Below are 144,179 nucleotides of genomic sequence, written 5' to 3' on the forward strand. Positions count from 1 at the left end.
GCGGGAGCGCTCGCGCCCCACGGTCGGAGCGGTGGCGGCCGCAGGGACCGAGCGCACGGCCGGGACGGCCAGCGCACCCTGCCCGCGGCCGGCGGAGCGCGGCCGGCTCGGCGGCACCGACAACTTCTGCAAGTTGCCGCTGTCAAAGACCGGCGCGGGGAGCGCCAGCACAACCCTCGGGCACGGTAACGAGCCGGTCGGTGGGCAGCGATCCGGGTTCCTCAAATCTGATGGTTCAAAGTGGGAAGAACCCCAAGCATGGCCAGGAGGAAGATTGGCAGTTTATAGGGTCAACCGGCTGCGGGCGGCTCTGATGGATGGGCGGCGCACCCACTCGACTAGCCCAGTGCCAGAGCCCGCCCTCTGGGAAAGCCAATGCCGGGGCAGGGAGGCGGATCTCCCCGAGCTCCCTTGGCCCGGTTCCTCCTCCCCTTCGCCAGCAGCTGCGCTTCGCCCGGGACTGGACCGAGTTAGAGTTGAGGCGCCGGAGGAGTAGCGCAGAGTGCGTGCGTCCCTGGCGGGGGGGTCCGTGCCCGCAGACGGTGGGGAGCCGGGTAAGGCGGGGGTGCGGGGCGCTGCGCCTCACCGGGGCGGGCTGGCGGGAGGCTGGCGGCGCTCAGCTGCCCCCAGGGCGGGGATGGGAGAGTACCGCCGTGCCTTCCAGCTACCCGGCCGAAGTACCCCGCGGTGCCGCTGCCGCGCCGCCACCTCTGGCGGCGGAGGTGCGGGCGGCACCGGGGGCAGTCCCGCGCACAGCCATCACGCCACGGAGGGGGGGCGGTGAGGGTAGATGGGGGGCGCCCGGGGCAGCCCCGAAGGGGGGGGCAGGGGCATTTGGGGGAAGGGCCGGGTCTGCTCTAGCGCCTCCTATTTTAACTCTCTCCCTTCCTTCCCCGCCGGGCCTTCGGCTGTTGTTCTGCCCCGGTGCCTCCCCCACCCGCCGCCCTCGCCGCCCCCCCCGAGGGTGCCTCCCTCTCGTCCTCTCCCCTCCCCTGCCCGGCGCTCCGCGGCTTCTGCCGCCGCCGCTGCTCCCCTCCCGTATTGTTCGGCTGGGTCCCTCTAATGGCGGCCAGGAGGCGGTAGTGCTGCTGGCCGACTGCAGGGGGGCAAACCCGAGACCAGGGGCAACTGCCGCGCGAGCTGGCGGGAGGCGCGGGCGCTCGCCCGCTGCCGGGGCGCTGCCGCTGCGGGCCCCGCGGCCCCCCCGGCGCTGGTTCAGGGCTGATAGGGCAAGTTCGCAGGTAACATTTGCTGCTCCCCGCCGTGGGTGCCACCGCTGCCTCTGTCCCCCACACTCGCGGTAGAAGCCCCCGGTGCGGCGGCGCCCGGGGAGGGCTCCTTGTCTGTCCGTCCTTCCTTCCCTCAGCGGGGACAAGCGGCGTGGGTGTGCCGTGAGGAGTACCCCACCACCCCTGGGGGGCGGGGGGGAAAATGAATTTATTTGTTTGTTTGTTTGTTTATTTATTTATTTGAAAGATTGGGATTAAAGGGAAGTGATGAGTGATGCAGGCAGTACATGCCCTGGCCAGGCCATGGAAACGCTCCTTGGGGGCGCTGCCTGATCCTCGGTGCCCCGTGTTAACCCCGTGTCTTTCCCTTAGGCTCCAGCCCAGTTTGGCGCAGCCTTGGCAGCGACCAACAAGGAGAGGGAGCTCCATTGTGAGTGTTATTTGTGTATCTCTTTCTAGCCTTTGCTAGACCTGCTTACGGTGGGCTTGAACCATTCCCCTCGCCCCGTATTCTCCGGGGCCAGGGGTGGAATGAGGTCCCTGCCGGGCTGGGTGAGGAAATTCCGGGATCCGGCAGCTGCTGCCCTGGGGCGAAACCCCAGTAATGGCTGTGAGGCGGCTCCTCCTCGGGGTGGGCGCTGCTGCTGCAGACATCGCTCCTGCAATACCAACTCCGGCAGGCAGACGACGGGCTGCTGCCGCTGCTCACGTTACTCGGCTCAGGAGGGAGGAGGAGGTGGAGGGCATATTTCGGGTGCCCTCTAGAGTTCTGGAGCGTGTATGAAAATCCGTGACAAGACACCTTCAGCCATCTTGAATTCCCCCCCCGCCATTGCTCGAATCACGTGCCCCGCGTATCATCTCGAAGCTGAGAAGAGGAATGGGAGGTTTAAAATCACCCAGCAGTTTGCGCTGGAGAAGCGCGCTCCATCGTCTCTTTGTGCATTCAGACTGGTTCTCTATGCCCGCACATTTGTTTGGCTGGTTTTGTTGGGTTCCTTGGCTGGGGTTCTGAGCCAACCGCTTTGCCCCTTCCTCAAAAAGCTAGAGGACACTGGGGAAACCCACAGGTTCTCAATAGCCACCATTTTTGGTGTTTTGTCTGCGTGGGATTTTGAGAGCAGATTTTGGTCTTTGTTGGGTGCTAGATTGGCTGAGGAGAGGCTAATTGCCAATCCCTGTGGGTAGGGCTGGGATCTAACTTGACTCTAGTTTCTGCCCTTGTTAGTACTGGGGCTGTTTTTTGGCTGCGCGGGGGGTTCGGAAGTGGCCGGGCAGTGCGTGGAGGAGCGCGGGAGGCTGCGGGCGCCCGGGGCCCGGCTCGGGAGCTGCGGCGGCGGCCCGGGCGCGGTGCTGGGGCTGTGCCGCCAGAGGCGCCGGCGGGCAGCGCGGCGGCTCCGCTGCGAGCAGCAGCCCGAGAACAAAACAAAAAGCGCTGTCTTGCCATTGGGTCCCTCGCTTGGGTACAGCACGGATTCGGGTCTTGCAGTCTTCCCCACCACTCGTATCTTGAGGGTATTTCCCCCCTTTATTTCTGTCCCTTGTTGTTTTACGTGGTAGATTTTCCAGATTCGCAAGGCTTGCAACTTTCTTTGTCACTTTTTGTTGGCTTACATGTACAAAGAATGAGTGGTTCGCTGCAAAACCTCGCTGCTTAGGGTGAGAACATCAGATCTGGATTTATTCTGAGCACCTAAAATTCTGAACCATATCAAAGACTTGCAAGGGTTTGCATGACATGTTATAATTTTGTGTTCCAACCCTTTTAAACCCCAATTTTAAAAATTTCAATAGTAATTTTTTAACTCTTACCATATCTTGGATGTAAGGCTACAATCTAATTTTACTTCTGATTCATTATGCATTCCAGTCTAACAGCTGTTCTGTTTTTTTCTGATGATCCTTCATGTAGAAAAAAAGTTACTTCTAGGAGAAATCAAGGCAAATAATGCTTTGGAAGGAGGGGGACTGTTGTGTACTGGTGCTGGTTTAACAAAAATTATTGCAGCTTTGTGTGGCTACTTATGAAAATATGAGAATGCTGCCAAGAACAGCCATAGAGGTAAGATTCAGTAAACCTTACTAAGACTCAGTAAGCATCTTGCACAAAAGCATCCTGGTAGGTGGCACATTGTCCTCCTGCAGCTGTGATGATGGTGCTACAGCCTTCTTATGGCATGTGATAGGACCATGCTGTTCTGGCAGGGAATGTATTTGGTGCTTAGTGTGCTGCAAGGTCATCTCTAGGAACCAAACTCATCGACCACATTATTATGTGGTTAGACTAAGTAACTTGTTTTAGTAGAAGACTGTCTTAATTATAGCAATAAATTCACTTTATTATCTACTGAATTTGCTTTATATTGTTGTTATTAATCCTCTTTGACCTCAAATATATATGATTGCAGTCTACTTGCATTCTGCCGTTGCTTACTCTGTAATAACATGCTAAGAGGGATTTGCATCAGCAAAAATGTCAGAGTGGAAGTGAAAAAGTAAAAGCAAGTTTCTTTCTCTTTTGTAGAACTCATTCAGGTATACAGAGGGATGTGGTACAAAGCTGGTGCAATGTCTTTCAGATTTTTGATGAGATTTTTTGGTTTAGATTTTGGTTTTTTTGGTCCTGCAGCATCACAAATCATCTTGTATTGTTTGAGAAGTTTTCATTTTGAATTTGAGGACTAAGTTCAGAATCAGAATTACTGAAGTCCTGTCAGTTGTTTGAGTTTAAATTCAATTGATACACTCACCAACAAAAGGGGAGTTCTGTTAAGAACTTGGATCAATAATTGTTACTAATGGAAAATTCACTGTTCATGGAGAACTATGTGTTTTATACATCACAAGTAGCAATGAACTCAACTGATTTGTGGAAAGGGATTGAAATTTGATGTTCCCAAGAGTTCAAAAGACTACTAGACTACTCATGTCCTATCTGAGAAGTTTGAAGTTATATTTGCCTCATGAGGGCCTTAAAAGACCCTTATGTTGCAGTAGAGTTGTGTGTCCACTGAAATTGTGTTTAATTCCACAGCTGAAAGTGTTTTCTTCTCAAGTTTTTCATTTTGTTTCAGTGATTTAATCTTAGCTGTTGAAAGTTATGTGTAGGTAAATAGGTTGCTTATACCAGTTCAGACGAAACTTTATATCTTGCCCAATGGGCTGCTGGCAGGTATGGCTGGCAGTAGATGTCAAATTGATGGATGAATTATTTAATCAATTTAGATGCTACTACTTAGATTTATCATTTTGGACCAGGATTTGCAAGTTTGTTGGATAGCATTTTGTACTTATAAGAGAAATTTTTGGTAGAAGGAAGAAGTGTGAGACTTCTGGAATGCAGTTGCATGTTATCGCCTCTTCATTTGGGACTTCAGTGATACAGATTTTTATATAATAGTTTCCTATCTGCTCAGTGGATTCCAGCTCCTCCTGCTGTCTGTGCTGTGTGCATTGGTGTAAATGCACTTCATTGGGACTATTAATCCTATTTTGGGACAGAAGTGCTGATTCATGTGTGACTGACTGTTCTCAGGTGTTTCTGTGGTTTCTAATGCACGAACAAGCTTTGTGTCTGCTGTTGTGTGAATCTCCATCCCTTACCCCCTGCTCGGGTGGTTAAGCAGCATTCTTTGCTGCTGTGGTTGGCTTGCTTGAATACAATTCCTTGTGTGTCCAAGAAGGCCAGTGGCATCCTGGCCTGGGTCAGCAGTGGTGTGGCAGCAGGAGCAGGGCAGTGACCGTCCCCCTGCCCTGGGCACTGCTGAGGCCACAGCTCCAATGCTGTGCTCAGCTCTGGGCCCCTCACTGCCAGAAAGACACTGAGGGGCTGGAGCGTGTCCAGAGAAGGGACACGGAGCTGGGGAAGGGTCTGGAGCACAAGTGCTGTGAGGAGCAGCTGAGGGAGCTGGGGGTGTTCAGCCTGGAGAAAAGGAGGCTCAGGGGGGACCCCACCACTCTGCAGCTGCCTGGAAGGAGGGGGAGTCAGCCTCTTCTGTCAGGTGATAAGTGATAGGACAAGATGGCCTAAATTTGCACCAGGAGAAGTTTAGATTGGATATTTGGGAAATTTTTTTTTCACTGTAAGGGCTGTCAGGCATAAAAACATGCTGCCCAGGAAAGTGGTGGTGTTGCCATCCCTGGAAGTAATTGAAAGGTGTTTGTGTATGAACCTTAGGGACATCAATTAGTGGTGAGCATGGTGATGCCAGTTTAATGGTTGGACTTGATATTTAGTGTGTTTTCCAACCTAAATGAGTCTATGATTTCAATGCCACTAATTTCTTTTTCCATGAACTTCCGGCAGTTACCAGTTTTCTGTGTATTCTGTAAAACTCAATGCCACTAGAGTTCAATAGGACACACACACACACACAGAGTTTCATTATATGCGTATGTATGTATATATTAGAACATCACCAGTTGCAATAGATGAGATCAGTGTCTGTCCTTTATGGACAGGGTCCATTGAGGGTTTCTCTTTGCCTTCACCTGAAGTATCTCATGGACTGGACATGTCAAGTGTGAAAGTTGTTTTCTTGCTCCAGTTTGCTATCAGAACAAAATTATTTCAGTCAATGGTTATAATCCAGATTTTATTAGTTCAACATAAGTAAAATCTAAAAAATTTGTTAATATTAGTGTTCGAGTAACAGTTTTCAGTGACAAGATTGCCACCAATATACTTTTCAAATTGCCCTTGATTCAGAGGGCATTTGTACTTCATGGCTTTGTCCTCATGCTTAAATGCTTAGTTTTTGCCCACGATTCCTAAAATTTTGGGATTAGCTTTACCATGACTTCTTTCTCTGCCCCTTTCTCACCATTAGCTATTGGAGAATAATCTCCTAGGGGTAGCAGGGTCTCATCACAGGAGTAGGGTGCAGAAGCAAGTGTTCAATGATCCAGAGTAGCTGGTTTGAAACACTAAGGCACTGTCAGTGCTGCAGCCAACCTTACTGAGTGTCATTAACACAGGAGGATTTTTGATGGATTGGTTTGGTTTTTTTTAAAGTTTGTCTGAGATGAGACTACTTAATGATGTTTGCTGTCGTGCAAAACTATGTGTTTGGGTCTCTAAAAAATATAACATGTAATATGTCACTTCTTTATTTAAAAAGTTTATGAACTTCATTGTAGGGCTTCTTTAACCCTTATAAGAATCAGACTCCTTAAGTTAGCATCACTTAGTAGCTTCCAAAGGCTGTAATACTGACATTTGTGTACCTAGTACTGTGTAGAAGTCTGCTCAGGCATGGTCCCTGCTCATCAGTTTTTACCCCAAACACATGCTAAGCAGGATTTCATGTCAGTTCCACCTTTCCCCCATGGAATAGTTTATACAAAGTAGTGTGTATTCTTGGGTGTATGTTGCCACTTGGGCACTGATGGGGACAACAGCTGCTTAGATATTTGAACCAGAGCTACTAATGTAATTTTTGCTGGACCAGATCTTCAGGAGGGATCAGTGGGCATTATGGAAGAGTCTGTTTTGCTTATGTTGGCCTTTACATTTAGTTTTCTCTAATCTTTTGCTGTGAAAGATGGCATTGAAGGAGATAGAAAGTCATACACATAGAATTGTATGGGTTATGCAGAATTTTACTAATTGAGGGCTGCTTACAGTTCAGTCAATCCAAGAAACATTGATATCTTTGTTTGCCTCCTGCAGGCTTTTGTTGGAAGTGTCTTGGCATGTAAGATCTTTAGGCTCTTCTATGTAGTACAACCATACTGAACATTAAAAAATGTTAATTCATTCAAGTTAACTCATAATACAACTGTGCTTTGTTTTCCCCTCTCCTTGAAGGTAGTAACCTTGTGAAAACCTTACTTCTTTATGGAGTTCCTTTTCCTTAGATCTGTGTAAGATCTTTCCAGCTTCATATTTACTCCTAGTAGTACATTAAATTTCTCTAGAAGTAATTTTGTTCATCTGATTCATAAACTTAGCTGCCATGCCTGTATGGATGACCTTCAGGTCTCTCTCTCTTCCAGACTTACTGCCCTCTAAACTGGCTAAATATCTGTGTGCTTTTGACTTCTCCTTGTGGATGTCTGACCTTTAACTGAGGCTGCTGTTGCAAAGGAAAACTCTCTGTGCTGTTGCTTGTAGACAGCAGTGTCATGAGATCTTTGGTTCAAGCCCATAATATAGTCCTGGTTTTAGACATAGCACACACTCTTCTAACAAAGCCTGTAGATTTTTCCCATGTAGTAAGTGGTGTCCTAACTGTTAATCAGCAATTAGGTGTTTGTTATTTATGTTATGTGTGTTAATAAATCACATGAGTACAAGATCTGTGCCTTTGAGCTCTGTGTTGTGTGATAACAGTTTTTCTTAACAGATGTGGTAAGAATGTTCCTGCTCTATTATGGATTCAGAATCCTATGCCAGAGTGCCTTCCTGGACTTCTCTTTTGACAGTCTGGTCTTTTTCCATTTTGTGGTGGTTACAATCAATGGGCTTTACTTAACTTTAATCTGATGTTGGAATTTTACTGTGAAGGGTGCTGTCTGTTCTTTGTTGTTAATGAGATTTTAAGTCCTGTTTAGGAGTGACATCATGGGCAGTTAAGCAATTTTGTTAATTTTCCTGTGGTGCTCCTCATGCTTGGGGAAGTTCTGAGTGTGCGCCATTACAAGTGAGCCTCTTGCAACCTGTTAATGTAGAATAAGCTGGATTTAGGAAATAAAGCCTACTGAAAACAAACCCAAACCACCACCTTTCCTGTCACCCTGGGACTCAAACATACCATCCTTAGAACAAGAACTACTTGAAGCCATTGTTTATGGTGGTGCTGTTTCCTTGTATTCTCATTTTTGTCTCTCTCCATCTGTTGCCCGTTCTGTTTAGATTGTGTGTGCTTTGAACAGTTGTACTCTGTGTTTGCACAGTGGCTAGCATGATGTGACCACAGCTTTGGCTCCTGGGAGTCTGTGATAACGGTTGTCATCTATGGGTGTGGTATTAATGTCTTTTTTTTTTGGGTGGGGGGGGGTGTGGAAAGGGGGAGGAAGACCTAGCGTTCTGTTATAGCTGAAATAATGTCATCGTTTTGGATGAGAAACAGTTGAGTGTTACTATACCAATATATAAATGATTAATAATTCTTATTAAGCTGGCAGAATTTACCAAGCATCTTTTGAATTTATAACTTGTGTTTGCGTATATGCATGTTTGGGATTTTGTTTATTATGATAATTATTAGTACTAGTTTCGCTTATAGGGGTGGTTTTGTTTTTTGAAAAAAATGTTCATTCAGGAAATCATGTTTTGTTCTGGTTGGTGATGCCTCATTAAGGAAGTCAAGTAGTATCTAGAGAGAGAAAGTAAGAAGTCTTCTGTAATTCATGTAATTAAAAAAAAAAAAAATCACAATTTAGAAATGAAGGAAAATGGAGAGCACAACAAAGGTGATTTGTTTTTTACCAGAAGCAAAAGTTGAATATTTGCCATCATTACTGTATTTGACCATTGTTTTGTATGCTTTTATCCAAAGAATTAACAAATAGAAATTCTGAGATTGTCTATTGTGCATAGTGCAGTAATGATCTGAACTAAGTTTAGCTTTTTTTAGTAATTTAAAAGAACCGGAAAGTTGGGAGAAGATAAAAAAGAATTACTTAAAGAAGAGTGGAAAACATGCTTTTTATTAACAGGCTTCAGAAATTCAGCCTAGTCCTCAATTAAAAGAGAATAGATTAGGGTGTGCCTTAATCCTGATCTAGGAGAGACTGTGCACCCAGTAACATGTTAGATAATAGGGTATGCTTCATCCATCTCCTGTTCTATGCCCAGTGTTAAAGGCTGAATTTCTGAGTGTCAGTTATGGCCTGAGCAGCACAAAATCAAACAGGGAACAAACAGTGTGTAGCCTTTCAGCAGGTATGATAACTAGGTGTTGCAATAACTTATTGAGGCATCACTTTCTTCTTTTTGGGCAAAGATTTATAGAGAATTTCAAAAAGCCCCTGCTAGGAAAGTTAATTTTTTTTTTTTTTTTTTTAAGGCTCAGAATATACTTCCAGTTGCATATGTGGATTCAAAAGACAAAATATTAGCTTAAAACAAATGCTACCTGGTGAATTTTTAATGGGTTTAAATTTAATGTATGTATCCTTGGTTCTATGACCATTTAAACCAGACTATCTCAGGTTTGTAATTGTCCTTTCCTGTTTGAACCAACATCAGCCTTTTCTGGCTTTTTGATTGTTTTATGTTTTTAATTTTGGGAATCAATTGAGGTCCATATATCATCACAATGAAATTTGGGGGTGAGAAACCATGTAGGTGTAGAGTCATTGCTCTTGTTTTTTTGTGTTTCAGCTTTCTACCATCTTGGTTCCCATGATTGTCTGGCTAGAATCTTTAAACAGCTAGGGAGAAAGGAGTAGGAATTCAAAACCACAGTAGTCCTGTCCAGGACTGGATGTGGTTTGTAGTGTGGAACTGTGGCCTTAACGAATACAGAATGCATATTATTTTTAAGTAAGACTACCTTTTACATTTTAAAAACAGTTGGATAATTGAATAACCTGGAGTCTTGATTGCATAATGTAACTTGCAGCCAGCCAGCCAGTGCAGCAGCTGTGAAAACTTATCATACTTGCCTTGCTGACCAGATCTATTCTTGCCTTGGATCCCGTTTCCTGTCAACCTTACCTCATGTAGAACGTGAACTATTTTGTGGCTGTTTTTTTCCTTTTTATTTTCTCCCACTTCCTTTTTTTATCTCATTTAGTTTATGGTGAGAAGTTTTTCTTATACTGTAGCTTCATTGTCTGTTTACATGGTCACAGTCTGCATGGATTTCCTCCTACATATAGCATAACATTAACTTACTTTTTAAAATTCAGTTTTCTTTATTCTGAATTAGTTGATGCATTGAATACTAATCACTGCAGGTAAATTGTGCTTTCACAGAAGTTTGTTCTTACCAGGCTGAAAATTCTAGGTTGTTAACCAATACTTGATAGTTTCTCAGGGATTAAGTCTCGTTGAGATTATTAGCTGATGTTAGTTATGAGGTTATTAGCTGATGATAGTTAGTTTGCTAAAGGCAAAGCAAATGGTTTTTCTGCAAACTCGTTCATTTGTGGATTTTGGCATGCCAGTTTTTCCTCTAAGTATGTGCAAAAATATTTTAGAAGCATCAGTCAAAAATCAGTGCAATCAGGTACTGGTGTGCTATTAAGCATGGTGGATACCAGTTGCCCATACAGAGTTACTTGTTCATAGGCTGTACATATGAATATGGATTGAATGCTACTTTAAAATTTAAATTTAAAAATCCCCAGCCAATTAAGAAGAAGCACTAATGAAGAATAATGTTAAAAGTCCATATTGATAGTTAAAAAGTGTCTTCATTTCCAGAATGTTTGGGAATAGTAGTTTGGTGAACAGCAAGTTAAACATGAATAGTGCACCCTAGCAGGATGAATGTAAACAGCATACTAGACTGAAATAAACAAGGTGGTAGCCAGCTGTTTAAGGTAGGTGATTGTTCCAAACTGTCTGGTACTGGGAGAAGACATCTACAGTGTTCAGTCTGCTTTTGGTTGGACTCTGTCCTGTTGAAGGTACTGGAGTAAACCCCATGTAAACCCCTCTGTCCTAATGAAGGTACCCAGTAAACCCAGTGTAAGGCCATCAGCTTAGAGGGTTAGAACACATAACAAAGAAGGAAAGGATGAGAAAAAGAGGTATGCTCAGTCTAAAGAGAAGGCTGAAGGGACAGGTTACTGCTATCTTCAACTAATTAGTGAGAAAATACAGAGAAGACAAAGCCAAGAGGACAAAAGCATGCCTGTTGATACAGAATGGCCGGTAATGGGAGTAAGTATCAACAGGGGAGAAATTGTGAATAGCTAAGATAATCAAACACTGAAAAATTCTTGCTCTTGAGATTTCTCTTCTTTCCTGTCTCTCGTTGTTTACATTTGCTTGGTTTGTATATGATTGGCTGTACACTCAATTTCTTGTAACTTGACAAAATGTCGAAGATTTTGTGCTATTTGTGTATACGGGGTGCTCTTGAAATGCCAACAAAAGCTAGGGACTTCATGGATTTGAATTCTCAATTACTCTTCATTGCTCCCTGTGGAGCAAGAGTAAGGCATGTTTTTGAAATGTGTGCTGTGACCCACTGACACTAGTGGCCTATGTTCTATTGCCTATGCTTGACATCTAAATAAATTTACTGTTCCCAGGCTTGTTTCTGATCTAGCCATTCAGTATTTGCTTTTCCTATTAAGTGTTGCATTTTTTTTTAAAGTTAAGATTTATCAAATGACAACTCGACCTCTTTTCATGCTGTATTAATGCCACTTTCTATTTATTTTTCAGGATTTTACATGTCCTTTCCATATCTTTAGCATGGTGTTTCTCTACTGTTTCTGTACTCCCTTTCCACTTAACTATCTTTGAATTCTATTGCTGCAGTCTAGTGTTGCCTATTTTCTGGCAATAGATACACGTTTGGATATAAGTAATAGATAAGCATTTATTGTGAGTCCTTTGTTTCTCTGTCTTGTTTCACCTTTCTATTCCATTTATAATAAAGGATATCCTTAAGCAGTATCTTGCTGCTTGAGTAGTAGATAAAATGTACTGCCTACTGCATTACACATAATAGCTTTTAAGGCTAGAAGGGGTGTTGTGTTCTTGCTGATCAGTGTCTTCCCAAGATTAAGCAGTCATGAAGTACATAGAAAGTGTGGGGGTAAGGAGGAGAGGCATGTCAGTATGGGTGCCATAAAACAGTGTTGGTCAACATTGTGAATCTTCACAGAATTTAGTTTGTGGTTGACTCTGTATTTTGACTCTGTTTGTGTATGCAAGGAAGCATTTCTTAGCATTCATTGAGTAGGAAGACTCAAGGAAGAGGCTGTGTTAAGTAAAATTATTCAAATATTCCTGGAAGCATCAGTTGGAAAACAGATGTCAGTGTTCACATGTGTTTCACTGGTTTGAAAGCAAAGCCAGTGAGAGACTCAAGTAAAAAATATAATTTAATAGGGGGAAAAAATAAAATACATGCAATAGTACCAAAGAAAACCATTGTCAGAGTCAGAATACAGCCTGACACCCTACTAGTTAGGGTGGTGGTAGCAGTCCAGATGAAGTGGTATTGTTGAAGTAGTGATCCTGTAGTAAGGTCTAGTAGCTCTTGTCGTCTGGAAACCAGTGGTTAAGGAGTGCTTGTTCTGTCCCAAACCCCAGATTAGATCCGGGTGGGGATGCTTGGCACATCCCTCCCAGACAGAGCATCTCAAAATGGGCTGATGTCATTCTGTGAGTCATGTGGTGGGTCCTTGACTGCCCATTAAACAGAAATGGTTCCCGGAGGGTGTTACCCATGAGACGTGTGGCAAGGCATTGATGGGCCCCATTAACAGGACATAGTCTCCATAGTCTCCGGAAGGAGGCAAGGAAAGCACTGCCCCTCCTGGATTCAACAGTTGGTGAAGATGGTGATAGATACTTTTGGGCACATCTTTACACTGTAGCCTAGGACGACATGTAATAGTGGTGGCTGCAGTTCAGTTGATATGCTCAGAAGATGTCAAACTTTGCGTGTTTTTTGTAAGCTTTAACTGTGTGTAAATAGTTACTCTTGTGAATGAAACCAAAATTTGCTGACTTGCTTCAAAACATTTCACTAAGTAGATCTTGCCCTATTGCTGTTCTTAGTTGCTCTCTCTGATGGATTGCAGGTCTTTTCGTGTTTTTTTTTTTTTAATTCTCTAAAATTTGCATGACAAAGACATTTTGCATCTTATGTAATGACTTTTAGTAAACTAATTTTTTCAATCCATAGAACTTCTTTTAAAATCACAGGAAAGAATTACATTTGAAGCAGCTCCAAACTTACTGGAAAATAAATTCTGAAGTAGTATGTCAAAAATTGAAGTAATAAGATATACCAGACTTTTGTAATGATAGTACTCAAATTAACAGATAAATTAGATTTGTGAACCCAAACTTTCTTGTTCTGAAAATTTTACCCATGTGAAGAAACACCAGCAATATAAAGACATTGTATGGTTTGTGTTAAATATTATTCGCACTCTTTAATTAGCTCGTGCAGTAATTTAAGACCCTTGTTTTACTTTGCTGTTGTGAATACTTGCACTTGAGGTTAGCCCAAAATATGCAAGTATTCCTGTTGAACTCATTAGCATGGTTTGTGTGTGAAACTGGCAGATGAAGTAGTCGAGTCATTATGGCATTAATGTAATATCTGTGGCTTTCTTAAAGCCTTGTTTGCTGGAATGTACTACTCAGTGCAGCTGGTACATATACGTGTTGTAAAATTCAGTCTGGCCTTTTTTAATATTCGGCATGTCACTGCTTGCTGTGTTGTCAATGGGCACATGCATGTTGGAATGTTTTATGTGGTAGTTGCTGTCCGGGTAGAGCATTTCCATCTGTGGCCATCAGCTTGTCATGACTATCCTGTCTGCTGAAATAATCTCTGTGCTGAAGTTCAGAGCTGTGGCAGCAACTTTGATATGTTCAGGCACAGATGTAGTGTTCTTGCACAGAAACTTTTCATTTGGAGAACTGATCTGGATGGAAAGGGAAAGTCTCTTTTGTCTGGTTATGTGTGTGGTTGTAGAAACAGCTGTGCCACAAGGTAGCACAACAACGAGGCTGTGGACCTGGTAACTAGGCAGACTTTCAGAAGTGTAAAACTTTTGTTAGAGATGTAAAAGTTAACAATAAATCAGAGCCACCACATATCCAAGGCATATCTGAACATACAAAACTAAGGCTGGTGACTGAATACCCCTGAGGAAGGATATAAGGAGGAAAAAAGCCACAAACCAAAACTGTTTATGTGGCTGCCTGTGGTAAGAGTTTTATGTTTGGTGACTCAGAAGGGCACTGCAACTGCTTTGTTTCTAACTTGGAGTTCCATTCACGTAGGTAGTAGTCTCTCCATACACAGTGTATATCACTCACTATGCTCAAATTGAGACTGCAGTAGTAGAATGGAGATTTAGCTTAAAGCTGCCTTAAATTACAACCCTTCAAAGATGCTGGGCTACTTGTGTTTTTTGTAGCACTTCTCACTTCTTTCATAGCTGGGTTACTAGTTTGCTTCAATTGCAGTGAAAAAGTGCTACTCTTAGGTGATTTTAACTGGAGTGGTTTACTTTGTTTTTAGGGTAAGCTGTGGCATCCACTCAGCCAGCGACTGGGTTGATGGTTCATACCCCAAGAAAGGTGTGGTATGTGGGTTGCATCTGGTTGTGTAGGGAATGAGTGTTCTGTGCTGTAGCAAGACATTAAGCTAGAGAGGTTTTTGGTAGCTGCTTTGCAGATAGTGCTTGTGGTCATCAGACATAAGGAAAGTGATAACGGGTGATTTTTCTGTAACAGGGTTAGGAACTTTAGAAAGTAGCTGAATTAATTAATGTTATTGTAAAATGAATGTCAGGGTCAGAAAGTGATCATTAGAACTGGATGGCCTCGCAGAACATCTGAACATGTTCAGGTATTCTCTAACCTTTTACCAAAATGTTGGCACCTATCCCTCAGCTAAAGTCAACTTGAGAGCATAGGCTGAAATTTAGATTTTTTTTTTTTTTTAGGTAGATGGACAGAGCCTCCATGAGGCTAGTGATAATTTATTTTGTATGTAAGAAGATTATTATTACTCTTCTAAGTTAAGGTAATTGCTGTACTAGACAAATGGATAATTAGGTAACTTGTCTGCAACAGGGATGTCTGGGAATATAAGCTTTTCAGTTATAGTCTGATTTTTCTGCAGGTGTATTCTGGTTTTCAGCTGGCTGGCTAAGAATTTTGTGGAGTTTCCTATGAACTGCTGTGTTTAAGTCATCAATGCATTTATTTCATGTTTGCCCAATCTCTATTTAAACTGGTTGAATTTCTAGCCTTCTACCAGAGTGACTCTCCCAGTTAAGAAGAAAATGTTTTCATGCACAATAGATTATTAAAGCTTCCTAATTATTTAATTTGGCACCTTTTCTTTTTTTTTTTTTTTTTCTTGTAAGACACTGCTCAACTCTTAAAATCTTTGTATTTTTTTTATTCTTTCAGTTTTAGGATCTTCCTTCAGTTGTTCTCCTTTCAATGAGAAGTGTTTTCCATGAGTATATATAAATTGTTCATGTAACTCATCTGTTTTCCCCTTTCTCTGAAAAGTGAGTGATCTGAACATCTCATGATAACCAAGATGCTGGTGGAATATGATTTTTTTTGTAGTAACAAATGTTCTCTGTATTATTTGATTCTTATATTTTTTTCCCCTCTTTGTTTATTAATGGTTGAGTAGCTTTGATTTGAAAAGAGTAAGAGAGTTGCAACTTGGGTATTAAATTATGTGTATTCTTTCCTCCCCTCTTTGTCACTATGCTTTTATCACTAGTGATTTTGCTTACCACACTGCTTTACAATCAGTTTGTGTTTTCACTGCTGTGAGTAAGTTTGTATGATGAGGAAGGACTCTGAGTTATATATGTTGATTTGTGTCATTTTATTTTGGAACTCCTGTGGTAACTTGTCATTGTGATAACAACAAGCAACACATGATAGTTTTCTCTTTAAATAATTACAAATCCTCCAGAGAAGCTCTTCTCAAAATATTTATTATAGATAATTTCCACAGCAGTCTTCACTGAGTACAGTGTTAGAATGCCTTTTGGAAGACTTCAGTGGGATTTACCAGTTTAATCAGGGCTGGTCAAAAACTATCTGAACCTTTCAAAAGATTTTGGCAGTATTCCTGTGAGCCCTTACATTTTCATTGCAAAATTTGTGTTACTCCCCTCCCGCACATTTTTTGGATATATTTACTCAGCTGTAGTTTCTATCCATTTATTTAGTGATAGAGATAGGACTGTAGCTTGAGTAATTGTTCTTGCCTTCTGCTTAAGTAATTGGTTGCAGATACTGAAATAAAAATTGCTGACTGCCTTTAGAAATCTTCAGTGACTGCCACATGGCTCTAGTGATTTGTTCTAAAATCCTCTCTTGTTAGCACTTTGATGCAACATTTTTCTTCTGACCTGACCTATAGAAAGAGAGCTTAGATGTGATCTTCCCTGATCTTTTCTTTACTGAACATCAGTGCAAAGAATTTATTGTGTTTTCTGTTTCAGGCTTCTTGGATACTCTTTTTATTTCAGGAAAATTTTACTGGTTGTAAAATTGACAAGAATTGGGATTTTAGACAAACTGTTGCTCTGACATAGGTCAGTAGCCTATCTAACCAAAAGGTGTATGAAGAACATCCCCCCAGTACAATCCCAGCAGCTTTGTAGTTCAGACTTCTTGATAGTAGTCTTTAGGGGTTTTTGGAGTGTTTTTGGGCTGGTTGTATGCATAATACAGTGAGGTTTTTTAATGGTCTTCATGCTTCAGTTCTAGCTGCACTATTTCTTTTCCTCCCATCTAGGTTGTTCTTTCTGAAGCCAGATGTTGAAGTAAGGAGGATTCTTGAATTTGTATTTTATTATTCCCCATGGAATTCAAATATGCTTTTCTGGAGTGGTGTCTGGATGATGACATCTTGAACTATGTTGTGTGCCTCAGAGTTAGATGATTTTCTTCAGAGTTTTCTAGGTGGTTGAATTTGGCTTTCTTGTAAAAATTTTTCTCATCATTCAGTGGTGGGCTGATTTAGCTTTTTCCCTCCCTTAGTATGCACAACAGTAGTTGAAATCTTTAGTTATTACTTTGCAGTCTCATTCCCATTATCTCACCTGTGGTGTCACTGCTGAGTGGAAGTGATTGATTGATAATGAATAGTCTGTTTCTTATACTTGTTAAAGGCATTTAAATTCCGGTTTCTGCTTTGGTTAAAGCAGAGTTGATTTTCTGGGCTTTTTTTTTTCTTTTTTTTTTTTTTTTTTTTGGCGGCAGTCATACACATCACCTGGATTTCTGTAATTCATGATGAATTTAACTCTTATCATTCATCAGTTGGGTTGACCCTACAGGTATTAGCTGTCTTAAGAGCTGTAGTACTTATCATCTTTCTAAAGAAGTGCTTGTATTTTGTCTCTTATTTCTTCCAGCAATTAAGCCTTGAACAAAGAAATGGGATCGTAATTTATTTCAGCGCGAAGACTTTTAATAGGTGAGTGATGTAGCTTAAAATTAAGAGGGGCACACAAGGCCTGGTTCAGGAAGGGCTGTTGATTGTTGGCAGTTCTTCTGTTTCCATCCAGCTCTGACATTGCTGTCTCTGTAGCACCACCAAGCCTTGAGCTTGTTCTTCAGCAGTATTAAACATGCTTTTTCTGCAAACTAGGTCTCAGTTGTGTTTTTTTGTTGTTGTTGTTGTTAGTTGATTTTTTGTTTGAGATGTTTGTTTGTGGGGTTTTGTCTTATTATTTGGTTTTGTTGCTGCTGAGTTGGGAGTTTGTTTTGTTGGTTGGGGATTTTTCTGTCTCAAATTAGTTTTTCCCCCAGATCTCAGCAATTCATCCATTGATCAGTCTAATGAATCATGAATTTCTAACAATTGTATTTCTATTGTAAAGCATTTTTTGCAGTTGCCAGATTTCAGGTGGGAGGTTTATTCCTAGTTTTCCATTCTAAACTTATTTGCTAAGTCATGTTTTTGGGTAGTTTTTCATTTAGAAATACTGACTGTGACATTGCCTGCATGGTTTTTATGTTTCTCCTTGCTGTCCCTACTTTTAGAAACTGAACTACCTCATTTTGTACATTTTATGGGTAATTTTGTTGTCAAGAGGTAAGAGCTATTTGCAGGGAAATACATGCAGATGCAGATTTTGCTTAATGACTTTCCACTAACAGTAAAACACAAATTTTTCTTATTTTTTAAATACTTAATGGTACAGCTCATTAAAGCCTAAGAGCTTTGTGAAAAAAGTAGATAGATTTAGGCTAAAAAATGCGTGTTTTGAGTCTTAACCTTGCTATATGTTATGTGCATGTACTGTAACACAGCCTAAGTCTATCTTTCTACTAAGGATTTGTGAAAATAGGAATCATAAAGGTTTTGAGTCAGGCCTGGGGTATAGTCTTGGCATAGTCTCATTTTTTTCTCTGCTCACATCTGTTCAAGTATATGTAAAATTTTATCAAAAGCTTTATGTTCTTGTGATGCTTTTTTCCTTGTAGAGAAAGAAACTTTAAAAATTGAGTTAGGTAATTTCAGCAAAATCTGAGATGGAGAAAAATCTCATCTTGAACTTGTTCAGCCCTAGAGGAGAAAGTAAAAGTGAAAGAGAATATTGGATTAAAATACTCTTCAGTGTAACTGGCTGATTGCCAGGGAGGTACAAGCCAACTGTATTGATTATACAATTGTTTTTTTTTTTTTTTGTGAGAAATCTTCCTTCATTCCAATTCATTGTTACCTTTATTGTGGTTCAAATGCTATTACATAATGGCATTTGGCTGTAAGGCTAACATAGGAAGGAATTAAAAGGTGGTCCCCTCTCTTCTAGGATTAATCTGGTTCACAGCTTTACTTTTTGGTCCTTGTCCCCCATTCCTGCTCAGTTAATGGACAGCAGGGCTTGAATAGTGTAAATGTGTAGAAGAATATTTGAGCTTTATTCCTCTGGGCATCTTTACTGTCTGGGGATTTTAAGGTCTGTCCTCAAACAGTAGATTACTACACAAGTTGATGCTCTCTCTTTTAAAAGTGCTGCCAAATTCTGGAAAACCTAGAGACTGTTATAAAACCTGAAGAATAAATAGACGGTTGAACTTCAAACATTTTCAGTCTCTTGTGAGTGATCACATGTGTTAATGCAGGCTATTGATGCATGAATCTATGCTAAGTATCACTGCAGTGCATATATACAAGTTGAAAAATATTAGCAGTGTAAGGTTTATGTTTCATTGTAGGCCTGATTGTATGTCCTGTAGTTTTCCTTTTATATTTTAATTTTCCATAGTATGTTCTGCAGTAGGCAGCAAGGAGGTTGACCCAATAAAAAAAGAAAGAAATGCAGCTGCTAGGATTTTTTTTCTCAATTGCTCAGTTTACTCAAATAATTTATTTTCCTAATATTCCCTTACAGATATGCTTCTGAATTCTAATGTTTGATTACTCAATTGCAGTTATATATGTCTGTCTCTTACTAAAAATGCCATATTTTTCCCCTCTATAAAGCCTTCTGGGTATGTGATGTGACAGAGTAGATCTCCATCAGTACTGTTGCTGCTTTCTTCAGAGCAGGGATTGAATAGACTCACATTGTCCCTTACTGTAGGATCATAGTGCTGAAACTCAGGTTTGAACATAAACTGTGAATTTAGAAGAAAGTTGGTTTAAGGAACATGGCTGGCAGAGGATGCTTGATGAGGAAATAATTTTGGGTAGCTAATGTTTGTTTTAACTCTTGTTTCAGACCACAGTACTATTGTAGAGGGCAGCAAGTTGGTACAAGAGCAATTTCCTCACAGGAAAGAAAATAAAAGTGCTTGGAGCAACTTATTAAGGTAAACAGATTGCAGTGGATATCTGGATGGGTAAGTATAAATAAGCAGGTTATTTCTACTTCTTGTATTTACCTTCCTGTATAAAGATTTTATAAAAGAGCACAGAGAGGTAGTTCTAACCTTCCACACAAACTCGGTGATGTCACACAGCAGTATATACTCCAAGACATATCCAAATTATGATTATGTCTATATTTTTCTTGTAGTGTTATATCAAGATCAATTTAACTTACTGATGTTTAGTAAGGCTGTTTTTTAGAGCCATCTTAGGTCTCTTAGCTTTGATTATATCCAGGTTGACATTTACAATTTTTAATGCATGGTTGAATTGACAGTTATGAAGAACAGATTCCCCAAACTGAACAATTACTAAAAGCAAACTGATGTCCCCAGGCAAAGTAGCTGTTGGGAAGTAGCCTGAATAAACACTGCTTGCTCTTAAAAGAAAGAAGACAAAGTCACTGAAAGTTGCAGGAGCATGAGCTAATAGGTCAGGACTTCAAATGAGCTGCCAGTCTATAGTGGCTACAAATGAGAGGTTTTGTCCACTTTCTGCTGCTTAGAAATATGTACATTCCTGTCACGTGTAAGGGTTTCCTATATATCTGTTCCTTACTTCTTTGTTCCAGTCATCTTGTGGCTATTGAAAGAGCTTTGGCCGTGTGGGGCTGGGGGAAAATCCATTGAATTTCAAGGTCATTAATGTTCCTAATAGGGCCAAAATTTAATAGGAATTCAGTTTTTCTTTCTGTGTGCCTAACTCTTAATCTTACTTTGTAGTCTAGCAAAAGCAGTGTTAGAAGATCATTGCTTGCATATGTGGGGTGGAAAAGGGACTGAGATCATTATCATGTAATAAATAGCACTGAAAATTGTTTTCTCTCTGTGTATGTATTGATAAAACATTGTGATGTGTAGGTGATTCTATATTTTTTGCTAGTATAGGATTAGAAAGTAAATGGATGTTAAGGCATTCAAAGAAGAACATAGAAAAACTAAATTTTCCTTCAAATTATCTCAGAAAGAAAATAAAGTGAAATCTGGAACTATTAATTCTGTAGTTATTTTTAAGAGCTGTTACTGAAAAATTGTGTCTAACTCTAAAATTGAATGTGTTGTTTTTCTTGCTTTGTTTTTCTTCAAACAGCAGATCTGGAATGGACAGGAGTCCTCTGGGAGGATTAGACTTGTCTGAACATATTCCTGGTCTACTAGGGAATACCACCATGGCAACAGGTCTTGCAAATGTAGGAAATACATTTGGAGGGCCACCAAGTTCTTTAGTTTCTAGACCTAATAAATTCCAAAACTCGCCTATAGAAGATGATGATGATGTAGTTTTTATCGAACCTATACAACCTCCCCAAAATTCTACGTCGCTGGTAGCAGACCAAAGGAACACTGCATTTACATCGTCTAAAAATGAAGAACTTAAGGGAAATGATTGCAAAATGCTTCCTTCCCCCAAAGACTTAAATTCTCGAAAGGGGAGTATAAGTGAAACTATTATTATTGATGATGAAGAAGATATTGAAACAAATCAAGGACAAGAGAAGAATGCTTCCAGTTTTAATGAACGAAGACTACCAGAGTGTAAAAATAGAACCAACGATATGGAATTCTCACCTTCCAGTTTTTCAAGAAGTAAGGTAAATTCAGGAATAGGTAATAGTGGTATAACCACAGAACCAGACTCTGAAATTCAGATTGCTAATGTTACTACATTAGAAATAGGTGCTATAAGCTCTGTCAGTGGCAGTCATTTAGAAAATTGTGCTGACGGCCGTGACATGAACCTAATGATTACACATGTAACATCACTGCAGAATGCCAGCTTGGGAGATGTATCTAACGGACTGCAGTCAAATAATTTTGATGTTAATTTGCAAACATACACCCCATCTTTGACTTCACAGACCAAGACTGGTGTAGGACCTTTCAATCCTGGTAGAATGAATGTGGCTGGAGATGTATTTCAAAATGGAGAATCTGTGACTCATCATAATCCTGGTAGGTTGCAATTTTGAATGTTTCCTTAAAGGTTGAAAATAAATAGTAAAATAAATTGTATATATAATTTTTGATTGAAGTATTTTTGGCAGTGGCACTGATTAGTCTTTTAGCTTAATATGTATGAATGATCTTAATTCCCTTCATGCCCATCACTACTTCATCTGTGACTAGAATAAAGTATGCTCAGTGGCATAATACATTAGGAAACATACATTCACGATAGGATTATTAAGTATTGGAACAGGCTGCCCAAGAAAGTGGTGTCCAAAGCTGGAGATATTTAAAAGAAGTGTAAATGTGACACTCAGACATGGATTAGTGGAAGTGCTGTGTTAATGGTTGGATATGATGATCTCAGGCATCTTTTCCAACCTAAATGATTTTGTGATAATATAGTGGTTTGGAAGATTTCTTCTGGATCTCCCTGGGTAGGTACCTCTTCCCTGCCTGAAGCAGTAGGTGCATAACAGTGGAACTTCAGTCCAACACATTAATTTAGAGTCTGATGTCCCCAGTAAGCATTGGAGTGCCTATAATAGAGGATTGGAAAGGACATTTAAAGATCACCTCATCCATCCACCCTGTTGTGGCACAGACATCTCTCACTGGATGAGGTTTCTCAAAGCCTCATCCAACCTGACCTGGAACAGTCATGGATGGGGCATCCATAGCTTTTTTGGGTAACCTGTTCTTGTATCTTGCTAACTTCATTGTAAAATGCCTCATGTCCAATGTAAGATCACCCTCTTTCAGTTTAAAGCTACTGCCTCTTGACCTGTTGCTACAATCTTGTTAACAAAACTCACTGCATCTTTTTCTGTAACCCTTCTTTATATGTTTAAAGAATGCAATATGGTCTCCCCAGCCTTCTCCAGACTGAACAACTCTCAACTCTTTGCTTTTTTTCAAAGGAGAGGTGTTCAAACCTTCTGTCTCTTTGTGACCCTCTTGTGTGTGCTTTAACAGGCCCATTTCTGTCTTGTACAGTGGACCTCAGAGCTAGATGCTGTATTCTAGGTGGGGTCCCAGCAGAGCAGAGAAGAGGGACAGAATCACCACAGACTGAGTGACTTCTTGGTCTATAAGCACAGGTTTCTGGCTTATGTCTGATTTTCCATCTAACCAGTCCTCCACAGGGCTGCCCTCAACCCATTCAACCCTCAGTTTGCATTGATATTGAGGATTGCCCTGAGTGACCTTTCACTTGGCCTTGTTGGGCTCTTGAGTTTTCCATGGCCTCATTCATGCAGGCTGTCAAGGTCTCTCTGGATGACATACTATTCCCTCTAGCTTGTAATATTGCACCACTCAGCTTGGTGTTACCACTAAACTTGCTGAGAGTCTGCTTAATCTCACTGTGTTGTTGAAAAAAATACTAAAAAATATCAGTCCCATTACAGACCCTTGAGGGACGCAGCTTGTTTTTTGGTTTCCAGTTGGACATTGGGCCATGATTTGTAATTCTTGGGAGGCAGTAATCCAGCCAGTTCCTTATCCATCAAATATATATGTCTCCAGCAGCAAGAACATTGTGAGGGACCATATTAAAGGCCTTGGGAGAGGTCCAGGTAGATGAAGTCCATGTAAATACGATTTGGAGTGGAACTTAGGTTTTGTTTTTCTCAATGGAATCTAGTTTTTGTGCTTTAAAATTCTTCAGAGAAAGAGCCAACACCTGGTAAATTGAGGATGTAGTTGACAATTGCCCTGATCTGAACCAGGTTATTAATGCATCTGTATGTAGCTCAGCATGTTTCAAGGACTGCATACCTCTGTTAAACTTCTGTACTTTCTTCTTCCCCACCTCTGCCTCAAGTTATACTGACACATTTTTTTCATTTTTTTAAAAAAGATTTAATTTTTGCAAGATGGCTCTGCGAATAAATGGTATAAATGACAGGAAAGTATAATTTTATAGCACTTTAGAGCAGGAATGAGTAAGAAACAAGTGGAGCAACCTGAAAAGCCGTAACAGTAAGGAGTAGTTGAACATCAAACTGCATAGTCTCACAAACTTGGCCATTACAGAATTGCAGGTAGGAACCTAAAGGATGAAGATATAAGGAAGTGAGGTACAAAAACTCACCAGGAATGAACTAAGGAAATGTGATACTCCTTAGTTCAAGGACATGAAAACTGGATTTTACAGATCCTTTTGTAGAGAGCTTAAAGCAAAGGAGGTAACATGGTTGAGAAGTGAGATGTGAAGAAAAGACGTAATATAAAAATGGGTATCTATGAAGCAGGGATATGGAAAAAGTAAAAGAAAAAAAAAAAGGTAAAGATTTATAGATATTCTTCTGGTATGGTTGCAAAAGGAGAAATGCAACAAAGTATTGAGAGAGGCTATCTGAGGCCTTAAGAAAATAAGGAATAATTGAACTAACCTCAATGAGATATCATTACCGGTGTTAGTGGTGCTGAAAGTTTCAAACCCAAATGAGTAGCAAGCCCAAGTTTTCATGAATGGCAGTTGAGTGCTACTGAAATTACAGGCAGATGTAGCTCTATTGCACATGCTGTGTTCTTGATGAGGGAGGCAATGGGCTTTCATTTGAAATCTAAGAGAAAAGAGGAGAATCTTGAAATGTTTTGAGGTGTTAACGTGCTACCAGGATATTAGTGTGTTTAAACAAGTAGGAGTGTAGAAAAGTTTGAAGAGGGCACTTAAGTTGAAATTTAATTCTAAGTGCTCTGGTAGCTTGTCTTAGTTTGTCAGTAAAGATTTTCATGCCTTCAGAGGTAAATGTCTTTAATGCTTTAAAGAAAAATGTCTTGTTTTGTGTCCTTTTTCCTTTACCTCTTCATTCCAGCTCTTCTGTTTACTCTCAAGCACTACAACAGGTAAATTTCTAGCTTGTCTTAAATGCCTGAGTAGTAGGACATCCTTAATGGCTAATATGTCACACCAGAAAATTACCTTTTTTTCTGCTATGTTTTCTCTTGCACTAACATGTGTTCTTGGAACCTTATCCCTAAAAGGATTTTGAAATTGTGCATCAGAATGTGGTTAATAAAATCCTTTGGGGAAATAAAGGAATGCAGAAAATAGGAGGAAAGGGTTCCTTCTATTTAATAACAATTATGACCAAAATAATATCCCTTAAGAATAAAGTATGGGCAGATAAAGTAGGTAGATGTTTTTGATATCTGAAGTCATAGAATTTAAAATTATCTTTCTTATATTTGGGGATTAGTTGTGTATTAGTTCTAATAACACTGCAGAAATACTCTGAATCGCTGCAGATAGACATTCAAGACTAGGTAAGTTGTGAGTGCTGTCACAGTATTTGGCATAAGTGGCACACTATTGAAAATTTGTACAAATGTTTAATGCAAAATTGACTGTTCAGTTTTAATTTATGCTTGAGTAATGTATTACTAGTGATTGCCTTCAGATGGCAAACATTTCTAAATTCTGATGATAATCATTTTAAATGAAAGCTTAAATTCAGAAAAAAGCCTTGAAATGACCATTTGTTGGGGGAATTCTTCCCTTCCCCAGAACTATATCTTCTGTCCAGACCAAGATATGGAACATGTAGTTTAACATGTGATCTTTATAGGTGTATTTCTTTCAGAAAAAATGTTTTGCTTACATTCTTGTATGTGACTTATCCATATAGCAGGTTATGTTATAAAAGATTGGAAAAAGATAACTTTGTTACATGGTAGTTTATTTTCAAAAATGAGAATACAAAAATAGTGGAGCCTGAAACATGGGGACATGGATCTGTGTACTGCCAGAACTTAATAAAATATTATTTTCTAGATCCATTGATTTGTGCTGAGGAAGGTGTATCTCTCATGACTTTGCAAGTTTGCTGCTACACAGCATAGTTCTCTGGCTGCCAGCTGGACTAGGAGCCAGTTCCAGGGTTTTTCACTGTGGCTGGAAACATTATGCTTGTTAAGGCTTTAAAACAAAATAACTAATGGAAGTTTCAAATCTAAATTTGCAGAGATTGTCTCAAACATTGGTTTAGAAATTCTGTGTTGTCTGTTGGTATCTTTTTTTTAAGTTGCAGTTTTGTTTGTCTGAAGATAAGATTGCCAGATTCCAAACTCAGAGCAAGTGCTGCAAAACCTGTCACTAGATGTGGGATGGAACCATCCTGAAATTTGTTCATGATCTGAAGCTTTATAGCAATCAAGAGTGATACCATTAAACAGGATTTTTTGTATTAAATTTGAATTTAAAATTTAATTCTTCTGTGGTCATTCCTACAGAATAATGATTTTATGATCAGACATCTGTGAATACTATTCTCTACATACATATGTGTCTCTTGATTTACTTTTATGTTTGGGTTTTTTGTCTTCAAGATTCTTGGATATCCCAGTCAGCTTCCTTTCCTAGGAATCAGAAGCAACCAGGTGTGGATTCCTTGTCACCTGTAGCATCACTTCCTAAGCAAATTTTTCAGCCTTCTGCCCAGCAACAGCCTTCTAAGCAAGTTAAAGTCACATGTGCAAATTGCAAAAAGCCTTTGCAAAAGGGACAGACTGCATATCAGCGGAAAGGATCAGCTCACCTTTTCTGTTCCACTACCTGCCTCTCATCATTTTCACACAAACCTGCTCCAAAGAAACTTTGTGTCATGTGCAGAAAGTGAGTTTTTAATTTTGTGTTTCTCTAGCACCTAAATATGGTACTACTTAAGATTCCTATGCATGCATGAGAGTTGCTCGGTTAATGATATAAAATCTTTCTATGCTTTATGTAGTGTAGCTTTAGTCTTTGGAAATGTTGAATTCACTATGTCTACCCAAATAATAACAGCTTTTGAATTCTGTATGGGATATTGTTTTACTGAAAGCCAGGACACTAAAAATAATTTTCTTTTTTTTTTTTTTCTTTTAAAGTCGAGGTGTCCAAGGTGCTATATACCTTGAGATGTGATATACTTAATAGATGAAGTGCTTTATGAAAGAGTGGACCTTGTATTGTAGAAAACACTCATTTTGATAGATGAAGACATAAAATCAAGAGGCTTTAAAAGGATGAGAAAGGCATCCCTGCAAGAAGCTGGAAGAAACTTTGGAGTTCTTCCACTCTTGGTCATGGGGAATAGGAGAAGCCTTAGATTTGCCCCATAGTGGGGCAACTGGAAATTTTGTAGCTTAAGTGGGCAGTACTGAGAGAGTAACAAGAATAACTAGAAGTGACGTGTTTTAAATTACTGCTTAGGTTTGACTTACAGTTTTTCATGATTTGCCGTACTTGAAATAACCGAAGATAAGTCTTCTGTAATTGTGTTTTTGTAGTGTTAAGTGTACAGACTGTGGCTGTACTATCTTTTCTTTCAGTGTACTGTTTATTGAGCTTTTTGCACTTTTTCATATTCTCAGTCTGGGATGTGCTGCAGTGACACTGGTTAAAGGATGAATTTTTGCTGAACTAAAGAATGTTTGCAGTAAAGACTGCCTTTGTTAGTGTGTACTCCAGAGAGCATGGTCTTTGCTCAATCACAGATTTAAACTAGTGAAAACTTTTTTGCATGATTGTCCAATGTGCTGGATTAATGGCAAGTATTCAGACCCAAGCTATTGGTCTTTTTTTCCTTGACACTCAATAAAAATACTCTATGGAAAATATTGATATCCTGCATATTCATACCGAGGTACCCTGAAAAAACGCAAAATGTAAGATATTCTAGCTTTTAAAAAATAGATATAAATGCTCATATTCTCTGAACACTTCTGTCTACTGGGCTAGTTAAAAGTTAAATCATTACTCTTTTTATTGGCTTGTTATGTGTTTATTCACTATTATTTTTTATACACAATCTGGTAACTACCATGTTCAGCATGATCTGTAAAGATGAGATGAATCTTTTCTGACTGAAATCATGGCTGAATCCACACTCCCTCCACTCCCTTTCCACTTTGGAGATACTTAAGCTGTATATTGCAAGAGACTATGTACAAAACTGCCCTAAATGAAAAGTCTTTATTTTTGAATGATGAGGAAAACACCTTATTTCTAGTTTTTGAGGTTAAAGAGAATCTTTGTGAAGTCACCTTTAGTGACTTCACAGTTTTTGAGGTTATGTTAGTCTTTGCTTTTTAACCACTATGAAGTTTTTACTCAATCACAGTTAAATAGAAGATAATGTATGCATTAAATTATTCCTCTATATACCCCGCAGGAAAAGTAAAAATTCTTAGACATTTTGTTATAAATTCCTTTTCTTGATTTCTGTTTTCTGTCTAGGGATACAGATGTGTCCAATCAAATTTTTTATATATTCTACCCAACAGTATTTCCTATATGTCAGTAATAGGTTTTAGATTTTTGTGGGTTTTTTTGCTTAGAAGGCAAAAGGGGAGATTTATTTCCTCTCCTTACTTCTTCTAATATATGGTGTGTATTAGTTTGGGACAGTGTTTGGTGTGTTTGGTTAGAGCAAGGTTTGTTTGATTTCAAATTACTTTTATTGATCGTTGGTTTTCTGGTTTAAAGTGTTAAATTGGCACAATTCCATGAGCAACTGCATGTAGTGCTCAGATGCTTTGAAACTCTTTAAAGGAATGATGGAATTAACTTTCATAAATGTAGAATGATAAAACTTCTAGCAACATTTGTGGTAGAGTTCTAAGCTTTTTGGTTTGAGAAATACAAGAAAACAGCTTTGTTTCTTCTTGTCAACCTGTCCTGAGATTAATAGTGGAAATGGGGAAGGTACCTACAAATAAAGACCATTTCTTGCTTTTTATTATAAACCTGAATTTTTCGTATGAAACTTACATATAGCTTTTGTGTAAGAGGAAAAGCCATTGTAAAATGACCAGTTCAGATTTTCTGTGTTAGTTTTTTTTAATAAAATTGAGTTTGCCATAACTATATCAAATGGTGCATTAATACTGCTTAGTTGTACAATAATTTAATGGGAAAAAAGAACTGAAAGTTAAAGAAAAATGTAGAGGTTTACATAGTAAGGACTCACAGTAGTTATAAAAGTATTATCAAACTTAGTATTAATCCTGTGACTAACAACTGTACACTAAAACTGTTTTGAAATATCAACCTTGAAAGGAAGAATGAATCTTGCAACATATGTTCTTGTTTATATACGTATTTATACATAAGCACAACATTTTAAATTTTTTTTTTTTGTATTTCAGAGATATAACAACAATGAAAGGTACCATTGTTGCTCAAGTAGATTCAAGTGAGTCTTTCCAGGAGTTTTGCAGTACATCATGTTTATCCTTCTATGAAGATAAACAGAATCCCTCAAAAGGAGCCTTGAATAAATCAAGATGCACGATCTGTGGTAAACTAACTGAGGTCTGGTCGACTGCTTTTTGTTTTTCTCAATAATGACATATTAATAGCTTATATACTGAAATAAGAGAAAAGAAATGAAGAAAATGTAATATCTTCAGTATTTTGAGGGATTAAAATATGCAAGTTTAATAGTTCACAAAGAGCAGGTGAAGGAAGAAAATATTCCAAGAGGTTGATACTTGTTTAAGAATTTGAAGAACTTTGCTGATACTGTGTTCTGTTAGGCATAGAATCTTGTAATTATAATCCAGATTTCACACATAAAAGAATTGCTGATAAAAATATCAAGATCTACTGTATTACCTATTTTTCTTACTGTGTATTTTGAAAGGTAATGCAAATGGTTTTAGAGATCTGTAGAATATGTATAATTTTAAATTCTCATGAATGTATGTATTTTTTCTTGATCCCTTCTTGATTACTGAGCCCAGCATAGTTCAGGCTACTGCTTCACACAGCATATTCTGTGGGCAATTTTCATATGCCAGATTCTTCACCTGTAAATTGACCATCTCATGAAATTGCATAAATTGGCATTCTGCTCTTATATGCAATTACCACATCCTTCCCTCTGGTCTTTCCTTCTAGGCTGAAGGGTAGATGAGTCTAAGAGTGTTTTCCTAGAACTTTGGGGATTGCAGAAACATCCCTTTCTGTTTGTATATTTTGTGGTCATTTCAGGTTTTTAAATATTGATACAGTTATTTGAATGTAAGGCTTTTGACTGGTCTGCTAGTTTGAGGCAACTTTGTGCTTGTCTAGTGATATAATACTTTCTCATTTTTATTTTTTAGATTCGTCATGAAGTTAGCTTTAAAAATATGACTCATAAGCTGTGCAGTGACCATTGCTTCAATAGATACAGGATGGCAAATGGTTTAATAATGAATTGCTGTGAGCATTGTGGGGAGTATTTGCCCAGTAAAGGAGCTGGAAACAATGTCCTTACTATTGATGGTCAGCAGAAAAGATTCTGCTGTCAGAACTGCGTTGGTGAATACAAGCAGGTAATGACTTCTTTACCTATAAATTAAAATTAAATAAACATTAATAGTTCCTTAGCTTATACCATTACTAATAGCAGGGGTTTATTTCTAAGAAGACATGAGTAACAAAGACTTCTAAAAATGATAATAATTCCTGTGAGAAAAAACTATCTGCAGTGGACCTTTTACTACTATCTCTCTTTGATGTTGCTGTAATACCTATTTGTTAGTAAAGCAAGTGTAACGGGAATTAAATTTTGTTGATATTTTTTATTTTTTCTCTTGGTTGTTGCTGAAGTATATTAATAGCAAGCACATTATACAGGCTTTACTGCTCCTTTAAGTTATGGAGTTTTATGTATAAGCTCATTTGTATGCAGTTGAAACATTAAAAAAAAAACATGTATAACATAGAGATTTGACATTGCTGTGAGAAGGCTCTAACTGGTTACAGTTTGGCTGGATACTTTTACTATGTCTCATCTCTATTGTACAGCACAGGATTCAAAAAATCATTACTTTCATCCTTCCATGTGTTAAATTTTATCCTTTCATTTTATTTACTTGATTTGTTCTTCATTTATTGTTAAGACTGTTAAGATAAGTAGTAATTGTGTTTTAAAATAATTCCCAATAGTGATACTGATGTCTTTTACATTTTGCAGAGCCAGCTTAGCTCTGAACTGTTGCTAATGCTGGCTGGAAGGTTTTAATGTTAAGCACAGTATTCATAGTATAATAGGATAGCTCTGAAATACTAAATATTTCAGGGGAGGATATAGAATTATGGGGATTTTGGGGTTTTGTTATTTGGATTCTTTTGCTTGGTATGTTGTACCCTGAGTTTATAGGGGTAATGTTCTGACAGTGCTGTTTTATGTTATTATGCAAATTTATGTTTCTGGTTTTGAAATACACACTTGAATATGTGAGTGGCCCCTGCTACACATTGCTTGGGGCTCATTCTTCATCTCTTCCCATTTTTAAGAAACAGTGGTCCAAGAGAAGAGGCACTGCAATGCTGTGTTGTAAAGTTTTGTAATGTTGCATCATGTGTGCTTGTATTTTGTCTCTGGACACTGAGCTCTGATGCTCTTGGGGATGGCTGTTCCTATTTGTGTGCTGAGTATGAAGAGCCAAGCTGGAAACTTGCGTGTGTGAACAGCCTAACTGGATACGTAACATAAACGTTATTTTTTTGCCACAGCTGTACCAAAAGGGACAGGATAGGTTTTCAAGCTGCTAAAAACGTAGGCATGCCCAGAAGCCATGGAAAGACTTGAAGACACATTGAATGCATTGAAGAAACAAAAGTACAAGAAATTAACCTTGAACATGAGACATTCCCACAAAACCCGTATAACTTACACTGCACATGGAATTATGAAACGAGCATGTAATTTTGAGGTTGAATGACAACTTTGTACTTTAATGACAGAATATACTGTATTTGTTCACGTATTGATGTATTTTGTGTTTAGGTATGTATTTGAGGATGAGAAGAATATGGGTAGCAAGTTGTATGTTCTGGTTTAACTTAGGGAAGAGGAGCAGTTTGCAGTACCAGGAATCTTAATAAGTAGTTTCAAGTTGGTGCATTATTGTGAGAACCTTTAAAATCGGGGCACATTGTTTTGGTTCATTCACTTCTGACAGCAGATTTTATGCAAGCAAGTTCTTAATTCTTTTATCAAAATATATGGTACTATGCAACTATAATAGGCTGTGAGAAACTTGAGTGCCTGTGGGCATCTGTTTTGGAATGATAATTAGGTGTAGTTCTTAACTGGTAGGTTTCAAATATTCACAGTGTGAGGAGTTTGGGGTGTTAGTAAGGGAAGCTCTTAAGGGAAAATCCTGGGTGACCAACCAAGTAGCTTTCACAGTTAGAGAGTAACTAGACCAGTGGATAAGGGAAGAAATGTAGATGTTTATCTGAACTTTTGTTAAGCCTTTGACATGGTCCCCCACAATGTTTTTCTCTCCAAATTGGTAAGTGATGGATTCAACAGGTGGACTGTTAGGTGGATCAGGAATTGGTTGGATGGTTCCATCCAGATGGTAGTGGATCAGAGTCCTGATAAACCAGAGTATCATGTTCAGAATCCTGATAAACAGTGGTGACAAGTGGTGTCCCTCAGGGGTCCATGTTTGGACAGGTGTTCTTTCATGTCTTCATTAAGGAACAGACAAAGGCACCAAGTGCATCCACGGTGTGTTTGCCTATGACACCAAGCTGAGGGTGCAGTAACACACCTTATGATGGGATGCCATGCAGAGGGACTGGCCAAGCTTGAAGTGAGTGCATGGGGATCTCAGCCATGTCAAAGGCTTCACAGAAGTCCAGATGAAGGGCAAAGACCAAGTTCAGGGTGCTGCACCTGGGCTGGGGTATCCCCCAGTATGGCTGGGGGATACAGGCTGGGGGATGAACAGATGGAGAGCAGCCCTGCTATAAAGGCTTGGTGATGCTGGTGGGTGAGAGGCTGGACAGGAGCTGCCAGTGTGCACTCCCAGCCCAGAAAGCCAAACGTGTCCTGGGCTGTATCCAGTGGTGGCAGCAGGGCCAGGGAGGGGATTCTGCCCCTCTGCTCTGTGAGACCCCACCTGCAGGGCTGCATCAGCTCTGGGGCCAGCACAGGGAGCACAGGGACCTGCTGGAGAGAGCCCAGAGGAGAGACACCAGGGTGATCAGAGGGAGGGAGAACCTCTCCTGTGAGGAAGAACTGAGATAGCTGGAGTTGTTCATTCTGAAAAGTGAAGGCTTTGGGGTGATATAATTGTGAGCTTCCAGTAATTGAAGGGAACTTACAGGAATGATGGGACAAGACTATTTACAAGAGCACATAGTGGTGGGACAGGGGGAAATGGGTTTAGATTTAGAGAGTAGGTTTAGATTAGATATTAGGAAAAAACAATCTTCATTGTAAAGGGTAGTGAGCCATTGCACCAGGTTGCCCAGGAAAGTTGTGGATATCTTGGAAGTGTTCTAGGCCAGGTTGAATGGGGCCCTGAGCAGCTTGGTCTAGTGGAAGGTGTTCCTGACTGTGGCAGAAGGGATTGGAACTAGGTGATCATCCAACCCAGACCATTCTGGGATCCTAGGAATACATGAAAGTCAAACTAAGAAAGTGGAAGTTCTTCTAGTGTATGCTATAGGTGCTAAAATGGCTCAGGACACAAATACTTGAGAATATTTAGTTGATTAATATTTAGGTTTGAAGTTTCTTTAGATTTTTTTGAGGTGACTATGCTCAAGGAGTTCTGGTTTTTTAGAAAAGAAGACTGGAAAATGTCACTGACAACCCACTGGGCTGCAATTGATTAATTATGGGTTGTTTTGTTCAGTTGTTACAGTGTTTCCTTGGAAATTACTAGATCTTGCTTTAAAGGAGTGCTGCTGAAGGAGAGATTTTGGGAGAGCCATTATTGCATTCTGAAATAAACTTAATGAAAGAAGTAATGCAGAAAAAAATTAATGTAATTTGATTCCAGCATTGTGTTTTACAACTAATTATTGTGTGTCACATAAGAATTTTAGCAAATGCTTTCTTACAAACAGTTGTAAAATAAATAGGTCTTATTGGTATGAGCTTTGTATTAAGCAGTTTATATTGTAAATGTCATACACCTATCAATATTGCTATACATTTCCAGTTGTAATAAATGAGATCTCCTTATTACTTGTACCTATCTATATACTAAATCATAATTTCAAAAAATAAATATTACACTGATTTGAACACATAATTTTTCAATAACTCATCATGGATTTTTTCTTCTTTTCTTGGAACCAAAAACATTAAACTTGTGGGTAATGAAAATTACAGTGGCTCTCAGAATGACAAGTAATTGGATTACTGCAAGTAATCCATCTGCTGCAAAGTGCCTTTCCTCTGCTTTAGACTGTTCCAGGGAGTAAGAAACAATGCTATTCCTGGGATGGAGAGTAGCTTTTTTCTCAAATGTCCTGAGTCACCTTTCAAGGTGATGGATGCACTTAGCTTCCTACGTACCAGTTTCAGAACCTGCTTTTAAAATTAGACATGCATAATCTTTGATATTGCATTATGAGTCTTAATGTTCTCAGAGGTCATTCTCGTTCTTTCTTTCATAATGCTTTAGGTGATTGCAGAGTTTAGGTGTCTTTTTAGTATTAAAAAGTTATTAAATGGAATTAATAATTTCTTAAATAATTAAAAAGTAATAACTAGGCAAAACATAACTAATGCTCACTGAGTAAGTTAATTTCTCTGAGATAACAGCCATTGTGAATACAGCTAAGTGCAAGTCAAGCTTTTTTAAAAAAAAACACAACAATGATCAAAGCACTTCTCAAAAAATAAAATAAATTTAGATAAAAAGTGAAAACAAAACTCAATGGAAGTGTTTAATTTTTTTAAAACCTGAAGATGATGATTGCTACTTGATTATACACTCTGTTGCGCTGAGGTTCAAACTCTTCACATGTAGAGAGTCAAGAGGAACTTAAAGAATAACCCTAAAAATGGAAAAAAAACCCATAAACCAAATAAAACCATAGTAGAAGAGAATGAAATTACATTTGAATGGGAGCTGATTAAAATTGTCTGTTATTATACAAATACTGAAATACCTTAATGTCTTCAGGAGATATTTTGTATAATTAAAATGAAAATGTAGGCATTGAAAAATTAACTTTAGTAATTCATTAAAAATCATCTGTGCAGTAAATTGGGAATGACCTCAAATATGCCTGCATAAAGATGATAACCATATGCAGAACATACCTAGGTTGTTTCAGTATTTTTGTTTCTGCTACTATTGCATGTTTTCTGTGTCCAAAATTAGTTAACTTCCTTTTCACAGTAGTTCCCATGTTTGTGTCCTGGTTTGCTGGTTTTTCGTGCAGGCTTGACAGCCTCATTTTAAGAAACAGGTTGAAATATCCTGTGATTTTGTGACTTAGCTTGTGCAACCACCCATACCTTTTAATTTTGAGCTTTTCCAACTAAAGTAGTATGTGTGTGTCTGCTTTTAAAAATATTTTGCTTCCTTGCCAATCAGTCCATGGTGCTCTTGATTCTACCAAGAAAGCCTGTCATGCCTTGCTAGTTAAAAATGTTCCTTTAATTTTTTTACTCTGTTTCTGTAACTAAAATTCTTCTTAGAACATGACCTGGGATTTGCTTGTTTTGGAGGCTTTTTAAAGCGATGGTCTTCATCTACTGCCAGAAAGGAGTGAGGGGGAGAAGGAGTGGGAAGGGAACTCTAGCTATTTAATACTTCATAGGCTTTTTGATAGCTCTGGACTGAAGTGATGCTGAATGAATGAAAGGCAAGCAAGAGTTTTGAAACACTAATCTTAGAAAATCAAGGTTTTAATTACCTTGCTGAAAACAATTAAAACTCAGGAGGGAGTAGTTATCTGAAACTTAAATAATTGATTGTCTGTCATTTCATGTTTGCTTAGCTGCTTTTACAATGGGAAAGGATGAAACTAGTGAGCAGATACAAAGGAACTGCTAAGATCAGTATTTCAGTTTTTCTAGTTGGAGAGGATGCTTGCAGTGTCTTTTTATCTACTGAACAAATTTTCAATACTGAATAAAAGTGCATTTGGTTACTTCTTGATTAGATGAAGATTTACTACTGACCATGCTTCAAAATTAACAAGGCTGTGCCATGCCCCTAAGCTATTCACTTACAAGCAGTAGGAAAAAAACCCACCTTAGGCAGTTGTGCTGCCTTGTTCAGTTTCTGCTCCTTGCCAAAGAACTGCATTTATGAAACTCTTATTTGTCTGTTTTATCTCCATGCAGGGGTTTAAGAGCCTTCACTGTGTACAATAATTGCATTTCAGTTCTGCAGCTGACGATTATTTGCTTACATAGAGTTGGTACTTCTCCTCATAAAGTGTATTGTTATCTACTGTTTTAAATGTCACCAAAAGCTGTGATGGAATGTTCTGTCACTTAGCACTTTGGTAGAAGCATCCAGCATTTTTGACTGTTTTTTTTCTTGCCACATGCAGTATCTGAGGTTTTTTCCATGCTTCTTTGCTAATAAAGACAGTGTCTTTCCTGTCTTCCTTTTTATGTTAATAGTACAATGAACTGCAAAATCTGCCACTTCCTTCTGTTGTTATTGTTTTATAAACTCTCATTTCCAAGTGTCTGTTTCAAGAGTAAGTACTCTTGACAAAGTCAGTAATTGTTAGAATTGAACAGCCCACTTAAATTAAAGTGTTAGAAATACTGACCTTTTTTGTTTTAAAATTCTGGTCACTTTTAAAGAGTTGTTCTTTGGCTTCAGCCAGATCAGACTGGTTTCATAGGGGAGTTTCCTCCTCATATAATAAACCACTTTTTTTTTTAAGTCAAGTAAAACTCTGTTTGGTTTTAAGTAATCTCTGATAATACTGTTTTCTCATCTTATGCACACTTCTACAAATTGAGATAGCTAGAAGCTTTTTAACCATCTAACATGGTTAAAATCTTTATAAATCAAGGAATAATGATTTCCTCTTTTTTCTTGCTAAGTGATATGGGGAGGTTTTTTGAGACCTGTTGGTGTTTATGACCCCATGTTTCTTGGAAACAGAATCTGTTCTACCTTTTCTTTTACTGTTTATTTGCTCCTTCTTTATGGAACAATTTCTTTTGCCATTTCTTCTTTAAATGTATGTCGTAGGATTCGCTGCTATTCAATAAAAACTATGTTACCAGATTCCTTGGACATCTGTATATATCATAACTATTCAGAATACTATTCTGTAGATATTTTAGTTGATAAAGTTAGATGAGTTCATCAGAATTGTTAAAATGGCTTTGTCGTTCTGAAGAAGATTACACAGGGCAGTCAAATGTGTGAGATGTGATTTGTGTGACAGCACAGGAGTTTCTTGGAAAGAGGAAGCAAGGAGGTGACATGAGTAGGTATCATAGTTATGATGGAAATAACCACATCCATACACTGGTGTACCTGGAATAATTACGTGGGTGGGATTGGGGGGGAAGAAAAGGCAGAACAGAAACAGCTGGAACATTCAGTTAATGTAGAACTAACTTGCGTTTTGAGGCAGATGTTTGCAGCTCTGCTTTTCTCAGAGACAGGAAGACAAGTGTCTTGAGCGTGGGAACAAAATCAGCAAAAAGACAGAGCACTGGCAGTTGGAGATGCCAGGGAAAAGTACTGGACAAATTATTGATCTACTGTTTGCAGAGTTCAGCTGACGGAAGGTAAATGTAAAAATCACTTGGCATTCAAGGCCCACAAAAGCAATTGCTTCATCTTTTGCTATTAGGATGTGGGCAAATACTTTTGAGGAAGAGCATAGTTGCTTTTAGTGGCAAGAGAAAAATTTCCTCAAAAACCCTCTTAAGTGAATTTCATTTCCAGGAATTAGTATTTTTGTTGAAACAATTCCTTCAGTTCTGGAATATGTCACATTAATGTGCTTTTCTTGCATTTTGATAGCTGCTTTTGTAGTTTCCTGTTTGAGTTGAGCACTGTCCTAGTGAATGGATGGAATATTTGAAAAATATCTAGAACTAGTGACTTGCTAGAGTTATATCACATTGTTCAATGTGTGTTATTTTGTAAGTCTAACTTAATGACTTCCTCCACTGACAACATCAACAGAGAGCCTCACTAGACCTCTAATGTTTTTGAATACCCATAATGCAAAGAATGCAAGATTTTTTTTCTGTTTATAAGTGTGAAATTTCCAGATGAGACTATCAAGTTTCTCAGATAACTTGTATTTCTACTTGGGACAGATAGATAATACTGATTGAATACTTTCAGGTGTGCACTAATCTTTTGTTAATAATAATGTGATACTCATTGAGTTTTTTGGAATGGTTTTAATATTTGAACTTGGAAGTTTAGGGAGTCCTGGAAAGAATAATAAAAAGCAATAAAAAGGTTTAGCTTGAGGGATATGATTACAACATTTTAGGAGCAATACATTTAAAGAAGTTTTGGGCCTTCTGATTTTCATTTTGTCCACCTTGCCCTGTCTTCTTCACTTGTGTAACAATATGTGTTGGTTTCTCTTGTGGATATGGAACTTGTGAAAGTTTCATTTGCCTGTGTGTTGTTTTCTGGTTGTATTGCTGAATGCTCTTAGTTAAGTTTTTTGCCAGCATATTTGCATCAGTGCTTCTAGATTTATGGTTTGGTTCATTCTGGAGCTACCAAGGCTATTTGTACAAGCAGGTTTTTTTTAATGGTGCCTGTCCATTAAGCATATTCCAAGAAATTAAGTCCTTTGTAAATTGTAGGCTCCTGGGTTATTAATAATATAACTCAAGAGTTTTCTGGATGCCCTGCTTTTTTTTCTGAACCTGCCAGAGGAAACAAATGTATAGCAGCAGAATAGCTCCAACTCGCAGAACAATGTACCTGCTACATTTTGGTCTTGGTACTAAGTGTGAATTTTGTCAATATTTTGGCTGATTAGGAAGAAAAAATGATGTCCTGAGTAACATGTTTAAAGGCAAATGGAAAAAATTAAAATAGAAGGAAATAAGTATCCTAGAGTTGCATTTTACACCCTCTTCCAGGTGGTAGTTGGTGTCTTGACAGGTACTCCTTTTGAAGGGAATCCTCAGCAAAGGTTTAATCAAAACAGCATTTGAAAATTGTGAAGTTTTGTGGAAAGTTTTACTGGCTTCTGCAAGGTACTACATCTGATTTGTGTCACAGGCATTTGGATTTGTATATTTTTATGTGGATGCTCTTAGTATGGGAAAGATGACATTATAAACCCATAAATTCCATCTCTAGCTGTCTGTAAGACTGGATTTTACTAGTTTTCAAATTTGGGTACTGAGAAATAGGAAGAGCAAAGGTATCCTCTGAAGCTTCAGTCATTCAGAGCAAAGTGAAGTGTGTATGAAACATGCTTTTCTTTTCCCTTTCTTTCCATCTTGAGAATAGAGAAAGAGGGAGAGAGAGTGCCAAAATAATTTCTTTAGAAGGGAAGATATCTTGGGTGCCTAAGTGATGTTTTTGCAATACTAAGTAAGGTGAGAGGCTGTTTTGTAAGAGGCCCATCATTTTTGGTGAGGATTTTTCTCACCCACTGTCAAAACCATGATACTGTTTCTATGGGCAGAAGTGTCCAGAAGTTTTTTTTTTTTTTCAGAAACTTGCTTTATTGTACTTGAGATATTTTCCTAACACTGTCATACGTAATGCATGTAGCACATCAGAATTACTGATTTTGTATGTTGACTATGTCATTGGTATTTCTGCTCTGTGCAGCTTTTTCTGGGCTTTCAATAGAACACTTGTTCCATTCTGTGGAAGACTGTTGATGGACTGACTGCTGTGTTGAGAGGTGCCAAAATTAAGTTTGTTACCAGGTTCATGGAGTCACAGTTCAGTGTAGAACTGCAGTGTGTTCTTCCTGCCTGGAGGATTGAAGATAATTTTTTTTTTCTGACCAAAGTTTATTTGTTCTTCATATTCATAACTTTTTTTTCAGTGACTGCACAATGAAACAGATTGCCCAGGGAAATTAGGGAGTCCCTTTCACTAGAGATATTAGTGAACCATCTGGGATGCAATTCTGTGCAATGTGCTCTAGGAAGACCCTGCTTGAACAGGGAGGTTGGACCAAAGGTCTTTTCTAAGCTTACCCATTCTGTGAATCACATTAACCGTGCCAGATTCCTGTTCCTTTCCTTAAAACCATTGTCCCATCAAGAAGGAGAAAAGAATAGAGTTCTTTCAAACTCTTAACTCAGCACAACTTGTTGCATACTCTTACCACAGTTCAATTTGCAGACAGTGGGGTTTGAGATGGAATTGGGATGTTTTGGCTGGTTTGAAGTTTTTTGAGGGTGTGTGTGTGTGTGTCTTTACACAGAAGGTTAGTTTTAGCTGGCTTTTTCCCAGGAGTAAAAGACCCAACCATAGTGCTGAATGCTCTTCAGGGGATGATCAGAAGAGTTAGTATAGGAATGATCTGATGAGGGAGCAGATGACAGAAAAAAACTTCTCCTTTGTTTTTTTTTTTTTTTTTAAAGACCATAATTTAAGTCAAAACCCAAGCATAGTTTTAACTAATGTGTTGTTTTGCTTTGTTTTATGTTTTAGAAATGTGGCCAATTAACATCTTGTACTGGCTGCAGAGCTCAGTGCAGGTTTTTTGACATGACTCAGTGCATAGGACCTAATGGATATATGGAGCCATACTGCTCAACTGTATGCATGAACACACACAAATCAAAATATGCAAAATCACAAAGTAAGTGAAAAGGATGATGGGTTTTCATCACTGCTAAGAGTAGACTTTTTTCCTAAAGTTTGAACACTGGGGGTGGCTATGTGTGTTTTACACTTAGTCTGGGGCAATGTGACTTCGGAGTTTTTAACTTCATTTAAAAAAACAAAAGATCTTCTGTTGAACACCAGTAAATGGATCAATGAGGATTAATTTTCCTCACTGGTCTTTTTTGTGATGTTGGAAAGAATTTTCACCGGTCTTGAGGCTTCCTGTGAAAAAGATTATGAAGCATAATGTGCTCTGATGTGTCACAGGATGATAGTGCAGTTTTTTTGCATATGAATTCATGTTCTCCAAATTCTCATACGAATCCAACCCTGGTTTGGTTTTTTGGTTTTTTTTTCAGTCAATCAGTAGATGGATAAGAAGGGAAGTATTTATAATGCATATATATTCTCTAGATGAAGTTTTTGATCCTGTAAATAACTCAAAACGTGTCTTCTTCAGTATGCAAAGCAGATCTCAATTTGAAGTTGAAAATGCTCCAGTGAATTTTATGGGAGAAGGTGTTTTCATATTTAGTATTGATCTTTCACGGAAGCATTTATCCAAACTTCTGTAATTTCTTTTGTTTTGTGTGAGTTGTAGAAGCTGACTGGAAAACAGACTAATCTTAGTTTTCTACACTAAAAAGCTAAAACGGGCTAATCTGTAATGCTTTTTTTTCCCCTATTATTTTCTGTTTATTTTGTTTGTAAACTACGTTTTTCTTTTAGGTGTGGAAATTATTTGCCACTTTTGTAAACGAAACTCTTTACCTCAATATCAAGCCACAATGCCTGATGGAAAACTGTACAACTTTTGCAGTTCCAGTTGTGTAGCTAAATTTCAGGTTAGCTGTTGTGTTAAATCTTTTCCTCCCTAAATTTTTTATTTGTGCCTGTATTTGTGTTAAGTATTTGAATATTTAACTTGCTTGTATATACATGCTTGAGAGTTACAATTAACATAGCAGGTGCTTCTGGCTCATAACAATTTATTTGATCGAAGTTCTGTTTCATAATTATAACACTGGCTGCAGTCTTAAACTTATAGAACTAGATTATAGCAACTAATTTCTGCTTCATATTGTTAGAAAACACAAAGCTGTATCACTGCTCATCTTATTTTACCTCCTAAGCCTCTTCTTTGTGAGCTTTGCTGTTTTACATTGAAGATCAACAAATTTAGCCTCATTTGTACTAAACACAATAACAAAATTCTCAGGTTGAATGTAGAACTAACTAAGGTTTGCCATGGGGAAAAGTGATTCCTTCCTAAATGAAAGGTTGGAGCCTCAGCCATTTCATTTATGGACAAAACTAGCTGTTTAAATTGTGGCCAAAAAATGGGGGGTTGCAAGGCTAATGACATGCACTCTGGATGAGGCTGCTCTGCTTGCTGAGAGTGTCATATTTGCAGTGTGAAATAAGGTTAAAGTATAAGTGGAATGTGTTGTAGCCATTAATCTCTTGGTGATCCAAGGATATATTTAAATAATATGTTTTAATTTTTTTATGTAAAAACATTTTTCCTCAGATTTATGCTAGTAATTGATAATTGCCTGCTCATGGAAGGATGTCATACACCCACACAAGGTTTTCCCATTTGTCATTGAACTTTGCTCTTTCTTGTCAACTGGATAGCAAACTGGGCTTTCAATTGCTTCTTTAGTACACCCTGGGATGGACCTCTATCATGTAGCCATGTTCTGCGTTTCCTTCATAACCAGGTTGGCAGGTGTCTGTCAGTGGAACTGATTAACAGAATACCTGTGTATTGTGAGTATGTAATGACAGACCTGTTGTGCTTCTTGCAAACCCATTTAACATCTATTTTACAGTATGTGATTTTACAATTAATTGCATCCCCAAGAGCTCTTGGAACAAATACAACCAGGGAATGATGAATTCAAACTGGACCTTCTTGGATTTGCACATAAGTCAACATTATTGAATAGAACTGTCAGATCATTTAATGCTGTTGTGGGTTTGTGATCTTACTGAGTCCTTGTGCTCATGCTTCCATTGCAGTCTCAGTGCTGCACGTAGATCACTTGTCAGTGTTGCAGTGGAGTTTTAATTGAAGCAGCCTTGCAGTCTGTGAGTTCTCAGTAAAAACCAAGAATGGGTAAGTTGTCACTTGCTTACAGTTAGGTTGCTTCAGCAGCACTGTGGGATTTTAACTTTGATAGGTTTTGAATAATCACTGTGTAGAAGAATAACATGTATTCCCCATAAGGCTAGAGTTGAATGTATGAGAATAGCTTCTTTGTTCTGTTCATTAGTATTTAGGTGGAAAGGATGGTATTGCCACCATGTGAGCACTGGACTGTAAATGCTTTCTTCAGGCTTCTCTTGTACCCAAGTGACACCTAAGGTATTAAACCTCAATTGAAAAAATGGTCGATTTACTATGGTGCTCCATATTTTTCAGTGTTTACTAATGGAGATAACTCTTGCTTTAATTTTCTGGCTTCATAGTCATCCCTTTTTCCTGCTGTGCCTGTCCTTCCTAGACTTTTTTCTTTAAAGGTTATTCTTCTCAGAACAGAATAATTGCTGTTACACCTTTGTTTCCTCACTTCTGCAAGTATTTTAGTCCTTTTGGTTTACAAATGGGTAAGTTTGTTTTACAGAACTTCAGGATTAATTATAATTGTGTCTTAGAAATAACCTTTTATTATAGCTAGTTGTTCTTTTAATGTAGTGAAATATTGCGAAGTTTCAGCTGAGCTGCATGTTGTACAGTTTATGTCTGTATCTACATTCTCCTTTGAGCAGCCAGCTTGTAAGAGCATTTGATCTTATAAGAAATAGAGTAAAGGTGAGAGAATAGCCTACTTTATGTGGTTTTCTGTTTGGTAATTGGTGGTAGAACAGTGGGACTGAATCTTGTCTTCCATACTCTGTCTTGGAGGATGTTATTGCAGAGTTAAAGGCAAAACTGTTCCCGAGGCATGTTGTTTTAAATCAGTATTGATTCTGGTACTTCTGCTGGGTCAGTTGAAGATCTCGCTGGTGAGGGAAAAATAAACTACTGATTATTATATTGTGAACATGGAGGGTGTAACATAACTGTGTTCCCAAAGTTAGCAGCTTGTGTAAGTGTCTGACAGTACAAGCTACCTGGCAAAACACAAGTCTGTACAAAATTTCTGCTAAAGCTTTAATTAGTTTGGGTTTTGCTTCTGATTTATGGATGTATCTGCAGAATTGTAGGACCAGTATGGGTAAGAATTACAAGTAAAATGGCTTTTAGCAGGAAACTGTCTCTGGTTATTCAGTAATGTTCTCTTTCACCATTGTGGTGGTGCTTGGAAGTGTTCTTGGCTATATGCATTGCATCTCTCTTTCTTGTACACACGTGAGTGCACACAGACAAATACTCTTCTAAAATTGATAATCATAAAAATATTTGAGGCTTCCATGCCCAGGCTAGAATGTCTGTGTGTGTATGAGTGTGAGGGAATTGGTTGTTTCCTTCCCTATGTAATTTAGTGCTCTTGATTTTGCTTGTGGAACTGTCCTAGTGAATGACAGCATATAGAAGATTCCTCATAAGTCCTTCTCTCATGCACTTTAGGAACAACTTTTTTCCTCAGCTGGAAAAATATACCTAATCTCAGTCTGGTTGTCTACTAGCTCTTCCACGCCTACACTTAGGTACAGAAATGTTTCCACAATTTGATTTCATGTAGCTTTGAGCAAGGATAACTCTGTCTCATATGCTGCCATGGCAGGGGCAGGCCAGAAGCTGTGCTGCTGTGATGTCCTCTCAGAAGATCCTGGGCTGTGCCTACTAAGTCTTCATTATGAAACAAGGAATTTAGAGCAGTTTGAGCTGTTTGTATTGGAGACTTAAAAGGGCCTGACAATGTTTTTTTTGCTTTGCTTGCACTTCCATGCTCTTGTTAGTCAGGGCAGGCTCTCAAAAGAGCAAAGATAAGTATATGTTTCCCATGTACCAAAGACATTTAAAGATGTCTTTGATACAACATAGCATAGATAAAACTTTGTATTTAGGGTGACTGGTGAAAAGATTTTAATGAATTTATGATCTGTTTTCTTTTACTATTCTTCATGTGTAATTATACTTTCAAATAATTCCTAAAGGTACTTTAAGTACCTTGCAAGTTCCAAGCAAAGCAATATGGTGAAAATACTACATGAATGTCATTTTGACTGAAAATATTATGTAAAAGCAATCCTTAATTGTCAGGAGGATAATTGAAACTTTAAAGAGGCATACAAAATAAGGTTGTGATTAACTTGATCTTCTGCTCGGTTTAGAACTTTCAGTGATAGGAATTTAGTTCTTTACTGATTTTCCTGGAAAAATACTTTATTATCCAGAGGAGCTCATGATAAAAAACACAGCTTTTGTGTTTGTTTTAGAAGCAATAATACTTAATAGCTTAGATTTGTTAAATCTATAGTTATGCGTAAATGTCCTTTAAAAACATTCTAATTTTAAATGGTTTCAAACTTTTTTGTTCTTACTTCTCTTGCTTTTTGTTATTTTTCAATTACCAGCCCCTAGACTTTGTGAATCTGGATTTTCTACCCCAGTAAATAGTGATGGAAAGAAATAAAAGAAGGCAACTGTAGCATACCTCAGAAAACAACGAAGAGCTATGTTTTACTTTTAACTTACTTACTTAACACCTCACAATAGAGTGTTTGGATCCCATGTTAAAAGATAACTACAGACATGAAAGATGAAGGTTGCTTTTCATTTGATAACCACTTAACTATATTTCACCTTCATGCCTCCCTCTTTCTGCAGTGTTTCTTTACAAGTTGCTACATCTGCGAGTGCTTTACATCACCTTCCTTCCTGAACTGGAGGTGCTGGGTATTCTTGGTTTCTTTCCATTTTCAATTAATTTCTAGGGCTTCCATAAGCCACACAGCAGCATGTGTCAAGCATGGTGTTTGCCCTGTGAAGACACCTGCAAATGCAGAAGTGTGCAGGTTGGACCTTGCAGCTAAAAATGCCTCTGTCCCTCTCATGTTTGTGCAAGTCTTCAGCTATTTAGAGCAACCAAATGAAGCAAACCTTGCTCAGACACAGGGAGATTTGCTGGATATAATGGGGAGAAATATGACAGTATTTTGTGTAGGCATCAGAAAAAAAGTTCTGTTAGAAATTATATATGTAAATTTGTTATAGGCTAATGGGCCATTGAGGTAAAGCTATCATCTTTATGCTGCCTGTGATTGGGAAATATGCATGATTACTTAATGTCTGCAGATTCTTGATACAGAATTAATGCATCTGCATAAGATGATACTGTCTGCACTGCCAGCTAGCACTCAGCAGTACCAGATCAGGGTTTATATCAGCAATAAATCTAAACATAGTTTTTTATTTATTTTTTTAGTGTAGGTGAGCCCTTACTAACATGAGAGTCTGAAGAAAAGTATTCTGTAACAGAAATGTTTTGAATTTTCACTGTTATACAGTTAAGAGTGAAGGGGTAGTAACAAACCTGTCTGAACAGAATTTGTCTTTAAATACATTTGTTTGGTTGCAAATAGTATGGGAAAGTTTGTTGAGAAGACAGATGTAAGAAGTTTGTCCTAGATTCAAGTGTCTGTGGTAGCTACTGATTCAGATTTTTGTCTTGAGCATAACATCTATAATGCACCAATAATTCATGCTTAATCAGGGAATATGCAAAAACACATCCAAGACATACTGAAAGATAGAGGTACTGTGCAATTGAGTTCTCTTATCTACTGATTGTCTCAGCAATGTATTAAAGAAGTTACTCAGTTACAGAATTAAATTGTCATACTTACACATGTAATCTATAGTATCTTTCTCAATTTAAACCCCTGGGTTGTGTAGGGGCTGGCTGTGTGAATAATTGCATTTTTGTGCTATGGGATTGAGGCAATTTAGGATTGTTATCTAGTTTTTTCTTAATCTGAGTGGATGTAAGGTTTCTCATTGAAAGCCTTTTACTTTAGTAGCCTTGTATTTTCAAGTGGTTTGTTTGCTTAAGATACTGATAATCTGCCTTGGTGAGGTTTGGCTTTGAAAATATTTGTTTGTTGTTCTTTATCTGTCTGTCACCAAAACAATACAAGATGTCAAATGTATTTATTTGAATATATGTGTTTTGTGATTAAAAGAAGCATCAGTTTGTGATTAAAAGAAGCATCGGTTTGGGCATAGTTTTTGTTGATTTTTACAAAAAGTGTGTTTACTCTTAAAAGGAATAAGAAGGGTAAGGTTAAAAAAAACAATGGCTTAAAGTAATTATTATGAAAGTAAGGGTAAAGATTCAAAATTGGAAAACCTGGGATGACAAGGGAAAAGGAGTTAAGCTAAAGAACCAACCTGCTGTGATTTTGTCCAAAATGCTCTTGAGTTTATAAATAAACTCCTAAATTCTTAAACACTGTAAACTTAATTGAAAAAAAAACCCCACCCCACATTTTAAAAGCAACTTTGTTTTATAGTGATGTATTTATTTCTGTATTTATGTTTTTCAGACTCTCAGTGTTCAGTCTTCAACAAATGGTCAGTTTGTCTCTCCCAGTGATATTCAGTTGAAATGTAATTACTGCAAAAGTTCTTTCTGTTCAAAACCAGAAGTACTGGAATGGGAGGTAAGGGGGGATGTGTTGGTGTTATTCTTAGAATGATGATGTGTTGAAAAGTTTAAATTTAGAACTTTAATATGTTTTTTCTAGCTATTTTATAAGGTATTGAAGTTTCTTTTAAAAGAAAGTTCAGTTAAAATCTACCCGTTCTTTAGAATATAGTTTAATTTCAATGGATAAAAGCAGAAGTCTTTGTACATAAAAAGTACCTGTGGAATTTAAAAAAAAAGTATTTTCTCAGATCAGCTGTGTGTCTGAAATCTGATTTCATCTTCAGTTATTGTAGATATGATAGACCATTATTACACTTCTTTATGAACTGAGAGGAGTATCAAAAGAAGATATTCTGAGATTGAGAAGTATATTTTGTGTTCAGCGCTTTCATGTGAAACTATGAGGCTTTGTAGCAATACCAGTTTAATTAGGATTTGTAATTTTTTAAGCAGTAGAAGTCATAGTCTAATTATGTGTTCAAATTTCAGTTTACCCTCTGAGTTGTTTTAATGGTGACTATTATTTCAAGTTGCACTAGTTAGACCTTAACATTTTTTCCATTAACCTTATTCATGATGCTTTGCAACTTTGCATTTAGAACAAAGTGTATCAGTTCTGCAGCAGAGCATGTTCTGATGATTATAAGAAGCTGCACTGCATAGTTACATACTGTGAATACTGTCAGGAAGAGAAAACGCTCCATGAAACAGTGAATTTCTCTGGTATCAAAAGACCCTTTTGCAGTGAAGGTATGTATGGTTTTGGCTTTTTTCCTGAGGTACTGGTGATTGTTTTACTGTGGTTGACTTTCTTTGTTTATATGTAATGTTAAAATTTAAGATAACAACTCATTCTGTTGTACTTGAGACTAAACCAGAAGTCTCTTCATTACTATTATTGAAGTGATTGTACCTGTTGTTACTAGTGCAGGTACCTTTTCTCTTAGCTGCCTCTAGAGCTTTTCACCACTTAGTCCAGGTTAAGGGTAACACTCTTCACTGTGTGTATGTGTAAATACATACACATATATATGCACATTGCATATATATCTCTGCACAAAAAATTATACATTCTTTTTTTAAAATGTATGCAGTAGTGCATATACAGCATTAACTGCACTGATAAACACCAAGCTTTCCCTTTGATTAGGAAAATAAATACAACAGGAGAAGTTTTATTTTGCCTTAGAATGGTTACTCAAGCAATAACTTGAGCACTGCCTGTTGCTGTGTGTTGATTACTGTCACTATAATTTGCTTGACTAATTACTTGAATATCCAAAAAGAGAACAAGCAAAAAGGGAATTCCACGGGCCTAGGATTTTTTAAGTTGCATTAAAATATGGTTTTGATAGAAATAGAAAAAATAGATTTTTAACAAGGACCTATCCTTGCCATTTCTGGTTAACTCTCCTTTGATACTGGTATTTAATCATGATCTTAGAAGTTTAGGTACAAGTTTGGATGACCCATCATTCATAAATACAGTGAATATTTTTTTCTTTAGTTGTAACAGCAACACTTCCAATGTCATTTGGTAGGACCTTTGAAAAATCTCTGCTTTCAGGCAGATTAAGTACTAGATATGGGAGTTTACTTGTAGGGGGATTGTGTTAAGCTGGAGGAGGTTGGCATGCAGGGCTGAAGGGAATCTTCTCTCCATGCCATTCCCTCACACCTTAGGAGTCCTTTGTTTCTGAAGAATGGAGTATGGTGTTTTGGACTGCAAAGTGATAGCTGGAGAGTAAAAAAACAGACAGATTAAGGCCCAGCCTTACAGTGTATCACTGCACTCATTGCTCAGCAAACTCTAGCTAGAATTATTTTTTTTGTGAATGAAATTAATTTCACAGAATACATTCAAACAAGAGCAAGATACTTTTCTGGAGATTAAAGTACATGCTTATTTTACTGTGAATATTTATGATTCCCTCATTTTAAAGCTGGGTGGCTGTCACTATGAAACTGTGAGTAGAAAGGATGAGTAGGATTCATAATGCCAGCTATGTCATTATTACTTCTGTATGAGGAGGCTTGAAGTAAGTGAGGGACTTGTGTTTTCTATTGGAAAATGTGAGGAAGAAAAGGAATAAAAATAGGCTCTCGTGTGTAAGTATAAGTACTAAGTGGGGGAAATTTGTTGCCAGATGTCTTAGTGTGGGTCTTGAGTTTACAGGTGCTGGACTGCCAACTCAAGAGTAAATAGTATATTTATGAGGGTGAATGTGCAAAATGTTACCATAAAGACAAAGATTATCAGCTTACTGTGATGATCTGAACCACTGAGTAATAGAGAGAGGATAGTCAAAAGCACCATCAAGTAGATTATAACTCAGGTAAATACAGTGCATACCTGCCAGTTGTAGCTGAGGTCTACTTTGTGATGCACAGGACAAAGAGCTGAATGTGTTCTCATCAAAAATAAACCAATGACCTGGACAGAATTTTGAAGGACCCATAGACCATTTATTTTGAAGGCAAACTTACAGTTGACATCAATAGCTGCAGAAATAGTGCAATCCAAGAATTAATAGTGCTTAGATATGATGTGGGAAGGGCAGGACCGGGACTTTTGGTGGACAACAAATCATCATCAGACATGATAGATTTTTCTTCCCCCTTTTCTAGGCACCTAGACATCACTGTTTTGTCCCTAATTTCAAAGCCTTTTCCCAGATATATGTCGAACTGTTTGTGAAATGACAAAACCAGTACAAGTATCACATATTTTTTTGGATATGGAGGCCATCCTGGTTTTGATATTGCAGATTGTTCAAGGAACCTCACCGACACAGATTATTTTTTGAGCATGCAGTTATTCTCCATCAGAAGACAGTGTATCACAGTTTGAGAAGGAATAGCCAGAGGTACTCAGTCACAAAAACTGCTGGCATTTTTGGAAGAAATTGAACTCTTGAGAGAAAATGTGAAGAATATTCAGGGGAGTGTTTATAAAAGCTGCTAGATAAAATCAGAAGTTAAAAACATGTTTAAATTTTTGCAAATGTATTTGTTCTTCTTTGTTCGAATTGATGGGAAAGCATATATAAGATAAACTACATATATCTCTTGATTGCTTATAGCTGCCCTGCTGCAGTACTGAAGATGTTGCCATTGCTCCCCTTCTTCAAACCTGAGGGTTTTTTTCACACATGCATATACATATATATATTTACACACAAACCCTGTCTAAAGGGTTAAAGTCTTTTGGATCAATATTTCTGTGCAATTTTATTCCAGCTCTCTTTCTTTATATGTTTCTATAGAGACACTTAAAAACATAAGCAGGAAGTAGCTGAAACCTCCATTACAATAAGGTGTGATTAGAACTGACCTGGATTTTGTGCTAAAGTTGGTTATTAATTCTTTCATGGAGTACTGGATGTTTTTTCTGTTTTTGTCCAAAAATCACATGCTATGGGGAGAATTATCAACCTGAACAGAGTAGATGAAAAAGTTTAATCTGTTCCACTGGTGCTGAGGCTGTCCTGGTGTTTTGCCACTGGAATGCAGCATTCCAAAATATCTGTATCTAAATTTAGATATAATGTTTAGATCAACAAGGTATATATATAAGAAGTAGCTTCTGCATTTCTATGTATGTGTAGTTGCATGAGTGAAAATTGAGGATAGGCTGTACAAATTTTTAATCCTGAGGAAATCTTCAAGTTGCTGGGTTTGGGGTATTTTGGGAGGGGATTTTTTTGGTTTTTGTTAATATATATTCCTTCTGAGAGTCTGGGAGAACAAATCAGTCTTTGACAGTCCAGCAATGAAACAATTACATGATGATTATCACCATAATTTTATTTTATTTGTATACTTATTTAATTAATTTTTCCAGTAGAACTAAGTGCTATGACTTGAACAACACAGGCTTAATAATTTTATAATGCAAATTTTAATACTGTTTTAAAATGGATAATATAGATAAAAGGCAGCTGTCAAAGTAGGAACTCTACTATCACCCTGATATCCTGCTAATAAATTTCTGGGAATTATGGTTTCTGCAAATGAAAGTTAATGCAGACATAGAGTTTTCTCTGAAATAGTCTATGATGTTTCATCTAACTAGAGATAGCATCTTAAAATACTGTAGAGTCAACAAGTGGAAAAATAAATTTAGGAAAGAAATTAAGTAATTCTACATTCCTTCAGGAAAGGTCTATATTCAGTTAAAGCATTGTAGATTTTAAAGAGGGATTTTCCCAACCAGTACTGCACAGTGAATTGTTTGGTAAAGTATACTATTAAATGATTAGTTGATTACTTTTTAGATTTATATGGAAATATTACAGATACTGAGATAACCTTAACACAGGTGTGTTAAGTTTTATACAGGTGCTTACATACCAGTGTTTCACAATCAATTAGGAAACTACCTGATATTTATAGCAATTTCTATTGTTATTAGAAACAATAAAAAAATTATGTAAGAAGTGATGTGTGATAGCAAGTGTTGCCAAGGCTTAGTTATGATTGCTGGGCTTCTGTGGTGGGTGGGCCATGGAAGAGTTGGTGCAGTGGCCCTGCCATGCTGAGCTGCTGTGTCCCCCTAGACAAAAGGAACACACAGCTGTGCTTAAATATCTTTATTCCTGATAGTTGGTCTCATTATTTTTAGAGTGAGAGCTACAGAAGCTGTTCAGACACAACTTTTTTTAATAGTTGGCATTAGCAAACATCTTCTTTAGAGACACTGTTACTGCTTTTAAGAATGAAATGTACAGAATTTGGGCTAGCATATGGAAATTTTTGAAGACAGTACAAAACCACCCTTTTACACACTCCTGGATTTGTGCTTCTGAGAGCTGTTAGGTCCCTTTCTACAGCTCTTGATTGAGGCCTGCCATGTTGAAATAATTTGATCTTGCTATGCTGCCCAGTTTGGTTTTGCTCATGACCACTTCCTCTGGCAGTGTCCCTCTTGAGATAAGTTCTAACCTGAAACATCAGTGTCCTTGCACCTTTCATGTGAAGCTTTATTTGGTGCCCTGTTGGGATATCCTGGTAAAAGGGCACAAATAAAAAGCAGAACATGTCTTAAATACTGCCAAATGCATGATCTGTAAAAATGCTTGTTCTCAATTGTAAGAGTCATGTTCTTATTGCAGGAAGATATTCCTTTCCTACAGACTGGGTTTGTAAAAAGTAGAAGTGAATGTTGGAGGTATTTGGAGGTGCCTGGGCTATTCTGAGTCACTGTGACCTCCTTTGGCTGCTCTGGACAGAAGTTAGAATGGGACATTCCTGGCATCTCTTTGAACCTTGGCAGGTTTCTTTAGGGAACTCTGATGGCACAGAGGCTGTGGTTGTGGCCATGGCTTTTCAGGCCATGTCATCTGATTAAATAGTCTGGTTTTAAATCTTTGAGCCGCAGATAACTATTCCAAACAAATTTTGGTACTGTAAAAGTTAAAATAATCTTTTTTTGCTTATAAAAATGAGTTAAGGTAAAAGGGACAGCATATTCAATTCTGACAAGTCACTTAGGAGGTATTTAACAGGCTCCCTTGCTTCAGAAACACCAAGTGAAGCTTCTTGGCTATGCTGAAGGAAAGCAGAGTTCTGCACCTCCTAGACAAATGCACATGGAAGAGCTGGACAGTTGGTTCTTGTGGTATTCCACTTGTGGAAGAGTCTCATTGCAGATGTAGTTTCCAGTTTGTGCTTCTTGGGTGCATCTTTTCTGAAATTGAATAAGAGGTTTAACTTGTTAACCTGGATTTGATATTTCTACAGTGTTGTTGTAGTTAAGAAGTAGAAAGATAGAACTATGTTGTGGAAGAGATTGTTTATCTTTCTTTCTTTTTGTAGAGGGAGAACATTGATAGTGCTCAAGTAATATAATTTAAATTTTCTGTACACGTACTGAGTCTTGAAATTTTTGTTTTTCTTTGTGTAGAGATAATTTATAACATGGTAAAAAATACCAAGTGAAAATCCTGTGCATTGTTTGACACCAGTGGTCCTTGTTAGGTTTTCATTCTTTAGTGTTAATTCCACAGTTGTGTTTCTTAAAGAGGTTTGTGATAGTTCTTTGAGCAAAGACAGTATTCACTGTTGCAGATAAGGGGTGATGTAGTTTAATGTGCTGAGATTATGAGCACAAGAATAAGAAAGCTTATAATGATGCTTCTTACTAATGTGAAGGAATTATCAACCTGAAAAGATTTAAGAAGAAGCAAAACATTAGTAGCTGAATTGGAGTAGGAGAGAGGAGAATGGAAGCAGATAGTACTTAATATCAGGAAATAGTAGGATAAACTGAGGTTGTATGAAAGATGGAATGAATAATAATGAAAGGTTCTTAAAGTGAAGACAAGGAAGGAGTATACACAACTTCTTCTCTTTACACTGAAGAGGGTAGGGTCTATTTCAACAGTAATACAAGAATTCAGAATTTGGATATGTTGCAGCTGTTTTCCTAAAAATATTATTGTTTATTATGAATGCAGAGATGGCAGGTGATAGTGTGGATATGGAAGAGGTTTTGCATGTGAATCAATACAGAGGGAGATAGAGGGGATGGAACACAGCTCCAGACAGCTTCCAAGATGTAGCTTGTGAGGCTGCAGGCCTGTTGTTGTTCTTCCTAGAACAGGTAACAGTTCAAGTTATTAAAAGATGAGAGAACAGAAAATCATGCATGTTACTTGAAAGACAAAGGTAGTCTAGTAAAGACCACTATTTAGAGGTAAAAAACCAATTATTCTAGGATGGAACAATTACTTTCTATAAAAGATGTTAGTCACTTTGGTAAAAAGGGACTGGTGTTGAGGACTCAGGATTATTTTTTGTTCAGCATTCCTTTTTACTGAGCTACTTGATGTAGAAATCTGCTCAACCTCCTGTAATTCAGGTAGGTGCTGCTGGTAGAATAATGTGAGGTTAAGAGTGAGGTACCAGACACGGGGCACCAAATGTGAGGTTAAGAACTCCAGTGTTCTAGGCACCAACTCTGTTGGGTTATCTTAAATAAGCAAAGCAGCTAAGAGTTGCTAAAAGGTTATTTATTGCAGAAGCACACCAAAAGGCACAGTTAGAGACATCAAAGTCCATGCTAAATTTTGTTATAAAGTCCCAAACAGAAGTAGAAGCTGCTCTTGTCAAAGGTCCTGGGAAGCTGATGCTGCTGTAGCAGCTCCTATATTCTTGGGTGTTGACTGATGATGGCGAGCAAAAGCAAAAAGAAAAGCAATGGCAGGAAAAGCAGAAAGGGCAATGGCAAAAAGCACCAGCTCTCCTTATCCATACTCTTATATAGAATCTTACCAACAAGCTAAGACACAAACTTGGACCACACTCCTTAACCTCTTAGAATTCTAGTTTCTTAACACGGCGGTTACGTATAGAGTTACGCATATGACCTGTCTTATTCTATCTGAAAAATGTAAGCAATATACTTACTATAGCTCTATTATGTCTAAGCACTGTCTGCAACTACAGTCCTGGAGCCTCTACTGAAAACATTAGCATGTTTTTCAACCTTCACTAGAACTCACACTTCTACTTTGGTATCTAAAACTACCTAAATGCCTTAAAGCTCATACTAAAACTAACTTACTGATTCACTTACTTATCCTAAAACTTAAACTTACACCTCTACTTTGTGTGTGAGTGGCTTAATATGCTTCAATCCACCCAAAGGCTTTAATTCAATCCCTGCACTATGATCTCTCTCTGAAGAATTCAGAGACCCTCGACTCACTGACTCCAGCAGAATAAGATCATGTTCTTAGTAGCTTACCTGCACCAAGTCTGCAGTCAGTCAAGTGAAGCAGGTTTTCTGCCATGGGCAGCTCTGCCAGGCTGAACCTGGCAGCTCTTTGATCTGCTAAGAGAAAGGAAGCTCTCTTAAACCTGAATCTTCCCTGAGGTAAAGATTTTGAGGAACTGACTGAGTGTTGTCTTGTCAGCAATCCTCTCTTGTATGTGTTCAGATTGTCTTCTCTCTACTATTTATGTGGGGAGCCATAATTCAGGGCTGTTAATAGTTAGGATTTGGTTTTGGTTTTGCATGGAAGCCAGAATTGTAATAGTGTAATTGTTACATACAAGGATATGTTACATTAAGTTAGCAGATGCTCAGATACTTGGCTGTTGTTTGCTTTAGATTTTGAGTTGGAGATAGTTCTGAAAATGGTCCTTAGTGGTCTTTCTGAGACAGCCAGCTTGTGGAATGGTGTTAGAACTTTACTAAAGACCATAATTAAGGACTGGTGTAGCTTGAGCCAAATAACCTGTGTTTATAATTCCTTTCAAAGTAAGAGCTGTTTTCTTTCAGAGGCACTTTAAAGCAGTAGAGGTTTCCATCTGACCACACAGACTTGTGGGTCCAGTGTTGTAGCAGAAATCTTGAGGAACTTAAAATTTTACTCAGATTTTTCTGTTCAAAATGTTGGAACTGTCAGCTGTCTGTTTTAGGCAGTGCTTATACTCATGAACCCCAAGTCCCCAGGGGAGTTAGGCTGAACAACCCCTCAGAATTTTAGTGTTTATGTTTAGTTAGAAAGATCAGACATTCAGTGCTTTTTGTATTACTCATCCACTATATGCTGTGAATCAAAGCCCACTTCATGGTCACTTCTACATAGACAGCATTATGCTGATTGAGGATTTTTCTTGTGCGAGAGAAGACCAAGTTGTTTGAGCTTAGAATTCTGTTTTGCCAAAGGTAAATAACTTTTTCCATACAAAGAGTCTTAACTCTTTTAGTCGAAGCCATAGCATTGCAATAAAAAACCTGGACTGCAGGCTACCAAGGGCCCAAGAAAGGCATTTTGATTTCTCTTTGTTTGAAGTAAGATCTTGAAGCTAAACCAAATTTTCCTTGGCCCCATAGATTGTTACCTATTACAAACATATAAAAGAGATTCTGATAAATCTGTAGAATTTTGCTGGTGATGTTGCAAAAGAAAGACTGTAGAGATTCTACTTCAGCCATCTTCAGGGTTATAACAATCTACTGTCAACATTCAAAGTTTTATAAAAATGGGATTTTTATCTTCAGTAGAGGCCTCCTTCAGCAAGAAGCCCTGGACTCAGTGATCTATAAAAAAACCAATGTTTTCCAGGCATTCAGGTCTTAAGCACTAGAATTTTTGACTTTTTGTTTCCCCTTAATATTCATGAGTCACAGAGATGTGGGAGATGTCTGACTGTAGCATAGAAAATTTTTTACCTGGTAACTTTTTTTAATAAAACAGCAACATTGTCTTCAACTTTACTTCCTATAGTTCAGCAGCCAAGAAAAATGCCAATTTTTTCCATTCCTGTTTGTAAACTGTTTAGCCAGGTGGACACAGGTTGCCTGGCTGGTAGTAGAAAAGTCCTACTGGTCTATAGTTTTGAAAGGGTGATGCAGCATTGGGTGGCTTTTCTAAGGGACAGTTGAAGAGGAGGATACATTGTGGTAAGATATCTCTGAAATTTTAAAGAAGTGGAAAGAATAAGATGCTCCATGCAATAGTGAGAGCCAGCAGGAAAAAATACTGGCAAGAAATTTTGGTTTTAATTGGGTCTTTTAACTAATAGCTTGCACATACTGTTATCTTTAGGATTGTTGTTTTCTTCAAAGCAATGTATTTAAAGTCCAAATCACTTGCACTGTAAGGATGGTTGCTAGATATGGCACTTTCCATCTGTGCTGGTAATTTTCTTTATTCTGTTGTTAAAGAATGTAAAAGAAAAAATGCAAAGAAGAAACAAGAAAAAACCCCAACAAATGCACTTTAAACCAAATTACCTATAGTTTCTTATTTGTACAATATTCTATAAATGTGTTGTTTTGACATTACTAGCAAATTCAATTCATTAGCAAAGCTTGTTGCATTCCAAGTCCAAGTTCCTTAATAATGTTTTGGTTTTGGAAGATTCAGTCTGATGCATCTTCCATTTGCATTCTTGTGCTTTTAGTGATTTAAAAATAGTATTTTCAGTTTCACACATGTGAATTCTACCCTAATAGACAACAGCAGAAGTCACATAATTGAAATTACTGAATACATTATAATATTTTTATATTCTGTATGGTAGAGGGAGTGCAGCATGTATGTTAAATAGTGAGTTTCATAACTTATCAGAAGTACAGAAGTCTGTATCTGTTAGGTTATATATATGCCCTAGCAGAGTGGCCACTTGGAAGAATTGAGTTCTGGTCCTTGGTGGTACTGTGGTATTTGGTAGATCATAAAAACAGGTGCAGTACCTTTGGTTAAATGTCTGTGTAAATGTTATCTTGTTCCTCCAGTGTTCTATATAGAGAGTTACTTGCTCTTCTCATTCTGTTCTCTCCTGTAAAATTAGGACAATTACAGATGTATACAATATATGATTTAGGCATCAGCTCAATAGGCACTGGATTTGAGGTCCTTTAAATTCATTAATTTCTTAAAATAGCCTATATAGTAGCTACATATCATCTTTTTGCTACAATTCATCTTTTAATGCTTTTAATATTTTAGAATGTCTTTTTTGTTTTGCTTGAGGGAGGATCAGATTATGGAATAATACAGCTGTCATTAATGCAATCTTGTAATTATGACTACATAGTAAATGAAAAAAACAGAAAACTCCCACCCCAAAACAAACAAAACCCCCACCAAAAACCAAACCAACACAAAACAACAACCAACCAAAACCAAAATAACCAACACCTCTACCCCATTCCAGTGTGGGAAAAAACAGTTAATTGCATACAAATTCTTCAGAAATTTCATGTGTAATTTCCTGTCATTGCATAATTCTCACTAGTGACCATTGCATGCTTTATAGTTACATTTTTTTTAAGAAATCTCTTAGTTCTTAGGTCATCTTGTATGCATTAGTGTTCTTAAATATTAATGAGTCATCTTAAGCAGTTTGTTGTATTAATGTAAGTAAAGGTAGTAATAAAATTAAGTTCATCCATGAAGATAGGTATTTCCATAGTAGAAAGTGTTGGTTGGTTGTCCAGCATTTTGAGAATATGTAACTGGGCAATGTAACTCCAAGTCAATGCTTTTGCATGGGTCTGTATTCAAAGAAAATTATGGATTTTGTTCCTGACTGTTTATTCAGGGATTTTAAACAAAGATTCAGCATAGGGTTTTGAAAAAGATGCAGGCATCACAGGAAACCATACAGTTGTGTAGGGAGGGTATTTGGGTAAAAATGTCATGAAATATAATCTTACTGTGCAATCTGAATTTGTCTGAAGCCCCAGTTGTTGGCTGGTTTTGTATTAATTTAATTTTCAATATTTAACTCTTAACTGTGATATTATTCTGTAAAAATTACTTTGTTCCTAATGTTTAAAATCTGTTTCCAGGCTGCAAGCTGCTATATAAACAAGACTTTGCAAGACGGTTAGGACTGAGATGTGTTACTTGTAATTACTGCTCACAGCTGTGCAAAAAGGGAGCAACTAAGGAACTTGATGGTGTAGTGAGAGATTTCTGCAGTGAAGAGTGCTGTAAAAAATTTCAGGACTGGTACTACAAGGCAAGTAACTCAGAATTTTTGACGAGAGCTCCACAGTTAAAAAAACCAAAAATGCACATGTGAGGATATCTCAAGGACTGTGCAGCAAATATGGCTTACTTCAGCAAAGCATTTGCTATAGAATAAGCAAATGTATTAATTTCATAATTTGAGTTTTTATAGATCTTAGAGCAGCATTTCTATCATCTGATTTTATTAATTCATTTGGCAAGGAAGTCTTGAGTTGCAGAAAACCAAAAAACTACTATGTATATTTGTTACTTTACAGTTCCAATTTTTTCTCAGTTAATACCACATTTTTCTTGTCAAAACTTCTTAAATGTGTGTTCACAATGTTGGAAACACTGTTAGTAGCAGCTGGATACCTTAGTTCACTGACATTAGCAGAGTTTTGCTTGTTCCTGTTTTTGCCTCCTTTTTTGCCTTTTCCCTTCTCCCACAGTTTGAACTGCAGAGGCTTTGATTGTTCAGTATTTCCCAGTGGAAAGGATGCCAAAGGAAAAAGCAAGACCAAATGGATTTCTAATAAAAGTTTAAATCAAACAGATGGCATCTATTTCTAGTCTCTGGAAGCTTAACTGCCTTGTGAAGCACCTGCAAAGACTTCACAATAAAAGGGTTTTTCCCTTACATTTTTTGAAAGGAAAAGATGAAATTGGACTGGGTTTAACCTGCGATTAGTTCCATGGATAAAATATTTGATCTCTGGTGTGAACATCCTGGAAAGCTACACTGATAATTTCAAAACAAGAACTACACTGTGGATGCAATTGCAAAAAAGACAGTACAAAATTCATCACCGTACCAAAACTCTGCACACAGCCTGGAAGGCAGTAAAAACTTGAAATGTTAGAGGGCTAGATACAAGTCCTGTAATTCAAGACCATCTACCTACCATAAAAGAACTGAATATGAAGATATATCTGATATTTTGGAATGTCTGGTCCTAGAAATGTTACAGCCAAACATTGTAAATTCTTTATTTTGAGTAATGTATGTAGGGTCTTGTTAGACATTCCTAGAAAAAAATTTCTGAAGACCACAACGTGTTTCTTTTGTCTCACATGAAAATAATGTGACAAATCTTGGCTGCAAAGTTCTTAACTGAAATAGTAACTTCATACAATAATATTTAATCTATCTATATGCCTTAAAACTTGGGGTGTGAGAGAAGATTTATCCCTGTGAAAAAAGTGCCTTCTGGTAAAGACCTTAAATCTTTGGTGTGCTTTAGCAATATTTTGGTGATTCAGCAAAGGATATAGTCTGGAGGTGTCCATACCAAACTACTTTCATGTACCTAAGCTTCTGTGGAAGCTTGTACTGTGATTCAGCTTTGAGAAACACTTGAAAACTCAGGATTCAGATTATCCTGATTCATGGGATAAGGTAATAACTGGCCCATTAATTCTGATTAAATGCTGTTGGTACTGTGGTACAGGAAAGTTAGACCTGATGTCATAAAAAGGCAATTTAACAGATTTGTTGGTAACTTTTGATACTTTGATGAGGTTGAAGTGTTAGATATTTCTACTTTTTGAATCTTACACTTGATAGTGGAACTAGTGTTCCATTATGAAGAATTGTTAAATGCAATTTTTTTCAAGTGCTTCTTAAAGCCTTAAAGCTGTTGAGTTTTGGTTAAAGGACCTTTAGATTTATTACATGGGAAAGACATATAATAGGTTTTGGTAAATTGTATCTTTTGCTAAAATTCTCTTTTTTATTTCTTTACACCCTTGCTCTAGTAACTTCTCCCACTTTATTGAACTTCACTCCAGGTAGCTTAGGTTTGGTAGTGCATTGTTAGCTCATATCCTTACCTAGCCAAAATAGACAATGATAAAACATAGGAAGACAGAATAGATAAGGACCATTCTCTGAATTTGTACTTCAATAGCTGTTTTGTCTGTTGGCTTCTTAAAAGAATAGTTACATATGTATGAGCTTTGTCTCATTTGTGCAATGTTCAGTGTTATTTTGGAGTTTCAATGAATGTATATCTGAAGAGTAGTAATAACTTAGTAATGTTTTAACACCATCATTGTGTTCATTAAACAAGTGTTTGTCTCCATCTTCTTTGTCTACTTTTTTTTATAGATACATCTTTCTCATGTAGTATTATCTGGAAAACATTGTAACCTTTTAAAATAATGAAGTATTGTGGGAGCACTTCCCCGAGTGCCAAAATTCTCTTCTCAGAAAGCCAGAAGAAATGAGCAATAGTAGAAGCACAACAACTTACCTAGAAGTATTAAAAATTCATTAGACTTAACTAGATAAGAGTCCTTAAACCTAAGATGAAGTAGTGAAATGTAAAAGAATGGTTTTAGTCCTGATCATCTGTTGGGGAACAGCTGCGAGTTACCAGTTGATGCCAAGTTCTGAGGAAATTTCTGCACTGTGGGTTCCATGCACCTCTGAGACAAGAGGCAAAATTCTGGGTGTCTTGAGGTTAGCTCCCTAAGTTTTTAGAGCTCCTCCTGTAAACTTGCATGCAGTGGTTTGGATGTTGCTCCAGAAAATGCCTGGGAAATGTCAATATAAATCTTCAAGTAGCCTGATATTTGATGACAGTTTCAATCATTTGATGGTTTATTAGGGCATTGATATTACCTTGAAAAAGAGTTTACAGTTCTGAGAACAGCACAGGAATCTGTTTCTTTTAATATACACTGAGAGACATTGATGACAGTTCTACAGCTGAAGTTCACACAGGTCATGCAAGGCTGCAGTGGAGAATTGATTAGACTCAGCATGTGCAGTGATGACTCTTTTCAGTGGGGGTCAAGTGTCTTCAGCAAAGAGTAAGTAGGAGGTGGGGAACTACAGTCTGAGGCAAAGAAAAGTTATTGTGGCTGGTGAGCTTGGCAGTGATTGTCAGCAGTGGTAACATTTGAAAGTGGAGCCAGCATTAATCAAAATGGTAAAGACAGCAAGACAGCCTCGTGGAGTTTCTCTTGTCAGAGTTGAGCCATTCTCTAGTTAGACATCTCAACCTTCACTAAGTACTCTTTCAGAACAGCTGATCTCTCTTTCATAGTCACTCACTCTCTGGGAACAGCTTTTGCTTCCTATTTACTGTAGTTGAAGCTGGAACAGACAGTGAAGATTAGGTCAAGGTAGTAGCAGTCCAAAACATTGGGAGAGCATTAGGAACAGGTCATGGAAGGATTTAAAATGTAAATAAAAGTTCCACATACAAAAATTTTATTCTTTAATCCAAATTTGGGGTGGACATTAGTGATTTATACTAATCACCATGCCCATTTGAACTTGTTCAAGTAATGGGAAAAGAAATGCAGCAAAAAGCAGTCCTGAGTGGCAAAAGACATGTGCAGTACAAGCATGGCAAGCAGAGATGGGCCTTTTGGAACACAGATAAGCACACTTGAAGCAGGTATTTTGGAGATTCAGTTAAATTTATAAATTTAGTGTCAGTATCCCAGGTGAAAACAAATGAAAAGGGGAAGGAAGTAAGAAAAAATCATAAAACCATAAAATGTCATGAAAATCATTAATTAATTTTCACTTTCAATTTAATGGTCAGGGAAGTGGGCAGGCAAGCAGCATGAAAATTCAGTGCATGGAATGGTGTATAACATTGACTATGAGCAGCATTATGGAAATAGTAGAATTTAAGTGTAGTAAATATAGAGATGAGAAGTGAAGCATCACCATAAAAGTCTCAGGTCTCCTGAGGAATAGTAATTTCCATGTGAAAGCAAGCCAGCTTTTTTTTTTTTTGAACCTAAATAATTTAGTAGAAGCCCAGGAGAGACAATGGTACACTTATTCAAAAGACTAAATGAAAAAGGAAACCAGGAGAAGGGAGAGAACAGTTACAGGAATGAGAGAATCACAGAATAGTTGGGTTGGAAGGGATCTTTAAAAGGCTGCCTCGTCCCAACACCTCTGCAATAAGCAGGGACTTTTTCAATGAGATGAGGTTGCTTGGAGTCCCATCCAACCTGACCTTAAAAGTTTCCCTATCTATAACCTCTCTGGGCAACATGTTCCAGTGTTTCACCCTCATTCTAAAAAACTTCTTTCTTCTATCTAATCTAAGTTGACCTTTCTTATATCTAAGCTAAGTTGACCTTCCAATTTAAAACCATTTCTCCTTGTCACAACAGACCCTGCTGTAGGAAGACTGTAGCTGCTGGATTTGACAAGATTTGACCCCTTTTTCTTTCTTTGAAGTAGAGAAAAGTGAGCAGAAAGTGGTGCTTTGATAGTCAAGCAGCGTGCAGCAGGTCAGAATAGATGGGCTTTTCTGTACGTGAGTCAGCTGTCATTCTTAATCAGTGTTAGGTGGGTTTGAGATTTAAATTTAGAGTGAATTATACTATCCTGGTTTTTCCTACTGGTATTTCAGTCTTTTGGTGGCTTTGGAAGTTGCATTTGCCTTAAAGGTGTGAATTCACAGCTTTCCTGAACTGATTAAATCTACACTATTTTGGCAGTGCTCTACATTTTATCTTCTTTCCCACTCCCTTCTAAGAATACAACTTACTTTTGTCCTACTGAGGTGATCTACAAAAGGAACTGTGGATCAGCATCAGTGACAAGTACAACAAAAATTGAGGGAAGATGGGGATAATGCACTGCTGTGAGGTCTCTGACCTTGTGTGCCCTACAGGTGCATAAGCACTGCTGCTGCTACATGCACAGAGGAGAGGGAAGAGAAATCCCTGCTCTTCCAGGGCCATCTGGTGCTCAGTGTGAGGTGATCTTGAAGCTGCATATTTAATTGCTCCCAATTTAAAGCTATTTATACTGTTAGAAACAAGTCTATGTATCATCTTTAAATACTTGAAAATTACAACTGAGAGCCTAATTTCTTACACTGGCAAAGAATGGTGCCACACTGTTCAAATACAGAGAAGAAACTAAACATTAATTTTTAAATATATTTGAACTATTTGGCCTGTTCATGCTTTTTTGGAATCACAAAAACTACAGTTGGACTTTGTTTTGTTTTGTTTTGTTTTTTTTAAGCCATCAGAGCCTTGTGCCTAACTGCAGTGTTGTGTATGGTTTTATGTATTAATGTTTTATGTTGCATATATTATAACTTCCCTCTTCCTCTCCTGGCTATATTATTAGGTTGACTTACTTTGGATGCCTGAGCATTTTAAAGTTTTTAATTTTTTAAGGTCTGCTTTAGGATGGAGTTTGCAAACAATACTCAGGCCAGCTGTAGCGCAAACAATTTTTTGCTTACTTGAAGATGTGAAATTGAGGCTAATAATTATATAATAATAATAATAATAATGTAATAACAATAATAATTATCTGTTCAGATAATAATTTATAGCATGGCAGATAAAATGCTGTAGAATCTATTTTGGAGAAAAACATTGTTTGTCTTAGTGATGCCTCATGGAAATAACATGCAAGTTCACGGAAGATACATTACTTAAATGTTTGAGTTTCCAAGTTACATACTAACTAAATTTTGGGGAGCTCTCTTTTCTTGAGAGAAGTTGTGGTTTATAAATCATAGGGAAACTTGGATGAACTAAAGAATTGGAATATAAAATTGTTGCTAAATAACTATAATAATGGAAATATAAAAAATATTTATGCTGATTTAATACCTAGAGAAGTGATTATTTTGGTGACTTCTTAAAACTTTTAATTCTTTTATAAAACAAAAAAAAAAAGCCTGCCAGATCTTGGAATTAGAAAAATGCTTTGTATTTGTCCTTAGTTCAACAGAGTCATTAAGGAGCCTAATGCTCTCTGCTCTTGTTTTGCAGAATGCTTCAATGAAATTAATTAAAATTGATGCACAAAATTATGTTTTTGATGACTGTTTAGAAGTGACTTTTTTTTTTTTTTTTTTTTTTTTTTACATAGTGTCAGATTAATAAAAGAAAGCAGATTTATTCTGGGTGCTAACCCCCAGCCAACAATTGGAAAAGAAGGTAGCTTAACTACTGTACATGAACGAGACTTAATTGTATAGTGGTACTGAATCCTCAGTACTCTTAAAAATGTAGAAATAACTTTTTCCCAAGGCCTGTTTAAAAATGTGAAAATCTTCCTTTGCCTTAAGGCTGTACGGTGTGACTGTTGTAAGTCTCAAGGAGTCCTCAAAGAGAAGGTGCAGTGGCGCGGCGAGATGAAGCATTTCTGCGATCAGCACTGCCTGCTCCGCTTCTACTGCCAACAGAACGAGCCCAACCTGGCCACCCAGAAAGGACCTGAGAACCTGCACTATGGTATGTGCTGCTTCAGGCCTGGCAAGTGCCAAGCCACATGCTTCCTTTCAATGTAAAATTGAAAGCTGCATGAATTATTTATTTGTCGTGATAAACTGCCATAGAGATTATCCTGGTCTGTGTTACCATCACGGGCAGCATTGAGCTGTTCTGGGTTAAGTGTAATTTTAGTGCTGTATCATCATGGGAACAGAAGATGTTTTCCTCTTTCGTTGTGCTCCAGTTTGTCATTACTTGTTCTGTGGAAAATCTTCTCAAAATGCCTTTTGGTCAGAGAGAACTGATGCGCTAGGAACAAAAAAAAAAAGGAAAAACATTAAATGGAATTAAAGAAAATAACTGAAATGGAAATGAGTATACAATGAAAGTATCTAAATAACAGGAATACATTGGTTGTTTTTTTTTTTTTCCTTTTCTGTTGGCAGTAGGTGTAAATTTGCTAATGGGCACTGAATTGATTTGTGGTTTAAATGGCAAGTCAGGCAAAGTTCAAATAAACCAGCTTTTAAGTTAACGCAATTATGGCAACTCATCTTTTTTATATAGCCATTTGCTTACCTGAACATTTTGGTCTTTACTTTTCTGAAAGAGGCTATATTCACAACTGGCTAGAGCATTGATTTGACATTTGCTTTTGTTTAAGGCTTAATACTAGAGTATGGAAGGAGATCAGTAGGGAGATGTCCATGAAGGAAAAGCCTTGTGTGCAGTTCTCACTGCACTGTGGTACTAATGAGTTCTCTTGATTTAATGTTATATTGATGACAAGTGTTTTCTTGAGTGGCTTACTGAAATTTGCTTTGATTTTGAAAAAAGGGAAAAAAAAAATTCTAAAAATGTTTCCTTGTACTTTTAGATCAGGGCTGTCAAACCCCCCGGACAAAAATAACAGTAAGTACATATATTTAACACACTCTGTGTCTCTAACTCCATCTCTCTCTCTCTCTCTTTAGATATATATATGTATATATACACATATACAAAACATAATTAGATGTACTTAAACTGCAAGTTCCTTGTAAATTAGAGGGATGCTGTTAAAAACCAAAAATTAGTTTCTTTGAATGACCCTATGCTAAATTTATGAAGCTTTTTAGTCTCTCTCTTTCACATCTCTAGGTGAAATAAAATTTTCAGATAGTCATACTTTCTTTTCAGTGTCTTCTGGGAAACTAAATTATCAATCGTGTTTTACATCTATAGTGCATATAAATGTTGCTTGAAAGTTAACAAACTGTGTGTCTTATTCACATGTTTAGACTGAATAGGTGTATTTATTGAGTTTAGAAAAGGGAAGAGAATTTCACTGTTGGAATATTAAGGTGGTAGCTCAGCTTTAAAAAGCTGAAAATAAATCTTCAGTTCTTAAATTTTGTCCTTCCCAAGAGTAGAATTCTCTAGTGCTCAAGGTCTGATTGACTTTGCTGCAGAGTAGGCAAGCATAGCCCTTTGCAGGATTTCTGTCTGGAAGGCTGGGGATCATCAGTGGAGCAGCAGCCTTCATTCTGACTTTCACTTTTTCTCAGCTTGTCAAAAATACTACTGTTGGTATTGTTTTCAGTTAGCTTAGTGTATTTTGTTTGAAACTTAGTTTTGTTTTGGTCTGTTTGTCACATGGAAGGTCTGAGAGACTTGCCTTTTAAATGCAAATAGGCATTAAAGATGACTTAGATTTAGGTGGAAGTTTTTGATGACAATATAAATATATTTATGGAAAATACAGAAAATTGTTTAGGTAACTAGAGACATCAGACAAGATAAGCTGTCATGTTCAAAAGTTTAATATTTTATGTTTCATTATGTTAATTCAGTCCATAAATTTTTAAAGGTTGTGTGAAAACTATGTGTGATACAGTATTTTTTAATATATATTAGGGAGTGTACACCTAATACAGCTGTTCTTGGGACTGGGCTTTCCTTCCATGTCTAAAAGGACATATGAGGCTAGTCTTCTACATATGACAAAATAGAACTGAGAGTTTGTTTTTCAAATCAGATTCTAAAAGAGGTTCTTGGGTACAAAAACGTAGTCTGGAGCAAGAAGGTTTTTTACCTCTTGACTGTAAGGATGAGTTTGAACATTGTGGGATGTTCCCAGGTATTTGTTGTCACTGTTGTAGAGCCAGAAGGGGGAGCTCGAAGTTCATACTTTAGAGTAATAAAAAAGTTTAGAGCATTTTTATTCAGCAGTACCTTTTTTTAAAAAAAAAGTATAAAGTGATCTTTGAAGTATGGCATAATTCAAGAAGGTTAGGTCTTGAGCCTAAAATTTGTTAATGCTGCTCATAATATATCTTTTTACAGCTAAAATTATTATTTTATGTTACAAAATTGCTTAAGTGGTGCTTTCACTTAAATGAGTGCATAAAGAAATCTGTAGAGTGCCTTCAATTAAAAATAAATAAATGAAAAAAAGGAAAATGAGCCAGAAGTGTTCTCTCTCCTGTTACGATCCTGACAGTGGCAGCTCAATACTAGGAATGTAGAATAGCTTACAATTATAGAATAGTAGTTGGTGCTGTTGTGTTGTGCTTCTATGAGCTTCCTCTTCAGTATCTCTTTTATGAAAAGTATCACCTGATACATTAAGTCAAGGACTTTGTGTTGGAATCAGTGTGGTGCTGCAGCACCTTTTCTTATTTGCTTGTCTGCAGGGTTCAGCTCCACCACCTTCTCCAACACCTAACAGAGAAATGAAGAATAAGGCAGTTCTTTGCAAGCCTTTGACAATGACGAAAGCCACGTACTGTAAACCTCATATGCTGACAAAATCTTGTCAGACAGGTAACTCCTGAACTCTGCTAGAACTCATTTCCTCATTGCTGCTTTTTCTTAAATATTACTGTACTTTAACATACTGCAAATATTCTGATTTATTTTTTTTTTCACTAAATGCCAGGTGTGAAATATATTTAAATACCTGGCAGTATTTGCTTTTTCCTTTTTCTTTTAATAGAAGATGAGTGGAAAAAAGAGTATGTCCCAGTGCCTATTCCTGTACCAGTCTACGTTCCGGTGCCTATGAACATGTATAGTCAAAATGTTCCTGTTCCTACCATGATTCCTGTTCCTGTAAGTGAGACTTTAGCTTCATTTTAACGTTGGCATCCATTCACATGCATGTGTGGGACCACCTTGTGTTGCTAGTTGTCCTCCTTGTGGTCCATCTAAAGGATTGCAGCACTATTTATTGAAAAAGCATTAAAATCTGACAGTGGCACTTGATTCCCTGATTATTCTTTAGGACCTGTCTGCCTTCTTCCAGTGTGAAAATCTTGTGCCACTGAGCTTTTTAGGAACAGTTATGAGTGATACTTCTGCTTTTGCTGAGTATGCTGAATATGCTTTAACAGCAAGATTTGTATTTGTAATAAGGATGCTGAAAAGGTTGTGTTGTGAAAGGATGTCAGTGGGAAAAGTAGCAGGAAAAAGCAAGCCACTAAAACAAGATGCTAATTTGTCCAAGCTGTTAGTCTGAGGTTATAATCAGACAGGTTTGAAGTTCCAAAGACCCTTCTGTTCTTTCTTTGACAAGAACAATTTTGTCTTTTTTTCCCCTCTATATCCTTTCCAGCTTTCCCTTCTGTCCATAGCTTCTTCATATTGGGTTTCTAACCTGTCAGCATTTTCTGTAAGGTCACACTAGAGTGATTTATTTCTAATCTGTATCAACTCTGTCTTTCAGAAGAGGATAGAATTTTTTTTGTTGTTGGTTGCTTCACTATTGCATTTTTTCTTATTTCTGCCTCCCTGTCTTCACAGGTGCCAGTTCCAGTTTTTTTACCCACTGCTCTGGATAGCACTGAGAAAATCCTTGCAGCAATAGAAGAGCTGAGGGGAAAAGTACCCTCAGATCCTTTGGAAGCTGAGCTGCTGAACTTGTCAGGGGTGGTACCTGAACATGTTGGAAAAGCTGAAGCTTCTGATGTGGCCAGTGAGTTTCCTGATGAGTTTTTGACTGTTTGGAGTGCTGGGGGATGTGTATGACAAGAAGGATTTGATTTGGTTTTTTATTTATTTTTATTTTAGGGAAAGTTTTAGCACAACAGTACTGTCATTGAGATCTTCTATTACTGAGGTCTTATATTAAGTTGTATTGTACTTTAAGGTCAGATGGCAACTAAGTACCACTGGCCACTTGCTCACTCCCCTCACGCCTGGTGGGGAAGAGACTTGGAAAATAAGTAAACCATGTGAGTCAAGAACAGTTTAATAATTACTGTATTCCAATCTATTGCCATTCTTCTACTAAAACTGCACATTTCTGGTAGCTCTGCAAGGTTGTCATTGCTCCCTTTTGTGAAGTACAGCTAGCTAAATGAGCACACATATGGGATCAGAGCTTGCTCGCTTGCAGAGGACTGAATTTGGAGTAATCATTGTTTGCCAGAAGCTGGAGAGAGTTCAAGCTTTGTTTCTCCCTGCCTGAATGCCTTATTTGAGAAAGAGATCCTCAAAAAGCAGACTTGAAAGCCTGTCTGCTGCAACAGGATCAGATAGGAAAATAGATAGGTTTGTCAAGATTGTTTGAGTTCTGGGATTGGTTTAAATGATCCAGGTTCACTGGTATTTGATTTTCTATACGTGTCCTTTGCTGACTCACCTTCATGGAGAAGAGCAATGGACTAGTAAGTATCTGCTACATTTGAAGGGTTGGAGAAGTAAATGAGATCTCAAAAACAAGAAAATGTAGGATGGTAATGAGCAGGACAGTCGATTTTAGAACAACTCAGCTTCTAAAACTGTGGATCTGCACCGTTTGGCTAATCCATGTGTTGCTTAAAATAATGAGATTTTTTTCCTTTTGTTTTAAACAGGTGTAATAGTTGACTCAAATCTAAACTCAGAGTCACGGACAAGCTTGCCTGATATTCCATATGAGCCAGATCTTGATATTGAAATAGACTTTCCAAGAGGTAATTCTTCTGTGATTTTAATAAATATTGTGACACTGTGGGCAGCCATTGTACCTTGTTTAATCATCCTTTCAGAGGAGCTTTATTTGATTGCAGGATCTGTTGACTGACTGTTATGTAAATGCTTTGCCATGCCTTTGTATGATGGGGGACTTCTGAATTAGTTCTTCCATCTTTCTAAATACAGTATTTGAAACAATTCAAAGAAAAGGGAAAGTTAACAAAGAACTTGGCTGCATCATGGTTTTGAACATGGATATAGGAAAGTTATTTTGAAGGCTCAAGGACTCAGATGGCATGTGTCTTGGAAAACATAATGAATGCATTCTTCAATAGCAGGTATTTTCATGGTTTAGAGAAGAAATTCCTAAAGAGTCAACTTCCCACTCAAGTTTGTTAGAAAATTGGAAGTTGGCATGCTGCACACCACTTGTATTATCTTTTAATATCTTGGTAATGTCTGTATCTGCATTTGAAATGGTAGTGTTACTTGAATTAGCAGGAAAAAAATCACTACTTTGACTCCTTGGAAGAAGTTCTTGATGCTATGTAGTACAATTTCTATCACTCTACAGAATGCAGGGAACAGTGTCTGTTTCCTTACACCATACCCCAGCCAACCCAAGATCCAAGGAGCTTCTGGTGGTACTGTCCCTCTTCCATAGCTCCTCTTGGACACATGACTCTCATACCTCACCTGTAGGAACTGACAGGCTCCCATTGTGCTGTGTTGTAGATATCTGCAGTAGGTGCCCAGTTTGCTCTAGTTTGAAGAGAAAGCCTGGGGGTTAGTCTGATCTTAGTCTTGGGAAATTTACTAGTCAGATGCATACTTGGTTTTTAACCCTTTTTTTAAGTGAGGCCAAGTACATGAGAAAGAAAAACCATAGAAGAAAAGAAATAAGTAAGTTAGAATAGTAAGTAGCAGCAGTCTGTAAGAAGCATTCATTACACTGAAGTGCTTCTGAGATAAGATTCTTTGTGGTATCAGGACTGCTTTTGAGTCTGGGGCAGAATTCTGAAATATGTGCATGTAAGTGCTATTTCATCTGCACCAACTGGAAAGCTGCTGTGAGAAATAAGGTGGTGAAATCAGATTATCAGAAGAGTATTCAGTTTTGACTGAAAACATTCTTTGATGGCTAAATGAGGGACGAATGTTCTTCAGTAAAGTAAATAAAGGTGGGGCCTGCAACATTCAATCCATTCATATGTTGTGTCATTCCTCAATGTCACCTGAAATAGAGTCCTCAATTGTACCTCTGAAATGTTATATAAACAATATTTTGATGTAGTGCTATACATCTGTTTACCAAACTTAACTGTAATACTCATCATGAGCGAGCCCTCCACCACTTGTATAAATATAGACTAAACTCAGTTTCTCTGAAGGAGTTTGCTTTCTGATTCTTAATGTTTTTAACCAAGTATAGTGTGCTACAAGATATAACAAAACATGAATATAAATAATCTAAATACATGAACAAAACTGCATGTACTAAGTTATTTTGTATTTTTTCCAGTCATAGCTGCTCATTCTCACCATACCTAAAAATTTTTGATAGCAAAGACATCCTGGGCAGAAAACATTGTGTTAGCATCTATAGTAAGAAATTCTGCTGTAGCAACTTAAGATAATACTTGAAATGTTGAGCATTGTGTCCTCTGAAACTTACTTAGAAATAAACTAATTGACAGCTTTGTCTTACAATTTGACAGCTTTGTCTTAGCTTGAATATAAAAATAGGTTTGTTCCCTCTTAGCAAAATCCAGTGTTGGATTGTGCTTATTTGTGTGCCTTTGTGGACACCTTATGTTAAGGCACACCAATATAGTTTGTTTTTTTTTTTTTTTCAAGGCAATGTCATTTAAAAAACATTTAGAAATAAGTTTCTGGTAATGTATTTTCAGCAACTGAGGAGCTTGATACAGAAAATGAATTTTTATTACCTCCTGTTTTTGGCGAAGAATATGAGGAACAGCCAAGGCCTCGGTCCAAAAAGAAGGTAATTTTTTCATGCTATTAAAAATACCAAGAAAAGCACAAAAATTTTGTAGGAAGAAATACCTGAGTTTTGTTTTTAGTTTTCATACTGATTTACAGCATGTTACTGTCTACTCATATCTAATATCCAATCTTTATGATATAAATTGATACACTCCAAGTAATAAACTTATTTTAGTTACAGATAACTGTTGGATTTGATAATGGATGTGTGATTTGTAAATTCTGTTTTTGCTTCACAGTGGCAGAACTGTTCATGTAATGTGCCACTGTGTGTATAACTACTGTATTCTTAGCAATGCTATTTTACCTTCTACTTTGAACAAAGGTGTCTTGTCTAAACTTGACAAGAAGATGGAAAAACTTTGGCATTACCATGGTTTATAATGGGAGCCATAACATTTCCTTCATAGGGAGTTTAAAAAATATATATTTGTTTGTAATTTTCTCAGATTTTATTTTTAGTCAATTTTAGTTTAGACATTGGATACAAATTACCCAAGTCTTTTATTTCAAAGGACACTACCAAAAAATACTTTCCTATGCCTAGCAGAAAGCTGAAATGGTTTTGTTCTGGTAACTGCAGTAGATATTGCAGCTTTTAAAAATCCAGCCAAATTCTACTAAAGTTTTCTAATGATAAATTAGTCTTTCCAGTATCAAATCTGGAGTCTAAACTTTCACTATTATGCACATACCCATGCTGGGCGTGCTTTAATCTGGAAAGATTTAAGTGCTGGTTTTTCCATTGGTGGAAATGTTCCCTGTGCATTGACCGGATGAAATTCTGGGAGCGCACTGAGGTTCAGCCTGCATTTTGGCCCGCAGCTGGCTGTGCCACATGCTGTGTCCCACCAGCAGGGTGAACCTCTGTTAACCTCTGTGTTGCCATGCCCTGGCAGGGTGTGAAGAGGAAAGCAGTGTCCGAGTACCAGTCGCACGATGACAGCTCTGAGAACTCCGAGTGCAGCTTTCCGTTCAAGTACGCCTACGGGGTGAATGCCTGGAAGCACTGGGTAAAGTCGCGCTGTTTAGACCAACAGCTGCCAGAGTTAGAGGAGCTCAAATCAAGTAAGTAGCTCCAAAAATCTGCCATCCAAATTCTGACCTGGTAGGGAAAATTGCTGTACTTGGGTGATTCTCAGATGGAATTTTTGATAGAATTTTTCTCATGTTCTTAATGTTCCCAGCATGACTGAGATTATTTTACCAAAGAATTGCCAAACTCTTTTTTTCTAGTTTTTCCTATTTGGTTCAAAATGCTGGGTCTCACATTTCTCAATAAACCTAGGACAGTACTTTCTTGGCTATTCTGATTTCTGTGGCCATTTTGATTTTTTGTTTGCATCCTATTTTTCCTCATATGCTAACTCACTTTAGAGTTCACACCATTTCTGGGCTTCTAAATGGCAAGGGAGAGAGGCATCCTCCTACTCTTTGTCCTGTAAGGAGATCTTCCTTTGAGGCTGGCATGACCTGACTGTGGAGCTCTGGTGCAAGGTGGCCTTTGATCCCCTGGAGTTGTGCTGCTGTCCCTGCAGCTCTCCTCTCTCTACACATTTGTATTGTGAGGGGAATTGCTGCTACTCCTGCTGTTCTTCAGCACCCTTGTGTAGTGCTCTTGGATCTTTGGACACTGCTGTTTCCCCTGGAGGTGCCCCTCTACACTACTGGCTTCATTTCAGCTTCTTGGGCTGCCTGTGTGTCATCCTGAGCTGTGCATGTCAGTACCTTTGTTAGCAGGTGTTACTGAATTTGGTTAACTAGACTTTACTGTGGGAGCCTTGATTGTTTTAATACAGACCTAGCATTTTAACTGCTTAGTACATTTTAGTCTCATTCATTGGTTAATGGAGAGGTCATCAAGCAAGTTTCTCAGTTTCCAGTCCAAAAATACCCCATCCCACCCTCACTGTGTGACAATTCTGTTGTATAATGTAGCATTTCTTCTCTATTTTACAGTAAAGTCTGTGAAATTAAAGGAAGATCTATTATCACATACTTCAGCTGAGTTAAACTATGGGTTGACACATTTTGTCAATGAAATTCGAAGGCCTAATGGAGAGAACTATGCACCTGACAGCATCTATTATCTGTGTCTTGGAATTCAGGAGGTTAGTAGAGGCTATAGAGATGGGCAATGGAGCTGATTTGACTGTAACCCATTTCAGTAGAAGAGTGGAGATAACATGGATTTACTGGCTAGGAGCTACCCTTAAAACATGGTTGTGATCAGGCTGCTGGGTAATCACATTGTAGAAAGCTGTCTGTGTAGGAAATGAGTTTGCAGACCTATCCTGAAAACTCAAACACAAATTTGTATAATGTAATAATTTTAAGCTTCTTGCTGTATTGAAGCAAGTAATTAACCCAGTCAAAAACTACTTTTCAAATGCTATGCTTCATTTTGTTTGCTAAAGATGTCCAATGTAAAAACAGAATGAAACAAGGCATGGTCTCTAAGAGTTTTACTAATTCAGTTCTTTAGCATATTGAGGAAACAACCTAAATCAAATGTCTTTTTTGGAAGGTCTAATTGAGTATTGCAACTGTGGGTAGGCAGGATAGAATGCAGGAAACTGCTATATTGACAATAAGATAGGAAAGAGTCAGATTAGATGTAATGTATGTGAAGGCAGTATCTATCTCTAGATACTTAGAGAAGCTGTTCCACAGCTTATCTTTTAAGCAGGGAGAGTTGTATTAATTTTTGCTACATAAGGCAAAACATAGGTAAAATAAGCAGTGTTCAGAGCTGAGAGCATAGAAAATTTTATTCAAGTTAAAAGGCAATAAAATATATGTATGATGTGGAAAGCAAGCTGCTCACAGGGTTTTCAGTTCCACTTAAACTGTTCCATACTTGAGGCAGATGACTAATTTTTAAACTGAAATATTTTAAAAATAAATAGTAAAATATTAATTTTCCTGTATTGCAAGTATGCTCATTGTTGAAACTTGAGAGAAGCAAACACTGATTTTAGTCACTAGTTTTTTAGTCAATATTGCTACAAGGCGTGTTTCAAATTCAGGTAGCTTTCTGCTTCTGCACTTGCATGATACACTGTCTCTCTGTACCTTTCTGTTGAATTAAAAATACTCATGTTAAGCAAATAAACAGTACACAGAGGGAAATATGTGTTTATAAAATGGAACTCCATTTTTTTTAAGCTTTCTCTTTATACCTTTGGCAATTGTCTATTTTATCAGTTGTGAAAGCTAGTTATGTATAAAACATCTTTTTTTCAGCTCTTCAGAACCACAGTTTGTGTGGCAACCACAATTATCATGAGGCCTAATACACATACACAATGAAGGAAGATTAATGGAGCAACATGTGGTCATTTTACTGCAATTTTACTGCTTATACTTGGTGTCCAGTATTTAATTCTTGCAATGTGAGCAGCCCTGATTTGTTGGCCAGACTGGTAGGAAGATGAGCTGTGTTCTGATGAGTTTGCATTTCACAAAGGCAGATAACAAGTGAGGGACAGAAACATGAACTGTGTAGGGCTGCAGCCATCATCTGTGTGCTAATGGCAAATACTTGGGGGTGTACCACCCTTCTGAAGAAACATGTTTAAGCAGGCTAGTGGTACACTAAATGCAGTGTTCAAAATGTACAATAGAACTCCATTCCCTTCTAGAATTTGCTTAGTCCTTTCCATCTGACAACCCCAACTCTGAAACAGAATAAATTGTCTGCTGCTGCATTAAATGTATTGGCTTTGAACTTGTAAGGGCATTAGAGGAGATTAAAAGGTGCCATTTGAGGATACAGTTGGGGCAAAGATCATTAATATTTTGCTATCTTAGAGTAAGTTTCTCTTCAAAGGAAGAAAATGTGGGAGGCTAGTAAAAAAGTACATTCCCCTTCCACGAGCATTTCTGCACTCATTGTGGCTAAATACACACTCATGGATAGAATGTGGTTTGAGCCCAGGATTCTTCAAGTCCTAAGTTGGTTTTCTGGTTTGTTTTGTTTTGTTTAGTTTTAATTTTGTAAAATAACTTTTTTCCAAAAGAAAGCACTGTAAAATCTGTTGCAGGAAGCCTGTCCCTTACTCAGATGGTGCAGTTTCTCGGTTCAGGTTCATTTGCAGCTGAAATTGTTCTCCTTTCAGACAGAAATGGTTCAATAATGGTTTTGATAACTCTGAAGTAGTGATCCTGAAGAATATCAGTCTTAGAAATAAAAACTGCTGCATGGTTAGGCAGACATCTAGTGGAGAGGATTCACCTAGAGGAAGGTGTTAACCTGCCGTGCTCCTTTGTTGTAACATGGCCTTCATTCTTTGTCCCTAATTGGGATTATTGGGATTTGGTTTTTTTCTTGTTTGTTGTATGTCTGGTAATGGGGTTGTTAGAGCAGGCTAGTAGAGTTAGGCAGACGTTTGTCTGAAGGTCAGACCAACAAAATCACTTTGGGCAGCAATTCAGGCTGTTCTCCTCTGCTGTGGGTTCCAGGGGCACATCCAGTTCCTTCCCATGTGCTGCTGTTACAGTAGAGCTCACCTCAGGTGGGAATGGCTTGTGCTCATCCTGCCCCTGGAGGGTTTGTAGAGCAGCAGATCATGGTATTGTGGTTTGGGAATGGAGATTTGCAGGTTTGGGTGGTAGGTTGGAGTCTGCCCTGCCACACAATGTCATCCTTCTATATAGGCTCTGCAGTGCTGGTGATCCAGGGAGCTTCAGACTTCTACTGGGAATGCCAGAGTTTAGTCAACACTTACTCTGAAACAGGAGAAAAGAGTATTTTTAGTTGAGTTCTCACAGCCTTGTGTGCAGATTGGTTTTGAATCAGTTTTCAGTCTTAATTTCCACTGCCAGCATTCAGTGTGAGCATTTAATGAGAACCAGAGAAAAACACATGGTGGAAAAATGTGCCAGGGAATGGAGAAGCAAACACCATGAAGCTTATAGTGAGCTATATTATCTGCCTTAAAATTGCTTTATAAAATCAAAACTGGTGTATGTAGGAACAAGCACATGTGGGGGGATATTGTGCTTTGAGGAATTAGGTAAACTTATAATTTGTAATTATCTAAATGAAAATGTTGAAAACCTGTACGAAGTGTATTCATTCATTTTCCCTCATTATAAAATTAAGTGCAAAGATAAAGAAGCCAGCATGTACTGAACTGTGATCACCTATTATAAATAAGTGTTGTGTTTAATGTGAATTCAAGCATGCATAGAGAAATAGGTGCCATTTCCAGAAGCAAATGTGGTTTTTGTCTGTCAGTTTTATTGTATTCACTAACAGGCATATTCTTGCAAAGATAACCCCAAAGTAAAAAATTTAAGAAGCCAGTCCTCCGTTTCTTAGAAATGTCTCCAGAGAGGATGATGTCAAATAGTAATCCTCAGCCATTAATTTTTGGTAAAGGTTCAGAAGAATTTCTGTCTGTAAGGTCAAGTGGAATAAGATAATTAGATTACAGAATAGGCCAGCACCTTGCACCATCCTATCATCCTTCTTGCACTGGTGTATGTTATTATCACAAATATATGGGTGGGGTTTTTTTTCCCCACTTTTGTATTGAAGATGGTTTTTTCTCTGTCTGGAGTTCACATTTAAAAGGGCAGACTCTTACTAAGTATTGGTTGGTTTTGGGGTTTTTTTTTTGAAGGCCTGGGTGGAAGAAAAAGATAAATTAGTTGTTTGTGGTTTGGCTTTTTTTAATGACTCCCCATTCACTAACACAATGTTGCACACAGGAAATGTTAGAGAAGAATGTTAGTTGTAATTAAACTGATTCATATCCAGTTAGAAATTTTCAACATAAAATTATATTGAAAGTAATTGTTACCTGTTAGATATTGGAAAAGTGGCATAGCTTTATTTTTAGATCCTGTTTTTCAGTACAATGCTTGCACAGGAGTTGTTCTAATCTGGAGTTGTAAATACTGTCTCTCTCTCTTTTCTGTAGTATTTATATAGAAGTAATCGAAAAGACAACATATTTATTGATCCAATCTACCAGACATTTGAACAGGAATTAAATAAAATCCTTCGAAGTTGGCAGCCAAGCATACTTCCAGATGGTAATTTTCTTTTTGGTCATGTATGTCTTTCATCTCTTAATAGCTATGTATTCTTAAGCATGCATATATATGTATGCATATGTGTGTGTATATATATGTGTGTATATATATATATATGTATATATGTTGTACATTGTAATAGTAGTTGATGAAGAATTACAGAGATGTCTTCTAAGATTTAATTTCAGACTGAACTTATTTTGATTTGTCTTGTTTCTGGGTAATTCATGTTACAAGAGTTGTTTTGCCACTGACTGTTAAAATTAACTATCCATCTTTAGGAGAGAAAGTTAAAAAAAGCTCTTTGACCTGTAGTTTTTGTCTGAGCCAAACTTTTTTTTTTGCCCCTTTTTTTCCCAGATGGAAGCAGGTAGGCAGGCATTGCACTATATGTAGGTAGGGCTAACAGGTGATGTATTTTAGAATTTCTCACCTGGATTAGGAGGACTCTTTGCTGGGAGTCTTCTGCTCAGAACAATCATCAGTACATGGAAAAATCAAATATTTCCCAGCAGACCAGTGCTGGTCCTGAACATTTCCAATTGAGATATACATTAGCAATAAGAAAGAAGGTGGTACAATGTTTGGAGGCCTTAATCTGAGCAGAATAAAATGAACTCAAAAATACGCCTTTTATGACAGAATTAAGGTGACTCCATTGAACATTAATTTCTCTGAAATAACATGAGAGAGCTGCATGTCAGCAGTGCTGTTGTAACTAAACAGAAATGTGTTCTGTCTAAAATTGCCTGTGTGATATTTGCCATTGACTTATCTCAGTGAGTGTCTCTAATGGGTGGGTTTGGGGAGTGTGGACATATAACTAAATTTATCACCTGCTTGTGTCATGATCATTTTGTTACATTTCACAAAAAACTTGATTTTTTTTTTCCACCTTGACCGTTCATAGGCTAATCCACTGTATTTTCTTTACTATTCTTTTTTACCAAGGATCAATATTCTCTCGAGTTGAAGAAGATTACCTTTGGAGGATTAAACAGCTAGGATCGCATTCACCTGTTGCTCTTTTGAATACTCTGTTCTACTTTAACACTAAATATTTTGGCCTGAAAACAGTGGAGCAGCACTTAAGACTTTCTTTTGGCACTGTTTTTAGACAGTGGAAGAAAAATCCTCTAACAATGGAAAGCAAAGCTTGTCTTCGATATCAAGTGTCTTCCCTCTGCAGAGCTGATAATGAAGGTACTGTGGCAGTTCAAAATTATTATTGCAGCAGCATCCACATGGCACTGATGAGGGACATCTGGGCACTTGGCCAGGAGACAGAGCTCTCTCTGCCTTTCCCTACAAAGCCTAGCAGCTCTCAGCTCCTACAGCTTTAATTAGAGTGGGTGGTCCATGGGGGACTGCAGGGTCTCTGAGTTAATTTGATCCCACTCGTCTCTGTGTGAAGCACTGTGACTTTGCTGTGCCTGTGGGTGGCATTTCCAGTTTGCAGATTTGCATGGTTGTGGTGTCTGCCTTGTGGTACTTGGTGGGATGCTTATGGGAAATTTTACTGAAAAACGTAAAATAACTTCAAGTTCTAGCTTAGATGTGGTTGATTTTCTTCTTAAAGATAAAATCACTACTGGAAAAAGGAAACACGAAGATGATGTGCCAGTATTTGAACAAATTGAAAACACATCTGATCCAGCTAGATGCCCTGTGAAAATGTTTGAGTGCTATCTGTCTAAAAGGTAAGTGTGATACAGGGTATTACAAACAGGGTCTGGAGTAAGCCAGGTCCAAATGGGAGCTGTTTTGGTGCAACATGAAATGTGCTCAAGCAAAGGAAATGGATTGAAATCTTCTGCAAAATACCTAAATGAAAGTGGATGAAGACAGCAGAGTTGCTTCATTAGAAGTTATCAGGCATCTGAAGTGCAGATCCTTTTGAGGTACCCAGCATTGAAGCATGTTTAAAATATTTTGTTGTAGGAAAACTACTACTGGCAGTAACCCAGGATTTAGCAATCACTTGTTTCCTTCCAATCTCCACAATTAATTGTGCAGGAAGGAAAGAAGCAGAAATTATTACATTAAAAATAAAAGCCTAGGCAACTCTTAAAAAATTAATTTGCGAGCTTAGTGTTTTGGAAGCTTGAAAACAAGATTTCTTGGAAAGTACTTCTCCTTAATTGTAACAGCCATTCAAGGGACTGATTTTAATGTAGATTTTGTGTAACTCCAAGGGAAATGTGGGCAAGTGATACCAAAGAAGTAAAATCACCTTGTATATACAACCCAATAAATTAAATATGAGACTCAACGTGTGCTGAGAAATGGCATGGAAGAGCTCAGACAGAACTTCAGCAGAAGTATGAGCATGTGATTTTACAGAAAGAAACAAGTAAAGAGTAGCTTGTTGTCTGTTAATGCAATCACCTGTTTTTCATAAACTCAGTTGATCCTGGTTGTTGCAGGGGGATTTTGCCTTCACTTTCTCTACTTTGGTGATTTGGAGAGGATTTGTAATTAAGAAGTCAAAGTTGGATTTTCGGACTGAGTTTTACAGTCACTGGGGGAGAGACCACAACATAGTTTTTTATTCTTTAGGAAGAACATCTCAATTTTGGGGAAAAGAATGCTCTTAAACCCATTTGGAACATCAGTGATGATGTGGTTTCAAGCCATGTTCTCTTGCAGATGTTGGTCACCATTGTTAACTGAAGCAGCAGACTGTTTTTCCTGGTTCTGCTTCTAATTTTGTTGAAATAATTTTAATGGCATACTTAATACTGTAAGAACTACTGCAAAATTTTAGGCAATGCCAGCAGTTTGAAATACATGTGGCAAGCAGTGGACAGCTGTAGCTGAAATTTCAGGATGCTTTCATTCAGAGCTATGAAACACTGTATTATTGTTTCTTTATAGTATCAAACTGCACATGGGGAGGTTAGGTTGGACATTAGGGAGGGTGATTAGACCTCCTGGAATGGACTGCCCACTGAGATGGTGGAGTCACCATCCCTGGAGGTGTTTAAGGAAAGACTGGATGTGGCACTCAGTGCCATGGTCTGGTTGACATGGGGGTGTTGGGTCAGAGGTTGTACTTGATCCCAGAAATCTTTTCCAGCCTGATAGATTTCGTGATTCTGTCGTTGCTTGTTCCTATAAAAATATTGTTGTTTCAAGAAAGTAGGGAGGATGATAAAATATTTAAATTATTGGACTATTTTAAACAACCATATTTTACTTCTTATCTGACTCTTAATCTGATTTACATGAGAGCAAAACAATCCAACAATCACCCCAAGCAGGTGAGCAACACCTGAAATCTTATCAACCTATCTGGGAAGGTGAACTGGTAAAAATCCTTATTTTTACTGAAGAAACATGAAATAGAGTTGGCTCCTGATGTCTGCAGTATTTGTGAAGGAGGGAGTTTGAATGATAACTTGTTCATCCAGAACTGAAAATTCTCTTCTGAGACTTGCCTAAATGGATGAACTGTTAAAATTTGAAAGGAGTATATTAGAGGATGTTTCTGAGCTGCATCTAATTCCATAATATAACAGGGAAGGAATTAAGGGATTAACATTTATAACAAGCAACCTTTAAAATAAAATAGGAGGAGGAGGGATTTTAGCTGCTTACATTTCTGTGCATCTCAGAGCTACTACCATCCTTGACTTTTCAAGGGCTCTACATTCAGAGGCAGCCACATCAGCCAATGATTTGTGTGAGCAATTATTGATGTAATCAATATTTTGTATTGATGTAATTACCCACTAATATGATCAGTATTGGGCCTCTTTGGAAATCATGGAAAGTACTTTCCTGGATGTGCAGGTTTTTGGAGAGTCTGTGGTCTCTTGCATGCTTGCTGAGTCCCAGGCATCTGGGACTCTGAGGACGTGGGACTGGCTGGGTTTGGGCCAGACCTGGCATGGCTCCTTCTATCAACAAAACCACATTTCTCCACATTATTTTGGGTTTGGTTGGTTTGGGGTTTTTTTTGGTGACTTGCCTAGGAACAGTTAGAGTTTTGTTGGTGCAAGATTTTGCAACTGCTAATACACTGTCTTGTCCAGTGAGGCTGTTTTCTCAGGCTGTGTTTTGCTCCTTGTAGCCCACAGAATCTGAACCAGAGGACTGACATGTTCTACCTGCAGCCCGAGTGCTCCGTGTCGGCCGAGAGCCCCATCTGGTACACTGCCACTTCCCTGGACCGCAGCACTTTGGAAAACATGCTCGTACGGGTTCTTCTAGTCAAAGATATTTATGATAAAGACAATTACGAACTGGACGAAGACATAGATTAAAGCAAACTTCCAAAAACTGTCAAGACAACAAACAGCATTAGATATAGTCATGCTGCTAGACCTTTACTATGGAAAACATTTCAAGTTTACCCTTTGTTTTATGAGTTTTGTAGCAGTGTGTACCCTCACTGGGTATTACCATGTAAATAGTTTGTGAGTGAAAGTCTCCATTATTCTGCATAGTGGTTTTAGGATGCATAACAAACACATTTCAGATTCTTTTTTATTATTTATTTGATTAGGTATGTTTGTAACTTTTTACATTGCAAAATATGAATGAGAATGTGCCATGTGTAATTTTTTTCCCCCTTGTAGTAAGATACATCCATGTTGCACAACTCTGCTGTTGGAAGCTCCCTTGGAGGAAGCTCTTTTAATGGCTTCTTAAACCAGATGGTTGTGTTTGGGTAGCACTACTAAAATTTAGAACTTGCTGTGTCTTTCAGAATTTTTAAATGAATTGTAAACTAATAGGTTTTTTTACTTTTTAGTTACTGAAGCCTTATAAGGTTATGTAGAGAGATTCCATCTTATGTACCAAAAATAGACAAAAGAGAATGCTGTCAATATTGGTGTACTGTAATGTGAATCTATTCTGGTGAAAACACTTTTTTGTTGCCCTTATTAAAACCTTAGTGTCCTTTCATTATTTGTGACTCTCTCTCAATTGCCCCTACAAATAAAATATGTATGTAAAAATAAATGAATATAAGCTTAGAGCATGTGGTCATCAAGACATGTATTTTGTAAAAAAGAAAACTAGAACCAAAAGCTCCTCAAAAAAAGGGGCAAAAAGAAAAAGGAAAGAAAAAGGAAAGAAAAAAGATGTCTGATGACAATGCAATGTAATCCTTTTTTTGTCTTTACTTTTCCAATCATACATGCCAGTACCTCATATTAATGTAAATTTGTCCTTTGTAGCCTTATAGAAAGGGGTTCTATGCCATATTACATGAAGTAATATGGTATGCTAAATTTTTAACTTCTGTTTGTCTTTGCATTGCTGTATTTAAATACAGTTAATACTTGACTATGGGTGGGTAGATTCTTTTAACTAATGCCTCCATTCAAAAGCCATATGAGATCTGAAGTTGCAACAAGTCGAAAGGTAATTTTTCTTGAAGAAAAATCCTTTCATTTGCTCTTTATCCTTTCCTTGTGCTTACTTTACTTAAGTAGTCTGATTCCCAGCTACACGTTTAACTGCTCAAGTTTTGTTACTTGCTCTTGTTTAACTGTTGCAAACAATGTGGTGGTTCAAGCAATGGTTTTGCTGTTATACTGAAAAAATGTAGTAGAATATTCTACTATAAAGTATTCATAAGCTTATGTCTCTCCTAAATGGCATTAATTATCTGTTGAGAGGAATCATCAACTAAAGGAGAAACTTTCTGTGTATATATATTACCACCTGAGGATTTATTTCTTGTGAGGGCTGCATGGCTTCTTCATTTTCCTTAGCTTAAAAGAATGCACATAAGGATGCATCTTTCTATATAGATAAATAAAGCTTCAGTTGCTTTTTGTTACACAAGTTTATTTAAATTTCTGCTATTCCGGTGTGTCTGTGAGTATGTATTAACTTTAGATATACCACTATTTCAAATGGAGATGGAAATGTACATGTTTAATTTTTCATTAATTTCTGGTGGCATTACCCTTCCTGTGAAACCAAGAAATACAACACAGCACCAGTGAGTAGATCACCAAGAGCTCCAATACACTTTTCCCTTTGTGAGTGAGTACTTAAGAACTTAGTTCATAAACACTTGCTTTTTTCTAACAGCAGCCATAGAATATGCCCATGATATATCAAAGAGATGAAATCAGGAATTGTAGTCATTGTTTTGTTCTGGTCTCTCCAACTTTTTTAAGACCTGCTTTGACCATAAGTTAAATTTACATATGGGGATAATTACTAATTAATTACCTGTTAAAATGAAATTTGAAATATTTCATTTAAACATAACTTGAAGTGTTTTGATAAATAGCAGTAAGGATCACTTGCAGCCCCTTCTCTATAGTTCAAACTTTGGGGACTTCAGCAGAGGCTTCAATTGCTCCCTGATTATAACAGTGTTGAATCACAAACACACTTTTGTAAAACTTCAAACCTTTAATGTGAACCTGAAAGTTAAGTATATGTGTTGAGTGTTTTGTCTTAAGCAAGAGTATTAAATTTATGTTTTCAAAATCAGATTACAGCTATTTCTTAAATAGTAAGGTCTGTCTTTAGTATGGCATGTTGAAAAATATGTAGGCATTTTCAGTACCAAGAGGAAATAATTAATGCTTCTTAAATTTTATCAGAAACCACATTATTGTTATAAATTCCTTCCATTTTCTACCCAAGATTCTTCTGCAATCAGTAAAAATGTCCAGGTTGGGTTTTGAAATAGACATTTTTACATATAGATCCATGTTGGAAATATAAAGGAGGTTGTCAGGAAAATAACTTTTATTCCAGGAGGTGGAGCTATTCCATCATCAGCAATAATGTTTTTGGAGTGGTTAGTGTGTTCAGATTGAACGTTGTGAACTGCAGAGATACTGCAGTCAATCTGCATCATGGTTCCATGTATGCATTCTATTCCTAAATCTGAATGGTGATGCAAAATGCAATAAAATACCTTAGTTCTGAAAAAATAAAGATATGCAATTTTATAATAATTAGAAGTTCAGGGCAAATTCTTTTTTTTTTTCCTTTTTTTCCTTTTTTTTTTTTTTTTCCTTTGGCAGAACTGTCAGCAGCTGGAGTAGAATAAGGTTGATGTCAAGGAATGATGTGCTGTGCAGGACAAAATATGATGCTCTATTCTACACAGGCACACAGCTTTCAGGTAGAGATGTGTCTCAGAAACCTGCCCTCACTTTCCTCCTTAAGAGGGTGTGGAAGTGGCACCCCTGGCTGTTGAGGGCATCCCTGTGAGCCCTGACCTGAGAAGTGCTGTGTGGAGACTACACCACTACTCACACACAGCCCTGCACTCCAGTCCTGGCAGGGTTTTCTTAACTTCTCCGATTGTGCCAACATGTGTTCTGCATCTCCCTGCTTTCAGATCAAGTTTTGAACAATTCCCAGGTGAAGTAGTGGCCTTAAGACACTAAGAAAGTTAGACAGCAGCAGTAAGAAAATTACATAGAAAATATAATTCAGTGTGAGAAACAGTGAAAAATTCATGCAATCTTCAGAAAATAAATTTATTTTGTGAGTCATCTTTTTTATCAGTGGCTGTGTTCAGTCAATGAGAATAATGCAGCTTTTTGTAATTAGGGAACTAAGCATTTATTACAGTGGTTGGTTTATATTGAACAAAAGGTTGTGGTTGTGAAATAATTTCACTGTGTACAATATTAATTACCTTTAAATTACTCACAGTGGGACTCTACAGTGCAGAATTGTTTTTTTCTCAGTGTCTGGAATTCTCTGCCATGAGAGACTATATAAATAGGTGGGGAAAACAGGAGAGGTGGTCTATAAACCTTGTAGTCCCACAAGGAGGTGGTATGTGAGGTGGAAGAGAAAAAGGCATGAGTAGTGATAGGAACTCATCCCATACCCATTTTTGCTGATCATTTTTATTATATAGGAGGATTTTATCTGTTTCACTTTCCCATTTTGTCTGTTACTGTTAGGAACGGCAGTTAATTATTTTAATTTCCATTTTTTGAAACATCCACTCTTAGTTCATTGCACTCATGTTGTGTATTATATAATACACAGTATGTGCAAGACTGAGTGTGTTGCAGAGTAAGGGGAGTGGGAATTAAAGTTACTGAGATGTAAGAGGATGTTTGGCCATCATAGGTGAAATGAGTCTCTGGATTATAATGCCAGAGGCTAATGATGTTTTGGAAGCATTGGCATTTCAGCTACCCTTTGTTTAGGGTTAGAACTAAACCATGGGTTTGTGAATGTGGCCTTCTGTCCCCAGAGGCTCACTTATGTGTGGCAATTTCTCAAGGGAGAAATAAAACTTTTCTCTGGCAGCTTTTAAATTTGAAACCCAAGAGCCTCAGTGCACAAGCCACAGCAATTGGGACCAGCATGTGATGGGGCACATGCTTTGAAACTCAGGCTGTGACACAGGGAAACAGGGCAGAAAAGGGTGACTGTGTCCACTTTGAACAACTACCAGAGTTTAAATGTTGTAGATTTAATATGTCCTTTCTGATGAGGCCTTCTGGGCTTTTAACACCTGTTACAACTTCCAGCATAGCCAGGCTCAAAGCTTTTCAGCCAGCAATTGCTGTACGTGTGGTGGATGCAGAAAAGAGGTATGTACTTAAAAGGCTTTAGTCTGGTGAGCTTTATTTTCAGGAAATTGGTGTGTTGGTGTTTTCAAATACATATATATCTGGAAAATTATTTCCTCACCCAAGAACTGGAATAAAGCTGCTGATTGCTGATAGCAGCAGTCATGCATGACATATTTGCAAGTGCGTAATTGGAGTAGGGAATGATGCAGATGTATTTTGTCCCAGATACTGGTGAGGTATTGCAGCACTTCTCCTGATTTACTGATTGTTTGATGACTTCTTTTTCTATCTCCAGTGTGCTTCCCACCACCACCCGCCCCCTTTATTTGTGGTTGATTTTGTTTTGTGTTCCTTGGTGTATGAAATGAAAGAAGAAAATCTCTGAAGATAACAGAATTCTTAGAAATATCCTTCAAGTATACCATCAGCCATTTCCTGTGTTGCTGGCAGGAGGATGTGAGAGGTGGCTACTGCTAAGGAGCCATAGAGTAGCCCTCTTGTTTGTCATAGTTGTGACATGAATGCCCAGACTCTGCTGCTCCTCTCATGAAGCATGGTTTTACCCAGGCAAACCAGTGGCAGTGCCAGTCCTGGAAACACTTCTGAGCAGAGCAATTTCTGCAGATGTTCACAAAAAGCAAATAGAGAAAGAAAATTAGAAGATCAAGCTTGACTTTGATTTCTTACTCAACTACTTTTTCAAATTCTAGCAATGTGAGTATGAATGAGCCATGAACATGGTTTGAGTTTTGCTCTCTCTGAAATATAGATTTCCTGGAGAGGTGGCATGTGGCACTTGGTGACAGCCATTTCTGACTGCCACCCTGCCTTGGAGCAGGGGACAATGTCAAGGCAGCAACAAAGCTGCTGTTTTCCTTCCTGATGTGACAGCTGAAAGCTTCCTAGAATTGTTCCCCACATTTAAATCTTTGTTGCCTTGGCCTTGAGAGTTTGACAGAAGTGCAGATACTGAAAACGTGTGTCACTGTCACTGGGTGCCCACAGCTGTGCAGGAGGTGAAAGCTTTGGAAGGAAAAGCCCATGGATGCCAAGCAAGTGAGGCACTAGTTTGGACTTGAGAGGTCTGCAAAGAACAAAACCTAACATTAAACCATCTCCCCCTTTGAGTTATGCCTGTTCCTGGGTTTCAGTTTGTATATTAAAAAAAAAACAACAAAGGTTTTGATGGCTAGGTCTTCCCACAGGCAGGAGCAGGCTGCTTTGGTTTCTCTCAGAAGAACTACTCAAGGATTTGTCTTCTGCACAGTACAAGGAGCATCTTCTAGCATCTTTATTTATGTGTTTGTTGATTTATTTATTGAAATAATTGTTCTTGGTTCACAGTTACAGAAGAGGGAAGTGTCCAAAGCATTAGTGGATGGTGTGATGTACGATGTGCTTGGGTACTTGTAAGTACCTGCTCTATTTTGGTTTTATACAAAATGAAAGCTCTCTGTCCTTTTAGGCAAAGGGACATCCTTGTCATCTGTGTAATTTGAACTGCTGACATTTCATTTGTGCCAAAACACTGGAAGTGTTCTACTAGTTTAAAATACAAAGAATTATTTCTTAGTATGTTAGCTGAGTAAGTCATGAAGATTACTTCCAGTCAGGAAGGTTATTTCTGCTTTCAGCATGCATTATACAAGGCAATACGTGTAGTATTTGCATTTCTAGTCCTTAATTAACTTTTTTTAAAATACCCTACTTGGAAGTGAAGAGAAAGCTTTTCAGCTCAGGATAAAGCTGTGTCACTAAGACAAAGGAAGAGGCTCACCACCATTGCAAAATCATCAGCTTCCCTCATTATATCTAAAAATATTTTCTGTTTTTCTTTTTTCCAGCCCCATATGAGACATCCACATTAGTATGTAACAACTCAATTGTGATAATAGAATAAATACAGGAAGATTTATAATCTAATTTTTGTAACTTAAGAAGTGAAGCTTTTTTGTTCCTTTTTTTGCTCTCTGATGAATACTGCCTATATCAGTGACCAACAGGGATTAAAGGTGAAAGCTGTAAAACATACTAAATAAGAAAAGACAAGTTTGGAAGCAAACAGGAAGAAGAGCAGTCTTTGGCCCTAATGTCAGCTGATCGTACTGAAAAGGCCTTTGAATTCTCTACCAATGTGTCCATTCAGTTCAGGCTGATTGGGGGATAGGAGCCCAGGCACCTTTAGCAATAGGCAGGCTAGTTCATGTACATGTTCCTGTATCTTGGACAGCTCCTGCTGAAGCAGTCATCTCTGAGGACCTTCAGGCAGAAAGTATTTCTTGTAATAAAATTGCACCTCATCCCCAGAGGTGGTGTCCAATGTGTATTTTGGGGTATTCTTAAGAAGTGTCCTCACCCTCAAGGGAGAACATTCTCATCTATATCACTGGTATCTCATCAAGATAAAATGTGATTCCTACTCCTGCTTCAACTGGAGAGTCCCACAAAGTAAGAGTGAGGAGGTTCAAGGTAACTGCTCACATCAACTAGATCTCTAGAACCACAGACCAGTGGTGAGTTAAGTCTCAGTATGTCACCCGAACAAGAGAGAATCCTGTGAAATACCAGGGATCAGCTCAGTTGGTTAGAGAATGTGCTAATAATGCCAAGGTCATGTGTTGGATCCCTGTATGGGCCATTCACTTCAGACTCAATGATCCTTGTCCCTTCCAACTCAGAATATTCTGTGATTCTGAAATTCCTTGGTGGCTCTGCAGTCAGTTTAACAAGGGCCCAGATTTAGTGCTGCAGTTATTGAACTTACTAAGGACCTGAGCAAGCAAATGGAGTGAAAAGGATTTTCTGGGAGCAAGGCTGAACAATTTGAACTGCTTGAGCTCAGTAGGGAAAAGTGAATAGCAAGAGATGTTAAAGAAAACTGTTGAGCAAAAGAAATAAAAATCAAACAAGAAAAACAATGCCTCCTTCACCCTATTTTGTTACTGTGCAGAAATCCATTGGGATGGGATCTCAGAGAGGAACAACACTGCTAAGTCTTCTGTGCAAGCCTGAATGTATTTTTGCATGAGAATTTGTACCATCACAGAAATACTGTAGAGACTTTTTTAAAAAATGTGAGTAACATTTGTACGTTTGTTTGTTTGTTTGTTTGTGGCAAATTCTACCTCCTTCTAGTCCTTCAGCAGCATCCTGGTACAGATTTCTGCAGGGCAGGGAGAAGCAGGTGAACAAAAAGAGCCTTGGGAAACAAGACCATCTATGAATTTTGTGCTCTTCCTTCCCAAAGGCACAATTGTTATCAGCATAGGGAAGGAGTTAAGGGGGTAGTTGTGTCTTGCTGCTGTCATCTCCTGAGATGAAAATTACCAGGAAGAATAAGATTTCTCAGTGCTCTTGTCATCCTCACTGCCCCCACATACTAGAGAAGTACTAATGGAGGCTGCATTTGGGCTGAGGTGCTGCTGCTGCCAGATGTGCCTGTCCTGGGAAACACCAGCTCAGTTTAGTGTTTGCTCTGGTGTTTGGCTGCTCCTGTTCCTTCTCACTAATAGAATAATTCCCATGTCCTGCTGGAAATGTCCCAGTCACAAGGAGTGAAGCAGTGGCAGCTGCACCAGTCATGCCTGAGAACTCCTGATCTTCGTGCCTCTGGCAGAACCCTGCCAGCTCCCCTGGCTCTGGTGTTCCTGGGAGTGCATGCGAGGGACTGGGAATTTGGCATGAGCTGGCTCATTTGAATGCAGCACTGGAAGCTCTGCTGCAATCTGGTTATGTGTGATTCTCAAATTCCCAGGGGAAATTAGCATTCAGTTTCCAAATTGTGTGTTTTGGAAAACACAGGTTTTTTTCCGAAACCATGGAGAGTTCTAGGAAACCTTTAAGGATTGGGGTAGTTTTTTTCTTTTAAAAGGTTTTGAAGTTGAGTATTTATAGCCCATAATTTGTAGTTCATGCCAGTCACTGCTGAACTGTTGCTAGAGGAGTCAAGAGATCCAAACTTCCTGTTTCAGGAAGGTAACCAACACAGGAGTGATGGCCTTTGGAACAGCTTTGCTAGCTCTGGAAACTGAGACCATGACTATGTGAAACGTCCTGTCCATTGAAACTATGACTCTATAAAAGGTCCTGTCCTTCCTCTGTCTGTGGTAAAGAAAGGTGAAGAATTGCCAAGGTCAAAGGGAGCACTTAACCCAGGATGCCCAGAAAGGTTCCTGGGTCCAATTCAAGAAAACTCAGTTTTCATCAGGACAATCAACTTCTGAGAAAAACCTTATTTAGGTACAGCAGGGAGATCAGGCACAGAAAACTGATCTTTTCATGCATCATTTTCAGCCCAAGGGTTTGCATCCATCTCTGGGGTCCTCGGGATAGGAAAGACATGGACCTGTTAAAGCAAGTCCAGAGGAGAACTACAAAAATGCTCAGGGCTGGACCACTTCTCCTTTGAGGAAATGCTGAGAGAGCTGAGGATGTTCAGCCTGGAGAAGAGAAGGTTCTTACAGAGAGAGTAAGGGGGCTTATTAGAAAGATGGGAACAATTTTTTTAGCAGGGCCTGTAGTGATTTGACAAGGGTAATGTTTTTAATTTAAGAGAGGGTAGATTCAGACTAGATAGATACAAGGAAGACATTTTTTTACAGTGGGGGGTGATGAAACACTGGAACAGATTGCTCAGAGAAGTGGTGGATAGTTCATTGCTGAAAAGTTTCACAGGTTAGGTGGGGCTCTGAGCAACAAAACTATTCCATGATTCTAAGATTCTAAGTAGTTTCTCCCACTGGGATCACAATTATTAGTGAATTCTGAGCACATATAACATACCTGAGACAAATCACCCTTTTTCTTTTTAACAAAAAATAGAATTTTCCAACTAACCATTTTGCATAATAATTACATTTTTCCCCAATGCCAAGCAGTATTTCTTAAATACAAAAATGCTACATGTCTTTTAGCCTTTTTATGCTGTATCACCTGCTGCAGTGGTGGCTGCAGGAAAGGAGAGCAGTGACAATGGCTTCCATGAGCTTTGTACATAGATCTGCAGGTATATTATGGTGATTCTGTTTCTCAGTTACAGTAAGAATTAAATCAGGGTTTTTTTCTGTGTAAAAGGGAAGATTAACACTGTTTGCTGTATACTGCTGTAGTCCCTGCCAGGTTTGACTTCCATATGTCTTGAATTAGAAGTTTGTCTGTCATCTTCACAGAAGAAACAACATGTCAGCAGGCAGGTAGCTTATATAATGCTACTCCATAATTTGTAGTAATTTTCATCATAGTTTTTAGCTGCTCAGTGTTCTGAGTGCTGTAAAAGAACCCAGCTGGCAGTGCCAGCCAAATTAGCTGGTGATGCATGAGGGAAGGCAGACCACAGTGCAGCCATTGCATGTTTCTCACTGAGGCAAAAAAGCATTAAAAGACAAATGATATATCAGAGCTTTTAGTAAAATATATGCTCTTCCAACAGAAGACAATTGTTTGAAGTCTTTTCCTTTCTTTTTTTTGACAGATTTGGTGTTGCTGACAAGACCAGAGCCTTTTTATGCCATTGTGTGAGGTGTCTGAGACGGTCACGTGGGCGCGTGCGCAGCCAGCGCCCAACAAAGCCCCCAGAGCATCACTGACACCACACACAATGAAAACCTGGTGTAACCACATTTTTGTCAACTCTGTGAAAGCTCAGGAACATGGACAATGCAGGTCCCACAGAGTTTCATGTTAAAGTGAAATGAGATACAATAATTGCATGGTGCTGTTAACAAGCAAAAGATTTCAAGAAAAAAACATCAATTTTATATAAGAATGATGGGGACAATAATTATCCAATTTCAACTCTGTAACTTTCCTGAACTTTATTTTCTGTGCTGCTGGATTCCAGGCACATCAATGTGCTAAAATAAAGCAGGGCAGGACAGCAAGTGTTAACCAGATAAATTCAAACAAAAATATATGATTAAATAGCAGTCAGAGAGTGGTGGGAATTTAACACTTCATGTTTTTCTTTCTAATTTGACAAACAAGAGAGAAATGAAGTGAGGCAGCAGAGCACTGCAGGAGGCCTGCAGCCACCCCCAGCCACAGAGTGTGTGGGTACCTGGTGTGGAGAGGGACTGAAACAAGCAGCAATGATTTCATCACTGAATCCCTCTGCATGGAACAAGAGGTTTTGGGAGACCAAGTCCACTTGGAGACCACTGGGTGCATGGGGATCCACTTAACGTGCACACCCAGCAGCCTAACAGAGCAGGTTATAGTCATAAAGCCAGTACATATTCTCTACATTTCTGTTACATATTCATTACATTTCCTGAATACATCCATATATGCTAATTATATCTGTGGACTTATTTGGATACGAGTAAGGCTCTCTTGAGGGTCTTTGGTTGTTGTTTGGGAACATCCCATTTCCTAAATTTCCTTTTCATGGTTCCAGATCTTCTAATGACTCTTTTCTCCTTAAGAGTATCTCAAATATGTGGTCAGGTCATGATGCACTTTTCTTATCATTTTTTGCTTTGCCACACTATCTTTGTTTTCAAAACTGAGTCATTTCCCAGTACATATTAATCACTGATATAGGTAAATAAGGAAGCTCTAACTGGCACAGGACTTATTAGTCACAGATGTAGGGAGTTAATATAAAGCCACATTAATCTCTGGCATTTGTACTAAGCACTATATGGTACAAAAATAAGCATTAACCACAGATATAGGGATCAAACACTATTGTGCTAAAGTAAAAAGAGTTTTCCAACATCTTCCCCCAGTGCTTCACAGACTCCTTTTTAAAGAAATATAACTTGTTCATTTCCACTGTCTTGGAGGACTGTTAGAGGATCATTTCTGTGTTGATAGCCATATCTCACCTGGTTCTTATCATAGCCCATATGAGCTTGTGTTTCCTGAGTTGGCCACACTGTGGATTTTCTGTATGGCTGTAAGCAAACAAAATCAAAACCAGAAAACAAAAGTAACAAAATTCCCCTTAGTCACCTGGCTGCTACAGAGCATGAGGAGTTTGGATAGTACAGTAAGTATCTCTCTGCAAGTGCTGGAAATGATCATTTAGCTATTTAACTATTACTTTTGCTGAATAAATGCTGATTCAGTGATAAAATCCCCCAGTGGTGGATGGATTCTGGAAGAAACAGCAGATCTCTGTGGTAGCCAGCAAAAGGATCTGGGTTTGGTGGGCAGGTTCCTTTCCCTGGGACAGGAACCTGTGATAGCTGCAGGAATGGTCACACTGATTCCCACACTGTTCCCTATTCATGTTACCCTGTGCATGCTCCATGGCCCAGGTGGGAGCAAAATGGGACAGCAGTTGACTGGCCAAAGGGACTGGATCCAAGTAGGAGCAGAGCTGAGATGGAAGAGGACAGTGAAATCTATGCAAAGGCAGCATGTCATCATCAGCAGCAGCCATGCTGGAAGATTTAAAGAGACCCACTATAAGGCAGTCCTGAAAAATGAACTTTAGAAGATATAATGAAAAATATGTGAAACAATGTGGGGGGAAAAATGCCCCTGGCATGATAACCAGTGTCTGCAAAATGAGCAGAGAAGATTTTGTTTAAATTAGAGAACCTGGGCAATGTCCCCCATGGGAGATGTAAAATACTTTGGATTGTGGAATGTCTCATGTGGTTTTTCTGGGCAAGGGAATTTGTACACAACATTTTTTGAAGGCTATGAGAGATTTGGGGAAAGCCCAAGCCTACCTTGCTTTTGCCAAGTGAAAAAGAGGCCACTAGGACAGACTGTTTCTTCATCACAGATGAAAACATGAGCAGTTGAAGGAGGAGCAATAGGCCATGAAATAGGGTGAAAATGAAGGAACTGAGGTGCTGTGATTCAGACTGGTTGGGATTTTTTCCCATCAGGAAGAGAAATTGCCATTGGGTAGACACTGGCCATCACTGAGCACCTGGATTTCAGCAAAGCTGGAGAAGATTTGGTTCAGAAGATGAGTTAAACTGGCTGAGCCAGAGGTGTAGCCCAGACAGGTGCAGATGGACACCCAGAAGAGGTACGAGGGCAGGGGGATGTTTGCTGCCTTGGCACTGTGCCACACCGTGTGCTCAGCCTACAGCTTGCACTCAGACCTGCTGCTGTAAGGCTGTTCTAAGCATGCTAAATTTAAAAAAATCAGGACAAAATCCCCTGCCCTGAGGCACCAGGAAAACAGTGCCCAGAGTGCCCCAAGCCAGCCCCACCTCAAGCAGGTTTTCCATGGAGAGGTGAGTGGCAAAGCCCATAGCAAAGCAGTGTGCACATGGCAAATAATGATAACCAAGTGAAAGTAGCAGAGAAGCAGAAATGTCCAAGCTAAACCTCAGGCTGGGTTCTCCTTTGAGGGCTTCCTCACCATATTTCCATTTGTAAGCTCTTGGTGCAACACATGGCAAGCAGGCTGTGGCACCAGTCCTGTGGGCTGGAGGTGGAATCCTCCTTCCCTGTCCCACAGCAGGGAGAGCTGCCTGCCCTCCAGTGCCAGCAGCAGCCTCCCTGCCCTCACCCTGGGCACAAACCTGCCCATGGTTCAGCTCTGGCTGAACTGTTTCCTCAGCTTCAGACAGCACCTTGCTACCTTTTATTTTCACATTGGTTTCATCTGTAGATCTCTTGAAAGATAGATAAAAGAAAGAGCTAAACCAAGAAAGATCTGGTTTCGTTGTTCATATCACTCAGTAAAGACTTGGAAACCATTTTCATTTTGTTATCAGCATACCATTGTGACAAAATTGACGCACAAAGGTGATTTTTCCTTTATTATATCTTGCTGTGTTTTGCAAGCAATACATCAATGCTGCATTACCTGTTACAGAGAGATCTACTCAGTAATCAACCTTTTCATATTTATCCTCATCGTAATTTACTGGTGTGCCATGAAAAAAATATACAGTACTAAACAGTGATAGTGCATAAAGCATGAAGCTGATACTGTATTAAATCAGGCTGTCTTCAGTGGTGTCCTGTAGTTCTGTGAAAGAAAGTTCTTGCTCACTGGTTTAGCTGGTCACTTTATTTTAAACACATCAGGACATTTTTTTTGGAAGATGGAGATTTCTATCAAGCGGCATTGGCCAGACTCCAGATTTCTTCTATTCATTGAGAGCTATAACAGTACTGAACACATAGCTGTGAGTGTGAAAGCAATGTTCACCCCTGCATTTTTGTTTCTGTTCAGTCCTCTTGTCCTTTTAGACAGCATAATAGAAGTGCTGCAGTAAGCAGGGTCAAGTAGGATATGCCAGTGAGAAATGTTAAAATGAGACTATAGGCTGCGATTATGGGCTCTAATGTGTGATGAATCCTTTTTAATCACATGATATGAACTAATGTCACCATTTATTATAAAACAACAAAGTGTTCAGCTACAGGAGGAATAGAATGGATGACAACTGCATTTTTCAATGTTTTGTTCAAGCAAGTACAGTGTGATCTCTTTAGATAACTAGGAAAAACTGAAGTTAAAATAAGTGCAAGTATTTCTAGATGGTTTTGGTTAGAACAAGTGTCTTTTCAGGACACAAAGATTTATCCCCTGAAAAGGGGATATGCAGTCAGTATCCACCTGCATCTCTGAGCTCAAGGGAAAACTAAACTTGGATATTAGGCTAAAAATATTTTTAAAAGTTAATTCAAGATGTGTTTTTAAAAACATGAGTACAAAAGTCAACTGCAGTTCTGTTCTATAGTGATTTCTAATGGCGATTTAAATATAATTTTCTTAAGTGGTAGACTTTGTTCCATGCCAGAACATCAGAGGAAAAGTGTGAAAATACTGTCAATTTTGACACATCTTTAACTGTCCATCCAGTATCCTAGGTATATATATTACAAAGTATTTCTGGTGTTCAAGATGGTAAAAAATAATTGTACCTGAAAAGAACACTGCAAGGCATCCCAGGGCCTTATCATCCCTTGGAAATCATGGTTACATGGTAACCAAAGTGGAGGCCAGTTTGCCCAGCCACCCCAGATCCTCTGCTCCAGATCACAGAGCTGATTTGCAGAATATATCCTGCTTTACATGACTAATTCCGTTCATTTCTTACCTAGTTAAATTCTTAGGAACTAGGAAAGGTCAGTAGCTCCTGACAGGGGGTAGTGGAACTATCAGTGGGAAGCAGTCATTTAACTCAAATACCCAGCAGCCTGGTAAACTACTTTGATAATAAAACTGGGTCAGAATCTCTCTGGATGGCCTTTTAAACTGTTTGGAAGTCCTGATTGGAAGCACAAAAGCATTGCTATGATTTCCTCTGCCTTCTGCCACCCCAAACCACCCTTCTGCACTGCACTGCCCTGACTCCTCAGCTTCCTGGAGCAGGAATCTGCACGGTTCATCTCCTCACCCTGCTCCCTAATAATCAGAATTCAACTGCATGTTGCTATAAATTGCTGTGAAGTTGCTACTGATTATCCCCAAGACTGGCCTCCCATGACTCTGTGTATAACTAGAACCTCAGCACCAGGACATTATTGATTTCACAGGTTTAAAGTGCCTTGATTAGGACAAAAAGTGGCAAAAAAAGTCTTTACAACTTGTGCTGTAAAATGGTTTTGTAAGAAAGGGTTTAGAAGTATATGAACCAGGAGATATAAATTTGGAAGAGGTGGAGTGTCTTATGGAGAACAACACTGCAGTGAAAAAGTGCAAGAGTTTCTTCCATTTCCAGAGCTTCAGGTTCATAAATAAAAACATGTCACCTTTCCTTCACTAACCCTTTCTTGCATTTGACTGCATTTTTGGGTTTTGAAAGAAAGCTCTGCCTACTATTGTCTGGCTTTGTTCTTACAGGATCTTTGCTGATAGATGATATAAGTTTTGTCAGAGACTCTTCTGTTTCACAGCCTTTCACAGAGTCACAGAAAGGTTTGAAGTGACCTGCAGAGGCCACCAGGTGCAACTTCGTTCTCCAGCAGGGCCACCTAGAGCTGATTTCCCAAAACCATGCCCAAATGACAGTTGAAAATCTCAACATGATGGAAACCTCATAGCCCCTTTTAGCAGTCTGTGGCAGTGCTTGATCACACCCACAAAAAAAAAAAAAAATTCCCAATGTTCAGAGAAAACTTCCTGTGTTTCAATTTGTGCCTGTTGCCTCTTTTGTCCCTGGGAAGACTCTGGCTCCTTCTGCTTTCCACTTTCCCTTGTGGTATTTATATATATTGATAAAATGCATAAAGCCTCTTGCAGACTGAGCAGTCCCAGCTCTCACAGCCTTTCCTCCTAGAAGAGATGCTTCCATCCCTTCATCATCTTTGTGGCCCCTCGTTGGACTCTCTCCAGTAACTCCATGTCCTTCTTGCACTGGGGCACTCATCCCTCCCTGAGTGGAAGGAAAGGATCCCCTCCTGTGACCTGCTGACAGTGCTCTGCCCAATGCAGCCCAGGATAACATCAAGTTTCCTTGCTGAGAGGCCCCACTGCTGGCTCATGTTCATCCTGGTGTCTACCAGCATCCCCAGGTCTCTTTCTCCCAAACTGCTTTCCAGCTGTCTGCTCCCCAGCACATGTTGGTACCTGGGCTTGTCTCTCCCCAGGTGCAGCACTTAGCATTCTTCTTGTTGAACCTCACGAGGTTCTTGCTGGCCTGTTTCTCTAGACTGTTAAGGTTCCTCTGGATGGCAGAAAAACCAGTGGTTTATCAGCCACTTCTCCCAGTTTGGTGTAATCTGCAAGCCTGAGAGTACACTCTGCTCCACCATCCAGATCATTAATGGAAATGTTAAGAAGATCCACCCAGCTGTTGTTCTCTGGGTTACACCACTAGTTGTTTGCCTCCAACTAGATTTTCTCCTACTGGTCACTACCCTCTGGGTCCAGCCAGAGTAGTTCAGGCAATTTTCAATCCACCTCACTGTCTGCAGATCCAGAGAGTGTTGGAAACCCTACTGAAGTCTAAGTAGGCAGCAACCATTGCTCCATGCCCCTCCTAACAAGCCATTCATCTCATCAGAGAAGAAGACTTCCCCTTGAAGCTGTGATCTTTTTGTTGCAGCAGACAAGGTAGACAGACATCCTCAGAAAAAGTTTTCTTTTTTCTTGCTTACGTGCTTCTGCTGACTCTTGCTATTCCAAGCCTGTTGAAGAGCTACAAATAAAACAAATCAAACCAGAGTATAACTGGGTGTTCTGCAGCACTGTCTTTCTTGCCAAGTGAAGCATAAGACTGACAAAGTAATTGTGAGTAAGACAATTACTGCAACACAAAAAGCTGCACCTCGGTGTACAAACACACATTAAGAGAATTATAAAGTTGAGGCTTTTCTAAAATGAGAAATCAGGACAAAACAGGACACTGAAAAGGAAAGAAAAAAGCAGTATTTCTGCAGTGAAAGACAGTGAATTACTCAGCTCAGGTTGGACAGGTAGCCAGCAGCAAAGCTGGAGCCAAAACCTGTGTCTGAGCCTTTCTCTAGTTCCACAACCACAAAATCATTCTTTTTTTGATTATATATGGAAAATTTCCCCTAACTTCTCGATGTCTTTTATGCTGACTACAATCAAATATTTTTAAGAGTATATTTACAAAGTTTGCAACTGATTGACATTCATGTGTGCCAGAATTCCCAGGGGAAATCATTATGTCAAGTTAACAAATTAAATGTCTGAAATCAAAGAGAATTACTGTCTTCCCTGGAGACAGGAAAGTGCAGGCAGGATGTCTATAGTGAAACAGGAATTACAGAGAAGATGGACATGGGCCTGGCTGCACATCAGAAGATCTGTAGTTCTGCAGCCAGGAAATATGATTCACATACCAGCTATGTATGATTTGCCTATTTCATCCAGGCTTTTTCTTGATGGAGACCCCTTTCTACCATTATTTACTGAATACCTGCTAACTGCATGGTGCAACATTCTTGCTTGAGAGACAAGCCTGCAAAAAGCATGGGTGGAATGAAGAATGTGGCTGCTGACTGCTGTGCCCACAGTACTTTCTCAGCTTCATTGACTTCTGCCTCCTTTATAGTGATGACAGCAACAGGAGTTCAAAATATGGCTTTGGATCAGAAACATTTTCAAACAACTCTGCTAGAAGGAAAGGGAAATTAAGGTCAACAAGAAAGGAATACTACAGTGTGTTACCAGAAATCACGTCCACAGTTTCCCATATCCTGGAGTTACATGATTTACTGCTGAACTACAGACAATACTGTTAGAACATTGCAATGCAGTGCCCCATCTAAATGGTCAGCATGGAATTTTTTTGTGCTTGAAAACACAAAATTGGAAAGGCCTAAAGGAGCTAAAGAGAAGTCAAAAAGGACAAAAAAATTTCCCTGAACAACTCAAATTTCATTTAGAGTGGAACAACAGTTTATTCTTCATTGGATCGTCAGCATGCAACATTTTCTTCCTGCAAAGCTCCCAGGAGAATTAATGTCCAAGGAAATGTGTTGCCCTCTGAAGCTGGAGGAAGGGAAATGTCAGAGGACACCTGGTGATTTATCCTCATTACCTCCTCAAGAGCAAGAATTATGTTTTCCACATGAGTAGAAGTTTACAAACCCAGATACTCCATAGGGAACTAAAAAGGGCTGTCTTGATCATTCAGCAGTTGGCACCTTTTTGCCCCAGGACAGGCTTCTTAGAGAAAAGCTCTCTCTGCTCTGTAGGCAGCTTCACATAATGTCCTTACAGTGACCATGGCCTTCACATCCAGCTGGTTTGCTCTTGGCAGCTCTATTCTGATGATGTTAAGTGGGGACATTACGTGATATCAGTGTGTTTAAAACCTCTGGCCTTCACAAAACAATGATTAAAAGCAGTATGAACAGTTTAAATGGCAGGAAGGATGCCTGCAGAGCCTCATAACTAAGGCAAAGCAGTAAAACTGCAGTCACTGTCTGCAAACAAGGAGCCAGAAAAGTGAATTATTTATTTAAAAAATATAACCTTAGAAAAGGAGTGCTCCTACTTCTCCTAAAAGATGCCTAGTGGTACCTGAGTGGGTTTCCAGCCCATGGCTCACCAGCCCTGGGAAACCCCTGATACCTCTGCCCTTGGTTAGGAAAGCACTTGCCAGAGGAAAAGATGGGAGAAATAAAGAGTTTGTCATGCACTGGGGAATCAGAGAACTGAGGAGTAAATGAGTGTCTGGAAATACCAGTGTCTCCCCATTGGCTACTGGATGAGCCTGCTTGAATGGGATGGACCAGCTGTGCAGCACTTTGGCAACAACCAGCACAGGATGGGATATGTTCCACCCTTCACACAGGAATAGGGCTGGGGGAGTAAGACATGTCACCTGGGGACTAGGCTTCCATGTGTTTGTGCCCTGAAACAGCTCTGTCTGTTGTAGCTGGGCCTTTAGAAAGCTACTTGCCATTCCCCAGTCCACTCATCCTCTGCATCTCATGAACTGCTCTGGGCTTTACCGACAACTATTCTTGGACTTTTAAGCCCTTCAGAAGTCAGAGGAGATGTGATCAGCTCTCTGGGGAGGCAGGAGTAAAGCACACAGAATTTCCAGGAAAGGGCCTATTGTTGTTCCTTGCATTTTCTGAGAAAAGTAGGAGCCTAGCAGCACATATGGGACCATAGACATACAAAACCTTAAATATCAGGTAGACTCATGACTGTGTTTGAGGTGTGAAAAGATGAACAACGCAGACTTCTGCTTTGTGTACATGGAAAAGCCAGATAGGATCAGAACTAGGAAGGATAATTACTTTTCCCAGCAGAGGAAATTTTGTTCAGGTTTTCAGTAGATAGGCTCTTCTGAAATTCAGAATATTTCTTTATTTTCTTGGCAAAGTGAATATATATAAAGAATGAGAAACAATAGGAGAAATCAAGAATGTGGAAACATATATTTTGGCTATATTTTAAAAGCAGTTATACTTCTTTGGCATATCATTTTTCAGTTTGATCCCAGTCTTGCAGAAATGTGAGGAAGCCTTTAAGACTTCTGGATCAAACTGGTAAGCTATTTACCATTTTAAACATAACTCACCAATGTCTGTTCAACACGTGCGACTGGGACAGTGTTCACCATATATGCCTTCTTCATGGCTATATCCCATTTTGAAACTTCCTATAAGGGAGCATCTGAAGGGGAGAGGGGAGTGTTACAATTTTAGAAAGACCTTGCAGATACCTGAGTTTTCAAACATACAGGAAGTGCAGACAACTTGTGAAAAGAGAATCAGAAGCAGGGACTTTGCATCGAGCACATTTTTGCAATGTTGAGTCATTTCACACTAAATTAATTCTTCCTGAAATTATCTGGCTTTGTGGGGCTTATACAAACAAAATTCTAGCAGATTTGATTGAAGCTCAAATACTACTAGCAAATGAACTTTTTCTCTTGTTCTTTTTTCTTCTTGGCAAAGCAAACCCGGTGGTATCAATAATAAAATCTCTGAGAGGATGGATCCCCTGCAAAAGCTTCATAGATTATTAAATTGAAAAATGTGTAGATCATGGTAGGGTTGGAGACTCAGTTGCCTGCCTGCAGTATTCTGGCTCTCTTTTCTGACTCACTTTTTCCAAGTAGGTGTTGTTGAAATTACTCTAACATGCCTCCACTCAGGCTGGGGCAGGATGGAGGCACAGAAACCTTACAAGAGATGTGCATGGCCCTGTGTGCTTCTTCAAGCAAAAATTAATTGAGGGACTTGTTTGAGGATTGTCATTACAGAATGTATTAAAAAACAACAAAAAAACCCCAATAACAACAACAAAAAAAACCCAACAAAACATACAAAAAAATCAAACCAAAACAAAAAAAAACCCAACAGAAAAAACTCAGCTGAGAAGCTGAAATATATCAGCAGTTTAGAAAAATGGGACCAGATTTATTTTATCAGAAAACACTTGTGGTTGTACTTTTCTTTTGTTCGTGACTTATTTTGTCTAAGATAGCAATAACTTGTTTGATCTTAAAGTGCTTTCCTGTGAGCAGATATCCTGCATACAGACTATGATCAAAAAGACTTTGGTGTGGATGTTTAAGTAAATTAGTGCTAAATGCCAGAACAGCATGTGCTAATTGCCCTAATGATTGCTTTGTCTCTAGCAGTTTTAGACATTTATTTTACAACCTGCCTGAGGCCAATGTAGTAAACACAATGGCACAATAGTGTTAAATGAGATTTAGGTATGAAAATGACAAAATGGTGCAACATCCTACTTTTTATCTCATTTGAATATTTTTTTATTTTCTACAAAAGTGAAGCTGAAAGAAACAGCTTCTTTTCTGGGCAGTAGCCACAACATAACTTCCAAATCTCATGTGCTGGCAACCAACTTGTCATCTGTTCTGTCTTTACATCTCTCATCATTGCATCTATCCAATGTCTTTGCATCTCTTGGTCCTTGCATTATTCATCCTTGCACCCTTCAGCCTCTCCTGGTGTTCTATTTAACATCAGCCTACAGCTGCAGCACACCAGCCAGATTTGTGCAGCATCTACTGTTGGTTTGTTCTGGGACAAATCATCTCCAATCCCCTCTGTGTGACAAAGCATCAAAGGAAACATACTTCACTATCTGAATCCAATGCCAAAATAACTTCCCAAAATACACTAAAACATTTCAGGTCTCTCTTTCTGTTAACCATGTACCCTCTAGTGTTCTGTCAAAGCTGGCAGTTGCTGTCTACTGGGAACAGCAATTTGATGATGCTGAAGTCTTCTTCAACAGACCAGAAGCATCCTCTTCCATCCACAGCAGTTCACAGTATTTCCTCTCAAGTGCCAGCATAACAGAGGAGAATGAGTGAAGGACTGAGTGTTGTTGCACTTTCAGTGCTTGACCTCATCACTAGCACTTTCAACAAGTTGTCAACATCTGCACAGGACTGGAGCATCATTTCTGTTGCTGCAGGCTAGAGAGAGTCACCTCCACAGCCCAGAAGTGCCAGTCCCCCAGTGCCATCCTGCTTAAAGTCTAATTCTTGTCAAAGACTACTCCAAAGCCCATGTCCTCCACTTTCTGAGATCCTCCAAAAAACAGATAACCATCTGCAATTGCTTTCTGAAACCAGCCGTATTTCCCACTGAAAGATTCCAGGGCACAGTTAATAGAATTTAAAAGACAGGCCAAGAATGCAGAATCAATCACACATTATAAAGACAGTTGTCTTAATCCTGAAATACATTTTCATCAGTAACCCCCTGAGACATGACCATTATCTCCTTTTGCCTGTGTTAGCTGTCCCAGTTTCAGGAAGCCATTGTGCTTGGATTTTATGCCAGATATAGGGATTCCTCAAAAATAAGACCTCCCTTCTTGACAGATGCCACAAAATGAGGCCTTTCAAAATGTGGGCAGTTTCTTGCTGTTTTCTAGTGCATGAAACAACAGTTAATACAGGTAACCAGTGACACACTGAGTTTCCTTCTCAGAATGGACAAAAGGAGCCTGGAGAACCACAAGTTTGCCTTTCAGCTCCTTTTGCCATGTGACACCATCTCCCCCAGCCACATTTTGGTGCTTTCTTTGTTATATTGAACATCCATTGCCCATGGCATGTCTTCAAATTTTTCCTCAGTTTGGGTCTTCTCTCTAAAATTTCCCTGTCTTGTGTCTTAGGAACTTGACACATAATCCATATGAAAGATGACTATGTTAATTGTTATGGAATGATATGGCACACTTCAAGATGTCTTTAGCTAGCTAGTGAAGCTATAGACACGTGGCAGACATTTTTAGAGCTGTAGTAAGGGATAAGGTGTTATACAGAATCACCAGTGTTATGGTTAGAAGCAATTTTTTTTCCATAGGCCGTTTTCTGCAAGACTTGTATTTTGCCCATCATATTCAATTTGCTAAATAACATTTACTTAATTTGAAATATTATTTGAAGCTTAAACTTTAAAGCTTATACTAATTACCATAGTCTGTTCTTAAAAGTTCAGAGTCCTTTCCCATGACTGAAAGTATCTCTGTACAACATAAATCTTCTCATCTGCAGATGTCAAAGCACTTCTTAAAGCAGATGAATGTCATGGATCCCTTTTGCAGATGGGCTAAGGGAGGTACTGGGCAGTGACAGGACTTTCTCAAGATTAGCATGAAGGCATTGCTAAGAGAAATGAGGGTTCATAGCTGTTGGATTAGCACTCAGCATAAAGCACTAAAATAATTTTGGAGGGAAGTCAGTACGAAAGTAAGGTACTACACTTACTCCATAAGTAGGGCAGTGAGTACCAAAGCTTGTCTGCAGTGTGAATCTAGCCTTGGCAGGAGGTCATTTTTAGAAAAGGTTAATCCAGCCAGAGTAGCAACCTTCAGAAACCTTGGGCTGACATATTCCAACAGTTTGTAATTCCTTGCCATAGGACATGAACTCAGACATACAGAAAAATGTTCAATCAAGTCAACAATCAGCTGGATTTTTGATACTCTGAGTGTGCTTTTCTGGCCTGGTGTCCTGTACTTTGCAGTCTTTCTTCAAACAGAGCAGCTGAACTTGCAGGAGAAAGGGACATGGAGGAGATTATGCTTCCTAGGCCCACTTCACTGTGCCATTCATGCCTATCTCTGAGCAGCACAGTGATAACAGTGCTCCATACAGAGAAGGGAAAATAGCTGCTTGGTGACTACTCTATGTTCTATATTTAACCCTTTAGCTCTCCTCTTTGGGGTTGCCCATGCTTGATGAATACATTAGGACAGCTGATAAATTGCACTTTGACTCTAATAGACAGAATTTAATTTCTTACATTAGGCATCTTAGCCTGGAAAGCAGAGCTTGAAAAATTCAATTGACCACTAGTGGCCAAAAGACCATCCCACTAGCCAAATGCTGGACGGAGGGCTCTGTCTGCAACATCAAAGAGGAATAAAATCCTGGTGAGGTGAACAGCTGGAACTCCCTGTAGGAAAGAGTTTTCATTCTTTGACAGTAACTGAAAACAGTCAAGTATAAGCAAGTTCCCTGTGCATATCATAGACAGTAATTTGTTATTTTTCTAGTACAATATGTTTGCTAGTCAAGCATGGATGTATTCTCTAAGTCTGCCCCTTTTGGACCATGGAGGCAATAAGAGACCCATTGATCTGTTCCATGATGAGTGAGGGGGGAAAACACAGAAAGACTCAGCTACAGTTAGAAGAAAATCTGGCTAGAGACACTGTGGAACAGGGACTCAGTGCAACAGAGCTCCTGCTGCTGGCAGATAAGCATCCTGAAGTGAGCAGATTCCAGTATATGGAGATGTGTCAACACTGTTGACTGCAGCAGAATGCAGAGATGGCTCAGAGAATTAAATAAAATAACTGAAAGACCAGAACCAGAACAAGAGTCAATTCAAGGACTCAATGTTTAATGAAAGATTTTCATTCAAAGAAAAAAACCAACTATTTCTGAGCCATGGAGAAGGCAAAATAGGCTTTCAGTCTGCCATGTCTAAGTGATACTAGCCAATCTATCAGGAGAAAATATTTTATTTTTACAGGCAAAGTGCTCTATTTGTCCTTGGAATCTGTCCCAGAACCAAACAGCTTTCTATGTCTGGATCTCTTCATCATGTGTGTTTATCTGTGAGATAGTTAATATGCATGGCCCTGCTTCATTTTTCATGACTGACCTTATAGAGTGCAACCCAAGCACCTTTCAAGTTTACACCTTTTAAGACAGTTATCTTTCTAAAACTATATTTTAAGTGTGTCTCAAGAAATTGCCGATTCAATCCTGCTTAAAATTGTGCTAAGGGAAGGTTCTCAGTAGCATTAAACTAAATGAATATGTAAGCACATTTACATTAGGGCTAGCTGGGTAGCACCTGCTTCTGTATGAAACTGTTGTCTCAGTTTTCTAAATAACTCATGTTTTCGAGTTGAGGAGCAGATTTAAAGCAGGAATTTCAAGAAGCTGTAGATAATTTTGAAGCAGAAATCGACATCAATTTTCACCAGAAATGTGGAAGACTCACTAGTAACGTAAGCAGAGGTTAAGGAGAAAAACAAAAGAACTTCAGAAAGAAAGAAGACACAACTTTTCAAAAACAAAATGGCTCCTGAGGGGCTGAAGAGTGTAAGTGGGAAAGAACAGGCTTTGGCCAGGAAGAGGGCATTAAATGCAGCTTGATGTGTGTTAGCAGTAGGGAAAGAAGACAGAGTAGAGGAAGGCAAGAGTGGGAATAATTAAAAAAAAAAGTTACAGGAACAAGTTCTGAACTGCAGTGATTGAACTTCAAGGTACAGGAAGGTGGGTGACAGACATCAGAGACCCAAAGGTTTTCTTTATTTTATATGCTGGAATGTGCTGAAGCTTGTTGTGTATGGAGGAAGAGCTGGAGGATAGGCAAAGAGCAGAAGAGAATGAGTTGAGGTGGAGCAAGGAAGAATAAGAAATTGGACAGGAGGCCATATGTGCAAATGGAGTTACTAGAAGGAGAGAGCAGAATACAAACTGCATTTTTGCTGGCTGTTGAGTAAAGGAAGAAGAAATAAAGGTGGATAATGGGGGAAGCTGGGGTGGGGTAAATTGGGAGAATAATTCTGCAGGGACAGGTAAGAGGAAAAAAATCTAATGGAAGGATAGTCTGAAAAGTGAGTCAAAAGACTTATGGAAAGGGAGATGTTTATCTGAAACAATGAGGAGTTACAAAGAGAGAATGTAGTAGCCAACAGTGACATTTCTGAAGATGAACTGGGTTGCAGAGACAGCAGGGGAAGGTAGGAAAGAGATGGACACATCATAAAACAGTGAGAATGAGTGTCAGGCAGAAAGGGCAGAAATAGGAATGGCTATGATGCTCCCCAGCATAAACAGGGAATGATGGGGATGTGAGACTAGCCCTGAGCTGTTAAGGTGAAGGTAGAAGAGCAGCAGGCAAGAGAAGAATTGTAAAGGGATAAGACTGCAGGGTATGTGTGGACAGGAAAGGGAGGAGAAAGATGCACAGAGTTACAGCAAGAGTCAAAAAGAATAGCCTAGATAAGGTTTCTAAAGAAGTCTGTCATTTTCAGTGTGATATTTTCAGCTGTTCTTGAGAAGCCAGGAGGCAGTGACCTCTGCCTCTGGAGCAGGCTGGGAACATCCTTGGATGTGATGACGTGATCCTCTAAGGGCACCTCAGCAACCTCACCCAGAATCTCAGTTCAGCCCCAGTACTGGCTGCTTCTCTTAATGAGACCTTCTTTAATATCTTAACATGTGCCACAGTATCAAATTTTAGGAAAAGCAAACCCATAAAAACCTTCCTGCTGTGGAACTGTGGAACGCAATGCTGCAATTAAAATGTTCCTTTGCAATCATAAAAATGAGGATCAATTTTACAATATGTGGTTTGGTTAAATTTTAAATTGATGAGTTAGGGTCTAAGAAAGAGAAACAAGTTGTCTGTTTTTGAACATTACATTTAATGGTGAATTCTTCAGCAATGATGTAGGTCCCATAGCTGTACAAGTGCTCCAGGGAGTGGCTACAAATTCCCTAAGTCGGGGTGAGGTACTTTGTACCAACAAAGCTGGACTGCAGTCCTTCTGAAAGTTGGTTCAAATCAATCTTCTACATCCTCCCTTTCTTCCTTAGCAGGATTTTACTTCCTGATACTTAGTATCAGAACTTCCCAGGATCTTTGGACAGCAAGAGATCTCCTGGTTTTATTCCTTAATGGATTTCTACATGGCTAGCAACTGCAGTCACTAAAAGTAGTTCCCTCAAGCCTTATGGCATGTTGTCTCTGTCCCTTTCCATTGAAGAGAATATTCCCAAAGTATCAACTCTCTTTAGCACACCCTGGTCACTGTCTATCTAAGCTCTAAATATGTGGGACAATATTATTGAGAACTCCCAAGAATCATCAGTACTTTAATTCCTGCCTAAATTCCAGGTTGTCACAGTAGCCATGCAGGAGAAAACCTGCCAAGTTGCCTCCGTGCCAGAGGCTGGAATGCAGCTCAGTCCAAACATGTCAGTGCAGTGAGACCATTAACCTGGCTGCAAGCAGGGTTTCTTGCAAATTGCAAGAAAATAATGTCTGGAATTGCAAAGGTGAGACTAACCCTTGAGCAAGATTGTCTCAGGATGCTGAAAAGTTAATAGTATTTATAAAAAAAATAGGTGTGAGCAAGTTGTTTGGACAGATCTGCTGGACCACAGACACTATAGTTGCAGCTTTAATCATACAAAAAAGCATCACAAACTGCAACTCTCTAAACTCTGAGAAAGGCTAACTTCCTTTCTGTCTGCCATTGATAGCTGCCCTGAGCTCCCTAGTTATTTATAAACCATGCTGCTGTAGGAAACCCTATAAATATCCAGAAAGATAAGCATGCCCTTATTATTCTTAGAGTGGACAACTAAGTAAAAATGGAAATCACCCTTGGCCTACTGGAACTTGTGCAGCCACATCCTCTGTTCCCACCCCTAAAAGCAGCATTGCCAGCTCGGGACTTGAGCTCACCATCTCAGTCAGCTCTTTGGCCACCCCTCAATCTCTGTATCTGATATGGTGACAGCTGGGTGTCTGACCACCACACACAGCCACCAAACCCAAGGGGAGAGGCAGGGCATTTGATAGACAATGCAGGAAAATGGACAATGCACAGCATAGAAGATTATATTATTTAAAGTGCAAAGATTATTGCTAGGAACAGCACAAATAGGTCCAAATCTGACCCTAGCCATGACACAAAACATCTGTAAAAACTCAGTCTGTAGCTGCCCTGGGAATTATCATCTCAAGGAGGAAAATGAAGGCAAATTGCTTGATTTTATTTGAGCACCAGCAAGAGTGCATCACCTGGAGTGTTGTATCCAGTTTCACAGCCCTCAGCTCAAGGGGAATGTGGAGAAACTGGAGAAGGCACAGCAAGAGCCAGTAAAGATGATCAGAGGCCTGAAGTCCCAAAGAGAGATTATAGCAAATGGGTTTATTCAGTTTGGTGAAGAGAAGACTGAGGGAGGATGTAATAGGAATGTAAAACTGGTTGTAAGGGAGTTACAAACACAAAAAGCCAAACTTTTCTTGGTCAGGGCAGATAATGGTGTAGAAAGTGGCAAAAACACGAAGAAACAAAAGGCATTTATACAACTGTGACAGATAGTGATTGCCCTAAACATTCAACCCATGTGTTCCTCTAGCAGAGTGTGAACAGACAATGATCTCCAAAAACACCATGTTCACTGCTGGCTGAGGGACTCAGCAGCTGTAGCAATAACACTGCTGGTGTCATAACATTTATAACTGAAAACTATACAAAATTCATACATTAAACCAGAGAAAAATGAATGCTACATTAACTTATTGAAAGCTGAATTAATATTTTCTGGTTCTGATTTGGTTTACTCTTCACATTCCTTGACCACTTCGATTACTTATGAAGTGTTTTCCACAAGAGCATTTCAACCCTGTTTGAATTAATGGAATAACTCAAAGAATTAAACTCAAACATTTCAAAATTGGTGAAACTATTTCTTTCTCTCTACTTTGTTATAATATTATTTTAAGTGCACAAAAGAGTTAAGGCATAAACATCCCAGAATAAAAATCGTGTCTGACAGCTATAATGTCACTTTGTAGCTAGAGGGAACATTCTTGCTGTCACTAAAATACCGCGGATGTAGCCAATTGAACAAAAATGGTACTGTCTAAACAAACTCAGCACACAATGGTTAGTTCCTAACTTCAGAGGTTCAGCAGACCATCCATGCTCCAGACAATGCTGAGTTTGTTTAAAGTGTAATACATTTAGTTGTGCATGCTTATATATGAGTTATTGTAAAGTTGCTTCGGGCTAAATTCATTTCGGCTGCAACACCACTGAAATGAATGTACTTACAACAGAGATTCGTTTGGCCCCTTATGTACTAAACTTGCAGATCTTTCTTTCTTTCTTTAAAAAAGAACTATTCTTTTTGCAATTGACCTTATTCACTACAGTCATTTAAACACAAAGCAAGTCTTATCTGTGTTACCCTGGTGTGGTGGAGTTATACTGGATTTACGTTGTTGCAACTGAGAGAATTCTTTCAGCTCAAAATAAAGACAGCTGCCCAAATTACATGCAGATCACTGCACTTCTGCTATACACCAAAAACTTGTAATGCACATTTCAGTGTCATGCATGACTTGCTACAGCAGCTGTAGGGAAAAGGAATTCCTGATACACAAAACTTTGTTAGAAAGTTAGGTCATGACTTTAGCTGTAAGAGATTTCAACACCTAAGCAAATACATTTAAGCTTTTCTATTATGCATGGACAGTAAGCAGTCCATATTCTCTCCAACTTATGGGGCAGCAATGGAATTATTTTCTCATCTGGATCACCTACAGAGATGTCACTTCAGCATTCTGGGTATGAAAACTTGAGTTCAAACTCAAGGATGGAGGAATAAGATTCAAAGTAACTAGGTGTCTAAAACAAAACTATAAATTAAATTACTGAGGCATTTTATGGTCTTATCTTACACAGGAAGACAACAATTTCCTTCTAGTCTTAAGAAAGTTCTGATCCTGAATGAAGCCCCACAGCTGGAATGAGTCAGGAGCGGCCTGTGCTGCCAGTCTGCTTGGAAGGACTGATGTGCCTGCAGCAAGGACAATGGCATGGAGGCAGCCCAAAGACAGGCACTTGCAGCTCCACCTACAGCCACAGATATGCTGGAAAGAGTGTCCACTCCTGTAAACAATAAAAAGCAGAGATTTTAAAAATGTATCCTGAAGGTTAGACACAGAATTCTCATGTAGTCAACAGCAAGAGGCTGGTGCAGACTGCATCCTTCCCCATGCTGCAAAATCCCAAAACACTGCAGTCACTAGTATAGCCCCATTCATGACAAATGTAAATGCAGGCATTATTTTGTAGACTCCTGGCCAAGAATTTTGCTCTTAAAGCACTGGGACTGCACCACTTTATTTGAGTACAGACTTTAAAAGACTATAGGATGTAGAAAATCCAGGGAAATCAGCCATGTGTGTTTCTGGTATCCCAGCCAGGCTGGCTTTGCTGCAGGTTTTTCTCTCATAATGAAAATGATTCTTTCCCCTCAGAGTATCCATAATCCAAACACAATGAATTTGCTTAGGCAAAACCTCCTTACCTGCTTACTTCTGCATTTTTTACAGAATTGATATAGTAAACCCCACTGCATGCAAAGCAAACAGTAAGTTCCTCTGTGGGGCAGGGTAGTTCAAGCATATTATCCCTTAGTCTTTGCTCAGAAGACCACAACATTCCTTAAAGCCAAAATCTTTAGAAAGTTTTATCTTCTCAGATAGGAAAATGAGATACATGATAGCTGATAATTGCTCTTCCTATTTAGTTTACATTGAGTATAAACATCTAATCCATATTCTCACATGGTTGTATTTCACTTTACTCCATCAATTCACTGACTTTGATGGATCTTGTGCGAACACAAGAAAAATGTATCCCAATGAAAAATGTATTGTCTTTTTGGGAGTCTGAACTTCTGAAGCCCTTTCTATTAAAAAAAAATATTGCCTACAAACCATAGGAACTCTTTAAAAAACCATGTCTCATGCCACTTAGAAATGCAAAGGTCTGAGCATTTTAATATATTTTGTCGTACTTTAATGGGACAAATAAATAAGAAAGGTGAAGAACTCCAAGTATTTGATTTCTTTTTCTCTCAGGAGGCAACCTCTAAAATTACAGAGATCTGTTTGAAAAATAGTTAGAGTTGGCAATATTAGTGATGCAAACAGTGAGCCTGGGTAGTTCTTTGTGACCTTGATGTCAGTCTGCTCACTGCCACTGTCCATGGCACCAGGAACCTCAACTACATCTGTAGCCACTGTCAAAAGTGCTGAGGACAGCCCTTAAAATCAAGGTATGGCAAAAGCCCACACATTGAATATCCTCCTCTAGGGACTAAAACTAGCTCTGACAGGCACTCTACTACCACTAGTGACTCAAAGATAGGCAAACCACATACTACACAAAAAACAATAGGAGGTAGCTACTCAGGAAGGACAACATTTTGTTGCTATGTAGCACTAATCTCTCTTTAAAAATTAAAAAAAAAAATTGCATAATGAAGAACTGGTAGTGCAATCCAACTGTCCTACTAATGCATCAATAATAATTAATGATACCTGTAATTCTGGCATAACATCACATACCTGCACATGCTAAAACTTCCTCAAACACCCTGTTTTCCTGGACTATGACACTCTAAGAAAAACAGTCTTCCTAGATCATCTTTATGAGAAGGCTGTCTTCAGTTTTGTGGGTTTGGATAAGCCATCTGCTTACTCTATTGTCTGCTGAAAATAGACACAAAGACAATTAGACTTGATGCACATCCAGTTGCCAAAAGTGATCAAAATGTCAGACCTATTAAGATCTCGCTATCTGACATCTGTTTCCTTGATGTGTATTGCCTTCATTGCTTTCATTCCTGTTCCAGCTGCAGTGTGGGTAAACACTGATGAGGTTAGTTAAAGCCCATTTTGAGTGCAGTCACAGTGAAAAGGCTTGCTAAAGCCCAGCTGACTGTTCCTGTGCCAAATCCCTGGGAACAGCAGCAGCAGTGCAGGGGTGTGTGGAATGCTCCTCATCTGGCTTTCAGCAGAACTGTTCAGACATTTACTGGAGCAGGTTAGGGTTCCCCCCAGTACACCTTTTTTCATTATTATCAGAATCTTGAGTGCTCTGACACAGCTGTGGATGAGAAGAGCACACCTTTCACACTTTCTCCAGAAACTCACATGAAGCTGCCTTGCTCAATGTGGCAGCACAAGGTACCCACACCATTACAAAGGCCTTCAGAGACTAAGAGTAGCAGCACTTGTAACTCCTACTCCAGCCAGAAATTCTTTACAGACAGTGGATGCAAGGTGACAGCAGTGTGGCTGTGTCCCAAGGGAATCCATGACCAAACTGTATCTGCTCCACTGACACACTCAGCTCCCTTGGGAGTACTCTGCCTGTTCTTCAAGTGACAAAATTGTGGAATACACATCTAAATAGAAAGTTTGCCAGATATATTTGTAGCAAAAAGAGCTCTTGGTCAGAGGAAACTTTATGCACTTCCTTAGCTTAATACTGCTAAGCACAATCTTTGTACTACCCATATCATGCACCTGTCAGCTTGCTTTACCCCTGCCCAGTCATCAGAGATAGTGAGCAGTCTGGTTTACCACGTGGATACATCATGTAAGGCAGAGACAGCACCACCTGAGCACAAGGAAGCACAAAATAAACATGCTTGACTGTACTCCCATTGGATAGCAGCACTCAGTACTGCAGGGCAGAAACTATCTTGATCTGCCAGGTCCATGTAAGTGCTGCAGATAAAGTAAAGCTTTACAAAGTCTTCATACTTAACATTTCTGGAAGAGACATGTAGTCTTGCCCGCATTGCTGCCTTCCACAAGTAAAACTTCTCGGAAATCTGGTCCTGGCCTCTTCACAGGACTATACAGTGCCTAGACTGACATTATATTACATTACTGACTTTAGTACACTGCACATTTTCAGTGCAGAATTGTGTTACACTTCTGCATGCTAAACTGTGAATGTTCCTATAAGGGGCAAATCAGCAAACTGCAAATGCAGTGGACACCCCACATTATTTACAGTAAGGATCTGCTTCCCCTGCACTAAAATCCTTCATGCATTTATAGCTAACAGTCTCATGGCACAGCATAGATGGATCAACCAAAGTCAGCAGTGGGTGAAAGGTGGGAGTCACTGCTAATGCCACACTGCATGAGATGAACAGTGACTCCCGTGCCAAAGCAGGAGCCAAGAGTGAAACCTGGATTTGGTGGAAGGCAGCAGCAGACCTCCCACTGATGTCAAGGTACTCAGAGTTTCACCTTTGCACATGCTCAAGTGGGTCTTGTTCCCATGTGTCTTCTGGACTGTGACCCTCCTTTGAAGCCACTGGGAGTTCTGCACAGAGACAGGTTTCAGCATCCAGTTTTCCTAGAGATGCAGTTCGGTGACCATTTCACAGGATAGAGGGAAGCAGCAGTGTAAGTGAATACAGGGACAGAGCTAACTGTTCTGTCACATTAGTATTTTAAAAGCACAACCATGAAAATATAATCTAGAAGAGACAATGCTGTGGTACAAAAAGTTTATTTAGTCACGATTTTGTAAACATATGAGGTAAATTAACGTTTACATCAAGTTGCTTCTTACAGAATTTAATATACAAGGCACTTCTCTGAAGACAGTACTTTTAACTGTTTGCTGGTTTTATTGTTACTACTGCCCAGAAAACTTTCTATGTTTTTTGTCAGATTCTGTCACGTAAAAGACAAACATCCAGAAAGCAGCAAGAAAGTTCTGAGTAAGCTTTCTTATGTTTTAGAACCCTTTAACTGTGAGAAACAGTGGCAGGGCAAATAGCAATGTAATCTCCACCTTAAAATATGCTCACACATCTTGCATAACTCTTCAAGAACTGAAAACTCTAGAATTAGATTGGAATCTTACAGCAAACTTAAATTGCAAATCTACAATTTCTTTATCACATCAGTGGTTTTCGTTTATGCAAATAGTCCCATTGTCTTTAATGGTCTTATTTGCAAAAGTTAAAATAACTTGCATTAAATTGTATTTGCAGGCTCAGAACTGTATTTTTGCCTAGAAAGCAAAACATTTATTTTTTGTAAAATCTTCTACAGTGTAACAGTGCAGTGCTTATTCACAAGAACTTTGGAATTTTAAACCAGGCTGTAAATTTAGCTTGTGAAGGACATATGTCACAGCTAATCTTTGTCATTGAAGCTCTAAACACACAGGAAGGCACATGAACAACAGTGAACCTTAGTTTATTTGGCAATAATTGAGTTCATTATGAAAAATATTTTTTCCATGGTGTGCTCCCTAAATATCCAACACCCATATTTGAATTATACAGAGAAAGCTGATATGCATCAGTTATCAGGTTAAATTTAATGGTACTGCCTTATGTCTGAAGAGTTCCTGTGTTATAGTAAGACATTTCTCTCATGTTTAACACATTGGCAGAGTCATTCTTTTACTTCTTATACAAATGTAAACTTAGAAAGCAGTTTATTTCATCCAAATGTGCAATCTGAAATCAAAAACTGAATGTAAACTTCAGAAAATCAGAATTACAAGAGCACACTTTTCACAAGAAAAATCAAAGTAAAACATTTGGGATTAAAAAAAAAATCCAGCCTGTTCAATCCATGGTGTTAGTGTCTGTTTAAAACAAAAAGACCTGGGGGCTCAACACCCTGCTCCTGCAGACTGCTGTCACTCACAAGAACTCAGTGGAATACAACAGTTTGTAGCAGCTGAGGAGGTGCCACACCTAACCAAAAAGGGACCTAAACAGTGATCTGATTTTTAAAGCTTGCTTTTATTATTTTACTAATCCTACACTTATGTAGTCATACCAGATAATAATCTTAAGAGCTGCAAAATGTCAGACATTTAATTAGCTCTGAGTGCCTTGCTGAACAACAAACATACTGCAAAAAGAGTAGTACATCATACACCTGGTAACTTGTTCAAAGAGTATCTTTTTTCAGGTTTTTTTTTCCACAGTTTATCTCAGCATATTTTTTAACTTCAAGTAAGAGAGAGAAGTTTTTCCACAATTATTCTACTCAAAGAGCAAAAATTAGTGGGGTTTTTTTTTCAGTCTGCTTAATATCAGGCATGATTCTGTTCTGCTTTTGCCATAACTTACCTACAGGTTTCATCTTTGCTGTGCACTTGAGGTCTTTCAGAATTGTGGCTTGAATACCCATGTGATCGAGCTAAATCAGGGTATCACTACCAGTTCCCATGAAACTTTGTAATTAAGTTATGTGAAAGATCAATGACTTAGAAATCAGAAGATAATTTTTGCCAATAGGCTCTATTGTGCAAGTCAGTGGGTGTTTGTACATATTTTCTAGAACTGCAAAATTCTGCATAAAATTTGGCACTCGATTCATGGGATGTTGAATTCAGTGATCATTCCTTAGTAAAAATTGAAGTCCCCAAAACAGGCCACACCAGTAAGAATTTTCTTTCAACAAATCTGAATCCAGATGTGATGCAGCAACTACGAGCAATTGCAAGCACTATGGAGGAGTTCTGCTGAAACAGTTACCTGGGCTCAAATGAAGAAACAGTTACTCCAAATGAAACTGTAGGCAATGAAGAGGCTTGACGCTGCATAGTTACGTGATGGAACTTAAGCTGATCTTAAAAGCGCAACCTGTGAGTTGTAGCTTTGCTTTCTCAGACAAGGACTGCCTGGATGCAGAGGCTGCTCTCTCAGACTTCTCTTAGGGGTTGCAATAGAGTTATATTTCTCCCCCCGAGCTTCACCTAACAGGAAAAACCATCTTTTAGAGCTTTCCAGTAGTTACTCTGGCTGAAAATACCATATATTCCACAAAAGCTTTCTGCAGGTCTAACCACACACATTAACTTGAAAAGGTCAGCCTAGATCTTAGTTGATCATAAGATAAATGTATCTCTCTTACTATTTTTTATATACAATATGGATGCAATCCTGCAGGACACACTCTGTGAGGGTAGTCCTAAAGTAAGGGCTGCAAGATGCAGAGCCCAATCAAACAACATAAGTCTTGCTCTCAGGAAGAGATATAAAAAAGCACACATTCCAGGTGGTCTGGTTTATATAAATACACTCCAGAAAGACTCTGACTTCATTCTTCAGAAGCATAAAACAAAGGAAAATGCAGTCCATAAACTCCGATGTACTAAAATACAGAGATGCATATATTGCATTATTTCAGCTATGTAGTTAATTGGCATTTATCAAAACTTACAAAACTGCTACTATAGATGCTAGTAAATCTAAAAATTTTGAATCTGAATCTCTGCCTTTGCTTACATCCAGGCAACTTCATCAACTTTAGTCTATGTTCAGCATAGTTGCAGGGATACAATGAAAAGCAGAACTTGGCTTTTAGTTTTCTTGCAGAAAGCATTTTTATGGCTTATAACACAGAAAACCCATGAGAGCATGCCTGAAGCTGAATACCTAATAATAAATATCTGTATTGTGCTACTACACATTGACTTTTAATGCAGTGGCTGCCCTTAAGATCCACGGCAGCAGAAGGACTTCTCCTCACCTGGTTCAACACAAGCAGGACAAGGAAGTCATGAGACAACATGCCCAAAGGCTGCAGAACAGCGCTTCTGATCATGAGAAGCTCTTTGTGACTACTCAGAAAGCAGTAAAAATGTTTAATCTTGAGTAGTGGGAATATATTTTGACCGTTGAATAAAATAAGCACACTCAGGAAAACATTTAACAGCAGAAATAACCAGTAATGTTAACTATTTGCTACAGGTTGACCCTGCTCTGCCTGAGTAAGGACTGCACTGCCAGGCCAAACACTTTGAAGATGTAAAGGGCTGTCCCAGTGTGTTTGATTGCTCTTTTCCAGTTACAGTACTTTCGATTTATAGCAGCAACAGGACTGACTCCATGCTTTAGTTCTTCTGGATTTTGCTTAGAACAGAAGCTTGGCCTAATTCTGTATTCCTTCTGTACCAAAACTCTCCTGAGCCTATTCAGGCATGCAGAATTCTAACATCTTGTTAAAGAGGGAATAAGGGACAGAGCCTGCTGAAAGGAAAGCTGCACGTTACAAAAAAACCCCAGTATTTTCCTTCACCCATTTTAAGGGGCACACACATTTTTCAAAAGCAGGATTTCAATGTCTTTTCTAAGGCCCAAAATCTAAATTTCTTCTGGCTCCCAAAACTTCATGTGAATGCTAGTCTTGCTTGAATAAGGCCTGCGAGATCCATTCCCAAATCTTGCTCCTTGTTAAATTGAATGGAAATTCTCAAAGTGACTTCAGTCGGATCAGGATAGACCCTTTAGCCACCAGGTTGCCCAGATATTTTAGCCACCTTTTCTGCAATACAATATTATCTAAGTCTGTTTTCACTGACCTAAAGACACTACAGATTGATGTTAAACAGTACACAACAGGAAATAATGTTGCTTTGGGAATTTCACCATTAGTAAGTTCCTTTCCTCTTACATTTTCTTGTAAGATCAAAGATCAAACTAAAATTATTAAGTACACAGTCAAATAACTTTAAACCTACAGATTATTCTCAAAATGTTCATATACTTAAAAATAAGCACCCAAGTTTACTTCTAAAAAGCATTTTTCCAACAAACTTAAGCTGATATCTAATAGTCTAAATGCAGAGCCGTACTTTTTCCTAATTGTTTGTTCACAGGCAATGTATGGGGCCATGGTGTATTGAAATGATAATCCTTGCTTTCTGAAGAGAAATTGTTCTGTGCAATAATTTCTGAGGTGTGGTTTGAATTCCTGTCCTCCTGTAAGCAATTTAAGAAGTCAGCTAAAATTATAGTCAAACATGCTCAAACATATTTGCAGGCTTATAAACATGGTGTGATCATGGTTGGCAAACACTGGATAGAAGGTCAAACCAAACACTTCCTAACAGGTCAAGAGTTAAAAAAAAAAAATAAATTACGGAAAGAAGAACCTCAAAAATCTATTCCAGGGGTTCCCTAAACTTTGCCTGGCCGAGGACCGCATGGGTGATTTGCCATGAACACGAAGGCTTCATTAAATCATGCAATATGGAAGAAACTGAGTTACCTTTAATAAGGCAAGTTGGTCCGTAGACACAACGGGTGCCAAGAGGCAATACACCCCCCTGATGTTTGCCATAGGGCTATGTAGGATTCAAGAGGAAGAAAGGAAGTCATTGCATCTGCTCATGTAAAGCTTCTGGGAAAGAGCTGAAGTGAAGGTAAGGGCAGGAGGGAGATGCCGGCCAGGTGCATGGGCACTAGGGACATCAGCACTTTCTGGGATGAACGCCGGCCTCGGGGCACGGATCAGCTACCACTGCCCCGGTATCTGCGCAGGCCTCCCCTGCGGCTGCCCTCGAGATCTGCCGTGAACATGAAGGAAAGCGGGACTGGTCTCCCGGCCCACGGGCTGCGCTTCGGTCACCCCTGACCTATTAGAAAATGTTGATAATTTCCCCCACTACAACTCACAGAGTGCAAAAACAGCAAGCGTCTAAGTTTGAAGCCCAGGCCTTCTCACCCACGCCAGGCCTGGCCTCCCCGGGCAGCCGCCCTGCCCACTGCGCCTTCCTTGCAGCACCTGCTCCCCCAGCGCGGCCGCCCGCCTTACACGGCCAGGTCGTCGGACCGGGCTCTGCAGCTGCTCGACTTACTGGCCCTGCTCAAGCGCCGCGTGTCTACGAGCAGCGGGGGCTCGTGCATCTCCACCGTGGTGCAGGCAGCCGAGACGGGCCGCGCCCCCGACAGCTCCACCTCGCCCTCCACATCCCACTTGCCGCCGCTCGCCCCGCTCAGGCTGGTGCTGCTGCCGCTGTTGGCCGCGGCGATGGGCAGCACGGCCGGGGGTGGGAGTAGCTGCTCCAGGGGCTCTTCCTGCTCGGGAAGGGGATGCCGGACGCTGCTGGGGGTAGAGGAGCCTGCGGAGCTGGAGGAAACCTTGCCCTGGTGCTCCGCTGCCATGTTGACCCAGTTCTGCTCGGATGGCAGGGCACGGCTGCTGCTGTTGAAGTAGTTGATGACGGCCGGCGTGGGCGTGGGGATGGGGGTCGGGATGGTGACGGGCGTGGAGATGGGAGTGGGAGTCACGGCGCGGTGCCTCTCCTCAGGGACTTGTGGAGCAGCAGGGTAGCTCGCCATGGACGTCGTGTTGGAGGGGGGCCGTGGTCTCGGAGCAGCTGTAGCGTAGTACGATGCCATGGTCACTGGGGCCAGCAGCGGGGTGACAGCACGGGTGTCAGGCAGAACGGGGGCCGGCGTGGCGGCCGTGACCACCACAGGAGGTGCTGGTGGCGGCAGGGACACAGGTTTGGACTCGCCTGTTACCATAACCGGCGTCATCGTTGCGACAGGCATCTCTAGGATGTACTGGCTTGTCATGCCCTGCTTAAGCTTCTTCCACCCCAAGTGATATATCTCGAGCATGTTCAGCAGCAGGGAGACTGAGGCCACCACCAACATGAAGATGATGAAGATGGTCTTCTCGGTGGGCCTTGAGATGAAGCAGTCCACAGTGTGTGGACAAGGTGAGCGGCTGCACTGGTAGACTGGCTTTAGCTCGAAGCCATATAGGAAGTACTGGCCCACAATGAAGCCCACCTCGAACAGTGTCTTGAATATGATATTGAAGACATAGGTACGGAGCAAGGCACCCCCCATACGGATTCTACCACGTTCATCACGGATTGGGGGCTTCTCTTTCCCCCTTTTGACAATAGGCTGATCTTTGACGTTATTGCTGCCTCCTCCACCACCACCACCAGATGCTGCTGCTACTGGGTAGTTGCCATCTTTGCTGCTTCCCTTCTTTTTCAGCTCCTCTTTCTCTTTCCTCTTCTCCTCCATGCGTACAATGTGCAGGACATGGCCCAGGTAGATGAGGGTTGGAGTGGAGACAAAAATGATCTGCAGCACCCAGAAGCGGATGTGAGAAATGGGGAAGGCTTTGTCATAGCAAACATTTTCGCAACCAGGTTGCTGAGTGTTGCATGTAAAGTCCGACTGCTCGTCTCCCCAGACCTCCTCAGCAGCAGCCCCCAGCACCAGGATCCTGAAGATAAACAGTACCGTCAGCCAAACCTTGCCAATAACCGTGGAGTGCTCCTGCGCGTTCTCTAACAGTCTCCCCAGAAAGCTCCAGTCACCCATTGTTTCAGATTTCTAACCTACAACAAGAACACCAGAGCAATTAGAACACCAGAGCAATCAGAGCAATGTTAAAACATAATTACACGACGCTGGGGCAGAATAGATTGATCCTCAACAAATGGTATTTCCTAAGGGCACTTGCTTTTGCAGAACCAGATAACCTGGGACTACACAAACATGGTCTTTGGTGAGCACAGAAGGGAGATGTTTAATGCTCTCACAGAGCCCAGACAGGCCTAAGTGCCCATACACAACTGGCAAGAGGGATTCGTAAGTTAGAATTTCTACAAGATTTAAATATTTAAACTATCCATTATTTCTGTTTCCTCTGTCTGAGATGGCTCTAACTAATATAAGCTCCTGCTTATATTTAGAAAAGAACAGGTAGAAATCAGATCAATTAAACAGAATAATCTTACTGTTAATGCAAATGCACTGGTATTCAGAGTGTGATGAAAAGTTTGCCTAACTCTAATAATTTTACTGTTATCAGAACTTATTTACTCCAGCAGTCAGTAATAGGTTTCAGCTATTTTCAACCATACAAACACAAAATTACTCAAAACCTACGTAATCTACAGCTGAATTCTGGAATCTGTACAACTCAGCAAGCATGTTCTCAAAGCCTAATCATGTTCAAATTTGTTTATTTCTAAAATGTCTCAGACACTTCAGTAACTTGAAGTATTGGGAAGAATGACAAATCCTGAGAGGAATGGTATAAAAGTTTCTGTGCCATTTCCCCTACTGTCCTGGCAGTTGGTGTTACTGAACCGTAGCTACCGTAACTACTGTAGTTAAAACAAAAAAACATTAAAACAAAACAAAACAGAATAAAAACAAAAACAGCAAACTCAAGGTCATTCCAGCATCTATATACAGATATTTTCTTGGAATCAAATAGAATTGCATCCTATGACCTTACTTCTGTGACAAGTAACTGGCATATATTCTCAGCAGTTTCCACCAATTCATCTATGATGGGCCTCCCATGTCCAATTCTAGGCAGAGACACAATTGCTGATTTGGAAAGGTTTAAAATGCAAGACTTTTTTTTTTAATATCAGATTCCTCACAAGCTTCCTCCAATTGAGAAACAAGAAAAATCTCCTGCTATCACTTCTGTTATCCTTTGCCTGTTCCTAACTGGATTATATGCAAGAATACTGGAATATATGTAAGAAGTACAATTCATTCCCCTAAAGAACTCACTTCTATATTTTATATGTCAACTTTTAACTAAAAACAAAATAAAAAATTTTGCTTTGAGCTGACTTCAATACCTTCAGAAAAACTTGTGTTGTAACTGTAATTCAGATTTAATAATTTGCATACAAAAACCCCCACTATCAGAAATGTAACTATCTTCTTGTTTAAAAATCTCAGAATATTTTATATATATAACTTAATTACATCTTACTACGCTTATGCTTCACATCCAAACACCTGGGTGTCTTACAATTCCTGAGAAAAGAAAGGTGTTCATCACTACAGCTAGGAATTTACCACTGAAGAAGTGTACTATTCTCACCATTATATGAGTGCAATTTCCAGCAATTCTGCCACTGTTTTGCCAAAAGAAGTACTTCCAAAGTCTGTCCTGAACTTCTTCCACACTTTTAGTTAAGGCAACAAAATAAACTAAGTGTCTTTAAGGTACTTTTTGCAACTTGATTTTACTGTGAGGCACTGAAATACCTGTAACTGCAGAGTAGTACACTTTCACACAAAAAGCAACAACACACTCATTAGTATTTTGCAGTTCTATAAATCCTGGTATACTAATTCATTTTTTATCACACAAGTTAATTTAACAAAAACTCCCTCTAAAAATACATCTTTGATATTCTTCAAAAATGCATTCCCTTTAATATAAGTGAATTCTTTTCCCAACAAAACATGATAAACTACAAATGATCATACTAACAACGAAATACTGATTTTATGTACTTATGTTCCCTGTCCTGAAAAGTTTTTTAAAAAATATATTCAGATTCTTTTTGAAGAATGTATTTTTTCTCCTCTTAAAACAGTAGACAAAAGGTGAATAAATTTTGTTATAATATTTTTATAGTCTTAATTTGTTTATATTACTTCAAAATTTAATCATCCATCTTAATTTTATAAGGTTTAAAATATTTTGGATGGTTAAGTATTTTTAATCTTAAAACAAGGAACAATTTTTAAGGCAATAACAAATTAATTTTATATATTTTTTCAACTCAAAATCATTTGAAGATATACCCAGTTTAATTCCAGCTTTAAACAAAACTAAACTGTTGTTCAGGCGTGTTTTCATTATGAGTGGGAAAATGTAGGAAAAGCAAAATAAATAATGTGATATTTGATGGATTAAAGAAGTTTAGCATAAAGCCAAGTTCAGTATTGCCTTTCTCTGCTATTCTTCACATTGTGCCTCTCTGCTCAACACTCTCTGCCTCACTCTCTCTTTTCCATCTGTATCAAACAAAATAAACAGCTCAGGTCATGGGCAGGCAATGATGTCTATAATGAAAACAGGACATTTTGTGCATTTCTGAGGATTTCTCTAGTGATTAACAGAAAAACAATAACAATTTTTAAAACTTAAAGATGCCAAATAATAAATCCATCCAATTTAATCATTCTCCAATCATTAATACTACTCAAGAATTATTTTTCTTTTTACTGTAGTTCAGCAATGCCCAGGCTGAGTTAATTGACACCAAAGACATGACACAATGCACTTCTCAGAGAATATACATAAAAAAGCTATTGTAGTCCTAACATTAGTCACAATATTTATTTCTGCATATTAGAGTATGCAAATTTATCCTGCACAGCAAAAGAAAGTGTTTAAACTGTGAACAGATACTTCACAGCATCTTAACTGCCCAGAGGTGAAAAATCTCAGTGTACATCTTAGTATGAATTGCAGCAACTGATGCCTTCACCACAAATACATCCCGTACATAGCACATAAATACTGGAAGGACATAATTTTCAAGGGCAATGCAAAGTTACATATCTCCACTGGCTGGAGAGTTCTCAGAAATCCAGGTCCTGTGCCTTTCTTCAATGTCAATACATTCTTCAGTGAGCAATTCTTAAGATCAATGTAACTCATCCAAAAATCACACCAATAACTGCAAAGGGGTACCTTGATACAAATCATTATTAAATTACATTAAATTAATACAGAAGGTTCACAAAGCTCTGAGAATATATGATTTTTCCCTGTTAAATTCAACACTATCTATGTCTAAATTCAAACAACTCAATATTTTAGCTGAGAATAATCCCAAGTTTGCTTTTGTAGTATTACATAAATTCAACTGTGTAGTATTACTTTCATTGCTACAAAGACACGCAACTGTTAAGACCTAATCTTCAATATGGATTGTGAAAGGAGACATTTTTCTTTTTGTGCTTGGAAAAAAAAATGCAGATTAAGAAATGAAACATCTTTATCTGCATTTCGTGATGTCCATGAATACCCACAAAGGAATGACAGAGAATCTGTCTCAGAAAATAATCTAATTCAACGGTATGAAAAGCAAGGACTTCATGAACCTTCCTATCAGTTAATAAGCACTGGGAGTCTTGTATTATTTGGTGTATTTTATTGTATTGTATTTCTTGTATTAGAAAATCTTTCCTTTAAGACCTCACTGAAAAATGGACATTCATAAAAATTGGCATGGCATTTAAGAATCAATGTTGTGTTATTAATTAAAGGTTTAGTACATGCACAAACATACTTTGCATGTCACAAACAGAACAAGCAAGTGAGAATTAATTTTAGAAGCTGCTACCTCTTTGCATGAAAAGAATAATTATAATGTGATATCAACAAACTTTCCAGTTATTTTTATTTCTGATGAAGTCACTGAAGAAGTTCATCACTATGTACACTAAGTGTGCAAAATCTGACATTTTAATATTTTAAAATTTACTCAAACATGTACATGTCTATGTTTTTATATACACATATGCACACAAATAAGTACACAGTTGTATTACATACATAACCAATTATGACACTTGGTGTATTTATTGTTTCATGCAAAAAATGTCCTATAACAAATACTTAGAATCTTAACAGATACCCTTGTCTGAATACAATTTCTTAAATTCAGCCCCCGTTTCCTTTAATTTCTCATGACAGTCTAAAAACTTGGGATTTAGATTTTTTTCTTCAAAATTATCTCTATTTTATAAAGCAGTATGACAAAAAAACTGTTAAAACAACTTGCAATATTTAATTTGTTTTTACACCAATAAGGCATCTCCACCACTACCAAGTTCTTAACTTTGCTAACTTAAATCAGACAAAAGCAGTCATCCTGCAGAAAATCTGCAGCCATGTAATTCCAGACAAAGTGGCAGATGTGCAGGCACAGAATGAGCTACTGCAATTTCCAGTGAAACTTAGTGGTATTTGGCCATGTACATAATATGAAGCACAATGGTGAGTGTTTCATAAATCACAATAGAAGTTTCACAGTTCATTTTATAAACTTGTTTAAATGAGGATTTGAAAAACACCTTTCTTCATGCTCCCAGTGTCCAATTTTCAGACACATCTATCACCGCTCTCATTGTATTTCAAACACTTGTTAAAAATTAATTCCTTAACTGATCTTGTTATTACCTTGAACTTACTTTACTGCTATGGAGCCTCCTCCTTAAATCCCAGGCAAAACTTCTTTTGACTTCTTCTTGACTCCACTTGACCTCTGAGTGAAAGTCTGGCCTGAGTGAAGGAAAAGCGCAAGGAGTGCAGGGCTGAGCCCAGGAGGAGAGCTACACCCCACTGTTAAACTCCTCTCTTCCCTGCTGGAGCCCCTGCCCTGATCCATTAGCCGCAGGACAAAAAACAGGAACAAAAAGCCACCCCTTTTTTCCCCCAAGAATACTCAAATGCCATCTTAGAGTTGTACATGGGAAGGAAAAGACAGCGACTTACCAGCAAAGCAGAAAGGTGTGAAGGGTGTGGAGCTACCGGGGGACTGCGGAACAGCCGTGGAGCATGAGGGCAACAGTCCTACATCCCGAGTGAGTGAAGCATGAATGAGACAGAGCTGTCAGGTGCCCACTACCATCAGCCACACAGAGCTAAAAACTGCACCGTGAGGAGTGTCCCGCCCCCCGCCCCAGACATACAAAGGAAGGATGAGCCTTTCTGGCATTCAAAGGCTCAAGACCCTTTTTCACTGCAGAGAGAGAAGCAGGGACTCCAACGTTTGAGGATCTGTCTGAGAGGACTTCAGGCAAGTTAAAGTAACCGCAAGGGAGACCCTGTTCAAACTCCTTAAAGTACACTTTTGTACTATGGAAACAATTTAAATTCTTTCTAGTTTAATTCTAAAATGTTCCAGTAGGATTCTCTCATTTCCCTTTAAATAAAAGAGGTAAATACCTCTAAATATCTCTGACTACTCAGTTCAATTCATTCTTCGTATCTGTGTCAGTGTGCTAAAGACCTAACCCACTAAGGATTTCTAATAACATGCTAGGTTTATATGATTTCTTCAGTGAGTCAGCAGTGAACCCAAATACTTTTTGCCTACAGGGAAAAAAAAAAAAAGACACAAATGAATCAACTTTTTTGCTAATAACTCTGGCAAATTTTTACTTCATCAAGTTTCATACCTTCCTAAGAATATTCGTCTCAGTATTTTGCATCCGTTGTGAGTCCTAAGTGAACAAGTGAGTAACTGTTTCGGTAACTCTCAGACCAAAGATGAGAACACTGAGGCAACACCGGGTCAATGCAGGGACGCCACCCGGCCGTTCTCCCCATTATCAGTACAAGGTGTTTGTATGGGCCAGATAACTCAGGGCTCACCTCAAGGAACCCCAGAATCACCTCGGGTCATGCTCGTGAGCTCCATCATTCTGTGCAGCACCACCTTACAACCGTCAAAGAAATTCTGGCTCTGCTTTATATTTATAGAGACTTAACTTTACTCCAAGTACAAAACCGGCTTGAAATGCACATCAATGCTCACATGTGAGTGGCTCCTTAAGGAAGATATTGCACGTCTCTACACAACCATCCTGGATATTAATACTTGTTGCTTTGTCCTCCACTGCATCTTCTGAGGTATTTGGTGAGGCTTGGACACTTCTCCCTGCCACACCAGGCTCAGTTACCGTCCCATCTGCGAGCGCCGCTGCCTGCACAGGGTTCCCTCGATGGGGCAGGAGCAGAGGGACACCCGCGCCAGGGTCTCTCAGCGAAGGATTCAGCGCAGCAGGGCCCCTGCCTCGACTCCTCCTCGGTAGGATGAGCAGGCTCGGCCCCGCCCTGCCCTTCCCTGCCGCCCATCCCACGGAGGGACACGGCGAACGGGCAGAGGTCCCGGGCAGCTCCCGCCCCCCGGCCGGCTCCCAGCGCGTCCCTGTGCCGGCGGCGCGTCCCTGCCCGGCCGAGCGGCGCAGCCCCGGGCCGCTCTACTTACGCTTGGCGGAGGAAGGCTTTCTAAAGCACCCAAGGCGACACTCCTTCGCAAGAGTCCGGTCCTTTAAGTGGGAGGAAGAGGCACCCCCGAACTTGGGCTGTGGCAGAAGCGGCGGGGCGGGGCGGGCGGCGCCGGGAGTCCGTGCCCAGCGCCGTGCCCCGTGCCCAGCACCGTGCCCTGTGTCCTGTACCCTGTGTCCTGCCTGCTGCTGCCCGCCCGGCGCCGGCACCTCTGGCGGCCGCCCCGCAGCCCCCGGGGCACCCGGCCCTCCCTCTGCCCTCCCCTCCCCGCCTCCCGCCGCGGCTTCACCCGGGACGGGCCGGCAGCCCCTCTCCTCACCCGCGAGGCTCCCAGCGGATTGTCCGCCTGGATTTTAAAATGTTTATCACTGCGCAGATGACCCATCCCACCTGCGCGGGATTTCCCGGGAAATAAAAGAGTTTTGAGGATAGAAGCGTGAGAAACCCCTCCCCGTCGCGCCTGGAGCGGGAGCCGCTCTCAGCGGGATGCGCTGTGCGTGCCCCGGCACCGCGCTGGGAGAGCGCCGCACCCCGGCCGCCGGGTGCACGGCCCTGATGTGTGCGGTGTCACAGACACCTGAGCGAAAGGGGAAAAAAACCCACCCCGGCCGCCGGGTGCACGGCCCTGATCCGTGCGGTGTCACAGACACCTGAGCGAAAGGGAAAAAAAAACCCACCCCGGCCGCCGGGTGCACGGCCCTGATCCGTGCGGTGTCACAGACACCTGAGCGAAAGGGAAAAAACCACCAAAGCAACCGAACGAGGGTGCGGCTCTTCACCAAAACGAGGTTTTCTCTCTGAGAGCAGATAACCTTTGCAAGTGGTGCCTGTGTGTCCTGCATGTAGAACCCCAAAGGATCACCAGCCCCTCTTTTCCTCAGGCCCCTCCTGAGTCAGCTGTCAAGCTGTTAAGCGCAAAACTTTCAGAAAAAAGGAAAAACAAAACCCCCTCAAAAACAGAGATCAGTTGTCATTGTTTTGAAAGTTTTTATTTAAAAGTACGTCTTGACATTTTCAACATAAATACTAAAAAATACTACTATCACCTATATTGTGGTTAGGCTTTTGTGTGTTCTGTAGTGTTGCCCCAGGGAAAGCAGAACAGCCACACAGCCCGGGCAGCATCTAAAGCAGAGTGGGAGGTGGTTCTGCTCAAAGCAGGTGGAGGGAGGTGACTCTCCCCTGCTGCTCTGCTCTCATGAGACCCCACCCAGAGTGCTGCCTCCAACTCAAGGGGACCTCACCATGAGAAGAATGTGGATCTGTTGGAATGGGTCCAGAGGAGGGGCATGAAGATGATCAGGGGGCTGAAGCACCTCTGCTATGAAGGCAGGCTCAGAGAGTTGGGGCTGTTCAGCCTGCAGAAAAGGGTCTAAGGAAACCATACAGCAGCCTTCCACTTCCTAAAGGGGCCTACAACAAATTCAGAGAGGAACTTGATACAAGAACATGTGACTCGACATGGAGGAATGGCTCAAAACTGAAAAGGGGTAGATTTAGATTCGATGTGAGGAAGAAAGTCTTTAGTGTGAGAGTGGTGAGTCATGGGAACAGGTTCTCCAGATAAGTTGCAGCTGCCCTATCCCCGGAAGTGTTGAAGGCAGGTTGGATGGGGCTTTGAGCAACATAGTCTAGTAGATGTCCCTGCCCTTGGCCAAGGCAGTTAGATCTAGATGATCTTTAAGGTTCCTTCCAACCCAAACCATCCTATGGTTCTATGAAAGAATGACTTAAAGTGGCATGATGACTCAGTGAGTTGATGACTCAACAACTCTTCATCAGTAATATATGAGTTTCTCTTGATGGCTGTTCTATAGAGCTGGAAACAGAACCACATCAATCATTCCCAAGGCTTTATCTAGTAAAAAAAATCCAATAAAATTTTTGAGACACTGAGAGCTGTGTGTGTGCAGAGAACTGTTGAGAATCTGAATCTGACCATGCCCATGTTCTTGTATTCTTGCACTGCTTGATTGGTCCCCGTAAATATTTCAGCTGTAAGCACTAGAGAGTAAGATCTCTGTTGACATTAAGCACTAGAGGTGGCACAAGGACAAATGACTGGTCAGAGATGGGTGATATATCTGAAACACAGTGCTGCCATGATTGTAAATGTATCACAGGGTTGATCCTGAAGCATTGGGGCATGAGAGACTGTGTTAGGGCATAGGATGAAGTCCCAGCAACCACACAGTAACTCCTAACATATAAACTTTCCTCATGCAGTGAAGTCTCTCAGCTTGTAAGTTTTAATAGCATGATGCACTGGGTATTTCTTTGGTGGCTTTTTCACTCTCTGTAGGTTTCAAGTCATATTTCCATCTATCTGATCAAATTGGCTTTGACATCTGTTTTTTTAAGAGAAGTATTCTTACTCAGGAGGGCAGTGAAATTCTAGAGCATCCTTTTAGTAGTGCCAGAGAAGGTTTTTATGGTAGAATCCTTTACATTTCAAACTAGGAGATGCTGATGCAGTGCCTGCCTGCCATGGGACTACACCCATCAGCTAAGAATTTCCTTTTCGAGAATTCCCTTCTGTGTTCTTACAAGAAGAGGTTTGGTCTGTCAGCAAAACCCTCTGGGTCATTTATAGAAAATAGGGCAGGCAGGGATGCAAAATCCATGGGGAATACTTGAAAGAAGCAGTTTTAATTGTGAAGAACCAACCATGTACTGATGAAAGCCCAAGCATGAAAGCATGTTGAGGACATATGACTTGTTAGTCATACTCTAGAACAGGAGGATCTGTAGCCAAACAAGTGTGAATAGAAAAAAGTAGTACTGGACTCCTCAGGGAGTTTATTCAGAAAGAAAACAGGCTCAGATTTAGTTAGTGGTGTTCAAAAGTGTCTCTCCATGTGGAATTTCTGACAGAAGGATTCTGCTAGTTTCCTCACTTATCTTTAAAGAAGCACAGCACTGCTAGTTCTCATTATGCTTTAAGGGTTCTCTTCATGGGCATTAACACTAGACAGCAACACACAACTTAAGGTGACATTTGAATTTTTACGTTAAAATGCACACCAACAGTTCTTTCAGCCTTCCTTAAATTGACACAGAATCACAGAATGGTTAAGGTTGAAAGGGACCTCTGCAGATCATCCAGTCCAATATGCTTGCCAGGGCAGGGTTACCTACAGCAGGTTACCAGGAAGGTGTCCAGCTGGGTTTTTACTGTCTCCATAGAGGGATTAATTATCTTCTCTAGTACTGTCTTTTTGTCTCCCATCCAAGCCCTCACACAGGTGACAACTCCTGTTGTGCATGTAGACAGACATTTAGCAGTACATGATTTGGCTGGGACAGAAACAAAGTGCATTCAGGAAGTGGGGAGACTGAGGAGTTAAGCAAGTATTTTTAACATTAGAGGAATTGGGTTTTCATTACAAGGTACATGGAAATAAAATAAAAAATATATGCCAAGCTTTATGAAATTATAAAAAGGTCTCATAAGCAGATATTTCTTGATTAATCTTAGTCTGAACCTGAGCTGCTGCTCAACAAGAAAAATAGACTTTTTCAGATCAGTATTGATCTAAGACAGTGTTTTACCCCTTGCTATTTCTAATTTAAACATCTATTTTGAAGTACAGAAGAGGATTGCTGTTATGTAACTGTGCATCCAAACATGGTCTGGTGGAAAGACCCTAAACTGTGGTACATGCCTTCAGTCATAAGCCATGCCAAAGTGACACATGGCTCAGCAGTGCTGATAGCATTTTACCCATAGAGTCAGCCAAAACAAAGAACTACAGATGCCTTCAGTTCAGCTCATTGAGGCACTGTGCAGTATGTCAGTAAAGAGAATTGTGCTTGACATGCCACTGCCCTACAGAAGATGGCACTACAGATATTTAAATTCTGGGAAAAGCTACCTTCAGAGGCACAGTTTGAAGCAAGGAGATTTTAATCCTTCTGTTTTCTACATGGATGTTTTCTACATGGATGAATTGAAGAACTTTAGAATTAATTAAATAATAAATAACATGACAATAAAAAGACTGAAATTGTAGTTTGATCTCATATTATGTACTAGTTTCTATTATTGTATCAGTTAGTGATTAGTGTTCTGTTCTGTATGACACTACAGCTATCAGAGAAGGCAGCATAAGAACTGGTATCAGGAAGTATTTTTATTTCTAGTTTTATAGGACAACACTGTGACTTCTTGTTTGTGGGAATGGAGGCAATGGAAGACTAAATATCTCGTCCTTGGTTATATTGTTCTGAGAATAGCACTGAGACTCTAGGCTGGTGTTTCACCCACCAGAACCAGATTCCTCTGGTCCTTTCTGGTTCTTTCCTTTGGAAACATGGGAAATCTCCTCATACTACAAGAAGAACAAGAACAACAAGAACAATAAGGACAACAAGAACAATAAGGACAACAAGAACAATAAGGACAACAACAACATAAATCTGAATGTTCTGGATGTGGAAGAACATTCATCTTCATGGAATCAAAAGTTCCATGTAAGATGTAGTAGAGGAAGAACTATGACTGTACAAGCCAGGCATCTGTTAGGAGGAAGAATTAAAAGAGAGACACAGGACATGCAGAATCTTAAGAGGAATTATGCCTGCTATCATTCTGTCATGGTATGATACTATTTTTTTTCTGACACCACAGACAGAAACATGAAAAAAAATATTGATGTTTGAAACACATTGATTCCTGCCACAACAGGAAATCTGGCAGAAATCTGAGCTGAAGAAAGCAAATTTAAAATGCAGCATTCAAATAGTTCACTGCTGAGTTAGTGAATTAAAACAACTCATACAAAGTTTGAGGAAAGATTGTGTTGGAGCAAGGAAGAAGATGGCCAGTATCTGAGAAGCTGGGCCAGTAGAAAGGAATAGGGGGCATGGAAGGTACAACAGCAAAGGGAGAAAAGGCAGTTAAGATTTTTGCCTTTCTAGTAGCAGCCACTCAGGAAAACACAGCCAGAGGCTGTTTGAATTGCAGCATGTGTAGCAGCAAATAAACTTCATGTTTCCATTCCCTCCACCCCTTCCACTCACTCCCTACAGCTCTTCTTGCCCAACACCATGGCTTACTGCTCCACAGTCTTGTCAGTGTGGAAGTTCATATGGTCTCCTTGTAATGAAGAGCAAGTAATTAATCCATCTGAAAAAAAATCCAGCAAAGCAAAACATTTGTTTCTTCATCAGGTAAAACAGTGGGCCAGTCCAGTGCTGAGCACAGCTGTACAAACAACTGTGCTGGCTCAGTGCAGGTCCTGGGATTGGAGGCACCGTGTTGAATGGGTGGGAGAGAGATACAGACGGGATAAGAATGAGCAGGAAGGAATGACATCAGTAGTAATGCCCTAAACTAGTATTGCCAGTGGGCAATTAATTGTGCCAAACCACAACCAAGGCTTCTAAACAAGGATGTCCTTTTCCATTGTGTTCACGATAAGAGCAAATACAGTATGTTTTACCAGGAATGTACCTGGGCGTCATGGATGATGAATTTGTAAAGGTCTGAAATAATTACTGCCTTTCACAGAAAGGAACAGCAATAGGCATCTTGCTTTAGAATAGCAAAAACCATATTATGTAAGGAAAATTCCTCTACAAAATTCCAACTGCTGCAGGATGTGATGGTCTGCCTTTGGAATTAAAGAAATCAGTAGCCCAAAATGGCATGCCATTGGTGGGAAATAATCTCCTGGCTGCAGGCCAGGCTTCAGTGAACTCCACCAACGTCTGCACATATAGTAAAATGGGCAGCAAAACTGAACAGTGATCAAAACTGATTTCTGCCAGTTGGGAAAATGCCTGTTTTGTGAGACACACAACCAAGGCATAAGGAGCTTTTACTAACTGTGCTGAGAAAAAATATAAATCCATCACCAATTTCACTTATATTAATTGGAATTTTATTTACTCACAATACCACTTCATATACTTAGGTGGAACATACTATAGCACACCCATGTCTTATTACAGTTGCTAAAAGCACAAAGCTATCATGTTGACAGAGGTCATCCTGGACAAACCCTGCACTGGCAAATAGACTTTTGGGTGCTAACAAGACTGAAAACTTAATTTTAAACATCCTGGTTTTGACAAACCTTGAATGCATACCAGTATGATGTCAAGTCAATGATGTTATTGTGTCATGTCCCACGGGTGGTCTTCCACAAGCTCCAGCTCTTCTTTACAAAAGAGTTTTTCTTCACAAAACTGTTCTTTGCTTCAGGTCTCCATCCGACAGTTTTGCAAGTGCTTCATGTTTCTCAACAGAAGCACTTAGACCTTCCTACCTGCCAAAACTGCTATTGTTAAACCATTTCTCCCTGTGATAAAGATCTTATTGAATCCTAAGCTTATTTTCCCACTTGCCTGCAGCTCCTCCCAGCTGCAGAGTTTATCCCATTTGGTGGATCCTGATGCTCTGACAATGAATCATTAATAACAATTTACTGCAATACAGAAAAGCTTCTATCATGACATAGGCAGAAGTTATGCCTGGCAAATCCATGTTGCAATGTCTCATTCAGTCTTCTATCAGATAACAGCAAGGGAATGATTTAGTCAATTTGTGTCTTTGGGCACGTGTGTGTAAAGGAATAGACTGTCGTTTTTTGGTTTGTTTTTTTTATTTTATTTGTGCTGGACAGATTGTGGAAGCTGTTTAATATCTAGGGCAGGGACATGACAAACTGTAAGCAGACATTACACTAATGATGCAACCTACAATAAATTTGAAATCTTTACCACGCAATAATTATATATTTTTTCTGGCAGCTGTTGTGATGATCTTAGCAAACAGTGCTTGATTAAACTGTTCTGATTCCTGTGAACATGACGTGGTTGTCACCTTTGTCTTTCAATTGGGAAAACTCAGGAACAATGATAGTCAGGGTTGGCTCTGTGTACCAGGACTGCTATTATACTTTCCAATCAAGGGAAAGAAGTCTTGTGATGAAGGAAATGTTGATAGTTGGATACCAAACAGATAGCAAGTTTTCCAATCATCACAACAGAAGTGCAGCATTCCTCCTGCTAATATGTGGATTGCTGAGAGGTGTTGGAGGAGTTCTTATATGTTGCCATAAAGATTGAATCTCCACAGAAGATTATCTGCTTTTAAATCCTATTTCATTATCTCAACTTACACAGTTTTAAGCCTGTTACTGTCTTTCCCAGATGACGTGTCTAAATTGCCATAATTGCCCAGACAACAGAAAATATACATCTTGCATAAGTAAGTAAATCTGCCCAGCACAGCTTGCCCATTGAAAAATGCCTGGTGCTTCAGACCAGTGTGTCTGCACCACACACTACAGTATTCCTTTTCCTGGGGACTGTGCCAAGCTATGACCAAAATCCTGGTTTTTAGCAGCACACAGAATATATGCTGCTGTTCAAAACACTCATCTACAACCTGCAGTCATTCATGGCTTAACTCTGCAAGTTCACTCAGTTCAATGAAATCATACTGATGAAAACATACCTCATACTGATGCTGTACCACTCCTTTACCACAAAGACTTATGCAAGCATCTGTCAGCCTGGTGATATTCTTGGAGAGGATGTTTTTAGTAGATGGACAATTCAAATAAAATGGATCTGGCTATTCAAATACATAGAGCAGAAGATAGATGTGAAATAATCTCTGAGTTGGTGGCAGTGATTAAACTGTCAGAAAAAGGAAGAAGATAAGTGCAATGATGTTATCAATTCTGACATTTAAATCTACAGTAAGATGGGGGGCCAACCATAGCAAGAGCAAGGAATTTTCTCAGAGATGAAGAGTCTGAGACGTGACTTGTTTCCACATCTGGGCCTTCCAAGTAAAAGATCAATGTATTTCCAAGCCTAGGTTAAAAAGACTTTCTTTTGATGGCTAGAAAACTTTGTATGGAAAACAGCCAAGTCAAAGCAGAAGCTTTATAGAAGAGAAATATAATTCCTAAGAGAAAATTACAGTGACAAGCTAGGTTGCTCAGATGGGGACAAAAGTGTAGGCACCTTCTGAACTATCTTAAAAGTCATTACCATTAGTCTTAGCTCATTAAGCTTCTAAGAGTTACCATTACTCTTGCCACTGTCTGCAAACAAGTTCAAATGATTGAGTAGATAATAAGATGGTGAAAAATCAAATGACCCTGTAATTAACTGTCAGGGTAGTGGCTGTCCTGAATATCAGAATAGGTGAACAAAAATACAGTGCAATACTTTGAGTGTGATTTTGCTGTGGGGTAAATCCCATTAGCCTAATTTTCAGGTGAGGAAATTATAATTACAAAAAAAAAAAAAAAAAAAAAAAGATTAATTTTCACCAAATTAATTTTGCAAAGTGATCTTAGCTGTTCCTTAGTGCTGCAGTACACTTTTTGGAAAATAAAGTAGCTTTCAACAGAGTTGCTATTTTGAATTGAACCTCCACAGTAGTGGGATGCACTTCTCTATATGGACCATATAATTTGTTTTTTATATTTGTCCTATCAGATATAAAATAATTTAGCACATTGACTTATAATAAATGTAAACAACTGAAGGATATTTTAATTTTTGTTTAAGAAAACCTTCAATAAAGGTACTTCTATATCCACAAGTTATAAGTACAGAAGATCTGTACTTCTAGTTTCCTTTTTAACACTCCCAAGGTAGTTAGGATTTTTTCTCTGTCTGGGTCCATGAGTCACAAATGAAGTTTGCTTCCCCTCATCTCCTTACTCTTCTGACAAATATGTTTGCAGTTTTGGTTTCAAGGTTTTGGGTGGAAGTTTAACCTGATTGAGTCAGTGGTGATTTTTCCTGGCAATTTCAGTCAAAAAGTAATTTCAGCCAGTCCCATTTCTATACTTCCCAGTTCTAATACCACATTATTAGACACTTTAGGTCCTGGCCATGCTGGATACTGAATGATGAGGAATCAGCCTCTTCTACAGTCATGATCTTAGATTTGCTGCTTAAGTTTTCAACAAAGTTTGCAATCTTTATTCTGAGGAAAGCCTACAAACCAAGTACCAGATATGCAGACACTACTAGTGCATTTCAGGAAAGAACATACACAATTTCAACACAGCAATATATTTTAATCTGTATGAAGCCCCTCTGTAGAAGGTCAGGTATGCAGTGTGAAAATAGATGCAATTCCCATGTTCCTATAAAGTATCTGATTTTTTTTTTCACATACAAAGCAGCTGTTCAGTCAAATTAAATATATACAGATTTCAGAGCCATCATTGCCTGATGCTGCAGTTCAAGATCAAAGACCTCTCTTGGCTACATCCAAACACTTTCCCCAGTTCTTTTTTCCCTGTCTGATTATCTGTTTGCCAATCTGCTGTTTTAAGATAACTTCATAGGGTTAGTGTTAAGTTTTGCTGTGTTTCATTCCAAGATCCAGCTAAATTCAAAAGTAGGGATGAAAACAAACTCTTTCCCTATGGAGCTGGCTGCAAGGCTGTTAGCATATTTGATTTCAAGTGGAGCACATATATGACCTTCCACTATGAGCTCAGGAAACTGAGGGTAACATGCAGTGTAACCAATGGAAACACCAACCTGCAGCAGAAAGCTAAAATCCTTACATTAGCCCTTGGCTACTGAGTATAGTATTGGTGCATACATTTTCCATTATGATTTATTTTCATTAAACACATTAGGCAACACAGCACATACAAGTAATACAGAAAACAGATGCCACAAAACAGCTTTAATTATAATTTCAGAAAAAAAAAAATCTTGTTACGAAAGAAATGTAATATTAGAATACTGGGACTAGTTTGCTTTCTTTGTACATGGAACAATGCAGGAACTCTATCAAGCACAAACCTGGTATGTCCCAAAAATGTGTTCTTTGGAGCTGAATTAAGGATGTTTTCACAGTCCAAGTTTTCAGTCCAGCTCATTATGAATGACCTTCTTTTTTTTTTTTTTTTTTTTTCATAGTTCTGAGGATGGTGTTTTTATGGTTTTCTTGCTTCCCTCTTAGATGACAGATTTCCATCTGCAGTCAAGTTGTAGCACTGGATGCAGCTCACAAGCAAGAGAAGCCTGTTTATGCTCCACTTCCAGTGCACATTGAAGGGTCATGGGTCTTAATTCATGCAGCATTGTTTACTCCAACAGTAACAAATTTAAATGTACAGCAAAAGATGAATGCAAATAGAGAAGCTGAGATAGTGCTCATTCATTTTAGGGAAAAGCCAGTTATTAAAGGTTAGGTCCTTTGCTACTTTAGCTCTGCAAGCTGTCTGTAATTCCTGCTAGACCAACTCTTAGGAAAAGGCATGGTGATTTAATCTCACAATGTGGAATGTCAGAGACTGGGAGTGGTTTGCTCAACTCATTTGAAAGGCACCTCAGACAGGGGGAAGTTTTATGAAGAAAAGCTAGATAGCTAGATAGAAAAAAAGGAGCAATGGAAGGAGCACTAGATAGCATGCTGTAAATTGAAGCACTTCTTTTGGATAACCAGCAGAATGAAAAAGCATTTTTAATTGTTTTTTTATTGAAAAAGGAAAGTTTTTAAAGCATACAATAAGCTTACCACCACAGTCAGGTGGTAAAACACCTCTTCATCACTGTACTGAAGTTCTTCACAACATATTGGAGGAGAACAAGAGGAGAAGGAAGACAGTTGCACTTCCTCCACCCTCTCAGAGGTGACAATCCCTTTTTCATCTGATCAAGAGAATGAAAAATTAACTTAATTCCTCCCACTGCTGTAGTCTCTGTGACTATGAGGAGGCAGCATTGCCCAAATAGCATTCACAAAAAGTTGAGACTGGCTACCCCAACCCTTAAGGAAATGCTTCTCAGTGCAGGCAAGAAGATGAGAAGAAAAAAGCATGCTGGTGCCCAGCAAAGCTGATAGCATGCACTACCAGAGTATCTGTGTTCCTACACCATGTTCTTGCTCTCCAGATTACTTAGAGAGGACACAGAGTACAAACACAATCACCTCCTCCTTCTCAAAAGCTGTGATGTGCCCCAAAAACATCCTCTACCCCATTTTTAACCAAAAACCTTTGATACTGTTTTGCCTTTGAGCCAACACAGTGTGTTTGTGATTCCTGGATCTCCTCTGGGCACTAGAGCCTTCTCTGGTCCTTTCCACTCCCACTATTTGAAGAGTTAACTGTCCCAACAATAGAATCCCAGCATAAGCATACTTGGAGAAGCTGGTGCCAGAAGGCTGCTCTAATTGTGGATGCAGGAATACTGAATAACCTTATGATGTTTCAAACCTGCCTCAGCATCAGCTTCCCAGGGAGGCTATCAGTTTTAAAACAGAAAATTTATTTTTTATCCTTTTCCTCGAGTGTGAAAATATTGTCTACTGTTTTCTTACACCTAAGAAAGTTTAAGGGAAATGGGGAGCCAGTAAATCCTGAAACTGAGGACTTATTTCAAAACCGTTGTTTTCCTGGGTTCTTTCATGCAAATTTTTATCACTAGGTAGCACAACTCAGCCAGATTCAACACCATGCAGATCCCAGATACAGCAAGCATGAAAATAGTAAAAGTGGTTTTCTCAGTGGGCCGAGACACAAAACAATCCACAATGTTGGGGCAGGGCCAAGCGTCACACTTCACCAGGCGGGGCATCTGGTAGCCATCGTACATGTAATAGAACACATACATGAAGACAGCTTCAAAGATCAGTCTGAAAAAGATGCTGCTGGTGTATGTCCACCACAAGGGCCCCCGAATGTGAATCTTTTCATTTTTTAGCTGTTCAATATCAATTTTGTCACTATTTTTGAGCTGCCTTTTCCTCTCATGCCTGGTGTAAGCCACATGCATGGCCACCAGCAGCGCAGGTGTGGAGACAAAGATCAGCTGCAGGGCCCAGAGTCTGATGTGAGAGATGGGGAAAAAGTGGTCATAGCAAACATTTCTGCAGCCAGGTTGAAGTGTGTTGCAGACAAAATCTTGTTGTTCATCTCCCCAGACTCTCTCTGCAGCCACAACCAGGATCATGATACGAAAGATGAAGAGGACTGTGAGCCATATCTTCCCAATACTGGTGGAGTGCTTATTTACACCTCCTAAAACTTCCTGCAGAGTTCCCCAGTCCATCTTTTCTGTGTCCTTTTACCTGCAGGATGACACAATACACAGAATAGTCATTTTTCAAATGGTGAAAAATCAGCTCTAGACCTGTGAAAGAGAAAACTTCCTAACAGTCTCTCCAGAGCCACAGGCAAGTGTAAATCACTTTCATTTATCTCACCCATATGTTTATGAATCCAAACAACTTGTTAAACTCTCTTCTTCCATCAGTTTATGATGGGACAACCATACCTCAGTATATTACTCAACAAGGCTTTGGGCAGAAAATAAGTACATCTTAATGCAGTTCCTTTGTACATCCTCAATGCTCTCCTTCCCTTTCTGTGGTTGATTCAGTATTTTGCCTTTCAGCATACTTTCCAAAGCAATAGAAATTACTATCATTGCATGAGTTAAGCCACATCTAGACAAAATAGAGACTTCTCTATCATTTTTTACAGGATTTCTTTGCCAACACCATAGCCCCAGAAGGCCGAATTGCTTTCTTTATCCTGGAGGTAAGTACTACTTGGCCTCCTTCAGCAGAAGTCCTTGCTCCACCCAGACACCTCCAGAAGGCCTCAAAGTCTTTCTGCTGCAGCTCAGACAAAGCCCTTCATCTCACAAGTACAACGTTTGAATTTGCCAGCACTGGTGAGAAGCCTCAGCCAGCTCTGTCAGGGCTGCATGCTTATATAGCACAAACCAGCAGGCAAAGGCAGACAGAGCAGAGCCTGCCCTTCCACATTCATTGCTATGTCATCCAAGAAAGGAGGCAGAGTCAGAGTTGAGAAGAGAAAGCCCTCAGCTAAAGAGTTTATGTTGATTTTCTAGATGCTATCACACTCCAGCAAAATACAGAAAGTCAAACATCAGAGAATCCCTATTTCAGCTTTCTTTCTAGCCTTAAAAACTAAAATCCACACTCTTTGCCCTTTTGAAAGTAAGTTTTGCTGAAGTTTGGACTTTAGTCTCAGGGCTCAGCTTTCACTGATTGCAGCCATTTGGAAACTATCACTGAAATGGACAAATCACTTTGAAACCCGAGCTGAGAACCTGTATAGCTGGTCCATCATCTCTCCAGGCCAGACTGGGAGATCCACAGAGTCCATGAATAAAAGCTCCTCTTGGTGCTAGCTGCACTGTGGGAGAGCATGGTATCTTGCAATGCAGCACTGGCCAAAGTTCACAAAAATCTCTAATTCTTACACAGGAGAGAGGGAAAAACAACTTTTTACCCTGGTGTGCTTACATCCCAACCAAACGTGCCCCAACACATACCCTTGGTACGAGGGCCTAGCTTGTACGGGCAAGCCTGGAGGCAAGAGGGAGAGGTCAGATTTACTGTGATGCGGAAAGCTGAAATGGGGTAAGGCAAAAAAGAAAACAACTTTGAGAAGATGGCTGGAATTCCTGAGGCTTCTCATGCTTTGTCTCTGCTGAAACTGGCACAAATTTTACACTGACCTAACATGCAGGCTATGATGAGATAGCTGCATCATTCTGGTAAGAATTTCCTCAGGTCTGTTGCAAAGTCATTAAAATGAAGCCAATGAAACCTTCGCAAGCAGCTAATCAGAATTGAAGGAAAGTCCGGGAAGTTCATACCGCTGAGCTGAACAGTCTGTATTCCAAATGCCATCTCACCTTACAATTCTGAACCAAGGCTGCAAGTTTTGGGGTGAGAAGGGAACTTTTCTCCCATTCATCTACCGCTACTGAAACACTGCAATTAGCTTTTAGGGAGCCAATCCACCCGGATGCCCAACTTGCCAACCAAGACACCATTATTGCAAACCACTCCAAATCCCCATTCTGGGGTTAGTAGCTGGATCCCAGCCTCTCCCTCCCTGCCGACCTTTATTCCGCCGAGTTCCCTCGCGGCTGCGAGCCGCCAGCGGAGGGAAGCGGCAGCATTGCCGTCCGTGCCTGTCAGAGGCCAACGCAGGCAAACGCCGGCTTTGGCTCGGGGTTCCGACGGCTCCTGCCGGGACGGGCTGCGCGGCCCGAACGGGCCGGCCCAAGCACGGCTTGTATCGCCTCGGGGCCGCGGCGTGCCTGCCCCAGACCTGCCCAAGCCCAAATCCGGCAACGAATCGCCACCCGCTCACAGACTAATCCCAACCTCGATCCCGATCCCACCGGGGCGGCACGTGGGAGCCGCTCCGCACCTGGCACGGCTGAGCTGGACACGAGGCAGCCGCTCGGGACCCTCACCCGGCACGGCTGAGCTGGACACGGGGCAGCCGCTCGGGACCCTCACCCGGCACGGCTGGGCTGGACACGGGGCAGCTGCTCAGGACCCTCACCCGGCACGGCTGGGCTGGACACGGGGCAGCCGCTCGGACCCTCACCCGGCACAGCTGGGCTGGACACCAGGACGCCCCTCGCACCCTCCTGGGCAGGACACGCGGGACAGGCGCGCCACGCTGCTCCGCTCCAGGTCCCGCTGGCGCCTGTGGAGCGGGCGGCCCCAGCCTGTCCGGCCCCGAGTTTTAAGGTCCCTCCCCGTTCACCTGCCGCCGCGTTTGACCCGCCCCCGCCGGTTCCCCGCTGCCCGCGGTGGGAGCGGGGCGGGGCCGGGCCGGGGCTGCTGCGGACGGAGCGGGGCTGGGGCGGTGCCCCCGCGGGAGCGCCCTCGGGATGTCCGTGAGCATCGGGCGGAGCGGACCCGGTACCCGGCAAATACGCCCCGGCGCCGGGATTGATTCCCAAGTGTTGGCAGAAAACATGTCCCTGGGGGAAATCAGTCCCGCGGGACACTCCAAAACTGCCACCGAGCCGAGACAGCGGGGGGTAATCGTCACCTTGAGAAATTTTGGATAATGGCCAGATAAAACGCAACTCCCACTAATTTTCTCTAGGATGAGGCAGAGCTGGAGAACAACACCTCAGAGAACCCTCTTAGAAGACCCGAGCTTGGAAGACAAAGAATAAGTAAACTAGCTAATGAATTGATAATAAAAAATTTATCTGCGTACCCAGATGTCGGGATAAGGGCATCACTCTGGTAAGGGCAGGATAGAAGTAAGATGCTCGGTTTTCCTTTGACAAGGAATTCCGCACAAGGCTTCACAGCCTTGATTTCATTGCTACTGCGCAAAGGGAGTGGGGATTAAAGTTGGTTTTGTGAGAGAAAGTAACCTAGCAGGAAGTATAAAGAGTGACTCAAATCAGAGTTACTTGCCATGCAAAGATCTGTCACTGGGTGTTATTTGTCTGGTGATTGAGCTCTGTTGTTCACAACAAAAAAAAATAAGAAAAGTTTAATCTTATTATAGTACTCTTTAAGTCCCATCTTTAATGAAAAGTTCTGTGGACAAACTCCAAGCCAGCCAGGTATGAATTGCGTCAGCACTAGATGCTCTTACTTGGGCACTGCTTGTAACATAGAAAGTATACCCAGTGTTGCTCTCAGGCTCAGGTTAGCCTCGCACAGTCTGCAGTTCATCCAAAGCATCCATCCAAGAATTCTATTAAATGATGCTTGATTACAACTTAGTAAAGAGTCTTGGCTTTTCAAAACACTGACAAAAATTCCCAGCAGAAATGAATGCTGTGTTAAAAAGGATGTGTAGGGAAAATAATAGAAAGTTGCTTGAGTATATAAAGTACTGCTGAAAATGCTGTGTTTGTTACTGTATATTGAAATTCTGTATGTTACACTTAGCACTGAGCCTGGTTTTGTGACACGTGTCTGGAAGTAGAAATCTTTCATCAGTAGGGACTTAAATAACATTTAAACTTGATTAGTAATTTGTATAGATAACAAAACTCAGACTTGTGTGTGAATCTGCAAAACTACAGATTAATTTGGCTTTGCTCTCAGAGCTTTAGAAAATTAAATTGGACTTCACAGAATATTCTGAGTTGGAGGGGACCCACCAGGATCATGGAGTCCAGCTCCTGGTTGTGCACAGGACACCCCAAGAATCACACCATGTGCCTGAGAACACAAACACTTATTGAGCTCTGTCAGTCTCAGCGCTGTGACCACTTCTCTGGGTCCAACCACCCTCTGGGTGAAAAACCTTTTCCTGATATCCAGCCTAAACCTTCCCTGATACAACTCTAGGTCATTCCCTTGGGTCCTGTTACTGGTCATCAAAGGGAAGAGGTCAATGTCTGCCCCTCTGCTTCCCCTCACAAGGAAGCTGCAGACTGCAATGGGGTCTGTCCTCAGTCTCCTCCAGGCTGAACACACCAAGTGACCTCAGCCACTCCTTGTATGGCTTCCCCTCCAGACCCTTCACCATCCTTGCTGCCCTCCCTTGGACACTCTCCAATAATTTAATGTCTCTTTTATACTGTGGCACCCAAAGCTGTCCCCAGCTCAGAGCAGAGCAGGACAATCCCCTCCCTTGCCCAGCTGGCCATGCTGTGCCTGATGCCCCCCAGGACAGGGCTGGCTCTCCTGGCTGCCAGGGCTCTGCTGCCTCATGCCCAACTTGCCACTGACCAGGACCCCCAGGTCCCTTTCCATGGCTCTGCTCTCCAGCATCTCATTCCTCAGTCTGTCCACACATCTGGTTGAACCATCCCAGGTGCAGAGTCTGGCAGCTGCTCTTGCTAAACTTCACCTGGTTGGTGATTGCCCAGCCCTCTGATTTGTCCAGGTCTCTCTCTATGGTTGGCAATCTTACTTAGTATCCCTTCCAGTCCTGCATCCAAGTCATTTATTAAGATGTTGGAGGGCAGAGGATGGAGCCCAGTGGAACCCCTTTAGTGACAGGTCACCAGTGTGATGTCACCCCATTCCCCAGAACCCTTTATGTCCAACCCATGAGCCAGTTGCTCACCATGTTTGTATGACGTGTTTATCCAGCTGTGTGCTGGACATTTTGTCAAGAAGGGCACTGTGAGTGTATTAAAAGCTTCACTGAAATCTAAGATCTTTAAATAATTTAAAAATAAACATCTGGAATAGTTAACTATTTAGTTAACAAAAAACTGTGTTTTATAAAATGGTACCCAGGTTTGATACATAGTAATTGCAAATGCATAGAAGAAATTCACAGCTTGCATTGCTCAATACTGCTGCAGCATTT

The 144,179-nt window shown here is 39.5% G+C and overlaps 2 protein-coding genes and 1 pseudogene across 24 annotated transcripts; 1 reads left to right on the plus strand and 2 right to left on the minus strand.

The window, feature by feature from the left end:
• The first annotated feature begins 370 nt into the window (after positions 1–370).
• Positions 371–83,995, plus strand: ZMYM2 (zinc finger MYM-type containing 2). Of its 13 annotated transcripts, XM_079328146.1 has the most exons (27): positions 411–554; positions 1,602–1,659; positions 17,283–17,344; positions 19,599–19,719; positions 20,837–21,338; positions 21,606–21,699; positions 26,029–26,314; positions 28,831–28,996; positions 29,791–30,003; positions 40,072–40,222; positions 40,978–41,093; positions 46,747–46,863; positions 47,450–47,600; positions 58,162–58,334; positions 64,399–64,564; positions 65,421–65,455; positions 67,219–67,348; positions 67,521–67,636; positions 68,327–68,498; positions 69,382–69,480; positions 71,392–71,486; positions 72,388–72,556; positions 73,448–73,599; positions 77,419–77,533; positions 78,485–78,736; positions 79,113–79,233; positions 81,609–83,995. In XM_079328146.1, the coding sequence occupies exons 5-27, from the start codon at positions 20,847–20,849 to the stop codon at positions 81,799–81,801; spliced, it is 3,774 nt and encodes a 1,257-aa protein (XP_079184272.1). In that variant the 5' UTR covers positions 411–554; positions 1,602–1,659; positions 17,283–17,344; positions 19,599–19,719; positions 20,837–20,846; the 3' UTR covers positions 81,802–83,995. The 13 variants fall into 13 exon arrangements, 12 of the variants coding, with proteins under 12 accessions (XP_079184274.1, XP_079184267.1, XP_079184273.1 ...); XM_079328148.1 differs by lacking the exon at positions 1,602–1,659 and having other exon boundaries at positions 371–554; XM_079328137.1 differs by having other exon boundaries at positions 410–554; positions 20,837–21,699.
• Positions 83,996–114,033: 30,038 nt separating this feature from the next.
• On the minus strand, positions 114,034–127,262 carry GJA3 (gap junction protein alpha 3). Of its 4 annotated transcripts, XM_079311503.1 has the most exons (4): positions 127,091–127,262; positions 125,593–125,670; positions 125,278–125,379; positions 114,034–120,661 (listed from the first exon to the last, which is right to left on the minus strand). In XM_079311503.1, the coding sequence occupies exon 4, from the start codon at positions 120,642–120,644 to the stop codon at positions 119,106–119,108; it is 1,539 nt and encodes a 512-aa protein (XP_079167629.1). In that variant the 5' UTR covers positions 120,645–120,661; positions 125,278–125,379; positions 125,593–125,670; positions 127,091–127,262; the 3' UTR covers positions 114,034–119,105. The 4 variants fall into 4 exon arrangements, with proteins under 4 accessions (XP_079167629.1, XP_079167631.1, XP_079167630.1 ...); XM_079311505.1 differs by lacking the exon at positions 125,278–125,379; XM_079311504.1 differs by lacking the exon at positions 127,091–127,262 and having other exon boundaries at positions 125,289–125,379; positions 125,593–125,737.
• A 10,037-nt stretch (positions 127,263–137,299) lies between these two features.
• LOC306804662 (gap junction beta-6 protein pseudogene) lies at positions 137,300–141,635 on the minus strand (annotated as a pseudogene). 7 transcript variants are annotated; one of them, XR_013777901.1, is made up of 3 exons: positions 141,523–141,631; positions 141,303–141,339; positions 137,300–139,177 (listed from the first exon to the last, which is right to left on the minus strand). The product of XR_013777901.1 is annotated as a gap junction beta-6 protein pseudogene (transcript). The 7 variants fall into 7 exon arrangements; XR_013777902.1 differs by having other exon boundaries at positions 141,303–141,423; positions 141,549–141,613; XR_013777903.1 differs by lacking the exon at positions 141,303–141,339 and adding an exon at positions 141,395–141,477 and having other exon boundaries at positions 141,523–141,584.
• Between the last annotated feature and the right edge of the window lie 2,544 nt (positions 141,636–144,179).

The sequence above is a fragment of the Erithacus rubecula genome (assembly GCF_903797595.1).
Source record: "Erithacus rubecula genome assembly, chromosome: 1".
Taxonomy (NCBI): Eukaryota; Metazoa; Chordata; class Aves; order Passeriformes; family Muscicapidae; genus Erithacus; species Erithacus rubecula.

What these genes read in the sequence shown, in the direction of transcription:
- ZMYM2 (XM_079328141.1), top strand. Translation starts at nt 20,847, where the DNA reads ATGGACAGGAGTCCTCTGGGAGGATTAGACTTGTCTGAACATATTCCT. An exon ending in TCTGTGGTAAACTAACTGAG is followed by an intron (nt 28,997 to 29,790) that starts GTCTGGTCGACT and finishes TTTATTTTTTAG; the next exon opens with ATTCGTCATGAAGTTAGCTT. An exon ending in TGTGTCTTGGAATTCAGGAG is followed by an intron (nt 73,600 to 77,418) that starts GTTAGTAGAGGC and finishes TCTTTTCTGTAG; the next exon opens with TATTTATATAGAAGTAATCG.
- GJA3 (XM_079311505.1), bottom strand. Translation starts at nt 120,644, where the DNA reads ATGGGTGACTGGAGCTTTCTGGGGAGACTGTTAGAGAACGCGCAGGAG.